The 144,179-nt window shown below is 43.0% G+C and overlaps 4 protein-coding genes and 1 non-coding gene across 8 annotated transcripts in view; 3 read left to right on the top strand and 2 right to left on the bottom strand.

The window, feature by feature from the left end:
* Positions 1-31,349, top strand: part of LOC138972672 (nephrin-like) — a 36,043-nt gene extending 4,694 nt beyond the window's left edge. The window contains exons 2-15 of the mRNA XM_070345329.1: positions 3,505-3,855; positions 7,962-8,267; positions 10,396-10,529; positions 12,055-12,190; positions 12,987-13,334; positions 14,037-14,122; positions 14,630-14,876; positions 15,193-15,371; positions 16,663-16,795; positions 20,999-21,115; positions 21,432-21,465; positions 21,735-21,853; positions 23,492-23,559; positions 24,796-31,349. Of these exons, the coding sequence (XP_070201430.1) occupies positions 3,505-3,855; positions 7,962-8,267; positions 10,396-10,529; positions 12,055-12,190; positions 12,987-13,334; positions 14,037-14,122; positions 14,630-14,876; positions 15,193-15,371; positions 16,663-16,795; positions 20,999-21,115; positions 21,432-21,465; positions 21,735-21,853; positions 23,492-23,559; positions 24,796-24,975 (2,438 nt within the window). The 3' untranslated portion in view covers positions 24,976-31,349. The remainder of the gene's footprint in view (positions 1-3,504; positions 3,856-7,961; positions 8,268-10,395; positions 10,530-12,054; positions 12,191-12,986; positions 13,335-14,036; positions 14,123-14,629; positions 14,877-15,192; positions 15,372-16,662; positions 16,796-20,998; positions 21,116-21,431; positions 21,466-21,734; positions 21,854-23,491; positions 23,560-24,795) is intronic.
* Positions 31,350-32,342: 993 nt separating this feature from the next.
* On the top strand, positions 32,343-32,461 carry LOC138974956 (5S ribosomal RNA). Its single transcript, XR_011458469.1, has one exon. It is a non-coding gene; the product is annotated as a 5S ribosomal RNA (ribosomal RNA).
* Positions 32,462-47,765: 15,304 nt separating this feature from the next.
* LOC138974947 (heat shock factor 2-binding protein-like) lies at positions 47,766-56,032 on the bottom strand. The gene is made up of 10 exons (XM_070347650.1): positions 55,953-56,032; positions 54,740-54,853; positions 54,188-54,326; positions 53,507-53,610; positions 52,850-52,999; positions 51,705-51,837; positions 51,204-51,327; positions 50,278-50,381; positions 48,885-48,982; positions 47,766-48,018 (listed from the first exon to the last, which is right to left on the bottom strand). Exons 1-10 carry the CDS (start codon positions 55,983-55,985, stop codon positions 47,911-47,913), a joined length of 1,107 nt encoding a protein of 368 aa, XP_070203751.1. The 5' UTR covers positions 55,986-56,032; the 3' UTR covers positions 47,766-47,910.
* Positions 56,033-57,799: 1,767 nt separating this feature from the next.
* Positions 57,800-102,258, top strand: LOC138972663 (vang-like protein 2). 3 transcript variants are annotated; one of them, XM_070345315.1, is made up of 5 exons: positions 57,800-58,035; positions 71,102-71,226; positions 89,232-89,644; positions 94,518-95,520; positions 96,951-102,258. In XM_070345315.1, the coding sequence occupies exons 3-5, from the start codon at positions 89,300-89,302 to the stop codon at positions 97,376-97,378; spliced, it is 1,776 nt and encodes a 591-aa protein (XP_070201416.1). In that variant the 5' UTR covers positions 57,800-58,035; positions 71,102-71,226; positions 89,232-89,299; the 3' UTR covers positions 97,379-102,258. The 3 variants fall into 3 exon arrangements, with proteins under 3 accessions (XP_070201416.1, XP_070201417.1, XP_070201418.1); XM_070345316.1 differs by lacking the exon at positions 57,800-58,035 and adding an exon at positions 58,324-58,484; XM_070345317.1 differs by lacking the exons at positions 57,800-58,035; positions 71,102-71,226 and adding an exon at positions 76,890-77,445.
* Positions 102,259-114,505: 12,247 nt separating this feature from the next.
* LOC138972641 (dixin-like) lies at positions 114,506-141,694 on the bottom strand. 2 transcript variants are annotated; one of them, XM_070345286.1, is made up of 18 exons: positions 141,056-141,694; positions 139,360-139,489; positions 137,950-138,075; positions 136,506-136,657; positions 135,894-135,976; positions 135,173-135,393; positions 133,731-133,837; positions 132,938-133,108; positions 129,942-130,046; positions 129,254-129,298; positions 127,579-127,632; positions 124,646-124,762; positions 122,719-122,799; positions 121,083-121,283; positions 120,079-120,166; positions 118,535-118,640; positions 117,660-117,768; positions 114,506-116,815 (listed from the first exon to the last, which is right to left on the bottom strand). In XM_070345286.1, the coding sequence occupies exons 1-18, from the start codon at positions 141,143-141,145 to the stop codon at positions 116,732-116,734; spliced, it is 2,070 nt and encodes a 689-aa protein (XP_070201387.1). In that variant the 5' UTR covers positions 141,146-141,694; the 3' UTR covers positions 114,506-116,731. The 2 variants fall into 2 exon arrangements, with proteins under 2 accessions (XP_070201387.1, XP_070201388.1); XM_070345287.1 differs by lacking the exon at positions 127,579-127,632.
* Between the last annotated feature and the right edge of the window lie 2,485 nt (positions 141,695-144,179).

The raw sequence follows: 144,179 nt of genomic DNA, 5'->3' as shown, positions 1-144,179 counted from the left end.
CACTGGAGGATAATCTTACCTCAGCAAAAAAATATGCATCAAGTTAACTTTTTTTCATTCTTACGTTCTACATATTTATATGACAAACAATTTTTAATCAAGTGCTTAGAATATCAGCACGAAAACAGATTCACTAGAAATATATAGAAGGTAAAATATATATATCATATGCTGATAATGTCATTTGTGACACATACCCACTGCTAAGCCCACTTTAACTTGAAGCTTATACTTATAGGTTTCCATGGAAAGATTAGTTTTATGTGTAGTCACACACACACACACACACACCTTCCATTCAAAAGTTATGTGCCTCATGCTATGTAGCCATGGTTTGCACATTGTATTCTTACTACTTAGCTACAAATATTGTTAATGAGGTGTTCCACATTGGATTTGATGACATGTAACCTGAATGCATCCCACTTGATTTATACTTAAATATGTGGAGTCGCACAATGGGCCCAGCTCAAAATATTGCTCCCCAGCATGTCGTAAGAGGTGACTAACGGATTCTGTTTCTCCTTTTACCCTTGTATAGAATATAGTCAATGTTTGTAAAGATTTTAGTCAAGCAGCATGTAAGAAATGTTAAGTCCTTTGTACTGGAAACTTGCATTATCCCAGTAAGGTAATATATGTACTACGTTGCAAGCCCCTGGAGCAATTTTTTGATTAGTGCTTTTGTGAACAAGAAACAATTAACAAGTGGCTCTATCCCATCTCCCCCCCCCCCTGTCGCGATATAACCTTCGTGGTTTAAAACGACGTTAAACACCAAATAAAGAAAAGAAAGAAAGTAATTGCATGGCAACTGTACAGTACTGCAAACTTTTTTTTTTAAATTGACAGACAGGATGTACATGTATGAGTTAAGTTTTAGGTTCTCCAGAGCTGTGTACCAGTGGAAACAATGTTACGAAGTTGACATTTCTTTACTCAATTGAGACATTTTAACCATATGTATACAAATAGATTTCATTTATAAATACTGGTTCCATAATTAAATCCTTGGCCTGCAGATAAAAAATTAGAAATACTTGCACATTTTGTGTGTTTACGTTCAGTTTTAAAAGTAAGTCAACTTTGTAACATGGAAACCAAAGGTTGTGATATGGATTTGAACATTTACAATTATAAAAAAAAAAGAATAATATAATGCTTTATTTTTTGTTGCATGTTAATGCTTTATTTTTTGTTGCATGTCTGTGTCATTATCCAACTGGAGTGTTACTGAAAAAAGTAAAGCGAATACACTCTAATTGCCATTATATGTTATAATCATTTAAAGGACTGAAAATGCATGTTACAAAATGGTACAACGCTCTAGAGAATATATAACCCATATTATATACTAGATGAATACCCGCTTCGCCGGGTAGCCGGCTTCGCCGGGAAGAAGTAAAGCCAAATACCCGGCTTGGCCGGGTGAGTGGCTCACCGTACGCCGGCTTCGCCGGGTACCCGGCTTTCCCGGGTGAGTGGCTCACCGTACGCCGGCTTCGCCGGGTACCGGGCTTTGCTGGGTGAGTGGCGCACCGTACGCGATTGACGCCACACGAAGGAAAACTTCTAAAAATAGTAACGGGAATATAGATTGAGCGTTGTGGACAGTCACCTTCTAAAAAATAGTAACGGGAATATGGATTGACGCCACACGAAGGAAGGGAGATAAACGTAAAACACTGGAGAAGATAAGGAAGAGTTACTGGGAATGGATCTGGGAAGATGAACAGAAAAATCAAAATCGGTTCAGCGCTGCGCGCTGAGAGCACGTGTTGAAAATTCTCATCAACCAGATTGTATCCGGGGTCTACCTGAATATGCCCACCAAATTTGAAGCAGATCCATCAAGAACTTTGGCCATGCATCGCGAACACAGACAGACAGACAGACAGACACAAGTCGTATATATATAGACTAGAGGAATACCCGGCTTCGCCGGGGTGAATCGCGAGACAGAGACAGACAGCGTGGCGGTTCACCACAATCACCTTTGAAGGCGAAGTCCTGTCAAACGGGATTGAGAATTTTAGAGCTTATTTCTTAGCCCTATATTATCTGTTGTGGCTTCTCAAATGCCAGAACATACAGACAGACAAAAGCCGCTAGACCACATCACAAACAGAACTCTACAATACACAGGTTTTTGCCCACACACACACACAAACACACACACAGAGAAGCCGTATATATATATATGTATATCTATATCTATAAATATATAGAGATAGGTGAGAGTGTATTTTTCGCGTGGCTATAAATTGATTCGACCTTTTCACTTTGACAGTAAGAACAACTTACGGGTGCAAGGGAAGCGTTCTGGACAGCGCAGTGACATTCTAAAAATAGTAACTCAGAAACGGGAATTTGGGGTGAACGGCGCGAGACAGAGACAGACAGCGTGGCGGTTCACCACAATCACCTTTGAAGGCGAAGTCCTGTCAAACGGGATTGAGAATTTTAGAGCTTATTTCTTAGCCCTATATTATCTGCTGTGGCTTCTCACATGCCAGAACATACAGACAGACAAAAGCCGCTAGACCACATCACAAACAGAACTCTACAATACACAGGTTTTTGCCCATGCACACACACACACAAACACACACACACACAGAGAAGCCGTATATATATATGCATATCTGTATCTATAAATATATAGAGATAGGTGAGAGTGTATTTTTCGCGTGGCTATAAATTGATTCGACCTTTTCACTTTGACAGTAAGAACAACTTACGGGTGCAAGGGAAGCGTTGTGGACAGCGCAGTGGACAGCGCAGTGACATTCTAAAAATAGTAATAGTAACTTACAAACGGGAAAGCCACACGAAGGAAGGGAGATAAACGCCAAACACTGGAGAAGATAAGGAAGAGTTACTTATAATGGTGAAATGAACACAAAAACCAAAATCAGTTCAGCGCTGCGCGCTGAGAGCACGTGTTGAAATATCTCATCGATGATATTGTGTCCGGGGTGTAGCTGAATACGGTGTCCAAATTTGAAAAAGATCCAGCGAGAACTTTGGCGTTGTGATGTGGTGTAGCGGCTTTGGTGTGTTGGTATGGGGGCCCGGGTAGCTGAGGTGGAACCAAAATCGGTTCAGCGCTGCGCGCTGAGAGCACGTGTTGAAATATCTCATCGATGAGGTTGTGTCCGGGGTCTACCTGAATATGCCCACCAAATTTGAAGCAGATCCATCAAGAACTTTGGCCATGCATCGCGAACACAGACAGACAGACAGACAGACACAAGTCGTATATATATAGATAATTTATATACATGTGCACGTTGCATGCATCTACGGGTGACACACATGTAGAACACACACTCCTGTGTGAATGCATAATTATACACACACATGTATGCCAACTACAAGCAAACTTTGTATTTTTTATCTCCCTGTAACACAAAACACACACTTTCTCTCTCGCATACATTTTTACTCAAATGTTGTCGTTGATTTACCAATACACTAACATGAACATTTTCATTTATTCAGATGCTGCTTGTAGCCTGGGGGAGCCAATGCTAAAGAAAGCAGGAGATGATGCAGTTCTGCAATGGAACCTTCCAAAATCTACCGACGCGACAATCATCACTGTGGCTCTACAGCTCGATGGTGGAACTCGGGCTATTTTCTACGGCTCCACAACGGAAGCCAATCAGATCAAGGTTGACGAGCTGTATGCAGATCGTGTTGATGTTTTGGACAGTTTGAGTGTTGACCCTGGGATCGTGACATTCACCTTGAAAAATGTCGCTGCTGCGGATGCCGGTCGTTACGTTTGCATCAATGGCTTTGGGGATGAGCCGATTATTCCTGATTGCGGGCAAATGCTGGTGATTGTAGGTGGGTTCATCTTTGGTGATTAATCGCTGTCATTGTTATTGTTCTTGTTTCCGGCACGGTTGGCCTAGTGGTAAGGCGTCCGCCCCGTGATCGGGAGGTCGTGGGTTCGAACCCCGGCCGGGTCATACCTAAGACTTTAAAATTGGCAATCTAGTCGCTGCTCCGCCTCCAGGCGTCTGGCATTATGGGGTTAGTGCTAGGACTGGTTGGTCCGGTGTCAGAATAATGTGACTGGGTGAGACATGAAGCCTGTGCTGCGACTTCTGTCTTGTGTGTGGCGCACGTTATATGTCAAAGCAGCACCGCCCTGATATGGCCCTTCGTGGTCGGCTGGGCGTTAAGCAAACAAACAAACAAAATTGTTCTTGTTCTTCTATTTGAAATTGTGCCAAGTGTAAGTGCAACAATAGTTAAGTGGCTGTGTGTATGCACCCCATGTGGCATCTTGAACACACGGCCAGTACCGTGTAACTGGCCTTGGGCGGGGATATAGCTCAGTTGGTAGCGCGCTGGATTTGTATTCAGTTGGCCGCTGTCAGCGTGAGTTCGATCCCAGGTTCGGCGGAAATTTATTTCACAGAGTCAACTTTGTGTGCAGACTCTCTTCGGTGTCCGAACCTCCCCCCGTGTACACTACATTGGGTGTGCACGTTAAAGATCCCACGATTGACAAAAGGGTCTTTCCTGGCAAAATTGCTTAGGCACAGTTAATAATTGTCTACCTATACCCGTGTGACTTGGAATAATAGGCCGTGAAAGGTAAATATGCGCCGAAATGGCTGCAATCTACTGGCCGTATAAAATTTCATCTCACACGGCATCACTGCAGAGCGCCTAGAACTGTACCCACGGAATATGCGCGATATAAGACTCATTGATTGATTGATTGACACGGAACGATCCAAGGGGGGCAATCTCAGTCATCTCAAAGAGGGAAATCCAAACGCAATCCGCTTTGTTCGATTTTATGGGCTTGGACGATAGAGAAAAATAAGAAAAGCAAAAGCTGGAGTCCAGTCTGGACGAGACTGCTATCAAGAACGCAGAATTGATTTTTTCGGAGTTTTTTTTTTTAGCCGTAAGCGCCATGTTTATCGGAGCAGAAAACTCTTCCAGAGTGAGGCCCCTTTGTTGGTTTCACTGCGGCCGCATTGTGAACAGCAGTTATGATCCTTGTTGACATGCATCAACGAAGGGGCCTCACTCTGGAAGAGTTTCCTGCTCCGATAAACATGGCGCTTACAGCTAAAAAAAACTCAGAAAAAATCAATTCTGCGTTCTTGATAGCAGTTTCGTCCAGACTGGACTCCAGCTTTTGCTTTTCTTATTTTTCTCTATTGTCCAAGCCCATAAAATCGAACAAAGCGGATTGCGTTTGGATTTCCCTCTTTGAGATGACTGAGATTGCCCCCCTTGGATCGTTCCGTGTCAAGGCCAGTTACACGGTACTGGCCGTGTGTTCAAGATGCCCATGTGGATGCATCTCAGTGCTTTGAACTGAAAACATATAATTGATACATTGATGAATCATGTATGATGGAGTGTCAGTATCTCTGCTTGTGTTATTGTGTTTGTTCCTGTGTTTGTGCAGACGTGTGTGCACACACATCACATCACACACACACACACACACACACACACACACACACACACACACACACACACACACACACACACACACACACTCACACACCCACACACCCACACACACCCACACATACACACACACACACACACACACACACACACAAATGCTTTTGCTCATATTCATGATTTGATGTTTGTGTGTCTTTATCCGTGTGTACTTCTGTGCATTTGAATGTTTTTGTGCACCTGGGTTGCTAATAAGGCCCCAAAATATTTTCACTGTAACCTGTCTCACTGTAATGGGGTTGGTGATTTAAAAAAGCAACTGAGCTGTTTGTCTTTATGCCCATGTTGTTTTCTCCCTGAAGCTGAAACAACTTAACTCTAACTAGTGGAAAACAACTGCATGTTATAAGTTGGGCTGAAGTACACAAAACATTTGATTTTAACATTTCAAGTAGGTTTAAGAGTGGATTAACATGAAAATACACTGGAATTGTTTCTGATCCCTTCAGAGTCCTTCTAAGCTGACACTGCTAGGGAGGGCTCAGGCAAGTTTCAGGATGTGATGTTCTGTTTTACGCAGCATGGCTGTGTTTTCTTTCCATTTTGATTTGGTCTGGTTTGATTTAAAGTTTTGTTCTTAATTGCAGTTGCTTTCTTTGACTTTTGTTATGTGAAATTCAGTGTTTATGTTACCCCTTTTTCTGGGGGTTCACCAGTAAACATTTAAAAACAGAACAATGGGTACAGTGGAACCCCCTTTTAAGACACACCCCCCCCCTTTGAGACACACACCCCCCTTTAAGACACACACCCCCCTTTAAGACACACACACACCCTTTAAGACACACATCCCCCCTTTAAGACACACACCCCTCTAAGACACACACCCCACCCCCTTTAAGACACCCACACACCCCTTTAAGACACACCCCCACCCCCTTTAAGACACACACACACCCTTTAAGACACACACACACACCCTTTAAGACACACACACACCCTTTAAGACACACACACACCCCTTTAAGACACACACACACCCTTCAAGACACCCCCCCCTTTAAGACACACACACACCCTTTAAGACACACACACACACCCTTTAAGACACACACCCCCTTTAAGACACACACACCCCCTTTAAGACACACACCCCCTTTAAGACACACCCCTTTAAGACACCCCCCTTTAAGACACCCCCCTTTAAGACACACACACACCCCCTTTAAGACACACCCCCTTTAAGACACACACACCCTTTAAGACACACACACCCTTTAAGACACACACACACACCCTTTAAGACACACACGCCCCCCTTTAAGACACACACACACACCCTTTAAGACACACACACAGCCCCCTTTAAGACACACCCCCTTTAAGACACACACACCCCCTTTAAGACACACACACACCCTTTAAGACACACACACACCCCCTTTAAGACACACACGCCTTTAAGACACACACCCCTTTAAGACACACACTCCCCTTTAAGACACACACACACCCCTTTAAGACTCACACCCCCCTCCCTTTAAGACTCCTTCCCTTTTAAGACCCAGTCGCCTCAGACTTTAAGTTCATAACCTCAGTTTTCAGCCCTGACAGTCCACAAAGTGGTGCACTGGCCTTTGGCTAGTGCTTCTCAAAATGTACTAGCCCGAGAGCAAATGTTACTCGCCAAACCAACCATTTGTTTCAGCAACTTTACTCGCATTTGGCGAGTAGATGAACATTTCTCCCGGCCGGGTCATACCTAAGACTTTAAAATTGGCAATCTAGTGGCTGCTCCGCCTGGCGTCTGGCATTATGGGGTTAGTGCTAGGACTGGTTGGTCCGGTGTCAGAATAATGTGACTGGGTGAGACATGAAGCCTGTGCTGCGACTTCTGTCTTGTGTGTGGCGCACGTTATATGTCAAAGCAGCACCGCCCTGATATGGCCCTTCGTGGTCGGCTGGGCGTTAAGCAAACAAACAAACTAACAAACAAAACAAAAATGAACATTTCTACTCGCCAGTTATATGTTTGTACTCGCCATGGCAAGTAAAATACTTGCCACTTTCTGGCCTGATTTTAACACTATTACCCTTTTGAGACCTGATTTGGTTCAAATTTGTTTAAGTTATCAAAGGGAGGTTCCAATAATGAATTGGTCAATCCCATGGGTTGTGATTGTTCTTGACATGTTTTTTCCCCTGTTTCAACTTGAGGTGATCATTGCGTTTAGTTTTACTGGTAGCTGTTACTGATTAATTTTTCGTTATGTGAGTAATGTTCCTCATGCTCTTTTGGTAATACTAGTTATTCAGGTACATGGATTGGAGTGCCAAACTCAGTCACTGTAAGTGTAAGAAGTCTGTAAACCATCTTTCATCTCCGGTTGTTATGGTTATGGTGACCAGAATGAGATTGGCCTGGCTTTCTTTTGACAGTGTGTATGTAATCCAGCAAATGTTTTTTCTCCAATCATATTACAATTCATGCAACAATATGTTTGTTCTAACAGACACACCAGTGAACACAACCATCTCAGCCAGCACCGCAGCAGTGGAGAATCAGGATTTGACCCTGGAGTGCGATGCCGCCTCCACCAGCCTCCCGCCGGACCACGGCCTTACCTTGCAGGTCCAGTGGTTCGATTCTGCAGGGACTAAGGTGTCTAGCAATCAAGAGAAAGTGGAGGTGGATGGTAGAAGGTTGCTGGTTCGATCCATTCAGCGCCAGGACAATGGACTGCAGTTTACGTGTCGTGCGTCTGACGGGATGGACATATGGTCTGAACAGAGCGCTCCCTTCACTGTGGTGCCTGAGTGTGAGTTTGTGTTGTTGGTGTGCAATTTGCTGTATGTGGTTGCTGCAGGTATTAGACAAACTCCGGAAATAACTCGGGTTTGAATGGGTTGTGAAAGAGTGAATTACTTGAGCTTTTATTGGGGTAAAGTTTCTACACATGCTCCTTGTCCACAGTATTCAGACACTGGCCTATTATGTCACGTACCCCCTGCGGGTTAGGGGGAGTCCCATATTGGTTGGGACGAGAAAGAATTTACCCGATGCTCCCCAGCATGTCGTAAGAGGCGACTAACGGATTCTGTTTCTCCTTTTACCCTTGTTAAGTGTTTCTTGTATAGAATATAGTCAATTTTTTTTGTAAAGATTTTAGTCAAGCAGTATGTAAGAAATGTCAAGTCCTTTGTACTGGAAACTTGCATTCTCCCAGTAAGGTCATATATTGTACTACGTTGCAAGCCCCTGGAGCATTTTTTTTATTAGTGCTTTTGTGAACAAGAAACAATTAACAAGTGGCTCTATCCCATCTCCCCCCTTTCCCCGTCGCGATATAACCTTGAACGGTTGAAAACGACGTTAAACACCAAATAAAGAAAGAAAGTTTCTACACATGCTCCTTGTCCACATTATTCAGACACTCGATCAATCAATATGAGGCTTATATCGCGCGTATTCCGTGGGTACAGTTCTAAGCGCAGGGATTTATTTAATTTTTGACTCACATGCGAAGCAAAAGTGAGTCTATGTACTCACCCGAGTCGTCCGTCCGTCCGTCCGGAAAACTTTAACGTTGGATATTTCTTGGACACTATTCAGTTTATCAGTACCAAATTTGGCAAGATGGTGTATGATGACAAGGCCCCAAAAAACATACATAGCATCTTGACCTTGCTTCAAAGTCAAGGTCGCAGGGGCCATAAATGTTGCCTAAAAAACAGCTATTTTTCACATTTTTCCCATTTTCTCTGAAGTTTTTGAGATTGAATACCTCACCTATATATGATATATAGGGCAAAGTAAGCCCCATCTTTTGATACCAGTTTGGTTTACCTTGCTTCAAGGTCAAGGTCACAGGAGCTCTTCAAAGTTGGATTGTATACATATTTTGAAGTGACCTTGACCCTGAACTATGGAAGATAACTGTTTCAAACTTAAAAATTATGTGGGGCACATGTTATGCTTTCATCATGAGACACATTTGGTCACATATGATCAAGGTCAAGGTCACTTTGACCCTTATGAAATGTGACCAAAATAAGGTAGTGAACCACTAAAAGTGACCATATCTCATGGTAGAAAGAGCCAATAAGCACCATTGTACTTCCTATGTCTTGAATTAACAGCTTTATGTTGCAAGACCTTGGATGACCTTGACCTTGGGTCAAGGTCACATGTATTTTGGTAGGAAAAATGTGTAAAGCATGTGAGTCGTATGGGCTTTGCCCTTCTTGTTTAATTTTTATTTTATGCAATTTATATCGCGCACATATTCAAGGAGCAGGGATTTATTTATGCCGTGTGAGATGGAATTTTTTTACACAATACATCACGCATTCACATCGGCCAGCAGATCGCAGCCATTTCGGCGCATATCCTACTTTTCACGGCCTATTATTCCAAGTCACACGGGTATTTTGGTGGACATTTTTATCTATGCCTATACAATTTTGCCAGGAAAGACCCTTTTGTCAATCGTGGGATCTTTAACGTGCACACCCCAATGTAGTGTACACTGTTTAGGGTTAGGGTTAGGGTTAATGTCACGTAGGAAAGTTTGCCTCATTAAAATCAAAAGTATTCACTCTTTCTGAACATATGAGAACCCGACAGAGGAATTTCCAAACATCGTTCACTGATAGGTTTTTGTGGTTTAGTGTTCAAAATCTGAAAATGACAGAAATGAATTCAGCAGCCTCTTACCTACCAGTAGATACTTCATTCCATAGAATTATTTCAACAGGTATATCAAATCTCCATTGTGTGTGTGTGTGTGTGTGTGTTTGAGAAATGTTGATGGTTGAGAGAATAATCGATATGAACGAAGGCTTCTGACCACTGTTGAAATTGTATCACTTTCAAAGTTCATTTTATTGCGAACAAAATGTTACATTCCAAATAGTTTTCCTGATCAAATCTGTCTTTCTATTCAGATGGGCCGACAAAGAACGACATAGAGCTGTCACGTCATAGTTTGGCGGTAAACCAGGGAGGTTCGCTACAGCAACAGTGCAGCGCTGAGTGTAACCCTGACTGCGTTGTCACATGGAGAAAAAAAAACCAACAGGTGAGCTACCTATATATGAGTTGTTCTTCAGTACTGGTGACAGAAAGGGGGAAAAGTGGTCAAAATTCAAATCTCTAGTTTTGTTTTTGAAATATTGCTTTTCATAAAGCAGAAATACTGTAGTATCTGTTGTACATAAGAAAAAATCACTGGTTCACATGGTTCCTACATAATCTAACTTTTAAAGCTGGTTCTTGTGTGTATGTTTGTATGATGACGATAGGACCCGAAACGGCTGCACGGACTGAGACAGGAATTGCAGAGAATGTTCTTTGCCACTCGAGTCGTGTCATAGGGTACTTTTGGAATAGCAAATTTGAAAGGATTCTTCAAAAAACAGCGGAAAACATTATATACCCTGTGAGCTATCGAGGATCCTCCCCGTCTGGGCTGTCGAAACATGGTCTTGTTAAAAGACGTTTTCAAATGCGGTTAACGGGGAGATACACTCGAAGCACATTTAGCGAAGTTATGTTGCCAAATCATCAAAGATCAACATTTCACTACACGAATCGATGCACACAGTCGAAATAGATGTGACTTTCACACGACCGAAGACTGCTTACTAGCAGACTAGCAGACGACAAGATCTAAATATTTAGATCAGTGAGAGCAATCCGTTGAAGACCAGTTACTCCGCTTATTCGTCTTCAGTTAAGCTTATTTCCCCTGCCATAAGTTTCCTTGCAGATCTGCAGTCGCGTAGTGAAATGAACTAGTGTCATCGGAAGATTCTTCTCAGTCAATGATCAAAGCACAGTAAGTTCCATGCTGACAAAAGTCACTTTCGGACAACACGACGATTGACTTAATTTATGAGCCCAAAGGAAACAATTTCGACAAGAATGTACGCATTTGACATTAAATGAAACATTCATAGACAGTTTCCAACTCACCAGATCTGCCAAAGAGCCGTCATTCGTGAAAAAAAACGATGATTTTAATCAGACAGGTATCGGAAACAAGTCTTGGTCACCTGCATTATTCCTTCCGAGGCGACGTGACGGCGCCACATTTGTTTGTTTATGGCTGTTTATCGTGAAACAACACAGTTGAAATTTGTGTGTAAAATACCACAAATGTGTGGTGAATCAGTTCGTCATCTGCGTTTCGATGGTAATTCAGTCAGATTGGAGTTACTTTGAATCGAAGGCGAGGGTAACCTGCGTTATTTGTGTGACGGCGTGAACAAATTTTATTGCAATATTTTATAAAGTGTGGGTAAACAGGTCTGTTAATATGGTATTTTACTGGTATAAATCTGAAACTACCAGAGCTGAAATGGTCAAGCAGTCACAGTGATGAGGGTGTTAAATCTGATTAATTTTGGATGTACACCAGTGGTGCATATTTCCAAGCACTTTCAGATGGATTGATTTCTTTTGAATGGAACAGAACGTTTGGAACATACGTTTTTCAAGTGTAATAAAATGTTCTTCTTTCAGACAGCAGAGCACAAAATAACTGAAGACAGTGAAAGAAAGAAGATGCTTGATTTCTTGTCATGTTGCCATTGTCGTTTCAGGGAAACTGGTACGACGTGCAAGTTGATGGCGTGCTTGACATTCCGTCTGTTCGGCGCGACAACTCAGGGGTGTATCGCTGTTATGCTGAGAACGTTCATGGCTCTGAGTATCGCACGTTTAAAGTGGATGTGCGCTGTGAGTAACTTTTCTGTAGACTCCTTATTTTCAAAATTCATAAATGAAAGATCAAGTGAAAAAAAATGAGTTGTGTTGTTGTCTGCGGTAACAACTAGCTCCTCATGGCTAGTAAAGTGGAGCATTTTTCAGAAAATGTGTACACTTTGTAGGGTTAGAGAAGTTTATGTACATTATTTATATTTTTATTTTTGCCTGTAATCTGTATTAAAGCTACAGGAGGATGAAGCAGTAAAGGTTATTTGTATTCAAGATATTTTCTCAGAAGACAGTCCTGAAGATTCATGCCATAACAGCCGTTTCATACAATGGCTACAGTGGAACTTTAAGACTTCCGGAAATCTGAGAAAATCAGGTTTTTAATTGCGAGGCGGTAAAAACCCTTTGCAGGTAAATTAAAGAGATTGATAAACAGAATATCTTGAAAATCAAGTGTTAAGGGGGATTAAAACTGAAGCGGTCTCAGGGGGAACACTGACTTAATCTGTGTAAAATATTATTTTGGTCAAAAATACAAACAACGTATTAATCCAAGCATTTTATATTGGCCTATTAATTAACAAGATCGCCTGTTAACTAATGATTACGCCATAGGTAGAGGTCTTGAATATCCCAGTCACAAGCATGGACACGCGCTTTCAAAATCATTCCTCTGGTGCCCTTTCCTTTCATCACTGAAAGAAGGAGGGGGGGGGGGGCTATGCCTGCACAGTTCTGTACATTGTACTACATGTACTAGAACCCACTTTCTATGTTTTTCCAACTGTTTTCATGAACCTTGATGTCTTCACTGCAGATTCTCCAAACCTGCAAAACAGCCTGGTCAATGGAGTGGTCGTGAACAAAACCCATTCCCGGCCTTTCAGCGAAGGCCACAATGTGACGATCACCTGTCACTTTGACAGCAACCCCGCCCCCAAAGTGCGCTGGTTTCGTCACCAAGACAAAGACGTCACGTTGAAAGAACAAAGCCTGGAGGACCAGAGACCGGTGGTTACCACAGAGAACTCGTTTCCTCGCATCACGTACACCTCACAGTTTGCTTTGCCCAACGCCCAGTGCTCTGACACCAGCAACTACGTCTGCACTGCCAGTAATGAGCTGGGGTCAGGTTCTGATGGCCTCATTCCGCTTCGCATCAAGTGTAAGTTGGTGCCGGTCTGCTAGCGGGATATCTTCCAAAGCTGAGATTAAAGTTTCAGTCATGTACTGAGATGGGATCATAGTTTAGAGGTAGAAAGTGGACAGCGAAGTACGGAAAAGTGTCATCTAAAACTTGGTTGTAACTTGGAAGATGCTGTGAAATTGAGGGGTCACAAGACTCACTGCAAAGTGTTTTGCTTCAAATTGTGCCCTTTTTTTTTTTAAATTACAGGATTGTACCATGATACTTTTAACTGAAACTGACACACACACACACACTCACACACACACACACACTGACACATACTGACACACACATACACACACAGTTTGAATAAGATTAGTGACTGTACAGTTTCATTCAAACAGCAATAAGTATGCAAATGTCATTCACAAACATTTACGTCTTTTTAATCCGTACGACTCCCAAGAAAAGTTAGAAGCTCAGCAGCGCAAGAAAGGGAAAAGTTATCAGAAACAGATGGTTGGCGGATGGGTGGGTTTACGGGCATGAGGCATTTTCAGATCTAGAAATCATTGTTCATTTCACCAGAATTGGCATCATTTTTACAACAACAAAACAGGGAGGCATGCTTTTAGGTTTTTCTTTTCTTTTTTTTCTTTACAATTTTAATTTCTCATGCCTAGTTTAGGTTGGGTTGATTTTCATTTTGTTTTGTTTACCCTTTTGTCTGTATGTCAGGTATGCCTCGCAACACCCACGGGGAGCAGAGTCTGAAGAACATGTACCTGTCACCTGCAAATCAGGCGTTCACTGTCACCTTCCAGGTACAGCTCTTATTAGAGGAAACCCTTTTTATCTTACTTTTTATTCATATTTGGCAGGTTGATGTGTGGATATGCTGCAGCTTTGTGTGTGTGATCCTGTTTGGTGTGTGTGTGTGTGTGTGTGTGTGTGTGTGTGTGTGTGTGTGTGTGTGTGTGTGTGTGTGTGTGTGCGAATGCAAACTATCCTTAGAGTTGAATGGAATAGGGGGACGTAGTGGATGGGCATTTGTTTGCGGTTATGCATGGTGCTTTAAGCTAGAAAATATTTCACACCTGGTTCTGATTAACATTACATGTTGAATAGAGCTCTTCTCTACACTTGGCTTAACATACATGCGTGTTAACATGCACATACACACACACTGAACAGGATCACCTACACACTCTCACATACGGCATATCCATAAATAACATCAGCTAGTAAAACGTACACAGAATTACTGCATATCCAGAAATTACATCAGCTAGTAAAACATGCACACTAAATTTGCTTCTGCTTCTTTCCAGGTGGAAGCGTTCCCGCCACCAGAGATCACCCGCATTATATCGGAGAACAGCAGAGGTCATCGGCAGGTGGAGGTCAGGGGATCTAGCTGGACGCTGAACACCATGTCTCAGTCCACTCACCAGTATCTGACCACCTTCAGGCTCAGCATGCCCAACTTGACCCCAGACTACTTCGACAAGACCTACTACATGAACATCGACAACACTGAAGGGCTCAAAGTTTTGGCCTTTCAGCTGCGCGAAAGAGGTGACGCAAATTTTTGGTGTGTGTGTTGTGTTTGTGGTTGGTTTTTAGTTTTTTTCGTCAGGAGTGTCTTATTTGTGTGTGTGGGTTGTTTTTTTTTGGGGGGGTTTTCCGAAGTTTTTTTGGACAAGTTTTTAATAATAAGAAATACAATCTGTTTCTTTTAAGCCAGGAAGCAGAGTCAGTAGTCATGCAAAACCGAGTATTTTGTACATGAATATTGTTCATGTATGAGGTTTTGGGTCTTGTGCATTACATGCACTGTTAGTATTCTGGAACTTGGTTTGTTCATTGGGGTTATTTTGTTTTTGTACAACAGGTCCCCCGAAGCCACCAAAAAACGTAACGGCCAAGTGGTCAGATGACTCTCAAGTTCACCTGCACTGGATCCCTGGTTTCCATGGCGGCAAGCCCCAGAGGTTTACTGTACATTACCAACACAGTGACGTGGATGAGGATGTTGATCATTCGTGGCATTCTGTTCCAGCACAGTATGAGGTAACGAGAGCACCAGCAATGCACAAATGTGACAGGGAAAACCCACAACAGTCCAACCGGCCCAGGCAACTACCTCTTGATAACGACCACCTCAGAAACCCTGAAGAGTTTTAGGCCAAAAAAAAAAATAGGTCTGTTTACGGTAACCCGACCGACCCTATTTTTTTCGCGCGACCCTAGACTTTTTTTTGGCATTTGGGGAAAAAAAAAAATCTTTTGGGGTTTTTTGCAAAATAACGTAAAAATATGGTTTTTTGGAAAAGAAATAAAAAATAAAAATAAAAAAATCCCGACCTACCGACCCTATTTTTTTGGCCTATGTTACCGTAAACAGACCTTTTTTTTTTTTTTGGCCTTATATTAGTATGGAAAGGGCATCTCCGTAACGACGACCTGGATTGGCTGGTTCCTCGTGTGGCTGTTATTGACAGGTTCCCCTGTATTAGTGTCACAGTGATGGGCGCAGTGGCGTGGTGGTAAGACGTCGGCCTCCTAATCGGGAGGTCGTGAGTTCGAATCCCGGTCGCTGCCGCCTGGTGGGTTAAAAGTGGAGATTTTTCCCATCTCCCAGGTCAACTTATGTGCAGACCTGCTAGTGACTTAACTCCCTTCATGTGTACACGCAAGCAGACCAAGTGCGCACGGAAAAGATTATGTAATTCATGTCGGGAGTTCGGTGGGTTATGGAAACACGAAAATACCCAGCATGCCTACCGAACGAAAGCGGAGTGAAGCTGACTATGCTCTCAGAGTATAGTGTGGGGAACCCAAATGGGCAAACGAGCTCACACGTAACCAGAAAATTCTGGAACGCTGAAGAAGAAGAAGAAGAAGTGTCACACTGCTTGGGGAAAGCCGTAGTGGTGAACATTTATTAGGGCCCAGATTTTTTTTTTAGCTTTTTGCGCTCTATAGTGTCTAATCTATGTCTGCACTTAATGTTTTTGTTAAAATGAATAGCTTATTTTGGTTCCCTGTGTACACTTCCTGAACATTCCATATTTTTTTAGTTTAATTTCGCCGGACCCATTTATCAAATGTATACAGCACTTCATGCATTGTTAGTATATTTTTAGGTTGGGAGAACTGAATTAGCTCCTCTGTGTGTGTGTGTTTGTGTGTGTGTGTGTGTGTGTGTGTGTGTGTGTGTGTGTTTGTGTGTGTGTGTGTGTGTGTGTGTGTGAGAGAGAGAGAGAGAGTGATGGGCTGCTTTGAACAATTAAAAATTAATCAGCAGTGGTGTATCCAGTCAAATGCATTGGTGGTAAACTTTCCTGGTTTCTCTCTACAGGAAACACTAGAAGAGCAGCGGAAAGAGATGACACTGGGTGGTCTGAAGCCCGGCACACCATACAACATTTTGGTCACCGCCACCAATGAGTACGGTAGTACCAACTCCACCGTCCTGAAGGTTACCACAATGGGTGAGTGAACTGTTGAATGTTCGGATTAACATTATGAACATTAGAGAGAGAAAAATGCCTTCGTTGGTCAAAAACTCACACAAACAGAGCGCATGGAGCAAATTTCCTTGTTGCAAACCTTGACTGTTCTGATTGTTGCTAAACATGGGTGAGCTAACTGTTGTGTGTAAAAAATATAAAAAAAGCTTTATTGGTTCACATGTGTTTAGTCTCGCATGTAGGGAAAATAAAGGAAACTTATGAGCAGCAAACTAACAAGATGGGCGACAACTTTTAAAAGCATGGAAGCTGAAATAGACCGGGTTTGTTTTAGGCCTTGCCTTATTTTACGGCTTGTTTGTCAAATAATTTTGCAAGTGAAGTACTATTCCGTACATGCTACCTTCTGTTGTATAACCTCAGAAAATGAAACTGGCACCAACACTTATATTCTCTTGTGTATGGTTTATTTTTTGACAGAGGACAATGTATCTGCTGCCTTTGGTATGTCAAGAGTTGATCAAGACTATATTTTCATGTTATTTCTACTAACATTCTGCTTTTTTTGCGTGCATCATCTTCCCAAGCGTTGCTTGCAGCCATTTGGAGCTACCAGTGCAGGCAGCATCTTGAAGTTTTTTTAAAGTTATCTTTCTGCGTTACTTCTTCTAGCACTAGAGTCATTATCATCAGCTTAGGGTTTGAATTAACGAATAATGTTTCGCTTTTTGGTTGACTTTGGCCTGTTTGGTCAGCCATTGGAAAAAGACCTACATTTGCACTTCTCTCAGGTACTTTTGTAGATACAGGTGGCAGCATTTTAGATTTTGTCAAGTTGAAGTCTTTACGTTTGGACAACATATTTTAGATCTGTGTTTTGTTGTATGACCACAGCAGTAACATGTGGGTCGGGCCGCTATTTTCTCCCCCCTTTCCTAACCTAGATGGTGGGTTCAAGTGCTAGTCTTTCGGATGAGACGAAAAACCGAGGTCCCTTCGTGTACACTATATTGGGGTGTGCACGTTAAAGATCCCACGATTGACAAAAGGGTCTTTCCTGGCAAAATTGTATAGGCATAGATAAAAATGTCCATCAAATACCCGTGTGCCTTGGAATAAAGGCCGCGAAATGTGAACATTCGCCTAACAGGCTTGAGGTTTGCTGGTCGATGTGAATGCGTGATATATTGTGTAAAAAAATTCCATCTCACACGGCATAAAGCGCTTTGAACTTCGGATAAGGCGCTATATAAATAAAGAGAATAAAAAAAAAAATTAAAAAAAACTTACTTGCTCTTTTGTTTTAACAAGCAGTTTTGGGCTGTCCGGTTAGTGCGTTGAGTCAGCTATTGAAAAAAGGGTCCAGATTTACATTTTTCTCTGACGTTTTGTAGGTAGAAGCTTGTATGTTTTTTTAAATCATTGGAAAGGATAGTTGTTAGGTTGGGACAAAACATATTTGAAGATACCGTGCTTCCCATATAAGCCATCATGCAAACCATTGCAGACCTCTCCAAGCTTGTTCCTGCACTAAGTCAAACCATTGCAGACCTCTCCAAGCTTGTTCCTGCACTAAGGGCATTCTTCCTCCCACATTGATGTCCTACAATGACACTTAGTCAACTCTCTTTCTTCACCTGTCAACGCATCGCATGTTTCCTGGGCATTGGTTATTTCAAAGGCTGCATTTTGCACACACTGGTGTCTTTCTACAGGACTGTGAATTTGAGAAGGCAGGTGGCTTTAATTGGTGTGAAGATTTAAGAGGATAGAAAAGGGGTTTGTCTAATCTGATTCCTGTGGTTAGAATCTGCTGCAGTGCAGAAGTAAAAGTGGTCATTATTATGTGGTTGAGTGATTTGATGGTACATGTGCTGCCCTGTAATGTGAAGTGGGTTTGTTACCAGAGTTAGAAAAGACGTCGGGAGGTCTCCCATGACAGGCCTATACCGTGACTTTGGACCGAAATTGAGTGGTCTTTGGTCTCGACAGGCAGGTGGTCTTTATGGACAGGTGATTTATATAGTAAAAACTGTTAGGGATCCTTTGGGGTGATCTCAAGTAGCAGGTGGTCTTTATGGACAGGTGATTTATATAGTAAAAACTGTTAGGGATCCTTTGGGGTGATCTCAAGTAGCAGGTGGTCTTTATGGACAGGTGGTCTCCAGGGCAGGTTGGACTGTATTGTGGAAGAGGGGTTGAAGAAAGAACTTTGTGTTATGGTAACCATGGAGGCCTTGTTTTTTGACTAGCACTCTATATACAAGCACCAGATGCTGCATTAGGTATGCAGATCCTCACCGTTTCTTCCTTCTTTGCATTTCATTAGCATCATTTTTACAATCATTTTTTTCGCCTTGATCTGCGAGTAGAGCCCTAGACAGAGGCCAGCAGTGACTGTAAAATTGACTGTGAAATACCATTGAGCACAAATCAAACCATCCTCTCTCTCTATTTCTCCCTTGCCCTCTTATTCTGTCTGTGTATGCATATGTGCGTGCATACATATGTGCATGCATACATATGTGCGTGCATACATATGTGTGTGCATACATATGTGCGTGCATACATATGTGCGTGCATACATATGTGTGCACGCAGATGTCTGCATATGTTTGATTTTTGTGTTTGTGCAATTGAGTGAGTTCTTTCTTTTTACATTTAGTCAAGTTTTGACTAAATGTTTTAACATAGAAGGGGAATCGAGACGAAGGTCGTGGTGTGTGTGTGTGTGTGTGTGTGTAGAGCGATTCAGAGTAAACTGCTGGACCGATCTTTATGAAATTTTACATGAGAGTTCCTGGGAATGATATCCCCGGACGTTTTTTTCTTTTTTTCGATAAATGTCTTTGATGACGTCATATCCGGCTTTTTGTAAAAGTTGAGGCAGCACTGTCACACCCTCATTTTTCAATCAAATTGATTGAAATTTTGGCCAAGCAATCTTCGACGAAGGCCGGACTTCGGTATTGCATTTCAGCTTGGTGGCTTAAAAATTAATTAATGACTTTGGTCATTAAAAATCTGAAAATTGTAAAAAAATTAAAAATTTTATAAAACGATCCAAATTTACGTTCATCTTATTCTTCATCATTTCCTGATTCCAAAAACATATAAATATGTTATATTTGGATTAAAAACAAGCTCTGAAAATTAAAAATATAAAAATTATGATCAAAATTTTTTTTTCGAAATCAATTTAAAAACACTTTCATCTTATTCCTTGTCGGTTCCTGATTCCAAAAACATATAGATATGATATGTTTGGATTAAAAACACGCTCAGAAAGTTAAAACGAAGAGAGGTGCAGTAAAGCGTGCTATGAAGCACAGCGCAATTACCGCTACCGCGCCAAACAGGCTCGTCACTTTCACTGCCTTTTGCACTAGCGGCGGACTACGTTCAGTTTCATTTTGTGAGTTCCACAGCTTGACTAAATGTAGTAATTTCGCCTTACGCGAATTGTTTATCATTGCCTGGGCGAACTTGATACATTTTGGTAGTCTGTTAAAAAGCGCAAATTTAAACACTGCACAAGAGGATAGTGGGTTAATAAGTCCAACGCTTAACCTTGGCAACAGGTGTTACAGGAAGTCTTTGTTACTACTTTTTTCAATTACTTTGTTCAGATCTCGCTACTGTTCTCTTTCCTGTTATTTATTTTTTTTTTTTTAAATTGTTCTTCTTTAAAGCAAAAGACAAGACAGCATGTTGAGGGCATTTGCCAAGCAATGTTTTTGAGCAGTTATTTGTTATAGTGTGTGTGTGTGTGTGTGCGTGCGTGTGTGCGTGTGTGCGTGTGTGTGTGAGTGCATGCGTGCGTGCGTGTGTGTGTGTGCGGGTGTGTGTGTGTGTGTGCGTGCGTGCGTGCCCATACGCTTGCACACTCTTGCCTACATGCTTGCATGTGTGTGACTGTGAGCAGAGTGCACATATTTTGTTGGAGCGCTTGTAAATGGGATTTTTTCCACATCCCCATGGCAAGTTGATCTCTGGATATGATGATATCTAAGCAACCTTGTCTGCAGGATTTAGGTCAGGCACAGTGGCGCCACCCTGTTAGATTTGATGAAAAAGGCAGAGAAAACAAGGTTCTGAAAGGGAGAAAGAGGACATGTCTTGAAATAGAAATGTCGACAAAGAGGAGGAGTCGTCTTAGAGTTGTTCGTTTGTTGTTGTTGGTTTTGCGATTTTAAACACTTGTGTTTGACATTTTTCTTGCAGCAACAGCAGCTGCCAGTGCAGATGCAGGTGCCATTGCTGGTGCAGTCATTGGTGTTATCATCGTGCTGGTCATCATTGCCGTCATCGTCTTCATCTTTGTCATCAGACCTCGCAGAAGTGAGTTATGAGTGTAGTTATTATTCCGTGCATGTATGTTGGGGTTGTTTGTGTGTGTGTTTGTGTGTGTGTTTGTGTGTGTGTGTGTGTGTGTGTGTGTGTGTGTGTGTGTGTGTGTGTGTGTGTGTGTGTGTGTGTGTGTGTGAGGAAACAGTACAGAGGTTGGTGCATGTGTTTCTGAGCTTGCATGTAGTTACTTTGAGGGAGATAGCCCGCCAGGATCTATACTCCCCACCCAAGTCGTAGTCTGATGTTTGCATGTTGTTGTCAATATTTCATTACACATTTCATTATGTTTTTTGTTATTTTTCAACAGAGAAGAACAAGGAAAGCAAGGATGACTCAACAAAGTAAGTTCCTATTGGCATGTGTGAGTGTGCGCGTGCATGCGTGCCTGCATGTGTGTGTATGTGTTGTCTACTTTTGTCTGTCTTTCTGTGTGCGAATTCACATGCATGTGCCTGTGTGTGTGCGTAGATTTTCATGGATGTGAGTCAATCAGTGAGTTGCTCAAAGGGTTAGTGAATGAATGAATGAGTGGAGAAATTAGATTGTCTCTGTCACAAGCGAATTAGGTCATAAGAAGAAAACGTTAGCACTTTATCTTGCCTTGTGACAGAGAGCCCATGCTGGCCAGCAACGATGAGAAGACTGGTGGTGTCAGCACATTGCACACTGTGAAGGAAAAACCAGTGACCAGTCCACCGCCTGACCTTGTGAACAACAACGCTAACACTGGTTTGTTCTTTATTTGTTTGCAATGAAGTCTGTTTTGTTTTGTTTGCTTAACGCCCAGCCGACCACGAAGGGCCATATCAGGGCGGTAATGAAGTCTGTTCCGTCTGTGGTTTGTACATGCTCTGTACTACCACTGATGTCAGTAGATATTGTACATTCTTCCTTCCTTGTAGAATTTGTCCCGTCTCCCCAATGAGTTGTTGTTTATTTGGTAAGCATGTCATTTTGTGTGATTGAAGACACCGTGTGTTGGTTAGGCTGTACAAAAAACAGGTTTATGTTGAAAAACAAAAATTCTAGTGGGGGGGGGGGGGGGTCTGTGCAGCTGCTCTCCTGATTGTGTTTGTGCATGGATGCTCCTCTATGTCTGCATGCACACAACACACACACACCAAAAGAGGAATAAAGCTTATTAACCCCTTCACTGCCACAGTATAACAGCATTATCCGAACGGTCTATGGGAAAGAAATGTGTTTAGAACCCCTACAAGTACTTGGACAGTGGTTACCTCCCATTTAGTTTTCAGAAATGTCCTGAAATGTTGTTGACACAAATCCCACGTATGAGATACGGTTATGGGCGTAGGACAAACCGAAAATGACCACGTATTACATACGGGGTGGGCAGTGAAGGGGTTAAACTTGCTTAGATATTCAAGTGCATGCAGACCTACACAGAAGCTTGAGCAAACACACATGCTTGTATGCACACAGGCGCTTGCACACACACAGATCTCTCTTTTCTAGATTTGCAGTTGCTCTGATAGACGTTTTCAGGAAATAACTTTTTTTTTTAAGGGATGAGGTAGAGTAAGAGTCCAAGCTTTCCAAAAGAGGCGGAGCACGTACCACGCTTCTGATCGGCTTTAACCTACAACTGGGACAAACAGCGTATTCTGATATGTGTATGTTATGCATCGTGCGCTCAATATGATACCCTTTTCTACAAAAAAAAAAGTGCACATCGGAGCGATGCTTCGCCACCGATGGCTTGCTGATTACTGGAAGTGTTCATTAAGCATGTGTGTTTTTCTAAGATCTTGTGACCTCAAGCCAAACTCACTTGACCGCAATGGAAACACGTTGTGAGCGATCACTACGGGCTAGCGATCATTGCCGCAACAAATCGTGAACTCTGATGGACTCTTCAATGCTGGTTTTTCAAAGAAAGGAGTAACTATTGAGCGCATGCTGAATATCATACTTATCAGAGTTATTTTTTTGTCCCTATTGCAGGTTAAAGCTGATGAGAAGCGTGGTACTTGCTTTTCCTTGTTTCGAAAGCTTGAACCCGTAAAAGGGGCCCTTACTCCACCAGACCGCTGATAATCCTGACAGAGTTGTTTCCAAACATTGTCTAGTACAGCGCTGAAAGTCTAACAAATGGTGTACTCGCCTTTGGCTAGTAATTCTGAAAATTTACTAGCCAGAGAGCAAACTTTACTAGCCAAACCAAAAATTTGTTTCTGCAACTTTACTCGCATTTGACAAGTAAATGAACATTTCTACTCTCCGGTTACATGTTTCTACTCGCCATGGCGAGTAAAATGCTCGCATCTTTCAGGCCTGTTCTACCAATTCTGTATGCTACTTTCCCAAGTCTTGTACAAAGTCAAAACGTGCATGTTTGTGTCATAGAGCCGAGCTCTCCAACTCCGGCAGCAGCTGAAAAACCACGCGTGGAAGGGACGGAGAACAGGATCAAAGTAAGACACACTGACCATGTGTTGCACCTCTTACACCTGAAAGTGGCTGTTTTGTTGCTGTTGTTCAGGCGGGGATGTAGCTCAGTCGGTAGCGCGCTGGATTTGTATCCAGTTGGCCGCTGTCAGCGTGAGTTCGTCCCCACGTTCGGCGAGAGATTTATTTCTCAGAGTCAACTTTGTGTGCAGACTCTCCTCGGTGTCCGAACACCCCCCGTGTGTACACGCAAGCACAAGACCAAGTGCGCACGAAAAAGATCCTGTAATCCATGTCAGAGTTCGGTGGGTTATAGAAACACGAAAATACCCAGCATGCTTTCTCCGAAAACGGCGTATGGCTGCCTAAATGGCGGGGTAAAAAACGGTCATACACATAAAATTCCACTCGTGCAAAAAACACGAGTGTACGTGGGAGTTTCAGCCCACGAACGCAGAAGAAGAAGAAGTTGCTGTTGTTTTTTGTTTTTGTGCTAACAGCATGAGCTAATGTCTTTGTTTTCCTTCCTGATATTGTTTATTGTTGTTTTTATTTTGCTTTATTTATTTATTTATTTTTTTTAGTGAGGCTTGATGGTACAAACCAAAAGGACAAGTTGAAAAATAAACAAAACAATCTCTTGTAAGCATTAGGAGTGGTTCTGTTTAAAAAAAAAAAAAAGTTCAGTGTATGCAGATACATGTATTTTTGAACCTTGCAGTTTGTAAATACTTTTGGTTAATATATGCATTGCAGACCTGGGAACCCATACGATTTCGCCGTATTTTGTACGCATGATTGTCTAGAATACGATCAGTACGTTCAGTGGGAACAAAATATGACGAGAAAAATACCAAGGCTACTTTTCTTAACAAGCGCATCCCGAGGCCGATTCAGTATTTTGACACATGATTAGTTGTTGTCAGTAAACATTGAAAGACGAATTTGTTTTTACATGTAGGTTATTTGTAAACGTTATTAACGGTGCGACGGACGTGTGTGAAGCATGTTTGAATCATGGGTGTTCAAATGCGGTGTGATCGAGTACGCTCATTGTTTCTGAAAATACTCCAAGTTTGTCTAAGTGTACTCCAAGTGCAAAACAGGGGTTCCCAGGTCTGGCATTGCTTTAAAAATGTGAATTTGTTCTCACCTGTTTGTGTGTGTATGTGTGGGTTTTTTGGTCATTGTATGGGTAGTGGGATTTAGAACAGATGTATACCAAATGCTAAACACAAATACTTTTTATTTGTTCTCAACAGAATGCAGACGGGCTGATCTATGCTGACCTTGACCTTGACAAGAGCAAGGACGCCAAACCACCACCGGAAAGAAAAGACGCGGTGAACTACGAGACCATCGACTTCACTCGCACAGCGCCCCACGCCACTCCAGACATTGAACTGGCCTCAGACGAGGAGGAGCTGCCGTCTAAAAACTGAACAATTACTGGACGAGCAGAAGTGAACAGAGAATTGTCAGAGTAGCTTCTTCTTCTTTCTTCTGCGTTCCTGTCGCCATGCTAGACTGTCAAGGTTGTCGATGTAGTGAAGTCTGCAGTTTGCCGCAGGGACTCCGCTTGGTCCCACAGTTTCTCCTTCAGGTCCACCATCTCTGGCCAGAGTTTGCTGCACAAGTCTGGAGGACATGTTCTGGGGTCTGCGTGCCTGTTCCACATGTGCAGTTGTTTGTATGGGAGATCTTGATTCTGTAGAGGTGGGCTAGGAGCCAGCAGTGACTAGTGGTCAGATTAGCAAAGGTTTGTGAAGAGAGTGAGAATAGAAAGAGCTGCCTCTGAAAGTGATTCCAGTCCTGTAAAACCTGTACATGAGTGAAAAGGGAAGAAAAAGCTAAGAAAAAGAAAGTGAGGCATGAGACTGTCACGATGGACTGAGCTTGCAGAAGAACTTGTCGGTCTTCAGTACTTTTAAGTACGGTAGAAAGGGTAAGCATTGTCGAGAAATGGGACCCTGGGAGGTTCTGCCATGGAGGAGGTCAGGTTTGGTGGAACTAGCTTTTCTTCACATTTGTGCCGTACACCAAAGACCAAGGTTTGAAGAGTGTATTGTTGTTTGATGTGTCGCAGCAGTGCTTTGTACTTAATCAGTCACTATGTAATACATTTTGCTCTTACAGCACCTAGACAGTAGAAGTGTTCGTTATGAGAACCCCTTAAGTTCTGTCTCGCAACAAACAAAAATTAAAAATGAAAGATATCTGAAGGTATCTGGTTTTAACAGACCCTACATACTTTGTGCCTTACAGTTTGAACAAGATGGCACGTCCAAATGTTTTTGTCAAACTTCATGCATATTATATGTTGTGTATTCAGGCTAGAGTTTCTATGAGCACATTTCTTAGGCAGTGTTTTATGGGTTACCAAAAAAACACTATGCCTAACTAGTCAGTCCACGTCATATTTTCTGAACTGGCAAAATGGTTTTCATCTTCATCAGTAACTTAGACTGTACAGGCGTAGGAAGCGTTAGAAAGCTTAGGCAACAAAAAAAAATTGTCTGTTTCTGGTAACATGGCTAAAAAAAATAAGGTCGGTAGGTAGGGATTTTTTTTTTTTATTTTTTACCCCAAATGTAGACCAATAAAACTAACTTTAAAAATCGCTCAAAGAGACTGGATTCACGATACATAGAGACAAGACACTCAACACATTTACAAATCATCAGCGGACTTTCGTTTTCACACGTTTTTGTTGTTCATTTTCTCACCCTGTCCTTTACCACAAAAACAAAAAAACAAAAAAATTTTGAGTTTGGAAAAAAAAGTTTAGGGTCGGCGCCGAAATTTAGGGTCGGTCGGGTGACCAGAAACAGACAATTTTTTTTTTTTGGCCTTAGTAGTGTGCATCATTACTCACGTGTTAAAGTTGTGGCAGACTGAAAACATAAACTGAGATGCAAAATCTGACCTGTCCATCGGCTGAGATTGAATTTAGCAAAGAATTGTTTGAAAGTTTTCTTGGCTGCCATTGTGGCTTTCCTGACACGCTGGTGGTAAATACCGTGAGAACTCAGATGTGCATCTCACCTTTACATCAGCTGAGATCAAGTTTTGCCAATTGCTTTCTGGAATGAGCAAACAGTCGTGGTTACTTCTGAGATAAAATTTGTGAGGAGCATGGAGAGGCCTTGATGGAGCGGGGACAGGCATTGATGTGCATTTCTCAGCAGCAGCTGAGGCTTGAATTTTGCAAAAAGTTATTTCGAGCTGGAGAGCAACTGTAGTGATGTTTGCTGGATACCAGACATTGTGACTCCTGTGGTTAAAATGACGCTGTACTCCTGTGGTTAAAATGACGCTGTACTCCTGTGGTTAAAATGACGCTGTACTCCTGTGGTTAAAATGACGCTGTACTCCTGTGGTTAAAATGACGCTGTACTCCTGTGGTTAAAATGACGCTGTACTCCTGTGGTTAAAATGACGCTGTACTCCTGTGGTTAAAATGACGCTGTACAAGGCAAGAACTATGATGTTAAGCCTACCCTTTCATCAGCTGAGACAGAAATATTGGAAATGTGTGCTGGCTGTCCTTGTATTTTTTTGTCACAGGTTCAGTAAAGTACAGCGTGAAAATGCATAGCATGGAAACCTCTTGACACAAACTGCATTCCAGCAAAAGTACTTCTAACAGAAACTTTGCTTTTTCAAAAAGTGAAGTACATGAAGATTGTACAGTGTACCAACTGAGCCATTGTGTGTGAAGCAAGAGCTGCGTGTGAAAGGAGTTCTGTGCAGGTTTAACCCTTCTGTATTATTCGCCTTGTGGTGTTTTATAATTATGTGTGACTGATGAGATGTTAACTGTGTAATTATTTGCCATAGTATAGAGAAAATACTCTGTAAGTAGAAAGGAGTTGTGTACGGTTTTCCATGCAATATACTTAAAGCGTTACAATATGTCCTAGTCTGTACAGGTACCTTAGCTTATCAAATCCGCATTGTTCATCCTTGCAACTACCGCAGAGAGAGTTACGTGCCTTGTAAAAGTACTCTTCAGAAAATATTTGGATGTTACAACATTAAAATCACACACTGTATTATTGTAAACTGAATTTGCAAATGGTGAGCAAAACAAATCACAAAAACTATTTTTGTAAACTGAATTTATTTGCAAACAGTACGAAATGTGCGCTATGCCTTGATAACCACATTTTTTGCACCCAAACCGCTGTCAAGAAAGTATGGTTGGCAAAAGAATGGGGAAAATGGTTAGAAGTTGTCTGATTTTTCGCAGCTCTTGTGTTTTTCCTCCTTCCTTTTCCCCCTTTCTTTTTGATTGAATGAAAAACACACCAATACCAGCCTTAAATGATGCAGCATATATATTTGATAATAGTTGTTCTCAGTTTGCATTAACATCACAAAAACCAAAGCCCACCCTTTTGTGTGCTGAACCACATAAAACCTATGAAAGTTCAGCAAGGAGACTTCTTCGAGAGCTTGCCAGCCTACAGGATAATGATAACCAGTGGCCTTATTGAACAAAATCACTAACTTTACAAGTTCGGTTTGAACAAATTTTCAACATGTGGTTGTGATACTGTTTGTGATGTTACTTTTATTATAATCACCCCCAGATACTCAACTTGATGTTGTGTTTGTCATGAAACAATTAGTACTAAGATGTTGTCATGCAAAGGTTGCCATTAATTGTTAGATGTTAGTAAGGAGATTTTGCTTTTGCAAATATACTGTTCATCATTCCAATTTAAGATATGGCCAAACATAGCTGGTCTGTTTTTGTTGAGGTATTTATTTTTTATTTGAAGGTGATCTATTCTTGAGTCAAGATCTCAGTGTACCTGACTCTGAGGTAATTAGCACTGGAAAAAAGAACCAAACTTTGCCATCTATGTTTTAATTTGCATTAAGAAAAGCAATACATGTACAGAGGTAAATCCTGGGCCAATCCTTGCGAATATGCTATTTTTGAGGAAAAAAACCAATTTGCCATTTTTTCACATATAATCAGAAAAATGTTTATCACAATTTCCAGAGAGGTTGTATGTCAAACTGTAGTTCAGTGCTTCGACACATAAATTCTAGCAAAAAATCTCTTATTCTGCACTATCTTTTATTCTGCGCTATTTTGGCATGTGAGTTTCAGCACATGTATAACTATTTGTTGTTATAAAATAAATCTTATACTTTACTACTTTGACATACTAGTAATCGTAAGCCTCATAAAGTAAAGCTATAAGATTTCATGTAAACATGTTATACAGTGTATGCACATTATTTTATGGTTATGTTTATGTTGTGGACTGGGTGGCCGAGTGGTAACGCACTTGCGCTCGGAAGCGAGAGGTTGCGAGTCCGACCCTGGGTCAGGGCGATAGCAATTTTCTCCCCCCTTTCCTAACCTAGGTGGTGGGTTCAAGTGCTAGTCTTTCGGATGAGACGAAAAACCGAGGTCCCTTCGTTGTACACTACATTGGGGTGTGCACGTTAAAGATCCCACGATTGACAAAAGGGTCTTTCCTGGCAAAATTGTATAGGCATAGATAAAAAATGTCCACCAAAATACCCGTGTGACTTGGAATAATAGGCCGTGAAAAAGTAGGATATGCGCCGAAATGGCTGCGATCTGCTGGCCGATGTGAATGCGTGATGTATTGTGTAAAAAATTCCATCTCACACGGCATAAATAAATCCCTGCGCCTTGAATATGTGCGCGATATAAATTGCATAAAATAAAAATAAAATAAAATAAATAAATCCCCACGGAATACGCACGATATAAGCCTCATATTGATTGATTGATATTGATAAACAGCTGGTCCGAATGAAGGAGCATACAGTGATTTGGTTATGAACAGTCCAGTTTTGCAGTTTAATCTCTACTTACTTACCTGTGAAAGAGGATGATACAGTTGGTTAAAAGTTTTATGAATAAGCTTTTGTAACCTTTCTTCTTGCTTTTCTCCGTCATTTTCCTCTTTAGAAATCCCGCAGTGGGGCACTGCGGTTATGAAATTAAAGGCCCCTCCTGTTTTTGGAACCGCAGGAGCTTTCTAGTTTGCTGTTAGGTAGATTTTTGGTTCCTCTTTCCTGTCATGCTCTCTTTTTCTTCATGAATTCTTTTCTTTTTTCTGCCTTCTTGCTCATTCACCTGTATTTTTTCCAAAAATCTCTTCTCTTGCCGCTTGTCTTGCGATTCATGTATAGTTTAATCTGTTAGTGTTCTGATGTAAGTCCAGCAGTAGATAGGTTAAGCCTATTTTAACATACTGGAAACTGGTAATCTTCCAGTAGGTATTAATTTAGTTTTACTAAAGCCTGCTGGGACACAAGTAATGGGTTAGTGCATTTGTAAACAGGAATCGCTTGACAAGTGGCCCCCTTCATCCCCCCTTCCTCGTCCTGATATGGCTCTGCGTAGTCGGCTGGACGTTAAGCAACAAATAAACAAACAAACAAACTCTTTAGAAAATGTTATGTACATCGGAGACTCTAGCAGAGTAAGTAGAAGAGGGGAGGGGGCTTTTCTATTGTCTTTGGAGATAATTGTACCTGGCTGCTGTTACTCATTTTCAATGACAGCAGACAATTTTCCCCACACTTTTGTGACATAAAAAGCTCTTGATATTTTGACAGATTGTGTAAATGACCATAGAAACCTTATAATTGGTAATTATGATGAATTCTTTTACACTTTCTTGTGATGGGATGTTACTGTTGGAAGTGACTGTGACATTGGCTAGGTCTGTGATTTCACCATGAACCATAAAAGCCTTACTTTTGTTGTCTGTACAATCGTTGAAGTTTACTGTGTTACGTTTGATCAGTGCGTTACTTCGGATGACTTTACAATCAATCAGAAGCCTTTGTTTGTTGCATTCCATTGTGCTAGACACATTCCAAACGGAACGACCATTTGGCAGTTCATATTAATGTTTCCCCTGAATTGTACATGCACATAACATGCACAGTGTATCTACTTATATTCCACAGCTGGGAATTATGGGGTAACAGCATGAAGTGATATTTGACAGATGCATTAATACGAATTATATTGCGGAAAGTTATGTTGAGAGACAAGAAAGGCTTAACCCTTTAGGCACAGAATCTCCAATACAGTTCAGATGAGATTTAATTGGCAAGTCTCTCTTTATTCCCTCTAGGCATGCCGTTTCTCGGCAAGAAAAGGTGAAATCGAATTTGCAGATGATCGATGCGACCCTTACGGGATCTGCATTAATGGACGATCTAGTAGACAATATTAGGCACTCAAGGAGGCATTGGGTTAGAAGCAATGCATTACCATTTCATTGCAGGTACATTGTATTTTAAAACAAGGAAAGCTGTACAGAGGTTCCTGTGGTGTGAGGGTCAGTGATAGGTCGAGTCCTCTCAATAAAGGACACCTCCTGTTGATTTTTGCTCTGTAAACTTGACCACATGACACCTATTACAAGAGGACACCTCCAATATGGGGACACTCGCGGCTGGTCCCAAGGGTGTTCTTGCATCAGAGGTACCAGTTTAGCTCATGTAGGATTGACAAGATTAGTCATGTGGGATTGACAAGATTAGTCATGTAATCCAAATATCTATTTTCATACACAAAGAGTTACATTGAACTACTCAACTCAAATTTTATTGGCTTCAATTTGTAGAAGAATTTGTCTTGCGCTTGGGAAAAAGTAAGAGTATAACGTATAAAAACAGCATTCATATCACATTTCATGTATTCCACACAGTAATCACTAGTATAAGCCTACAATTATCACATTTGTACCTGTATCATACATGCAAATAAATAGTATCACATTTCCACGTATCACACACAATATATACAGTCAATATAACACTTACCTCGACAGTACTATTCTTGCACATTATCTATTATAGGCCGAAAAAATTGGACAAAACGCTGAGTGGGTACAATTATCTCCCATAACCATGCGCCACCGTGGATCCCAAGCACTGTCCGAGTGCTTCCCCCTTACAGGATGTAGGTGGCGCGTCCTCTTTCTTTTTTCGCGCGTGTCAGACCGGCTGTGTTTCTGCTACGCTCCCGGATTATTTTGGACTAAGAGGCTTCTTTTCTGTGTGGACTATCACCTGTTGGATTATTGTGTGTTATTCCACTTCTGGCTTGAGGCTACGTTGTGTTTCCTTCAACTTGTGCCTCCGTTTTTGTGTGGCGGACTCGGCGTGCCTCCCGTCCTACTTCGTGGTGACCGGTCGTCTGCTTCTCGTTTCGCCGCATTCACTTGAGTATTGACCTAAATTTTCTTTGAATTTTGTTAATTCTCGGTCTTTAAGGGTACGTACAGGGCGAGGTAGGATGTCTCGTCCTGTTTTGGGCTCTGGTTCTACGGAACCAGAGTCTGCCGGGGGCAACCCTTCTCCGGGCGCCCAGCGTCATGTTTTACGCACGGAGAAGGGGATCTTTCGGCGCTCCGACTCTCCCTCCCCAAACGCTTTGCGTTTGCGGCGAGGGAGGGCGGAGAAAGCCTGTTTGAGCAAGCTCAATGCGAGCTTGCTCAAACAGGCTGGGCTTGAGCCTGGGACTTCGGGCGGGGCTGCGCCGTCGAAGGTTCGGGGAAGGTCGAGGGGAAAGAAAAAGCTTCTTTCTCCTTCTCCTTCAGTGGAACAAGCTTCCCCCCCTTCGACGCCGTTGTCCGGCCCTCAGTCTCAGGCTTCAGCTCCTCCCGGTTTCAAGCCTGGGGGGAAGGTTTCCTTCTCCTCCCTGGCTCGAATCCGGGGGCAGGTCGATTCCCAACCCTCTTTGGGGGTTGGTGAATCCGATCTAGGGGCTACTGGAGAGACTCAGGTTTTGACAGCCAACGGCCATACCACGTTGTAAACACCGGTTCTCGTCCGACCACCGAAGTTAAGCAACGTCGGGCCCGGTTAGTACTTGGATGGGTGACCGCCTGGGAACACCGGGTGCAGTTGGCATTAAAATCTTCCTTTTCCGGTGCCTCTCCTGTGCCCTCCTCGGTTTCCACCGCTGTGGAAGCCAGGAGGGACACGGGTCCTCCTCTGAACTCCCTCGCTGGGTCGTCTGCTGCTGTTTCGACAGTAGTTTCGGCCTCCTGGGGGGGGAGATCGGAGGAGATGACGGGGTCTCTGAATTCCCTCCCCGCTGGGGTTGGGATGCGAATTGACCCCGTTCAGGGCGGTCCTGTGGGGGCAGGGGTTTCAGGCTTCGTGCCTACGACCACTGCTACTACGGTTCCCTCTGACGTCCGTGTGACTGGTGGCTGTCCCTCTATGAAACGCTCCGGCCGACTAGTTACTGGACGTGGAGGTGTTCGACAGAACGTGGTACTTCTGTCGAATGGTCAGGGCGACGGGAACATTGTTTCTGTTGCTCAGACCGACACCTCCGACCGGACCGTCTTGACCCCACGCCATTCCTTAGCGTCTGGTGTTCGGGTGACGGATGGTCCGGACCAAGGGTCCGGAACGTTCCAGGCTTACGGGTCGGGATCGAACCGGACCCACGGGTCCCGACTGGACTTGACCTCCGGGTTTGGTCCGGACGGGACCCATGGTACGGGACCGTACCGGACCTTAGGGTCCGGTGCGGGACAGTACCTCTGGCCCTTCCCGGACCTACGGGTCCGGATGGTACGGTACGGGACCAGTGGTTCGGTCGGTCTGTTGACCTCTGTTGGTCTGGGTGGTCTGGCACCGAACCGGAACACACCGGACCACCGGACCTACGGGTCCGGATGGTACGGTACCGGACCAGTGGTCCGGTCGGGGCCGGACCACTCGACCACCTCTGTTGGTCCGGGTGGTCTGGCACCGAACCGGACCATGCCGGACCTACGGGTCCGGATGGTACGGTATGTCCACGTCCGACCGAGCCACCCGAACACTTCTGTGGGTACGGATGGTTCGGTACCGAACGGGACCTCCGGATGCTACGGGACCGGACCGAACCTACGGGTTCGGATGGTCCGGTACCGGACCAGTGGTCCGGTCCGAACCGGACCACCCGACCACCTCTGTTGGTCCGGATGGTCTGTCACCGAACCGGACCATACCGGACCTACGGGTCCGGATGGTACGGTAGGTCCACGTCCGGACCGAACCACCCGAACACTTCTGTGGGTACGGATGGTTCGGTGCCGTACGGGACCGCCGGATGGTACGGGACCGGACCACAGGACCGGAACACCGGACCACCCTATCGGATCGGTCCGGACCACCCGACCACCTCTGTTGGTCCGGATGGTCTGGCACCGAACCGGACCTACGGGTCCGGATGGTACGGTATGTCCACGTCCGGACCGAGCCACCCGAACACTTCTGTGGGTACGGGTGGTTCGGTGCCGAACGGGACCTCCGGATGGTGCGGGACCGGACCGGACCTACGGGTCCGGATGGTCCGGTACTGGACCGGTGGTCCGGTCCGGACCGGACCACCCGACCACCTCTGTTGGTCCGGATGGTCTGGCACCGGACCATACCGGACCACCGGACTTACGGGTCCGGATGGTACGGTGTGTCCACGTCCGGACCGAACCACCCGAACACTTCCGTGGGTACGGATGGTTCGGTGCCGAACGGGACCTCCGGATGGTACGGGACCGGACCGGAACACCGGACCACCCTACCGGACCGGTCTGGACCACCTCTGTTGGTCCGGATGGTCTGGCACCGAACCGGACCTACGGGTCCGGATGGTACGGTACGTCCACGCCCGGACCGAGCCACCCGAACACTTCTGTGCGTACGGATGGTTCGGTGCCGAACAGGACCTCCGGATGGTACCGGACCTACGGGTCCGGACCTACGGGTCCGGATGGCCCGGTGTCGGACCACCCGACCACCTCTGTTGGTCTGGATGGTCTGGCACCGAACCGGACCATACCGGACCACGGGTCCGGATGGTACGGTATGTCCACGTCCGGACCTAACCACCCGAACACTTCTGTGGGTACGATGGTTCGGTGCCGAACGGGACCTCCGGATGGTCCGGCACCGGACCGGAACACCGGACCACCCTACCGGACCGGATCGGCACCCCCGACCGGACCGGACCATTTCTTTTCTGATCAGACCCGATGGGTTCCTGTTCAGTCTATAAATGGCGGGGGTTCGTTGGCTGGGCTGACCCAACAGTCGCAGGGTTGTTGTTTTTCTCCCCCTTCGGCTGCTGGAGACGTTTCGTCTTTGGGGCAGGGGTCTTCGCGGCCTCTTGCTTCTGTGGGCGTTTCTTCACAGCCTGCTTCATCGCTTTCGGCTCTTCCCCCTCAAGCTCCCTACACTCCTGCTTTTGAGGAGTTGTCGGGAAGTGAAGAGGAGAGTGAGTCGGAGGACGATAGGGAGGAGGATCAGGGTCGCCCTGAGGTTAACACTGATCCTCTACCCTTGCCGGTTTCTGATGGAACTTCCGAAGCTATGCTTCGTACTTTGCAACAGTACATGACAGACATCACGCGGCGTCTTGACGTCACGGATGCCTCTCTTAAGCGTCTGTCGTCTAGTGTTGACACACAGGACCTGGACCCGGGGTCTGAGGACGAGAGGCAGGAGGCTCGTCCTCGCACAGCTAGAAGGACGTTTGAACAGTTTCAGGACGTCCTTCCCTGAGACGCCCTCTCGTCCTTTGAGTCCGCTTCGGCCCGGGCGCGGGAGGCTCACGCCGCGTCTGCCGGCGGCTCGTTTTATGAACGATCCGTCCGCCGGCAATTCGCGTTCCACCCTAGTCTTAGTGCCACGGTGGAAGCGGCAGCACATCGCCTGAGGAGTACAGATTCACGTGCAAACGCGACCTATGTTCCTCGGGAGGACGCGGGTTCAGTGCCATGCTTTCCTTCGGGAGGCGCACCTCCACTGTTTCCTCGTGTCCAATCTGTTTCGTCCCTCCCTTTTCCCTTTGACTCTCGAACTCTCACTTTCCAGACTTCGAGTGTTTAGGGTGGGGCTGACGGTGATGTGTTCGTTGGGGAGGTGCCTTCGGTCAAGAAGGTGGAACTGAGCTCTGCTTCATTCCACAATCTTGAGGCCACCGTTTCTTCCACAGTCGAGGCCCAATCACAGGCCTTGACATGGATGAGCACGCTGTCCACACTGTTGGACCCTCCCGATCGGGCAGAGTCCGATTCCACTCGGGTCCTTGTCACGGTTCGAGTGGATCGGGCTTTGCATGCCGTGCGATCGTGCGTGACGTCTGCGGCAGAATTGGCCATTGGAACACGGGTCCACTTTATTGGCCCTGTTCCGTGATCATTTTCTGCCTACTTCTATAGTGCCTCCGGATATGAGGAAGAGTCTGAGGAACACGTTTCCTCAGCCTTCTTCCCTCTTTCATCCGGACACTGTTCGTTCTGTGGTGGAGTCCACACGCCAGAGGAACACTGATTCTCTGATGGTTGGCCTCGCTGCTTCGGCGACGGCGGCGGGGAGTAAGAGAAGTGCTACAGTCACCTCCAGCTCCCAGCCTCAGAAGAAGAAGAAGAAGAAGAAGCCAGTTTCACTGCCTCCTTCTTCCTCCTCTTAGGCGCCTGTTGCGTTCCCAAGCAAGACGAAGGGTGCTCAGACAGGTAAGGGGAAGCAGCACCACCAGGGGGGGTGGTCGCAAGCCTGCGCCTGCCCGCCAGCAGAATTTTCAGTGAGTCCCGGCCCTACGTTGACGCCCCCTCAAGTTGCCCCTCTTTCGTCCGTCGGTTTTCTTTTTCGGGCCCGCGGCATGTGGGGCAGACTGGTCTCCAACCAGTTTTTCTTGAGGGTGGTGTGGTCGGGGTTTTCTCTACCGCTGTCGTCACAACCTCCATTGTCCGCTCTACCCTGGACGTTCCCCCCTCCTCGAGACCCTGCCAGATGGCAGGCTCTTCAGGACGAGGTGAACTCGTTGGTCGAGAAGAAGGCGGTCTACCCCCTTTCTCAGCCTTCTCCAGGGTTCTGCTCCCGCCTGTTCACCGTCCCCAAAAAGGACGGCCGGTTCAGGCCGGTGTTGGACCTCTCCACCTTGAACTTGTACCTTCACAGGTGCAAGTTCAAGATGGAAACCCCTTCGTCGGTCCGGTTGGCCATCCGGCCAAACGATTGGGCCATGTCTGGGACCTCCAGGATGCTTACTTCCACATCCTGGTGGCCCCGGGGTACCGACATCTGCTCCGGTTCGTTTGGGAGGGCACAGTGTTCGAGTTTCAGGCCCTCCCATTCGGCCTGTCCTTGGCCCCTCTGATTTTCAACGGGGACAACAACACCACATGCTTAGCTTACCTTCGCCACCAGGGGGGCACCAATTCTCGGTCCCTCTCCCTGTTGGCGGAGGAGATTCTGCTCTGGTGCCAGACCAATCAGGTCCGGATGTCAGTCCAGTTCGTTCCGGGGAAACTGAACGCCCTGGTCGACATTCTCAGTCGGGGCGATCAGGTTCTCTCCACAGAATGGACCATCGCTCACAACGTTCTACAGCGTCTGTGGGCAAGGTGGGACCGTCCTCTGATCGATCGGTTCGCAACTCGATTCAGCGCTCGGCTTCCCAGGTACGTCAGCCCCTTTCGAGACATGAATGCGTTCCACTTGGACGCATTCACTCTCTTGTGGAGGCTCCTCGATGCTTACACCTATCCCCCGACATCTCTGATTCCGAGGGTGCTGGCAAAATATCTGCAGGAACGACCAAGACTGATTTTGGTCGCGCCTTACTGGCCAACAGCTCTGTGGTTTCCAGATCTTCGCGGTCTCACCCACGTAGACCCTCTACCTCTGGATCTGGACGGGGGAGGTCTGCTCCAGCCTCGATCATGCCTCCCTCATCCACGTCCAGAGAGTCTGTGCTTGACCGCATGGCTCTTGTGCGCTCCAAACTGCTTGCACTAGGATTGCACAAGAGTTCAGTAGAGTTTTTCTTGAACGCTAAGAGGCGATCAACTAATCAGCTCTACGACTTACGCTGGAGAGCTTGGGCCACCTTCGCCTTGTCCAAGGGGATAAAGCCGCTTTATCCCTCAACACAGGACTTGGCCAACTTCCTGGTGGAAGTGTATCAAAAGAAGAGTCTTTCTTCTAAGACTCTTCTTGGATACAGACCTGCCATCGCTTCCACGATTGCGGCCGCTACTGGTCGCAGACCTGAACACTTGATCAGGTCCTCCCTCATCGCTAATGTCCTTTCGGGTATTAGCAATGCAGCGGTGTCTAAACCTCGGGTTTCATTTCCCAAGGGGGATGTTTTTCTGGTCCTCAAACTCCTGCGTAGCAATGAGTTTGAACCCCTGGCAGGCATCAGTATCAAGTTGCTGATTTTTAAGACTAATTGTTCCTCATCGCTTTAGCCACTTGCCGTAGACTCAGTGGTATTCAAGCTTTGAGTGGCCTGGACTTTGACATTGAGTTCACCACACAGCAGTGGTTGCCAGCATGGTCACGTCAGTCTAAGGTATGTTTCTTGGGTATATTTTCTTGTACGGTAGTACTGTTCGAAAATTGCCTGGGTATCTTAATCCTTGGATTTAAGTGATTTTGATTTATATAAGGAGTTTAATACTCTACATATCACCCTCACACCACTCTGGTATTCTGTGCAAGAATAGTACTGTCGAGGTAAGTGTTATATTGACTGTAAGGCTTCTTTTTAAGCCTACTGTCTATATGATACTTACCGAGACAGTACTATTAGAGTTTCCCTCCCGCCTCCCCTCTTGATATGTTATGGGCTTTTTGAGGGTCTGCAGCTCATAAAGAAAGAGGACGCGCCACCTACATCCTGTAAGGGGGAAGCACTCGGACAGTGCTTGGGATCCACGGTGGCGCATGGTTATGGGAGATAATTGTACCCACTCAGCGTTTTGTCCAATTTTTTCGGCCTATAATAGATAATGTGCAAGAATAGTACTGTCTCGGTAAGTATCATATAGACAGTAGGCTTAAAAAGAAGCCTTACATTACGTAACATACAGCAAGCTTTCATCTCCCGCGCCCCCCCCCCCCTCCCACACATACATACCCTCGCACGTGCGTCGACTCCATACAAATGACATCATCAGTCCATTAACTAAAATGCACAATGACTAGTAGTGGGTACATGATACTTAATACGTGCTCAACTAGACCTGCTAACTAAAATAATAACAGAAACAAAAACAAGGACTGGGCACAACATTTACACGTGTGTGACCTACTTACATCAAGTGCCTGTGATCTATAAATAACAATGATTGCGTTTAAAGTAAAACATGAATAATGCCGATGTTTGCTAACAATGAATACATAACAACTAAGATAAGAATGTATGTGCTTTCATAATATGATTATTTTATAAAACACAGTGGGGAAATTTGGAAAATAATTTTTATACGAAACTGCGCACATCGAGTCGAGCTCTGTAGCGTGTGTGTTCGGAGGCAGGAGACACACATGGCTGTGGATATTAATTGTTGTGAAATTCGGTGGATTAAAAAGGATACCCCGACTTATGCACTGTACTTCGTATCAGTTATGGTGTATGCTTGTACAAGTATGTGCCTTCCCATTGTGAGATGAAATCATGCTTGTAGAATTTCTAGAAAAAAAAGACATGCAGTTTGCAAATGAAAGACTTTAGCTTGATCAAGTAGTTTTGCTATGTAATCAGGATTTGCTAGTCCTTTCTGCAGTTACTTACATTCCTCATACATGTACCTTTACGTTTCAGTGAATATGTACCTTTTTTTTTAAACCATCCAACCTCTTTATTTATGATCGTGAATATTTGTGCGTTTTGCTATCACATGTAATTTGTCAAGGTGCAACAATGCAAAGAGAGTTTTGTTTGTTTGTTTTTCCCCCCGGAAAGGAAATGCCATGTAATAGTTACTTGTAATCAAAACTGTCAGTGTCTTCATGACAATGTTCAATCTGTTAGAGATGCATTCCAGGAAGATATACCTATTAAGTGCAGATGCTCTGTTTATGAGTATGTAGCATGTGAACAGGTGGTTTGTAACAGGTGGTTTGTAACAGGTGGTTTGTAACAGGTGGTTTGTAACAGGTGGTTTGTAACAGGTGGTTTGTCCCAGATCCTGGGGTTGGTTTTGATCATTTTGTGACACAGATTTTTTGTCAGAAAGCATCATTTAGTGGAGCTTGTTGCCGGTATAACCCTATGTCATATTTAAGCTGTAGTCATAACAGCTGATGGTTGTGTTTTGTTGTGATTGAGCTTACTTTATGTGGTGCTGTATGAAAAGGTGTCAACATGTAGACATATTTTGCCATGCAGATCATTCTATATTCCGTGTGTGATTGCTTGGACCAGTTTCAATTGAGTGAACTTGACGTGAACTCTTTTTTAGTGCCTTTTTTGTTACAGTGAAGAACAAATATTATTTCTAAACACTGACAGGGGTGTTGTTTTGTGTTGGCAGTTCACGAAATGTCCAAACTTTTTTTTGGTCGCACAAAAATTGCAGACCAATAGAGTAAAGTTGACATCGAGGGCTGCCAAAAATTGCGGACACATTTACGGCCATTTTGGCAAATTTACCTAAAGAATATAAATCCTAGCAACGTCCTTGATTCAGAAATGTGTTATTACTAGCTCACTAATTGTAAGAGTTCACCTTCACTGAACTTTGAAGTCTTTCCACAAACGCTTACAATAAGTGAATTCCACTGCACACAGAAGAATGTAGAGCAAACTGTGTCTAAGGCCCAAAAAAAAAAAAGGTCTGTTTACGGTAACCTGACCGACCCAATTTTTTTCGCGCGACCCTAGACTTTCTTTTTGGCATTTGGGGGAAAGAAAAAAAATCTTGGTTTTTTTGCAAAATAACGTAAAAATATGTTTTTTTGGAGAAAAAAAAAAAAAATCCCGACCTACCGACCCTATTTTTTTGGCCTATGTTACCGTAAACAGACCTTTTTTTTTTTGGCCTAATGGCATTCACTTCCGCCTCTTTCCTTTTTTTGATTGTGGATCTGTCCATTTATTTGATGCTTTCTGCTTGGTTTATCTGTCTTTGTGTTATTGTTAACAGTTATTGTACTTCACAACCACCTGTATTTTGGTTTGCAATGCAGCGTTTGCACAGCTTGCCTCGGCACAGTTCAAGATCTGCAATCTAAATTTGGCCTGCCCTGCAATTTGTTCCCTTTTCTTCTCACTGACAATCTGGCAGCAATATTATATTTTTCTTGCATCATCATTTTATTAACAGCACAATCAGGATGTTAATCTATATTTAATTTTACTGTCACTTTCTTTTTTGGTTTCTTTTTGAGCTCATTCCACTGATGATGTCGGCCATTTTGTCTGTGTATTTCACTATAAGTTCTCATGAAGAAAGTTACGTCATTCCTGAACATAAGCCAGTCAATCTTTTTAGCCCTTTATAAAAGACATGAATTGGCCAGTGTGATTTCAACCCCCCGCGGGTTAGGGGGAAGAATTTACCCGATGCTCCCCAGCATGTCGTAAGAGGCGACTAACGGATTCTACAATACAATACAATACAATACAATACAATACAATACAATACAATACAATAACTTTATTAATCTCTAAAAGAGAAATTACATTGCTGAGCGTTTATGTCCGTAATAATAACATACATAAAACATTCAAAATAAACATTTGTTCTTTGTCCTGAGAAAATATAGCACATTGGTTATCACATAAGAAAGTATATTAAAAATAAATTAACATGCATTCACCATCAACAATGCACAAAAGAAAGTCAGCACCTTGCCGGTTATCACATATTGTCCAAGAGAGTAGAATGCAAAACAAAATCAACAATACTGAAACAATACAGAACACTGACCCCGTGCATCAGAGCGACAACACCAGCATCTACCGCCCCACCTGAGAATTGAAGATGTGAATTGCAGATGGAATGAACGAATTTCTGTAGCGTGTGGATCTTGCGGTTGGTTGTCTGAATCTGTTGCTCCTGTCTGTCCGTCTACTGTCAAATTCCGGTCTGAGTGGGTGCGAGTCGTCAGCCAAAATCTTCTGTACCTTGTCAGTCAGTCGTCGTTCATGTGTTGATGTGAAATTGTCCTGCTTCCTCCCAACCACCCCACTTGCTTTCCTGATGAATTTATCTAATCTATCCCTGTCTTGCTTGTTGATGTTGCCACCTTGTTAAGTGTTTCTTGTATAGAATATAGTCAATTTTTGTAAAGATTTAAGTCAAGCAGTATGTAAGAAATGTTAAGTCCTTTGTACTGGAAACTTGCATTCTCCCAGTAAGGTAATATATTGTACTACGTTGCAAACCCCTGGAGCCAATTTTTTATTAGTGCTTTTGTGAACAAGAAACAATTGACAAGTGGCTCTATCCCATCTCCCCCCTTTCCCCATCGCGATATAACCTTCGTGGTTGAAAACGATGTTAAACACCAAATAAAAAATAAAGAAAGTTTGCCAGTGTGATTTCAATGAATGTTCAACAAGATGGAGGAGGGGAGATAACCCCTTCAGTTCCCGCAGTGGGGCACTGCGGTTATGAAATTAAAAGCCCCTCCTGTTTTTGGAACCGCAGGAGCTTTCTAGTTTGCTGTTAGGTAGATTTTTGGTTCCTCTTTCCTGTCATGCTCTCTTTTTCTTCATGAATTCTTTTCTTTTTTCTGCCTTCTTGCTCATTCACCTGTATTTTTTCCAAAAATCTCTTCTCTTGCCGCTTGTCTCGCGATTCATGTATAGTTTAATCTGTTAGTGTTCTGATGTAAGTCCAGCAGTAGATAGGTTAAGCCTATTTTAACATACTGGAAACTGGTAATCTTCCAGTAGGTATTAATTTAGTTTTACTAAAGCCTGCTGGGACACAAGTAATGGGTTAGTGCATTTGTAAACAGGAATCGCTTGACAAGTGGCCCCCTTCATCTCCCCCTTCCTCGTCCTGATATGGCTCTGCGTAGTCGGCTGGACGTTAAGCAACAAATAAACAAACAAACAAACAAACCCCTTCAGTTTTGAACCTGGGGGAAAATGTATTGGAATGAAGTGAGGAGGAGAAAGAAAAAAAAATCCTGAGAAATTGGCTATCTGTGAAGAAATCACAGAAAGGAAGAAACAGAATGATGTGTTTCTCTCCATGTTTCTCTACAACAGCCAGACAACTTTGCCAGTAATTTCACAGCAGCATCAAAAACAACTTAAAAGCAGATATTTGGATAGATGCATGGAAACATGCCCCAGTTTGCATCCGACAATCGGATCTGGAAATACCATTAATGTTTGTCTATGTGTCAACAGGTCTGCCTGTGTGTTTTATTGCCACTGGCGGTGGGGGCGTATTGCCACTGGCGGTGGGGGCGTATTGCCACTGGCGGTGGGGGCGTATTGCCACTGGCGGTGGGGGCGTATTGCCACTGGCGGCGTATTGCCACTGGCGGTGGGGACGTATTGCCACTGGCGGTGGGGGCGTATTGCCACTGGCGGTGGGGGCGTATTGCCACTGGCGGTGGGGGCGTATTGCCACTGGCGGTGGGGGCGATGTTTAGCGAGGTACTCTTGTTGAGTTGACATTGGAATCCTTGTGTTAACTTGACCGGGTCCCGCAGTGGGGCACTGCGGTTATGAAATTAAAGGCCCCTCCTGTTTTTGGAACCGCAGGAGCTTTCTAGTTTGCTGTTAGGTAGATTTTTGGTTCCTCTTTCCTGTCATGCTCATTTTTTCTTCATGAATTCTTTTCCTTTTTCTGCCTTCTTGCTCATTCACCTGTATTTTTTCCAAAAATCTCTTCTCTTGCCGCTTGTCTCGCGATTCATGTATAGTTTAATCTGTTAGTGTTCTGATGTAAGTCCAGCAGTAGATAGGTTAAGCCTATTTTAACACACTGGAAACTGGTAATCTTCCAGTAGGTATTAATTTAGTTTTACTAAAGCCTGCTGGGACACAAGTAATGGGTTAGTGCATTTGTAAACAGGAATCGCTTGACAAGTGGCCCCCTTCATCCCCCCCTTCCTCGTCCTGATATGGCTCTGCGTAGTCGGCTGGACGTTAAGCAACAAATAAACAAACAAACAAACTTGACCGGGCAGTGAATAATTTGAAAGTAACTACATCAATTGCCAGCCTTCCTTTGATTGTCATCTAATATTGTTGTATACTATTTACTCAGTGTGTTTTGTGTTTTGTCTACACAAAAACCAACAGGGTGTTGCTGATGTAAAAGGATGGTACGGTTACTGTCACTACTTTCACAACTGCAGCCTATGCAGGAACAAAGTGAATTTAACATTGTCACAGTGGGTCCTTTTTGGGGGGATTGATTTCACAGGTTGACATTAGGCGTCACTTTTGAATTGAATTCAGCTAGAGACTCCCACCACACACAGAAAGTATGGAGGATGTTGATTTTGGATATTTGTCCGAGTAAAAGGATGATCTTAATCCACATGAAGGCCTGGACAGACTGGTGGCAGTGATCCGGAGTGAAAGCAAAGGCACATCAGGGGCGGATCACATCATTTTTAAGGGGGGGGGTGGGTTCCAAATTTCTTTTAGGGACACATCGACCACGCGGAGCGTTTGGTTGAGGGCGCGAAGCGCCTGAACCTCCTAGGGGGGTCCGGGGGCATGCCCCCTCCCCCCTCCTCAGAAATGTGGATAAAAACAAGAAAAATGGAGCAATCTGGTGCAATTTGAGCCAAGAAACTACCCTTAATTAAGACACCTTGCAAAAAGTTAATTTAAGAAGACAAATTTTGATAAAGACAAAGAAAATTGACCGAACTATCCAACTACCTTGCAAAACCGTCATTTAGAAGACAACGGCCGGCTCCTAAGGGGGTCCGGGGGCATTTGGATGAAAACGAGGAAAATTTTGCCATCATTTTTTCTTTATTTTCAACTCTTTAAGACTATTTTCAAAGTAGTGTTTTAGTATTTTTTTTTTCTTATATTGTTTAGGCTTGGGGAGGGGGAGGGGGGTTGGCAAAAACCCCAGAACCCCCCCCCCCCCCCCCCTGCACATTGTACATGTATCTTTAAGATTAAACTGAGATGCTTGTTAATTGACTATCATTTGTCATGGTTGTGAAACTGAGTCTTTCTGAAGGGAAATATTCATATTTATAACTATAAATAGTTGATACTATTTTTCTATACAGATTGTATTTATTTGTTGAATTAGTTTTGTGCCCCATGACTGGTCAGACACCAGAGTTTTCTGCTTCCAGTGTAACATTGTTCAGAAATTGTAAAAGTTTGTTGGTTGTATATACTTGTACTTGTACTTGTACTTGTGCGACGATTTAGGTTAAAAACCTGTACGCCGATCCACAAAAGTAAGCTGCATACGCAGCTTGGTGTATAATTGCCTTGACGTGACTTATTGTAATGGCTTGCCTTTGTCGTGTGTCTCATCCACAGAGAATTCATCCAATTATTCATTGATCCATCCATACAATCTCAGATTTATAAATGTTTTGCAAAGGTCTATCTGTCCACATTTTTATGGCTTTGTCAGTATTTTTCAGTTGATATAGAATGGCATTCTTTTGCATGTTCATGCCTTTATGTAACTGCCTGTTTGCTGTTTACTGTAAGATGAATTTTTATATTTCAAAGGTTAATGCTTGTTACCTTTCGAATGTCAGCTTGATTTTCTTGCGAGTTAATGTGCTGGTTTTGTGTTATTTTTCTGTTTCCTTTCCTTATCTGTCCTTGTTATTTATTGAAGTAAATTCAAAGTCTCTCTCTTGTTTTGTTGTCTTACCAAGACAAAGGACTTTTTATGATAGATTTACAGGTCTATCCACCACCACCACCACCCTTCATGATTTATATATTACAAACTGCACACAGTGTGATCACAAGAATGACACATGTGTATCCAAGAATTCAAGTATGCCCGTGAGCATACATTTTCATGTGATGTAGGTGCTTTAACCTCGTGGTGAGGGTCTTAATATTAACAAAAGCTTTAAAGGTTGACGACCAGAACAAAGATATTAATATTTAAGAACAAATAAGTGTGCATCTAATCAGTGTGATCTTAACCAGTTTTAAAATTTAAATCATACAAAGAAAAGGTGATGTGCTTGTTTTGGCTTTGATTTCCATACCAGAAAGGTGACTGTGACTTGCTGAGTGTAGTGTCAAAAAATGAGAAAAAAACATAATTATTGTGGTGACCTTTCAGCTGAGCACAGCTGACAAGTTTGCTGACAGTTGGTTTTGCGAGTTGGGAAAGTAAAGCAGAATAAAACTCTGGTCTCACATCCCTATTTGCGTTCTGCACAGAGAATTTACTTTCTCTCAAGTTAGATATTTGAGATCACAGTCAGTAGTTCTTTCTTTTACTTTTTTTTCTACATAGCTGATTGCAACAAAACAACCTTGACGTTCTTGTGGTGAAATATGGAAGAGCATTTATTTTATTTACTGTTACTTTTCAAGTAAAAAGATTGTTGAGATCCTGTAATATAGCTTGCTTACTTTTGAAAGCAGACGGTCCTTGTTATTTATCTATCACAGTAGCTGTGTTGACTGTTTGCACTGGATTATTGCCAGTAGTAATTGACCACTGACGTTTACCCACAGCTAAAGTTACCACAGCACGGAAAGTGCAACCTTTACTGCTTCAAAATGTTTTGCATACTCTTCCTGAAAGCTCCTGTTGAAATTAAATTCTTGTTATAGTACATGGCATGAATTTTAGCGTCTTAAGTTTAATGTAAAGTTTTGTAAAGAGCAAGAAAGACTTGAGAAATAGTGATGGTGAGGCCCCCCGCGGGTTAGGGGGAGTCCCATATTGGTTAGGGGGAGTCCCATATTGGTTAGGGGGAGTCCCATATTGGTTAGGGGGAGTCCCATATTGGTTAGGGGGAGTCCCATATTGGTTAGGGGGAGTCCCATATTGGTTAGGGGGAGTCCCATATTGGTTAGGGGGAGTCCCATATTGGTTAGGGGGAGTCCCATATTGGTTGGGACGAGAAAGAATTTACCCGATGCTCCCCAGCATGTCGTAAGAGGCGACTAACGGATTCTGTTTCTCCTTTTACCCTTGTTAAGTGTTTCTTGTATAGAATATAGTCAATTTTTGTAAAGATTTTAGTCAAGCAGTATGTAAGAAATGTTAAGTCCTTTGTACTGGAAACTTGCATTCTCCCAGTAAGGTCATATATTGTACTACGTTGCAAGCCCCTGGAGCAAATTTTTGATTAGTGCTTTTGTGAACAAGAAACAATTGACAAGTGGCTCTATCCCATCTCCCCCCCTTTCCCCGTCGCGATATAACCTTCGTGGTTGAAAACGTCGTTAAACACCAAATAAAGAAAGAAAGTGATGGTGAGTGTATTAAAGCACAGAAGACTACTGTTGTTATTCATGATGTCAAATGTCTGTGAGATGGAAAAGAAAATGTGACATGGTACAGTTGAAAAGGAACACTGTCTCACCCTCTGCATGTGCTATATATTTTTCATAGGTTTTCTCTTTATGTAACATTTATGGCATAGGATTTATTAAAAAGGAAGCAATCGTGATAGAAAGGATTATTTGTTGAGCTCTGCTCTGGTGCCATAGTGCCTGCCATTGTGTTTACAGCAGCCAAGGGTTTGTAAGGAATGCTTTTTGTTTGTGTGCATCTGAATGCTGCATCAGATTGTCATTGCCACTTGTAGGTTAATATTATAAAGTAAGTACACACATGCACGGATGCCCCAAGACCGATACATAATAAATACATCACATGTCAGTGAGAGATACCGGAGTAAAATAATTAAAATTCACCCGTTCTAACGTCTGAATTATGCCGACTGAAGGTTCTGCTTGGAAGTTTCCTTTGGTTCAAGAATGCTTCTGTTCTGACATTTCTCTTATGTATGTTTTAAAGAAACAAATCATTTGCATCTGCAGTATGAGTTTTGAAACAAATCCAACAGATGTTATTTAAAGGGATCTATATTGTGTACAAACACTCACTGCCCTGTGCCTTTGTCGGTAGGCTTCTTGTGACTCTGCTTTTGTGAATTGCTACATTCCAAATATATATATACTTGTATGGATTGTATTAAAGCAGTAATCGTAAAAGCATGAAGTTTGAGTGTCTTGGCTATGTCGTCAGTCAGTCTGTGTGTGAGTGCCTGTGTAATTCTGTATTCCTGAGTGTGTGTCTTCACAATTTAATGTTACAGCCACATACTGCTCTCTCTCTCTCTCTCTCTCTCTCTCTCTCTCTCTCTCTCTCTCTCTCTCTCTCTCTCTCTCTCTCTCTCTCTCTCTCTCTCTCTCATACACGTATAAACAATGCAATACATGTAATGAATAAACTCACTGCACATTCACAATCATGAAACAGGGTGGCTTGGTAAGTTAGTTTCTTTTCCAGAAATCAGTTTCCACACAAACAAGTGATGAACATTCACAAAACAATATGATCACAAAACAAATTAAACTCTCCGCCATTGTATGCACTTATAACCAAGCTTTAGAGGTTCCACAGCAGTATCTAGGGTTCAGCAGAAATGGCGGCCAAGTCAGTTACCAGTTCTGTGGCCAGGTCCTTGATCTGCTTGTTCCTGTCACAGGACAGCGTCTTCAGCAGTGGCCTTGGTACCTGCAATTACACCATGATGATGATGACGATGTTGATCGACGACGATCGACGACGATGACGATGATGATCATGATGATCATGGCGATGATGATTGATGATGATCATGGCGATGATGATGATGACGATGATGATGATGACGATGACTCCTCATATATATATTGTACTACGTTGCAAGCCCCTGGAGCAATTTTTTGATTAGTGCTTTTGTGAACAAGAAACAATTAACAATTGGCTCTATCCCATCTTCCCCCCCCCCCCCTCCCCCCCCCCCTCCCCCCTTTCCCGTCGTGATATAACCTTCGTGGTAGAAAACGACGTTAAACACCAAATAAAGAAAGAAAGAAAGAAAGACGATGACTCCCCACTACGCTGAATCAGAAAGACAGTGTGCTATTACCTCCAAAACAAATTAAAACAATAGTTTACCAAAAAAGACAAGATAGGATAATAGTGGGACCTATAATTCAAATTTACTAAAGAAAATCATTTTTTGGTTCAATTTGCTCGCACACTCGCACGCATACAGATATCCTCAGACATAGTGTGACAGGGGAGGCTACCGCTCCTTTCACAGCAGACTCTGCACCCGAGTTGTTGGCCTTTAAGTCAACACCGGTGGATTGTGGAATTTTGTTTGTGATGGGGTCTGGTGGTTTCCGATTGTCTGTATGTTCATGGAAACCTTCGGGTTTGCATAACAGTTTTTATAGGGCTAAGAAATTAGCCCTAACATTTTCAATCCTGTTTGATTGCACTTCGCCTCCCGAGGTGATCGTAGTGTTACGGCACTCGGTTACAATAGTGACACACAACAGCAAAATGTACCGATAATAAGTTGTTAAACGACAAAGTGTACATGTACTTACAGGCTGCAGGAGACGTAAAGGTGTGTTGGTATCGCATTCAGCCACAATGGATTGTAACAACCTTAGTGTGTTCACTCGGTTCTCCACATCAGTTTCCTCTACAAAAAATACATTGATCAAATCTTTTTAAAAACAAGAAATTCCTCCGAGGTAGGAAAAACACCCCCGTCAAAGGGAAATAACCTTCTCAGTTGGTGGCAGTGACTGAGTGAGAATGGTTATTTCCCTTTGACCATTAATATGTCCCTCTATAAGTCCTTGTATAATTTTAATCCACCAATAACTCCCTAAGCGTGTGTTTGACTGGACCGTCTCAGGAATGTATAGAACCTGTTCACCAAGTTTGGTGACGATCAGTCCGTTCATTCTTGAGATCTATATGCGAACACAAACACACAAACAAACAAACAAACACATCGACCGAAACCTATACACACCCCTATACCGGGGGTGTAAAAAACCACATAAACAAGCGTCATTTTCATTTCATCATGTATGCCTTTGACCCCGTCCGGGGCATAGGCCGCCAACAAGAGCTAAGCGTCATTTTACTAGTGCATTATTTCTAAACAAAATTAATTTGTAATCCAGTCAGTTTAGCAGACGACCTTTACATTGATGACAGTCGGACAGCGGACAGGACAGGAAAAAAATGACATGTACAAGCTAGGCTAAACTGATCAGTCCACAGCCTATTTTAGTAGAATTTGCTTTGGTCAACAAACAAAACCAGGAATCTTTGGATAGATAGATAATTTATTGCCAAGTGTACAATACATGAATGAACATAAAAAATACACGAGGAAAGCAGCTTGCTGTGTGATAAAAACAAAAATAAATAGCATTCATACATCACTGGCGCATAGCATCATACATACATGGGTAAGACAATGGATGACAGAATCCGAGAGGGACACAAATCTGACAGACAGTGATCATGGTCCATGCACACACAAAAGAGAGAGAGAGAGACACAGAGAGACTGAAAGAGAGACAGACAGAGCCACACACACACACTGCACGCACGCACGCACAGCCTCACACACACACACACACACACACACACAGACACACACAGACACACACACACACACACAGAGACACACACACAGAGACACACACAAAGACACACACACACTGACACACACACTGACACACACACAGAGACACACATACACAGACACACACACACACAGACACAGACGGACACACACACACACACACAGACACAGACACACACACAGACACACACATGACACACACACAGACACACACACACACAGAGACACACACACACACACGCAGAGACACACACACACACACACATACAGACACACAGACACACTCACAGTCAAAAGAATAGTAAAGACAGTGACGAAGAAAAGCACCATACCTTTGAGATGCCATGCCAGCAGAGACAGAGTGCCAGGTTTGGTGATGAGGTACTGCACTCCTTTCTGGTTGATGCTGACATTGTACAGTCCCATCAACATCAGGCTACACATGATAGTCAATCCAGCAGCATGCTTTATATTATTACTATCTTTTTTTATTATTTTTTTCTGACAATTTTCATTCTTTTTAAAATTCAAGACACGGAATACGTCAAGCAGAAAGAAGTTAATCAAACGAACATGAAGTAGGCTAGGGAACAACGTACTGGGCATACGCGCACACACTCACCGACGGAGCACACACACACACACACACACACACACACACACGCACGCACGCACGCACACACACTGACACACACACCGTCACACACACACGCACACACGCACGCACACCCACACACACGCACGCACGCACGGCACGCACGCACACACACACACACACACGCACACACACGCGCGCACACACACACACACACACACACGCACACACACACGCACGCACGCACGCACACACACATATATATATACATGTATATATGATATCACTATATCAAAAGGAAGTGTCATCCAATAAGCGAACATCCTTTTAATTCATGTTCACTGCCAAGTGTATGCGTGCTTCAGTGTAGTAATAAAGTCGTCAACAATTCCTACATACAAAATCTGAATTTTTCTAATTGCCCTTGATTTAATAAAACAAGTAGCGTAGCAAGTCAATGCGAAAATACAACGAAACTTCTTCTTCTTCTTCTTCTGCGTTCGTGGGCTGAACTCCCACGTACACTCGTGTTTTTTGCACGAGTGGAATTTTACGTGTATGACCGTTTTTTACCCCGCCATTTAGGCAGCCATACGCCGTTTTCGGAGGAACAACGAAACTAAAGGTGATGTGATTATGATTTTAGATGATTTGCTTACAAACCTTTTGATTTTAGCGCTCTTTTTGAGTGGAGCTTGCGACACAAAGGTGAAGAAGGCGTCAATCAGTCGCTGTCCGTTCTCACTACCCATCAGAAAGTCTCGCCCGTAGGCAGAGGCTGCTATGTCTAAGTGAAAAAAAATTTGAAAAAATTAAAAATACTGTATAATAATGATATCCTGATGCAAATATCTCGACGGAATTAATATACATGTAATGTGCAGCAGACAAAATGTCTCTCTGGCTGTGACTGTCGGTCTCTGTCTCTATCTGTCAGTCTCTGTCTTATCTCTATCTCTCTCTCTGACTGTCAGTCTGTCTCTGTCTCTCTGAGGACAGGTTATAGACAAGACCTTTTATTCTTGTAAAATAAAGGTCAGTGAGTCTCTCTCTCTCTCTCAACCACGGAAAATGATGACTTGAAGTTCAATTCAAGTCACACACACACACACACACTGGCACACACGCACACACACACGCACGCACACACACATACTCACTCACTTGTAACAGTGCCACATAGCGCCAAGATAAATCTGGATTCATTCGTCTCTGGTGGTGGCCAGTCGTTCTGGTAAGCGTCTACATAGCTCTGTACGGTGCTGCACGTCAGACCGAGAAACTCCTCCACCTTGCTCTGAAATAACGACACGGTGAAGTGTCAGCACACTGACAAACACGCAGACAAACTTGAACACACTGACAAACACATTGACAAACACACTGAACAACGCACTGACAAACATACCGACAAATGAGGCATAGCCTACCACACAAAAAAACAAAAAAACAAAAACTGAGACTTGTTCTAAGTAGTGCATGAAGGAGTGTGGCGTTGGTGAAAACTGTCAAGGGCAGATGGCAACAAGACGCAATGTGGACACACCGTCTATCAAACAAACTAACAGAAAATAGAACCCACTGAGACTTGTGTTCTAAATTTGGAGACTCGATATGTGCATGTGGGAGTGGAGGGGGGGGGGGGGGGGGGGGTGCAATGACGCTATTCGGTGTCGGCTGTCGTCAGTCACTTCTTCCAAATCGCCGAAAACTTTCACGTAATTTCAGTCTGCAGATTTGTCTAACTTTTTTCACCATGTGACTTCACCAGGTGACTTTGGAAAATCGTTGCTGAAACTGAAATGGCTATTGTGACAATTTGTAGAAGAACTTGTTTTTTCAACATCCTTGGATTGATGAAAACTTCTGAAGACACTGAGATGACAACTGACTAAACGCAGGGCTAAGGCCAAAAAAAAAATAGGTGTGGTTAGGGTAGGTAGGTAGGCAATCACTTTCGTTTTTTTTAAACTTTTTTTTCTAATGTGTACAAATTAAACCTACTTGACAGGGAAATAAGTGTGCGACACGGGCGCTTTCGCTTTCATTGCGTTTTTTGCACTCGTTTTTTTATTTTTTTTTTTTTTTTTACAAATGTAATAAAAAGTTATAGGATCGGCCCCTAAAAATAGGGTAGGTCGGGTTACCGTAACCACACCTATTTTTTTTTTAGGCCTAACTGGTCCGTTTTGAAGCTAAACACAATGACGAACACAAAGTGACACGCTCCATAATACACTAGGCTCCTCAACGCCATGTCCATAACTACAGTGACAGACACTGACTGAACACACTGACCAATAACCTACCCCGCCGAGCAGAGCGGCAATGGTGTCCTGGTTACGGGACACTCTCCATAGCAGCGTGGCGGTGGCGGCACCCAGACTGGAGCTGAAGTCTGACTGCTGGTTGAGTTGTTCCCACAGATGGGCCACCTCCTTCTGCAGCTCAACCACTTCCTGTGGTGGTTGGCACGTAAGCGCACAAATCAGTATACCCACGTTCACACACTGACTTGCATAATGCAGACAGACACCACGTACACAGCCACACACACACGTATGCCGCACTGATCAACTTGAACACACACACTGACACACACACACACACTGTGACACACACAATCACACACACTGACACGCGCGCATGCACACACACAAACACACACTGACACGGCACTGACACACACACACACACGCCGATGGGGAATTGGTGGCCACACTCACAGTTGAGCATGTGTTGGCCTTGTAAACTGAATTAAACTCCCTCTGTGAAACAAACTTTACGTGTACACAAATAATACCAGTTGGTACTAGGTTAAACTATAAAAGATGTTAGTTACTGGCACATGCACAGTTGAGAATCACATGCACATTTTTTTTTAACTTTATGGGGTGGGGGTGGGGTGGTGGTGGGGGGGCGGGGGGTATTTTTTTTTTTATTGATTTCGCGGAGATTCGGATTGCCTGTTTCTCTTTCTGGCAATCTGAGGACGCTGTGGTGAACTTGTTTTTCCACTGCACACTCTCTGCTGCCAGTTCTGCTGTCTGCTTCTGGGCTGCGCTGACGTCTGCGGAAAAGTTGAGTTTTATTGATACAGCTTTCAACTAAGGGAATGCTGCATGACGGTTTGAACACTGACAGTCACGTTCATTGTTTTGAGTGAGACACAAATCGTTAGTGTTGTAGATTTTTAATTTGCGTCAAGTTAAGATAATTAGTCAGTGTATTGTATTGTAGTGCAGTGTAGTGTATGTGTGTTTGTGTGTGTGTGTGTGTGTGTGTGTGTGTGTGTGTGTCTGTGTCTTCTTGGGCACCTTTTATCAAAGGCAGGAACACTCCTCCGAAAACGGCGTATGGCTGCCTAAATGGCGGGGTAAAAACGGTCATGCACGTAAAATTCCACTCGTGCAAAAACACGACTGTACGTGGGAGTCTAAGCCCATGAACAAAGAAGAAAGGCAGGAACATTCCATCAAAAAAACAAAACCACTCATCAAGTTTTTTCTTTACCTTCCGAGATTTTTTAGTACTTCACTCCCAAATATGTATTAATATAAAGTATTTTAATCGCTTAAAAATCCCTGTGCTCATTCTCCTCCTCACAGAAAAATAAATATTTAAAGATACACGTTCTTATCAGAGACCTTGTTGCAGTGTGGCTGCCTTGGTTGCTGCTGAGAGACCACTACGTAGAACTGCTGGCAGGGTGTGCTGGAGTCGTGATGTCAACGTCTTCAGCTGTGTTAGTGTGTCCCTATTGATCGTCACTTCTCCCTCATGAGGCTGGTTGTAAAAAGCGTGAAAGAAAACAAAACTGGAGTATAGGCCTACTATATACACCATACACGCATTGACTTAGGTACGCTCACACGGCCAGACATCCAGCCAGACAGACAGACACGCACGCACGCACTCGGCATGCACGGCACACACTAACGCACGCACACACTGACACACACTGACATACACAAACACACACACACACACCACCGCCGAATTTTATGGTAAATCACTGATGATAGTAAAAGGAGACCACAAGAACTCATTCTCGGAAACAGCTGGGCACATCAATTTCCTTTCAGTTTCAATCAGACGTTTGATGACAACATTTTTGTTTTTTCTCCCTCAGCACCAGATGTTTATTTGATAAAACAGATTCCATTTGGCATGCAATTCGTAAATAATTTAAATCCAACCTTTATCTGTGGTGTTGCATAGTAGAGAGGTGAATCGTGAAGTGATCTTTTCAGTTCTCCCCATTCTGTGAGCAGTAGTTGGAAGTTTTTTGTCACCTGCTCACTGGTCAACAGCTGCAAGAGAAAAATGTGGTTTAATTATCAGTTGTATTTTTCTTCTCAGTCTCAGTTTTTAACCTCCATTTCAAGTTCTTCAACTGAGTGAATACGGCTTCTCAGTAAATAGCTAGGCTACCTCAAAGTGCTTCAAAACGATACATATTACACCTTTCTTTTCTTTCTTTATTTGGTGTTTAACGTCGTTTTCAACCACGAAGGTTATATCGCGACGAGGGAAAGGGGGGAGATGGGATAGGGGAAAAGGGGGGGGGGGGGGAGATGGGATAGAGCCACTTGTTAAGTGTTTCTTGTTCACAAAAGCACTAATAAAAAAATTGCTCCAGGGGCTTGCAACGTAGTACAATATATGACCTTACTGGGAGAATGCAAGTTTCCAGTACAAAGGACTAAACATTTCTTACATACTGCTTGACTAAAATCTTTACAAACATTGACTATATTCTATACAAGAACCACTTAACAAGGGTAAAAGGAGAAACAGAATCCGTTAGTCGCCTCATACGACATGCGGGGTGCAGAGAAATAAGGATGTGGAAAAGAAGACTTTTGGTAAGTACGTGAAATAAAGGTGATGGATCCAGTCAGGTAGAAATAAGACAACAAGAAAAGAATTGGAAAACTGCAGGGAATAGTAGGTAGGTGAAAGGACTGGTAAGGCAGAAATAAGACAAAAGAAGAGAAGAAACAGAACCGTTAGTCGCCTCTTACGACATGCTGGGTAGCATCGGGTAAATTCTTTCTAGTCCCAACCAATATGGGACTCCCCCTAACCCGCGGGGGGTACATATTACACCACCTTTGGAGGTTAACAATGGAGAACAAAAACAACATATACTATAGATGCATGTTGTCCGAAATGCATTATAAATCACAACTGTTGACATTTATCTGAACTTGAAGATTGGAATGCCAGTGGGAGTCAGTATTACATTGACTACACTAGATCTACAGTGCCCGTACAACTTACCGCTGGCCTTGCTACGCCGCTAGCAGGGGGAAAAGACAAATTAGAGGTTTAGTAAATGTTTGGCAAAACTGGTCTTTGCATTTGAATTGTCTCGATCACTTTTCTCCAACACAAACATGATCTTACCAGTTTTTCGATGGCTGTACTCGCGGGATTCATATTGACAGAAAGCAGTCAGAAGGCGTCTGCTACATATTGCAGACTTACATCCCTTGGACTGGCAAACGAGGGGAGCTCACAAAAGCAATCAATTTTTATATAGTTATGACGTAATTCTCTCCCTTTCAGCGCACTGTAAGTTTAGTATTGCCACCAATCTGTCATTTGAAATAAAGAGAGAGGGAGAGCCGGGAGGAAGAAAGAGAGAGAGAGAGAGAGAGAGAGAGAGAGAGAGGGGGGGGGAAAGGCAGAAACAGAGAGAGAGAGTGAGAGAGCGGAACTAGCGGGGTAGCCGGTGTGTAAATCAGTGCCAGTCAGCCGTTTAACGTCTTAATTATTGTTTAGGACTGGTAGATGATAACAATAATGTCACAGTGTGAAAAGTAATGACACTGAGTCGCCGGGACAATATTTACCTCCTCAGTATAAGCTATCTACCTGCATCACGTTGCTCGAGAGGGAGGTGTCATCCCTACTGACCGAAACCCTACTGGCCGAAACCCTACTGACCGAACGAGGCCCTACTGGCCGAAACCCTACTGACCGAAACCTTACAGACCGAAACCCAACTAGCCGAAAAACTACATAATTATATTGAATACATGCGGTGAGTGTGTGTGTGTGTGTTTGTATGTGTGGGCAAGTTAGATTGTGCACAATAAACTAAAATGTGATAGTCAGTGTGTGTACTGTGCACGTGTGTGTGTGTATGTGTGCCACGCCAGTGTGTGTGTCAGTGTGTGTGTGTGTTGAAGTTGTACGTGCAGTGCGCGTGTTAGTTTGCCTGTACGTGCGCGCCGGTGTCACAAGTTCGCGCGTGTGTGTGTATAGATCACGGTGTGTGTGAGTGTGTGTTTTCGTACGTGCGTGACAGCAACTTCTCATTTTTATTGCCAATATTCGCAAACTGCGGAATAGAAAGACTTGAACACCGTCACACACACACACACACATTGTGACACGAACAAACATAGGCCTACACATCTTCATATCGAAGTTTTTGAATGTTGGCGTATTTGAGAGAATATTTTTCATGGAGAATGAATAACTTGACTTAATCTAAATCACAAAAACATCAAAATCTCCAAGACTGAATCGAGTCACGCCAGAATTCCACGACGACGACATCGATATCAGAGACATGTATGTCTCTGTCGATATGAAGTTTTTCGGCCACCAGACGCCGGTTTCGGTCAGTAGGGTACGGTCTGCAGGGTTTCGGTCAGTAGGGTTTCGGCCAGTAGGATTCGGTCAGTAGGGTTTCGGCCAGTAGGCATGTAACCGAGAACACGAAGACACGCATGCATCATCTCAGTCTCGTCTCCGATTATCATGATTAGTTCGTATTTCGATACTTTGACGAGACAAACCCCGCCGGGCCAATGCTGGTGTGTCGAAGAACTGAGACAGCCACAGCGGGCTTGTTCGAATCAAAGTATCACACCATATCTTCAACGTATTACCAATACCTGTCCCAATATAGACCAGTTGGTCTAAGAGGACGTTAAACCCTAATAGTCACAATCTGAGTCGGGCAATCAAAGGCGAAGCCACGTCAAATTTCTATTTCCCGCCGTTTGCTTGGACGCGCATACCTGGGGCGGTCACATGACTCACTTTTGTGGTCTTTGTTGATATGAAGACTGAAAATCTAAACAATAAATACGAAAGAACTAGTTTTTATTTCACTTTCTGTGAGAAAATGTTGGTGTGGGAGACAACATACCAAATAATATGCAGAAATGACTCTAGTGTTGTCACCTTTTGCCAAGAACCTGCGGCTGTTCCATTTTCCTCCCTCTCCGTGAAACAAAAGTAACTCGACGTAACACACGTTTTGCTGGAAAGGTGGGCAGAAAGTTTTGATTGAAAAGTCACTTTTACACAAGATTTTATGTTGTGAACTTTCACTTTCTTTTAATGGAATCTCACAGTTACTGAAAACAAACAAGTCGTACAGGTGTGAATCAACAGCCGGGTGATTTGAAAACATGGAGGTAACCGGACGGTGGACGATCACGCTGTATCGCCAACACTTTGCTTGAGATCGGTAAGTTCTTGCCTTTGATCAGTCGATGTTTTGATGTCTTGGGAAAAGTTATGATTGTACCTTGTGGAGGATGCTTCGGGGTAGTGATTGCACCGTTTATTACTTTCCCAGCGAGAAGTTTCTGTTCGGATCTCCGGCATTGTGTCAAAAGTTTTGGACATGACTGTGCAGGCGTGTGTTGACCTCGGTGGTGTGAGTACAAAGTGTGTGGAGGCATCGAACGAACGTATCGTGTTTATGCCTCGTAGCGCAGATCAAACGTCGATAGTATAATCAATGGAGTGATTATTTGACAGCTTTGACAAATCACTCTTTAGATTAGGATTGGAAGCTATGATAGTTGATCATACAGTTTCACAATCACAGTCTCACTGTTGGTCAACGAAGCAGAAAGTTTAAAGAGTTGTAACTTTCATCGGCACGCCGAAACAACAGCAATAAATTTCGAGGTGAGCTTGTCATTCCTTCCAGATGTGTGCACATGTTGAGGATCCTGTATGCCTATAATTATTTAAATGATTACAAATTCAATGTTCCACATCCTCAAAATCAAAGAGACAAATTCAAACTATTTAGACAGAGACTATAACTAGTATTTATAAGTCTAAGAGAAAGTAAAGACAATGAAAGGGTTACCATACTTCCTGTCAAAAATTCAAGGGGTACAAACTATTTTTGTTTAGGTAGGGTACACTGATGGGCATATATACTTATTGTTCAATTTAGTTGTAGTACTAGTTAGTAGTACTTGTACTACTACTGAAATAAGTGAAAGTTACAAATGTTTGTTTGCTAAGGCCAAAAAAAAAATTGTCTGTTTCTGGTCACCCGACCGACCCTAAATTTCGGCGCCGACCCTAAACTTTTTTTTTCCTATCTCAATTTTTTTTTTTTTTTTGGGGTGGTAAAGGACAGGGTGAGAAAATGAACAACAAAAACGTGTGAAAACGAAAGTCCGCTGACGATTTGTAAATGTGTTGAGTGTCTTGTCTCTATGTATTATTGTATAGTGAATCCAGTCTCTTTGCGCGATTTTTAAAGTTAGTTTTATTGGTCTACATTTGGGGTAAAAAAATTTTTTTTAAAAAAATCCCTACCTACCGACCCTATTTTTTTTTAGCCATGTTACCAGAAACAGACAAATTTTTTTTTTGGGCTTAAGACTAAGTTAAATTAGTGAATTGTTGGTGTTTGTTTTAACCTTCAGGCTTCACCGGTCGTCGTTGGTCCGTGTGGACCCAGAAGGGTGTTTAATTGCAAATATCTCTTAAACCAGTTGGAATTTTTTATTGAGCTTTTAAGAATGCCTCAGACACCTAAAAGTAAAAAGCTCTTGTCTTATGTCCTAAAAGTAAAAGATCATTACATTTCAGCGAGAAGTAATTAAAAAAACAAAGGTCAAATTTAGACTACACACGGAAGACATCGTGGGGCCGTGCGGACCCATGTTTCTCAAACTGAAGGAACTTACATAAAAACTAGGGAGAGAAGTCACCAACCTTCAGGTATTGGCTCTAAACATAATTTTCTACGATCTGTTTAATTTTGGAGTTAATAAGCAAGTCGTGTGGAGCGAAATTAATACAGAACAATGTGGGTCCACACGGCCCCACGACGTCTACAGAAGGGTATTCACGTTTTTCCTTTTTTGAGAAGCTTTAGTCCGCACGGTAATGATTAAATCAATAATTTAATTTAATTTAATTACTTCTCGCGGAAATTTAACCACGGTGTCTACGAAAGGGGGTGTACGTGTTTTCTTCTTTGGAAAGCATGGATCTACAGAAGGGTATGCATATATATATATATTTGTCCTTCTTTGAGAAGCATGGGTCCACACGGCCCCACAATGTCTTCCGTGTGTAGTCGATAACCCGGTCGGACAAAGGTTAAGACCCACGTGCCCGACATTAGTAATTGTCTTTAGGAAGTGATCATTGATATATATATACCTCCCATTTTACATGGTTTTAAACATTGGATAAAAATAAATGTTTAGTTTTAGAAAGAAGCTTTTAAATTATTATTATAGGCATGTATACACTTTTTCAATCATCGATGATACTAAAATTATGCTCAATTAGTATTACTATTACAGTATTAGGATTTCAAGTTTCTGATGCGAGGGAGGGTTCATATTTGTAAGAATGCTCATCCTTGACATTGTTAAACAACGTCTCAACGAGAAACCAGTGCAAAATTGGATTGGAAGTGTTATTATTGCTGGCCAGATGGCCCACAAGGAATTTGCATCAGAGGAGGAACTGTTCATCTGTTAATTTCCAATTTGATTAAACCCTGAACATTTTCTATCATCATCAATTACTTAGATTCTGATTGCACTCAAGGCTCACAAGAGTCACAAGGAACCTGCTGAAATACTTTCAAGTTGTGTATCAGACTGTCATTGCAGAAGTTTCTTATTCGTTTTAAACACATTTTAATTTTGTGATTTGTCAAAGGCGCTTAATTTAATTAGGCCTCAAATCTCAATTGTTGGTGTCGTTTGGTATCTTTAGTCTGGAAAACGTCTGAACCTCTTTCAAATTGTGGAGAGCTTGACGGTTATTACAGCAGAGCTGCTGATTTTTTGCCTGTGGGGGAGGGGTGAAGCCAAGAACTGCCTTGAAAAATGTCTCAAACTTTTTTTGTCATTTTGTCGAATAGATGAATTCTGAAAATAACTCTGTTGGGGTTGTATGGGGTGTCAGAGAGTGAATGCTATGACTTTTTACTCGCACTTCTTCTTCTTCTGCGTTCGTGGGCTGAAACTCCCACGTACACTCGTGTTTTTTGCACGAGTGGAATTTTACGTGTATGACCGTTTTTTACCCCGCCATTTAGGCAGCCATATGCCGTTTTCGGAGGAAGCATGCTGGGTATTTTCGTGTTTCTATAACCCACCGAACTCTGACATGGATTACAGGATCTTTTTCGTGCGCACTTGGTCTTGTGCTTGCGTGTACACACGGGGGTGTTCGGACACCGAGGAGAGTCTGCACACAAAGTTGACTCTGAGAAATAAATCTCTCGCCGAACGTGGAGACGAACTCACGCTGACAGCGGCCAACTGGATACAAATCCAGCGCGCTACCGACTGAGCTACATCCCCGCCCATTTTACTCGCACAAACATTGGACTTGGAGAGGCCAATCACGAGGGGTGTCTTGGACTCGGAAACGTGTGTGTTATTTGTCAGGAAAAGCAAGGGTATTCACTCTTTCACTTTTAGTGTTTAACTCTTACCACCCATACAAACCCTACAGAGTTATTTCCAAAAATAATCTTATTTGGGCCAAAAAAATAATAGGTGTGGTTACGGTAACAACTAACATAGCCAAAAAAAATAGGGTAGGAAGGTAGGCAATCACTTTTTTTTTTTAAACTTTTTTTTCTAATGTGTACTTTTTCTTCTTCTTCTGCGTTCGACGGTTGTGTCTAGGGTCGTAGTTCCACTGCTGTCGTGAACTGGAACGTCGCTTTTAGGTCTTCTGACGTTCCCCAGAGCTTGGTCTCCAGTGTAGCTCCTTCTGGCCAGATCTGGTTCCTCAGCAGGGTGAAGTTTGTGCATGTATTCTATATATTATGTTCTACTGTCTGGTCGGCCGCCCCACAATCGCACAATGCCGACTCTGCTACGCCGATCCTTTTCAGGTGCGCTTTAAAGCCGCAGTGCCCTGTACGCAGCCGGAAGATGGCAGTCTGCTCTGCATGGCTGAGGCGGTGGATGGGGTCTTGGTCTGGCTTGTAGCCTCCGTTTCTTTCTTTGAATGCTGTCTTCCAGCGATGCTTGATGAGGGTTTTGGTCTCTCGGGAGGACAGGCTGGTTTCTGGTTGTTCCTGTCTTCCTGCATCTTTGGCCAGACCATCCGCCTTCTCATTTCCAGCGATGCCACAGTGCGCTGGAATCCACTGCAGAACTACGGAGGCTTTCTGGGACAAGTCGTTCAGGGACTTCTTCAGCTCTTCCACGAGGTGTTCTGCAGGGGCTGTGAGGACTTGTAGTGCGGACAGGCAGTCAGAGAGGAAGACAACCTTGGGTGGGGTTTTCTCAAGAGAGGTGAGGAAGTCTGCAGCTGTATGGAGGGCAACAACTTCTGCTTTGAAGTTTTAGCAGAGAACACCGCATGGTGTGGTTCTAATGTTTACAAATTAAACCTACTTCAGTACTTGACAGGGAAATAAGTGTGCGACTCGGGCGCTTTCGCTTTCATTGCGTTTTTTGCACTCGTTTACTTGGTTTTTTTGTATTTTTTTGACAAATGTAATAAAAAGTTATAGGGTCGGCCCCAAAAAATAGGGTCGGTCGGGTTACCGTAAACAGACTATTATTTTTTTTTTGGCCTTATACCCTCACAATATCCCTGCTTTTTAGTTTTATTTGACTTTTCAAGAACTGTGTCTTCGTTTGTTGGTTCCTGAAATATCTTAATTAAGTTAATATAATCATAACTTCTTGAGTGGTTTTAAGTGCAATAAAATATATATGTTTTTTTTACAAAGTACCTTTCAAGAACAAGTCGTATAAAAAGTTAAGCACCAGGACTTGATAGAGAGGGAATAGTTTTCAGCCTTTTCGTGCAGCATTGCACAATGAATGGTGCGCTAGCAAGTACCAACTGACTGGGAGTAGGAAGCAGCATCCCCATCAGAGCCAGAGAAATTCCAGATGGGAGAAGATTAAAGAAGCTAGTGAGGAAGAAAAGCGTGTTATGTGGCGACAAATTTCATTACAGCGCAAGTAGGGTGCAAATTGATTACAAGAGGGTGATGACACACCCGTGCATAGGGTGTGATGTTTACGCTTGGAATGGCATTGTTCTAAGCCCATCAGATGTTGATAGGGGTTATTGGTCATGCCACAATGAGAAGCAGACGTGTTCATCATTTTTTTATTTTTGAATAATTTCTTTTTAGGCCATTGCTGCTAGCATGTAACTTGCTAGATGAAGCTAGTTGGACCTTTATCTCTGGTGGCACTGGTATTATGCAAAAAGTTGCGGTACATGTACTTCACAAAGCAAATCAAGAATTGTTGAAATGTACTACTACATGTATTAGCCCCCCCCCAAAAATGTGTATGTTTCTGGTAACATGACTACAAAAAATAGGGTGGGTAGGTAGGTATTTTTTTTGAATTTTTTTTTTTGTGGTCAGGGTAGAAAATAACTATACAGTGACGCAAAGAGACTGGACTTACTATACAAAGAGAAAGACAACACATTACAAAACAAATGAGACAAAAGGGATGCGGGGTTATCCCCCTTGTGTCGTCTGCCGTCTGTTACTTTCGTTTTGACGCTTTTTTTTAATTTTTTTAATTTTTTTTACAATTTATGCAATACAAAAAAAGTCTAGGGTCGGCGGGAAAAAACTAGGTAGAGTCGGGTGACCAGAAACATACAACTTTTTTTTGTTGGCCTTACTCTATTTGTGATGAAGAACAATAACAATAACAATAACAGCACTTTATTGTCCATTAAAATATTACATAAAAATGGAAATTTTTCTTCGGCACACCCTGTCTGCCTGTAAACGATTATAACAACAATTGTATAGGACGACACACATAAAACATAAAACATAAAAGGGATACAATCAAATATGATATTGCACTATGTAAATTTACCCTCTCATATCACAGGAGTTGGGTTTCACAGCCGAGTAATCACATTACAAATATTTCCCACACACCTTCACATGTACACATTGTTTGTTTTTTCCCAGCCGACCAGCCTCTACGTGATGCGAGAAGAATTTAAAATGGTGACTGCAGAAGGCAGGAATGACCACACTACATAAATCATTACATATGCTTTGGCTTTTTTTTTTTATCTAGAAAGTTAAACATATTTTATACTTTAGTTTGAACTGAAGGTGATGATATTTTCTGTGCCTTTCATAAGCTAAAAGGTAGAATTTCAATGCTCTGTCAAGTGTTCTGGAGCTGCTTGGAAATGATAGTTGGCCTATTGAACTTGAACAGATATAACTCATGTAGTGATGTACTACGCAGGTTCACAGTGCTACTGTAAGATGAACCGAGAGCCATGTTCATCAGATAAGTGCATGAAATCTGGCCTTTGTCTCACTATTCACCAATAGTTACAAGTAATTTCTTCTGCTATCGGCTCTTTTTCTTTGAGGAGTTCCAGACAGGGCACTGGCAGCATCCCTTTGTAACAGGAGATGGGATCAGAGAAGTGTTTCCTAAACGGATCTCTTGATCAATTATTTCTTCCCAGTCCAACTGCAAGCCTCGCCTGACCTCCTCCACCCCTTTATGGCATGTTTTCTGGCCTCTGTGATACTTCAGGTCTTTTAAGTTTTTAGTTCATAAAGAAATGTTGAAGCAATGAATGTCTTGATCTTCAGGCATCCCTAGGGGATTCCAACACTATCTTGTGCCTCAGTTGTTGGAAGGGTCAGCTTGATGGAGTCTGGAGAGGCAGGGGGTGTTTTCTGAGCATCATGAAAATGTGCTGTTTGACTTTGATTTTAAGAGAGGTGTAAGGTAAGCCAGATGTTGGTTTTTGGTCAGGGCTACATTTTAAACTGTGAATGACTAGTCAGTCTTGCTGCGATGTTGAACCTTTGGCATGCCCTAAATCAAATCAAGCTTGGAGTTGGAAGAGCAAAACCCTTGATTTTGAAAATGACCATTGAAGTTTTTATTTATATTTTTAAGAATATAAGTTTGGCTTAGATGCCAGTCTAATCCTTGATACTGATAGAGCTAGAAGCAAGAGAATCAATGTTATCAAAGATCATTGCCACTAGTTAGTGTTACAAGTAATACTAATAGTACTAATACTGGCCAGGGGTAGGTTGACACTGAGAGGCAGGCCCAGCTTAGCGGTTTGATAGGCTTACAAAAATACATCAGATTAAGATAGCTGGACAAGACATGGGTTGTTTGATGTCCAGTCAGCTGCAACATCCTGAGTAAAGACACAAGTATGAATGATGGCTCAGTAATCAGAGGATCAAGTTAATGTTATCTTGTTATAGTTATTTATACAGCATATTATGTTTATCAAAGTATGAGTACAGAGTTGACAAGGTGTCCTGCTTATTTGTAGTGTATACATGATCTAGACAGCAGACACCATAAACATAATTATGTGTATGTAAATCATGCTGCTGGAACTAATTTATGATGTAATATTATATTTAGTAGTAGTGCTGAGAAAAGTTTCTTCTGAAATGTATCATTAAGATAACAGTTGATTAACTTATTAAGCTGAAGCACAGATTAAAGAAAAATCCTCATCATACTAAAAAGCTCATTGCGTTTGGTTTATACCTTGCAACCTGGTCAGGTCTTCTGCAGTTATTGCTGAAGCAAGGGCTTTGGGGGGAAACTGTGCACACCGTACAATTTTACCCGTGGACATCAATTTCTCGCTACCTGTGGAATTTATTATGATTACAGTGCCGGCTATACACATCATACAAAACTTGCCTAATTCAGTAATTGTCGAGCAAACACCCCCGAACAAGAGACCGCAAGGCAATAGCAGCAGTGTGTGTGTACTTTGCTGAGAAACCTGTGAAGCCGGCTATTGATTATTCATAGGTTAATGGGGCTTGGGGAGGCTGATCACAAGTTGCAATTAACTCGGAGGCAAGGAGCAGGTGTGAGAGAGCAGTGCAAGCAACACTACTCAAACACCCTGTGTCTGATGTACCCCCCGCGGGTTAGGGGGAGTCCCATATTGGTTGGGACGAGAAAGAATTTACCCGATGCTCCTCAGCATGTCGTAGGAGGCCACTAGCGGATTCTGTTTCTCCTTTTACCCTTGTTAAGTGTTTCTTGTACATGTATAGAATATAGTAAATTTTTGTAAAGATTTTAGTCAAGCAGTATGTAAGAAATGTTAAGTCATTTGTACTGGAAACCTGCATTCTCCCAGTAAGGTAATATATTGTACTACGTTGCAAGCCCCTGGAGCAAATTTTTGATTAGTGCTTTTGTGAACAAGAAACAATTGACAAGTGGTTCTATCCCATCTCCCCCCTTCCCCGGTCGTGATATAACCTTCGTGGTTGAAAACGACGTTAAACACCAAATAAAGAAAGTGTCTGATGTGTCTGAAAACACCTCCGCGCGGAGGGGTTTTGCAGCCAGCGCAGTCAAGATAAAGAGGGAAAGTTTTCTCTGCTCGCGCGGCAGCAAGCAGGATGTCTCTAGACTGCAATGACTGAGACCTTGCAGTGTCTTTTCCCTTGTGACCTGATAAGCGGAACAAAACATCAAAGGCAGCTCAGCTTGTAATCATGGAAAGCTCTCTAAACAATCTGTGAGTTGATACTGATAGGGTTTTAATGGAAATGTGGCTTGTTGTCTTTAGAAATTAGAGCATTTGTTTAGGGGGGCTCCATAATGAATTCACTGTGTGTATTTATTGGATGTTGTTGCATTCAGCTGCTTTACTGAATTTAACTCCGAGTATGTTGTGTATATATACTAACTTGATTTTAACTGTGGATACTTGATAGTGATACAGAGGGCAAAGAATATCATCACATGCATGTTAACATGAAGGCACGCAGTAGCATTTTAATGCATTGCCTTGTGAATTTGTTTTCTTCTTTGTTATTTTTTTTCAAGAAGGATAAGCAGATATAGTTATTTCAGTGAACCTCCTCAAACAGCTTGACACAATACCAGCTGTTTTGCAAATGGTGTTCAGATCTGTTGCAAACAATGGTATGCTTGAAGGGTTAGAAACAATGTTAAAGGTACTGAACTTGTCAAATCCAGGTGCACGGAGCCCCTGGGGCTTTTAGTCATACCTCAGGCAGCTATCTGTTAGAAGAACTACACAGTTTCATTGACTTGCACCCAAAGAGTCAAGAACTGCGATTTTTTTACGAATTAATTTCGTACTCGGACCCAGCGGGTCTTGACCTATTTTTGGATCTAAATTTAGATCAGGTAGATCACCACATCATGCACAAAAAGACACGTCACTAGCAAACTATGTCAGACGTCATCATGAGTTTGTGTAAAACAAAATGGAGGCCGGAATCACTCAGTTGAATCGAACTCCGACCAAACACCACGTAATAACTAGGTTAATTTATGCACTCGCGTGAACAAGAAACTGTCGAGCTTCACAGATGTCGTCTTTGGGTAGTTTTGGGTTTGTTTTATTACCATTGGAGGATTTTTGAACTGTAAATGCACTCAGCTGCAACAAAAACGCAAAATGAAGGCTGTGAGCTGCACTGTGCCTTTAAGGGAAATTCACAAGAAAACTAAAAGTGCCATTTAGCAAAAGCTACAGTCAGCCAGTGCATAGTTGCTTTTAGTTTTTTCACCAGAACTTATCCCAAGCACATTAATCACAGTATATGTCGCGTCTGTCATGTAAAACATATGTTTGCAGAGATGCTACCCAGATACTCCCAGCACCCTCACCATAGTCTTTGTACCCCACCTGATACTATCTGACCCATCTCCATAGGTTAGGCACAGGAAGATGGTTCACATGTCTGTGCTTCATAATTTGTTTGCCTTTGAACTTTCTCTGCCCACATTTTCTGTATCTATCTGCCCTTCCCCTCCTATAGGAAAGTCTTTCTCTTCCTAAGCAAGCAAGCAGACATGGGGTACTATCTGCATACTTTTACAATTATCAGTAAATTTCAAATACAGCTGAGCTTTGCTTGCTATTAGTATTTTTAGCACAACTGGAGATCTCAGAATCTCATGTGTGAGAAAGGCACCTCTGTTTCTTTCTATTATTCTTTTTTTGATTGAGGGGGGGGGGGGGGTGTGATAGGAAAGACTTGTACAAAAAACAACTTCATAGAAGCCTATTTAGGTAGATCTATAAGTTAGGAGGTTCCCTAAAAATATTTGTTTACCAATAGACCATCCGTCTCTTTCTTTCTCTATCAGACTGAATGCCCAATAGACCCGTCTCTCCTTCTCTTTCTCTCTCTCTATCAGACTGAAAGGTGTCTAGCTTGGTCACTTCACTTCTGTCACGTCCTTTCTATACCTCACCACATGTCGTTGCCCCTCCCCCCCCCCCCCCACACCCCTAACGCCCACGCATCCCTGTCTCTCTCAGGTCCCCAGCCAAGGTCCCAAAGTGTGATGTGTGCCGTGGCGGCAAGGTAGAAGACGGGGCAAATGTTTAGCCGCGGGATGAAACCTAGACAAGGAGGCTGACTTAATTGTCGCTTCTTTTCATCCGAAACTGCCCCCTGCGGCGGGAGGCGTTTTCACGGGCTCTTCATTTGATGGGCTCTTCTGCTCGCCGTGTATCCTCCCTCTCCCCTGCGTGCGCGACACGGTGCATGAAGTACCTAAGAGCGAAAGTTTGAGTTTTGGGCTCATCAGTGTTCTGATGTTCGTTGGGTGGATTGGTGTCTGCACAATATCGTGAAGATGAGTTTTGGGCTCATCAGTGTTCTGATGTTCGTTGGGTGGATTGGTGTCTGCACAATATCGTGAAGATGTGTTTTTGCCTTGTGGAATTTCTTAAAACATAGCAAGTTCTTGTATGTGACTGAGCAATCGGGAATATGATTTTATTCCCCAAAGTATGCCACCATCAGTTCGTTTGATGTGAGTTTTGATCTTCAATTTCTTTTATTCATTGTAGAGAAATACGAACGATTATTGTTTAAGTTTCCTTTTTTCAAATGTATGATGTGGTTTCCGTGGCCGAGAAAACCGTCTTATGTTTTACTTTTAGTTTTATTCTGTTTTTCTTTTTGTGTGTTGATTATTTTCTTCAACTTCAATGATTTAATTTGTGAAATCTTTGATTTTGAAGAATGAGGGAGGAATTTCAAAGCATACTTAAAACGTCTCTGGTAGTGGTACATGTGGCTATTTGTATTCTATACAAGAAAGTAATGGAGAAAAAATATGAAAATATGTAGTTTCTTTTTTATCCGTCACTTTCTTGTGATTGATCTTGATTGTTACTTTTCAAGCCTACCTCCTGGCTAAGCCGCAACCACTGCAATAAATCAATTTGACCGTTCGGTACGGACCGTCGGCAAATCACTTTAGTCTCAATTCCCTGAGTCGTAAAATCAAAAACAGGTGGACCGTGGGGTAGAACTGTAAAGCGGCTTTACACCAAGAGGTGTACATATGGTTTTACTACCCTCTGTACTCCAGTCCCGGGTGAATATGAAAACTGCCAAGCAGGACACTCAAAGAACGAATTCCCAAACAATTAAACACAGTGGGACAAATCCACATGAGAAACAGATTGAGATTGGTCCAAGAGGTACTGCTACAGAGTGCTAGCAATACCCCCCCCCCCCTCCCACCACTCCTCCTTGAATCCCCATGTGAATCATTGATTGAACCAGAAGGTAGTATTGGCATTAACCTTCCCCCCAACACTCACACGCACACAATCACTGTTTCCTAACCCCCAGGTGAATAACCAGAGATAAGTGATCGCGAAAATATTGTATTGTCGGTGTGCATTCAAGCTCGGCCTTGTTTTTCGGGAAGACAATGATTTCGTTGGTGTGGGACTGCGAAAAAGGTGACAAGAATAGTTGGGGGGTGACAGACGGGAGGGCTGTTTTGACACCTGCAGGAAACGGTCACTTGAGACGGCGACGGTGAAATCGGTGTGAGAATCGGAAGGGAAAACATTGGGTGGGATTAGTTCTGGGCAGTTACCCGCTTTAGTGTAGTCACAGACTGGAGACCGAAGGAGAGGTTGCTCTCGGTTACTTGTGCTCTCGAGTGGAACTACTCCCACAGCTTGGTCACGATGATCTTTCGGAGTTTCTGCCTTTGGCATGTTATGTTGTCGTTTGGATTTATGAGTGGCGGGTTTGTAAACTGGTGCTTACTAATATGCTAGTGTTTTGCGGGATTGATGTGTTTATTTTGAAGTTTAGTCAAATAACTGCCTGTTGCTTACAGTTACATGTCCGTGCTGGACTGCTTCATGTCTTCCTTTGATAGATGGCGTTGTTAACTACATTTTCAGCAGTCCCCTACCCCCACCCAAACGGCAATCGATTTCTTTGACCATTGTATTAGTTCAGGGTATTGTGTGACCAGTGTTGAAGTTTCAGCTTCTGCAGTTAACTCATCCCCTCTCCCATCCCCACCCCAACTGACTGACTATTAGGGTTTAACGTCCTCTTAGACTAACTGGTCTATATTGGGACAAGGTATTGGTAATACGCTGAGGATATGGTGTGATACTCTGATTCGAACAAGCCCGCTGTGGCTGTCTTCTTCCACACACCAGCATTGGGTTTGTCTCGTCAAAGTATCGAAATACGATCATGATAATCAGAGACGAGAGATGATGCATGCGTGTCTTCGTGTTTTCCAAGCCCTGAGACTTTCGCTGTGAACGTGGGATCTTTTTCGTGCGCATGTGTGCACACGGGGGTGTTCGGACACCGAAGAGAGTCTGCACAAAGTTGACTCCGAGAAATAAATCTCTCGCCGAACGTGGGGATCGAACCCACGCTGATAGCGACCAACTGGCTACAAAGCCAGCGCGCTACCAACTGAGCTACGCCCCACCCCAACTCCCCAAACAACATACTGTTTTACACAGGCTGGTCAATTCTATACGGACGTACGATTTGTCAAGAAAAGTGACTGTTTTCCCGAGAGAGAGAGAGAAAAGATTGGGCCTCAGAAAAAAATTCTTTTAGAAGGTGTATTCTTAGTAGAGTTTGAGAACATTCTAGCTACCAGGAGACTCCATCAAATTGCCTTTAGAATTGCTCAATTAAATTGTCAGGCCGCCCCCGGCCACGTTTCCGAATTTTCTCCTGCAGCTATTTTCCAGCCTGAACTTACACTTAACTGTGAATATCAGTCTTAATCGTTAGCGACTGTGTTTATTTTTTGCTTTGCCATACATGTTCATTTGGACTCTTTGTGTGATTGACAACTTAAAGCACAACATTAACCTTGTAGTTTTGTGTGCCCTTCCATTCCACCGAAATCACTACTTTGGTCGTAGTATTGGAAGGACTGAAATGTACGATTACTTGACCCAGTGGCCTCGATAAAAAAATCTTTCTTTTCTTTTCTGTTCTGGTACAGGTCATCTCCTTTTGAACTATGGATGTAAACAGGAAATGTCCAGAGAAAGGATACTAGTCAACCGTTTACGTCAGCGAACCTTCAGCATCCGTCTTTGACTTTACAAGGATCAATTTTAGTTTTGGGTGAGTGTTCACCTCTCTCTCTCTCTCTCTCTCTCTCTCTCTCTCTCTCTCTCTCTCTCTCTCTCTCTCTCTCTGTCTCTCTGTCTCTTTGTCTCTCTCTCTCTCTGTCTGTCTCTCTCTGTCTGTCTCTCTCTCACACACACACACACACACACACACACACACACACACACACACACACTCACACTGAGGTGTATCACTGTATGCCTTTGCATTGGTGGTCTCATACCTTTCAATTCCTATATATATATATGTGCCCTTACATGCAGTCATAGTCTCATACATTGTGCAGGATGCGATTCTTTTGGTCACTACCATTTAAGCTTGTAGAAGCGTGCATATTTTGTATGTGTTTTTCCTCAGGAAATTAAAATCAGTGCGGGTTAAATATTTACCTACTTCAGATGGTGGCCAGTTTGGCTAGTTGCATTGTACTACAAGAGTATACGGAACCCCTCCTACAGTGTAAATTAAGCCTTGGCTTGATGCAACTTTGAGAAATTATTGGGGTTAGTAAAAACTAATTAAGAACCATACTATGCCTCTCAATTTGAGTCCCCTTATCAACACAGCTGAAGCTAGGCAATCCTGATTAATAGAGGTGAACATTAAATTAGAGTGTCGCATCACACCTCGTGGGGGGAAGCGCACTAAACTTCTCACTTTGAATCACCTTATCCACGCAGCCCCAAGTTAGCAATTAAGCCAAGTCCCAGCACTGGTCCCAGGGCTGAACATTGAGATTGTGACCCCTCTCTTTGGCCGAGGGATTAGGCACACACACAAAAATAGTCTGTTTACAGTATCCCGACCGACCCTATTTTTTCGAGCGACCCTAGACTTTTTTGGGGCATTTGGGGAAAAAAAAATAAAAAAAAATGTTTTTTTGGAAAAGAAAAAAAAATCCCGACCTACCGACCCTATTTTTTTTGCCTATGTTACTAACAATGTTACCGTAAACAGACTATTTTTTTGTTGGCCTTACCCCCTGGCTGTGTGATCCCCGGTGTCGGAGGAGCGGTCAGGTTTGTGTGCGGCCCTCTGGCCTCCTGCAGACAAACACGACGTGATAAGCTTTTGTCAAACACACGCCACTGTTTACCTGTCTGTTTACCTGCCTGCTGGTGTAGGTAAACGATCACAAGGGTCCCCCTTCGCGAGCTAGTGAGCGCTCACACACGCACCTGTGTTGAGTGAAGGGTTGTGGGGGAAGGTTGGTGTGTGTGTGTGTGTGTGTGATCCACCATTTCTTGTATGTAGTTGTGTGTCACTATGTGTCTGTGAGTGCGTGTGTCAGTGTGTGTGTGTGTGTCTCCGTTTGTTGCCTGTTTCTCGTGCTGATTCAGGATGGTTTTCTCAATTAAGTAACTCGCCCTGAGAGGGATGGGGTTTGTGTTCTTTGCTGCGGCTGAAGCTGTCTTTGAAAAGGCCGTTATTCAGTGTAGCGTCTGTAGCTTGGTTGTTCCCGAAAAAAAACTTTGTGTGGAGCGGCTTCTGGGTTAGTGATGTGAATTTACAGTAACTTTTACTGGCAACAATTGCAAGCTCATCTTGGCTTTATTGGCATTGCAGCATGTTCTTGCCCGAACCTTTGTCGAATGTAGCACGAGTTGTCTGAAGACTTAATTACCTGTTCTCTCGTATTACCGTAAGTGTTCGGACGGCGTGTTTGTATTGGAGTTTGCCTATAAACAGTGCACAGCAAGAATGTTTTTCTTTAATTTGTGGGTACTGTTCAAGGTGTGCGGGTGTCAAATTGTAAATGTAGGACTAGGAGTCTTGTATGGAATTTTTAAAGCAAAGTCGTTTAGGCACAAAAAAAAAATTTGTCTGTTTCTGGTCACCCGACCGACCCTAAATTTCGGCGCCGACCCTAAATTTTTTTTTTTTTTTTTTTGGGTGGTAAAGGACAGGGTGAGAAAATGAACAACAAAAACGTGTGAAAACGAAAGTCCGCTGACGATTTGTAAATTTGTTGAGTGTCTTGTCTCTATGTATAGTGAATCCAGTCTCTTTGCGCGATTTTTAAAGTTAGTTTTATTGGTCTACATTTGGGGTAAAAAAAAAAAATAAAAAAAAATAAAAATCCCTACCTACCTACCTTATTTTTTTTTTTAGCCATGTTACCAGAAACAGACACTTTTTTTTTGGCCTTAGGTGTCGTATCTCTTCTAGTTCTATTCATGTCATAATCATAGTTATACTTATAGTCGATGTCTAGGCAGATTGTACGCACGCACGCACGCAGATCTATACACACGCACACGCACGTACGCATTCACACACAGTGACACACTCGCCCAGAAGGAGGGGGACGCAGTCCATGCCGATGGTCTTTGTGTGTACAACTTGGTAACGGGCGGGGGCGTTTGCGTAGATTGTGTTTCGGTGCTGGGTTGAGGTGGAAACGGGGGCCTCCCGGCCAACGCCGGGTTTTTGTGTGGTGTAAAGCCCCTCCGATGAGCGGACACTTCCATTGAAAGGACACTATGTTGTCCTTTGTCTATTATTTTTTATTAAAGTATACCTGTCAGAACAGGCCGCGTGCGGTGTACGGACACTTTAAGGTGTCCTTTCATCTCAGGTACAGCAGTAATTGGTTTGAATCAGACTTTATTTTTCTTCACAGTGAATGTTCACCTCTGTTTCTGTCATCGTTCAGCGCAGTATACACCAGACGTGTGCATGCATGCGATGTCTGTGTGTGTTTGTGTTGATGCGCTCAGTTGAGGTGCGTGTGATGTGTGCTAATGGCCTTGTTTTGTTCTACCTCTACTAGTACGCACCTCTCCCCCCTCCCCACCTCTGTGTGTGATGACAGGGTCTCTTTCTATCCTTTCTCGTTTTCTGCCACATAGGCAAAAGGAATGGTGTATTTTATACACTTCTTTTTGAAGGAAAGTGTTAGGGAGGGAGGGGGGGGGGGGGGTAGTCTGGTACTGGTCGGTGAGGGCCAGGTTGTAGTTTTCCCCCTTATATTTGCCCCAAGTTTTGAAACCCAAATGATAAAAAAATAAGAAACAAACAAGCGACAACAACAAAGACCAGACAGTATCTGTGGGATTCTTTAACATTGCGAGGAACCTGCCTGTGGCTGTGCCTATCTCCTAAGATTAAGAACAGCAAGAGAATGTCTGTCGACCTACCAACCCTTAGGCCAAAAAAAAAAAATAGGTGTGGTTACGGTAACATAGCCCAAACAAATAGGGTAGGAAGGTAGGCAATCACTTTTTTTTATTTTTTTAAAACTTTTTTTTCTAATGTGTACAAATTAAACCTACTTGACAGGGAAATAAGTGTGCAACTCGGGCGCTTTCGCTTTCATTGCATTTTCTGCACTCGTTTACTTGGTTTTTATATTTAGTCAAGTTTTGACTAAATATTTTAACATCGAGGGGGAATCGAAACGAGGGTATGGTGTATGTGCGTGTGTCTGTGTGTGTGTCTGTGTGTGTGTCTGTGTGTGTGTGTAGAGCGATTCAGACTAAACTACTGGACCGATCTTTATGAAATTTGACATGAGAGTTCCTGGGTATGAAATCCCCGAACGTTTTTTTCATTTTTTTGATAAATGTCTTTGATGACGTCATATCCGGCTTTTCGTGAAAGTTGAGGCGGCACTGTCACGCCCTCATTTTTCAACCAAATTGGTTGAAATTTTGGTCAAGTAATCTTCGACGAAGCGCGGGGTTCGGTATTGCATTTCAGCTTGGTGGCTTAAAAATTAATTTATGACTTTGGTCATTAAAAATCGGAAAATTGTAAAAAAAAATAAAAATTTATAAAACGATCCAAATTTACGTTTATCTTATTCTCCATCATTTGCTGATTCCAAAAACATATAAATATGTTATATTCGGATTAAAAACAAGCTCTGAAAATTAAATATATAAAAATTATTATCAAAATTTTTTTTTCGAAATCAATTTAAAAACACTTTCATCTTATTCCTTGTCGGTTCCTGATTCCAAAAACATATAGATATGATATGTTTGGATTAAAAACACGCTCAGAAAGTTAAAACAAAGAGAGGTACAGAAAAGCGTGCTATCCTTCTTAGCGCAACTACTACCCCGCTCTTCTTGTCAATTTCACTGCCTTTGCCATGAGCGGTGGACTGACGATGCTACGAGTATACGGTCTTGCTGAAAAAGGGCAGCTACTTGACTAAATATTGTATTTTCGCCTTACGCGACTTGTTTTGGTATTTTTTTGACAAATGTAATAAAAAGTTATAGGGTCGGCCCCCAAAAATAGGGTAGGTCGGGTTACCGTAACCACACCTATTTTTTTTTTTTAGGCCTTATCTTTTTAATGACAGGACACTACCCAGTAACCCTTCTGTCATTGGTTTTGTTTGGGCTTTTCTGTTTGGTTTTCTTTGTGTAAAGATAAGATGGCTTATTTTGATAGTTTTGACTGGCTTGGGCGATTATAAAAATGGCCATTATGACCGGCTTGGTCATTTCTTGTTGCTGAAATGGCTAAACGAAACAGAAAGATCACAGTTGAATGAGCTATGGCCACCAAAAAAAGTTGTATGTTTCTGGTCACCCGACCCTACCTAGTTTTTTTCCCGCCAACCCTAGACTTTTTTTTGGATTGCATTTGTTAAAAAAAAAAAAAATAGAAACAAAGCGTCAAAACTAAAGTAACAGACGGCAGACGACACAGGGGGATAACCTCGCATCCCTTTTGTCTCATTTGTTTTGTAATGTGTCTTTCTCTTTGTATAGTAAGTCCAGTCTCTTTGCGTCACTTTAGTTATTTTCTACCCTGACCAAAAAAACTAAAATCCCAACCTACCTATCCTATTTTTATTAGCCATGTTACCAGAAACATACAACTTTTGTGTGTGGCCTAAGCGAAACAGAAAGATCACAGTTGAATGAGCTGAGCGAACTGTTTCTGGTGCCTGTGTTTTTATGACCGTATCCTCTCCCCCGTTCAGTCTTTATTGCTTTCAGCCCTGCCTGCACCACGGGGGACATTTGCACTTCAACGTTTTCTTTTTCTCCTTTGTCTCTACTTCCTGAAACCTTGAATTAGACACAAGACTTCATCTTTTTGTTTGTTTGTTTTGTGAAGTACTCTGCAGTTCAGCGTTGAATCGGAAGAAAAGAAAGATATTAGAGATAAATTAATATCATATGAAATTAGATAACAGGGTATTCTAAATATAAAATGAACTTTACAACGCCAGAATGCAAACGGGGTATTACATTTGAAGTGAGTTAGTACACTTATTAAGTTATTATGTCTGTCTGCCTGCCTCTCTCTCTCTCCTCTCTCAGTCTCTCTCTCCTCTCTCTCTCTCTCTCTCTCTCTCTCTCTCTCTCATCTCTCCCCTCTCTCTCTCTCCTCTCTCCTCTCTCTCTCCTCTCAGTCTCTCTCTCTTTCTCTCTCTCCCCTCTCTCTCTCTCCCCTCTCTCTCTCTATCTCTTTATCTCTCTCTCTCCTTAGTCTCTCTCTCCTCTTTCTCTCTCTCTCCTCTCTCTTTCTCTCTCTCTCTCTCCTCTCTCTCTCTCCTCTCTCAGTCTCTCTCTCCTCTCTCTCTCTCTCTCTCTCTCTCTCTCTCTCTTACTAAAAGACACCCACCAAACATCTGTCTGAAAACAGATTTTTCGAGGCTTTGCCAAGCAGCTGTATAACCCTTCCGTCAATAAAAAATGTCCCCCACTTCTAGAACCAGACCTTGCAGATAAGAGTTGCACTACACACTAAAAACGCAGCCCGGTGTGCAAAATTCTGCAAGGACTATGCAGTGAATCCATAACGCTCCTGCTCGGAATCCCAAGTGTTTCTTTGTCGCGCCTGACGCTGAGACCTTTGATGTCCTAGCCCTAAGTCACAGCGAAAGAGAGAGCGAGAGACAGAAAATCCTGTCTGACTGTGTGTCTCTGTTCTGTGTGACGGTGCAAAGAACGAGCGAATTCTCTCTCCTCTCCGCTGTATTTGTCATGGCCGCCTTGTCAACACGAGCGCTGAAGCTAGCCGACTGGCGGGTTTGAGCCGGGAGAATTGTGGGGAGGACTGCATAATGATTATGCTAAAAAATAACATGGAAGCGTTGTTGGCTTGAAAAACGGAAGCGTCTGTATCTCTGTGGAAGGAGGTCGTAGTTGTTTTGTGTGTGTAGTTCGAAGTGCTGGTTACCTAGTGTGCCGGAGGAACTATTTCAGTGCTGCGTATACTTCTTGTGTCCTCTGCCATTATGGGGTGAGTGTGGGCTGTGTGTGTCTGTGTGTTATTGCTTTCCGCTGCTGTGATGAATAGCCTCAATAGGCCCCTACCGGTAGTGAGAGAACCCGGCTCTTTCTCTTCATTTGTATAGCTAGTTTCTTTATTATTGCTTGTCCAAACACCTCAACAGTATATATACTGGAAATATTTCCACCCAGTGACACTGAATGGTGGAATAGACATTGAGAGCATTGTTAGCTTTCACAGAAAATTACTGCACTGTGAAAGAAAGAGGGGATTGAACACATGTGATGAATCATAGCTCAGTGCTCGCAGCTAATGAACGTTTGGTTAATTTAACGTTGCTTAAATTGAGAGGTGTGATTTGCACAGTGTGTGCTTGTAAGAGTTAGCTGTTGGTGATAGTGATGGTATTGTGATTATTAATATTATTTCAAGACCCTGATTTTATACAGTGATAGGAATGGGTTGTTGCTTGTTAAATCAAGAAAAAAGAGGAGCTCTTAAACCAAGCTAATCTAAATGTTAAGGAGGAGCAAAGGTGGGTTTTTTTACCGTCAGAATTTAACTGGGTGTAATTATACTTAAATGTGACCCTTGCAAGTATCAACTGTATTAATTACTATCAGATGCACTTTTTATTCAGTCTGTATAGACGCATTGTATGGCATTGTCACTAACTTCACTCCTGTTGTTGCATTACCCTACTTCACCTAGATCAGTCACAGTGGCTGTAGGGGTCCTGATTTGGCCTATTATGGTCCGCTGGACCCGAAAAGCAACAGCTAACTAACTAACTAACAGTGGCTGTATTTGTTTTGCAGTTAGAATGAGGGACAGAGATTTCTATCCCAAGTTGAAGTGTAAGACAAATGTTACACCTATCCTGACCCAGTTAGTGTAGGCTTTGCTGTGTACAGGGTACACACTTCAGCAGCTGACAAAAATGTGGTCTCTGTTTCATACTCCAGTTAAATGTATGCTTACCAAACCCAAGCAGGAAATAGGAGTATTGTGACTGTGAAATTTAATATGAGCTTAAGACCATAATTCCCTTGGGAATTTTTGCTATCTGGTTCGCTGGTTTTATTGTGTTCTTCAGGTGTGCTTGAGACTGGGTATCACTATCAGTTGTTTTGACAATTTTGAAGAGCTTACTTATTACAAGAAAGAGGGAGGTGTGTGAGTGAGAAAGTGTGTGAGTACTGTGACAGTGTGGGTGTATGAAAGTATAGTGTTTTTTGTCCAAGCAGAAATTTGCACATGTATGTAGATTTGTTTGACACAGCTTTCCATCAATCTAGTCTAAGCAATGCACATTTTCTTGTTTGTGTTGCATGCAAGCATGTTTTCCGTTTTCTTGTTATAATTACTAATTTACTTATGGTGTGTGTGTTTTTTTTAATTCAATCTAGCTTTGCCACTTCATATAGTGTGTATAGTTCATGTTGCAGAAGGTGCTTGAGGTTTTTCTTTGTGTTTACCTGAGTTCCACCCATTCTTTAGCATTTCATGGTCTGTTGATACTGTAGGCTGTCCAGTATTTATTACCTGTGTAATGGTCCAAGAGGAGTGAATCCAGGTGTGTTATATTGTGAGTGTGGCACCACATTAACCCTCAGTTCAGCCAGGCGTAAAAAAACAGGCAGGTAATTGGACAGAACGTCCCATGACTTCTGCTTCAGTGAATACTTTGGACAAGTCAAATTTTCTTTCAGTAGTTGTGTGGTTGTGTAGCCTGTTAGTGTTAGTCCTAGTCCATTTAAACTCTAAATCCATCTCACATGGGGGTAAATTCATTGCTCAGTTCTAATGGCATGGTTTTTGTTTGTTTGTATGTGTTGTGTATGTTTGCTTTTAGAAAAAAAGAGGGAAGGGGGGGGGGGGGAGTCCTTATGTCTTATAGAGAAATGGTTCTGACAAAGAGAGCATACATGCACTAGTGTGTGTGGAGAGTGGGATGGGGAGAGAGAGAGTGTGTGTATGTGTGCACTTGTGTTCCCCTGTCCGCTGTGTGTACTTGCATATATTTGTACGATGTTCAACTCCTCTCCTGGGAATAGTTTCTCAATCTCACGACAAACAAACTATTTGGCAACACCTAGCAGCTCTGTACTCTTGGGGGGGGGGGGTGGGGTGGTTAGATCGTTTGCACATTATTTGGAGGAGAAAGGAGAGTGTGCAAGAGGACGACATTCATACACAGCTAGCTCCTTGCCAACCACTCACTCGGTGAAGAACACAAAGATCACATCCTCTTTGGCAAATATCAGTGTTTCGTCTTTCCGTTCAGCCATCAGCCCTAGCCCTGTCTGGCAATAAACTCACTAAATTTAGATCTGTCAGACAGGTAACAAGACATCTAGCCCAATAAATTTAGATCTACCCGACAGGTAATCTGATTTCACACCATCACGGATAGCACGTGCTGCTAATGTTATCCCATGCTGCCAGACAGCGAGCACGACAAGGAATAGGATTTTGCGTTTTTCCTGGCAGACAGAGCTTCTACGGAGTGGAGTATCTTTGCATAACTTTTGCTATCATTGGAAAGCTGAAACGGTTTGAATGGTGTCGATAGATAGATGATACATACAGTGGAGGTTTTTTTCTTCTGGAAATAGTCGTGTCTAGAGGGGTCTGTGTGAGAGTCTGAGACGGTTCGTGTCACTGAATATTATTTCTTGCAGAGAGCGTAACATGCAGGGTGGTATTACTATGAGTTCTGTACTCTTTTTGGAGACGATTTTCATGTATGTGCACATGGATGGTTTCTGGTCCCATATTATAGCCCGGTAGCTCAGTTGGTAGAGCACTGGACTTGTGATCGGAAGGTCGCAGGTTCGAATTCGGGCCGGGACGGACACGGGTCAACTTTATGTGCAGACCCAGAGACGGAAGCCATGTCCCACCCCCGTGTCATCACAATGGCACGTAAAAGACCTTGGTCATTCTGCCATAAGTGCAGGTGGCTGAATACACCTAAACACGCAGACACCTGGGTAGCGCGACTCCGTTGCTGCTAGCTTTCCACTGGGAGGAAGCGACCCGAATTTCCCAGCGATGGGACAATAAAGTAATGAAAATGAAAATGAAATATATGCTCCCGTGCCAATTGTTGAGCTAGATTCAGATGCTAGGCCAAAAAAAAAATAGTCTGTTTACGGTAACCCGACCGACCCTATTTTTTTCGCGCGACCCTAGACTTTTTGGCATTTGGAGGGGGGGGGGGGGGGGGGGAATAAAAAAAAATCTTGGGTTTTTTTGCAAAATAACGTAAAAATATGGTTTTTTGAAAAAAAAGAAAAAAAATTCCCGACCTACCGACCCTATTTTGTTGGCCTATGTTACCGTAAACAGACCTATTTTTTTGTGGCCTTAGTGAAGATGTGAAAGGCCCATTCCTTCCCCATGGCTTGTGTTCAGTCAGTGCAATAATATAAGTTTGTAAACACAAGAAATTGGATAGGGATGTTGTGGTTTGTGGTGTTGTATCAGATGCCGATGGTAGTTCACACGTTCGAATGGAATTGCTGACTTGATTTTGGACCTCCCTGTTGATATATATTCACAGAGTATGTTATAGTATTTTTTGGGAGTCAATGTTTCTGTTTGACATCCCCAAGCATAACAAAGAGTCAAAAGCACCATCACTGTCATCACCATCACTCACACACACACACACACACACGGAACACGCGCGCACACACACACACCACCTCCTGCTCCCGCCCCCACTCCTCACCAGACAAGTCAGAAAACAACATATTGCGTGAAGGTGATTTTCCGCTCGAAGTGGTACAGGCAAGTATGGCATGGCCCGGCCCGACCCCGAGGGGCTGCGTGGTGTCACTTCACACAGTCAGAAGTAGTACAGGCAAGTATGGCATGGCCCGACCCGACCCCGAGGGGCTGCGTGGTGTCACTTCACACAGTATGGCATGGCCCGGCCCGACCCCGAGGGGCTGCGTGGTGTCACTTCACACAGTATGGCATGGCCCGGCCCGACCCCGAGGGGCTGCGTGGTGTCACTTCACACAGTATGGCATGGCCCGGCCCAACCCCGAGGGGCTGCGTGGTGTCACTTCACACAGTATGGCATGGCCCGGCCCGAGGCGCTGCGTGGTGTCACTTCACACAGTATGGCATGGCCCGGCCCGACCCCGAGGGGCTGCGTGGTGTCACTTCACACAGTATGGCATGGCCCGGCCCGACCCCGAGGGGCTGCGTGGTGTCACTTCACACAGTATGGCATGGCCCGGCCCGACCCCGAGGGGCTGCGTGGTGTCACTTCACACAGTATGGCATGGCCCGGCCCGACCCCGAGGGGCTGCGTGGTGTCACTTCACACAGTATGGCATGGCCCGGCCCGACCCCGAGGGGCTGCGTGGTGTCACTTCACACAGTATGGCATGGCCCGGCCCGACCCCGAGGGGCTGCGTGGTGTCACTTCACACAGTATGGCATGGCCCGGCCCGACCCCGAGGGGCTGCGTGGTCACGTGGTGTCACTTCACACAGTATGGCATGACCCGGCCCGACCCCGAGGGGCTGCGTGGTGTCACTTCACACAGTATGGCATGGCCCGGCCCGACCCCGAGGGGCTGCGTGGTCACGTGGTGTCACTTCACACAGTATGGCATGGCCCGGCCCGACCCCGAGGGGCTGCGTGGTGTCACTTCACACAGTATGGCATGGCCCGGCCCGACCCCGAGGGGCTGCGTGGTCACGTGGTGTCACTTCACACAGTATGGCATGGCCCGGCCCGACCCCGAGGGGCTGCGTGGTGTCACTTCACACAGTATGGCATGGCCCGGCCCGACCCCGAGGGGCTGCGTGGTCACGTGGTGTCACTTCACACAATCAGAAGCACGTGCAGTCTGTAGTAACGGGTGAAGACATAGAGATGTTTGGGGAGATTGTTGTAGGTGAAAATAGGCGGCAGGTGGACTCCAGGGTGAAAATAGAGCGACAAGTGTACCAACTTCCAAGTTTTGCATGTACCATCTTATCTTCTCGCAGTATCGCCCGACCCCTCAGGGCTGTGTGGCGTCAAATCAGTTGCATGTTTACAAAGACGTAAGAGGAGGTGGTTACTCAGTCTCCAGGGTGAAAATAGCCAACAAATAGCCACCTAACCTACTTATTGTGTACTTGTATCGCCGCCCAGCCCTGAGGGGCTGAGTGGTATAATTTCATTCTGTAAATTGCACGTGCTGAATGTTGTAACCACCGAAGGAGAGATGCTGTGGGAGACAGTTGGCGAAAAGAGGTGGCGGGTAGACTCTGGGGTGAAAATAGCTCTCTCAGTCTCCCACTTCTGGTATCTCCTTGTATCTTCTTCCTTCCGCCACGCCAGATGTTTGGCAGACAGCGCACAGGCGCATTAACATGCATGTAAACATGATTCTTGAAGCAGTTAACGGTCAAAATACATCATTTTGAAGAGTTGTTTTGAATTTTATCCCGTAGCAACAAGAACAAAATCAGTAACCGCGGAATTCTCTCTCTCTCTTCTCTCTCTTCTCTCTCCCCCCCCCCCCCTCTTTGCAATAAGCAGTTCCTGTAATTTGTTGCTGGAAATTCCACAGAAATAATGAGCAAGTAAAATGCATGAACCTGTCTATTATTAAGGTTCCATCATTTAGTGTCAAAGAAGAGGCCATGTAATAGAATTAGAACTCCTATTGGGCCGCTGAGGCGTGCTTCAGTTTTGGAGTCATTATGAGGGGGAGGGGGGTAGGAGTGTAGCGGGAGGTCTTTTGAACATCTGTTCTGAAGTACGGTCTTGGTTCTGTTATGAGTTGTGCTTTCCTTTCATGCTTGACTTGCTTGAAAATCAGCAGTCTCACACCAGCCTCCGTGTAACACCCTACCTCCATTCCTATGACATTTTCTGCAGAGAGATTCAATACCGAATATATCTTTTTTTTTCAAACGGGTAGATTCGCAAAACATGTTTTCATTTTTTTTTTATAGTTCGCTCCATTAGTTTGCTTTTGCTCACCATGGGTTACCGTAGAACTATCTAATTGTCTCGGACTCCCCACTAACACCCCCCCCCCCCCCCCTACGGACGGCGGAGCCGAAGCGGCAACATGAAAAATGAATTTCTTCACCACTATATCTTTGATAGAGAGCGAGAAAAAGAAAAAAAAAGCAGCCAAGCTCCCAGCTACTGAGCTAGAAAATTCTGTTTGACTAATACACTGATTGGATCTGGTTTTCGTGTTATCATCCCCTGATCGAGATGGAGTGGGGTGGGCTGCAAGGCAAGGCACGACCCCTGGGTCGCTAAAATTACCTGCTGGGTTCGCACATGGCTGAACCAGAAGTAGCTAGCAGGGGTAGTAAAAGATTGTGAGTAACTCCGGGTACCAGGGGAGTGGGAATGTGAAAGGGGGGGGGGGGGGGGGTGTGCAGAGTTCTGAGGGGAGGGGGGGGGGGGGGGGGGATTTGATGCATCAGGAAATGTAAAAAAACGTCTGGATGGTACTACTTTGGGAGAGGGGTGGGGGTTGAGGTTATAAAATATCAATCTAGGCTACATTTTCTGTACTTGTCTTGTGCTTGCCAAAGAGAGGGAGAGAGTGGATGAAACTGCCAGTGAATTGTGGCTGTTAGGTGAGATGAAAGTCCAGCTTCATGGCAAAGGCATGGCTGACTAATTTCGCAGTTTTGAGTTCAAGATGGAACAGGTGTGCGAGCTGTATTCAGGAGGTCTCAGAGAAAAGTCCAGTAATGTAGTTTAGCAAGTAAAAATAAACTTTGTTGTCGTTTGGTAAAAATGTTAGGTAGCTCTCTCTCTCTCTCTCTCTCTCTCTCTCTCTCTCTCAACCGTCTTTTTATGAACAATTACACTGTAACTTCGGTTTAAAAAGTTACAGAGAAAAGAACCATGGAAAGTTTGCTTGGTTGAGTGCTGCTGTGCAGTAAGAAAAACCTCCACTTGGGGTCGAATTGTTCAACTTTTGCCAGCACACGAAGTCAAGCTGAGAGGGGGATGGTACCCTGAACAACCGCCAGAGCTAGAATTTGAACAGATGTGAAGAGAATTACCATCATGAAGTAAAGAGAAACATGTGATGTACCCTGGTGAACTGGGATGGAAGTTCCAGGCTTGGAATGTATGTTTGTGTGTGTGTGTATGTGTGTGTGTGTGTTGTAATCACTTCAAACAGGTTTGTAGGAAAAAAGCATAATGCCTTTCAACAGTGGGGCGGAAAATGACAGTGAATTTGTCATTGGACTGAAAATGACTGTATTGTCAAGGACGTTAGAGTCTTTATGTGTAGATACTGAGTCTTACATCAGTGTAATTTAAGAGTTGAAATTTTTGGCCAGGTCATAGAACTTTACAAAACTAATCGGTGTACCTTCAGTCTTTACCCCGCTCTCCCTCTTTCTTTCCAATCTGCCCCTCGGTACCCTATCTCTTCTTCAGTTCGTACTGATCTACTTTTTGTTTGTTTGTTTGTTTGCTTAACGCCCAGCCGACCACGAAGGGCCATATCAGGGCGGTGCTGCTTTGATAACATGCGCCACACACAAGACAGAAGTCGCAGCACAGGCTTCATGTCTCACCCAGTCACATTATTCTGACACCGGACCAACCAGTCCTAGCACTAACCCCATAATGCCAGACGCCAGGCGGAGCAGCCACTAGATTGCCAATTTTAAAGTCTTAGGTATGACCCGGCCGGGGTTCGAACCCACGACCTCCCGATCACGGGGCGGACGCCTTACCACTAGGCCAACCGTGCCGGTGTACAGATCTACTCATAGTCATACAATTCGTATCATCACACATGAGCACCCTTGTACCTGGAATATAATGTTTGTACCTGGAATATAATGTCGGCGTGGAGCGGAAACAGGGGTGTAAAGGTGAACCCTACTTAAAGTTTGTGTGCCTTTTTTCGGGGTCAGCACCCAGGGTGGATATTCAATCCTGGCTTTTCACGCATGGCAAATGAATGATAGGGAATTATAGCGTGCACAGGGCAGATTGTACTGGGCTTGCTTGCAATTCAAGCAGGCCCTTTGAAGCATGATTGAAATGGGGAGGTTTAATTTGGGAGGAGAATGGGACTTTTCTCGATTGAATTCTGATTTTCTTTTTTTATCATAGGGTGTATTATTGTATAGCATAGCGTTCTCTACTACGTTAAGATCGCCATGGTGTATAGAGAATTGTCATAAGATTTTTGTCAGTTTCTAGATTGGAGTTTGAGGTGGTTGGATGGAGATTATGATTGCATGAATTTCTGTGACTGCTTTCTTGTTTTGTGCACATACGGATGTTCTGTGCTTTTGGAGGTACATAGTAACATAGCGTAACTCTTTCTTCAGCCCAGTGTGTGAACAGTTCCGACACTGAGTGGTTTCATAATTACAGTTTTTGTGTAAAATGTTCAAAGTGGCTAAAACGAAAGATATGCTTTGTGTATAACTATAAGCCATCCTTAGACACATACCTCCTTCTTCCTCTTCTTCTTCTTCTCTTCTTCGTTCATGGGCTTAGACTCCCACGTTCACTCATGTTTTTAGCACGAGTGGATTTTTACGTGTATGACCGTTTTTACCCCGCCATTCAGGCAGCACACGTCGATTTCGGGGGAGGCATGCGGGGTATTTTCGTGTTTCTATAACCCACCGAACTCTGACATGGATTACAGGATCTTTTCCGTGCGCACTTGGTCTTGTGCTTGCGTGTACACACGAAGGGGGTTAAGTCACTAAGCAGGTCTGCACATAAGTTGACCTGGGAAATCTCCACTCTTAACCCATTAGGTAGCAGCGACTGGGATTCGAACTCACGACCTCCCGATTAGGAGGCCGACGTCTTACCACCACACCACTGCGAGAGGTTGCGAGTTTCGACCCTGGGTCAGGGCGTTAGCAATTTTCTCCCCTCTTTCCTAACCTTGGTGGTGGGTTCAAGTGCTAGTCTTTCGGATGAGACGAAAAACCGAGGTCCCTTCGTGTACACTACATTGGGGTGTGCACGTTAAAGATCCCAGGATTGACAAAAGGGTCTTTCCTGGCAAAATTGTATAGGCATAGATAAAAATGTCCACCAAAATACCCGTGTGACTTGGAATAATAGGCCGTGAAAAGTAGGATATGCGCGGAAATGGCTGCGATCTGCTGGCCGGTGTGAATGCGTGATGTATTGTGTAAAAAAAATTCCATCTCACACGGCATTGAATATGTGCGCGATATAAATTGCATAATTTTTTTTAAAATCCCTGCGCTTAGAACTGTACCCACGGAATACGCGCGATGTAAGCTTCATATTGATTGATTGATTGACTGATTGATTGATTGATTGATTGATTGATTGATTGACTGCGCCTGGCGAACACCACAGCTCTACAGCCCGGCTGTTTTCTAATTCTATGCAGAGTGGGATTTGTTTGCTGAATAAATGTCATTACTTGAACCTGATGACCTGTGCCCAAGAGCATTTTTTGGATCATTATTTGGCTGGCCTTGCTTCATGCGAAATTGCTTCTCTTTTTGACTCACATGCGAAGCAAAAGTGAGTCTATGTACTCACCCGAGTCGTCCGTCCGTCCGGAAAACTTTAACGTTGGATATTTCTTGGACACTATTCAGTCTATCAGTACCAAATTTGGCAAGATGGTGTATGATGACAAGGCCCCAAAAAACATACATAGCATCTTGACCTTGCTTCAAGGTCAAGGTCGCAGGGGCCATAAATGTTGCCTAAAAAACAGCTATTTTTCACATTTTTCACATTTTCTCTGAAGTTTTTGAGATTGAATACCTCACCTATATATGATATATAAGGCAAAGTAAGCCCCATCTTTTGATACCAGTTTGGTTTACCTTGCTTCAAGGTCAAGGTCACAGGAGCTCTTCAAAGTTGGATTGTATACATATTTTGAAGTGACCTTGACCCTGAACTATGGAAGATAACTGTTTCAAACTTAAAAATGATGTGGGGCACATGTTATGCTTTCATCATGAGACACATTTGGTCACATATGATCAAGGTCAAGGTCACTTTGACCCTTATGAAATGTGACCAAAATAAGGTAGTGAACCACTGAAAGTGACCATATCTCATGGTAGAAAGAGCCAATAAGCACCATTGTACTTCCTATGTCTTGAATTAACAGCTTTGTGTTGCATGACCTTGGATGACCTTGACCTTGGGTCAAGGTCACATGTATTTTGGTAGGAAAAATGTGTAAAGCATGTGAGTCGTATGGGCTTTGCCCTTCTTGTTCTTTTCTTTTTGGAGTTGAAAGCTTTAAAATCCGCATCTAGCCAACACTTTTAATCATGTAAACTTGCTCAGAGAAGGAAGGTGGCTTAAGAAGAATCAGAGGCCTTGAAATTGATGAAGGTTAATCAGGGCAAAGCTGTCAATGGTGTGGACACACTGTATCCCACTCCAGCCTTGCAGGTGTTCAGTTGATGAAGGTTAATAGGGCAAAGCTGGCAATGGTGTGGACACACTGTATCCCACTCCAGCCTTGCAGGTGTTCAGTCATGAGAACCTGTTAATGCTTCTTATCTTTTGTGGGGGGTAATTGCCATTGGATTATTTCCACTACAGTAGTTTCTGTCCCAGTGTATTAAGATTAGTTTGTGAACAGCAAAGGCTTTGGTGTGAACAATGGTTTGTGTGGCTGTACTTTTTGCAAGGTATCACAGTTATAGCACAAGCTTAATAGCCCAGTTGCATAATACATGTATGTGTCTTAGTTCTTACTGTAATGTTTCTCAACTTTTGTGATAAAGTGCTTTGTGTGTAAATTAACCATTGTTTGTATGGTATGCCAAATGTCGCAAATGATAGATTTAGTACATGTGCACAGTGGAAGATTTTTGCTTCAGAACAGAAGCCTTTTTCTTTTGTGAATAAGAATGGAGGGGGGGGGGGGGGGGGGAGATTGAGAGAGAGAGAGAGAGAGAGAGAGAGAGAATTAATTTAATTTGTGCAGGTGTATGTTAACTTGTTGCAAACTTAAGATTTCAAGCATAACAGAATTTATCACCAGAAAAGTTAATGACAGTTCTCTATAGAGAAAAAAGACATTGCGTAAAATTTCAATTTACAGAACTAATGCACCATGAAGGCCTGACGTAGAAGGAACACTGAATTCTTGACCTAGATACACTACCAAAAGCTTCTGCTGTACCTCCGTTTAGATTAGAAGCTGTTTGTCCATATACCCCCAGCTGAGCGAAAGCTCTTCAAAAAGCCGTCTCCCAACATTGTTCTCTCACTTTGCTAACATTATATTTCACCCTGTGAAAGCTTTAATGGCTTGACAAGGTAGGTAACTGCAGTCAAGTGTTGACACGAAATCTGATAGCATGTGCTGAGGAACTAAATGGTGTGGGCCTGCTTGCACAGTATAGATGATAGATAATCAGGATTGATCGGTTGGTTAGAAGGAACAGGCAAAACTACATGTACCTAGGGTGAATACTGATATCGTCTTTGCTCCATAGCTGGTTTTAATGAAATTGAAATAGATTTTTTTTCGAGTACGATTTTGTAGCTCAGACAGTTCTCATACCTACTGTCTGCGCCAGTGCTTGTGAGAAAAATTGGTTTCCTGTGAAGCTTTGTGTATTGGGTGTGTGTGTGCTTGTGTGTGTTGTTGAGGTACTGTTTCAACCAAAAAATATATAATTGGGTAACCTAACTTAATACTGCAATTGTGTTTTCTAGGCTTAGGCAGTACACTTTTTCAAAGTATGTGCATGCTTGTAAGGAGGACACAGAATTAACCATTACAGGCAATTTTTGTGTTACAGGTTGTTAAAACAGCAACGACGTTGTCTTGAAAGCCTAGCAGCAAACCATCAACACATCCACCACAATCATGGACGGATCCGAATCCGTTCGCTCCGGTCGCAGTGAACGCTCTGAAAGATCCCACCGTAGTCACGCTAGCAGCCACCACCATAACCACAACCGCAACCACCACCACCACTTCAACCAGGCAGTCCCCCCTCCCCCTGCTGCAACCTCCTCCCACCCCCACCACCGTCCATCTTCGTCGTCAAGCAGATCTCACAGTCGTCATGGCAGCAGTCGGGACAGAGACCGTAACCGGGACAGAGGAGATAGGGAGCGTGATCGTGACGATCGCTCTGTGACCATCAAGATGCCGGGACAAGAGTCGGACATGGAGAGCAGGAATATGGAGGAGCGTATAGAAGTTCAGGTAGGTTGTGCTTGCTTTGTCTTATGCCCCGGTCTCACATCTACGAATGTCACCCGACTTTAGGTAGTCGGCTGGAAGTCGGAAGAGGTCGGAGAGTTCGTGAGAATTAGCAATTTTGTTTTTGAAAAGTCGGTTAGTTCGGAAGGCCCTTCAGACTGTTTTGAACATGTTCAAAACAGTCGGAAGAGCCTCCCGACTCAGACGAATAGAAATTTGTCGGGTGGTTGTCGTAAGCGTGTCGGTTTAGTCGTAAGGCGATTCTGATTAGTCGTAACGGTAGTCGGAAGACTCGTAAGGGTGGTCGGATTTGTCGGTAGCATAGTGTCGTTCGGATTAGTCGTAATGGTGTCTGATTTGTCGTTAGGGCAGTCGTTAGCTAGTCGGTTTAGTCGTTACACTGGTCGTGAGAGTCGGCTATTGTTCGCAAGTTTTTCAGCTAATAATCGGGCCTGTCGTAACTGCAGTCGGAATTGTCGTTACTGCAGTCGGAAGTGTCTGGACACATGTCGGATTTGTCGGCCCTAAAGTCGGGTGGTTGTCGTCTGCTTGTCGGTTACATGGTCGGATCAGTCGTAAGGACAGGTCGGGAGTGAAATTTGGAGCCGAATTTGCATCCGACACTTCCGACCTAGCCGACATAACTATCCCCGACACTTCCGAAAAATCGTATATGTGAGACCCAGGCATTAGCTACCTTCTCACCTACAGTCTCTCATTTCCCTATTCGACACAAGAGTTCAAAGTGGCTGTTTGAATAAAAACATCATCGCAACTAGAAGTATTCATTGAAAACAGTCTTTTTGCATTGAAAGCTTACTTGTATGTTCTCTAACTTCATCAAATTATTCAAAAGGCTTGTAGTTATGTTATATGAAGTCTTATATCGCGCGCGTATCTCCAGACTCGGACTCAAGGCGCAGGGATCTATTTATGGGAGATGGAATTTTTTACACAAATGACAATACATCACGCATTCACATCGACCAGCAGATCGCAGCCATTTTGCCGCATATCCTACTTTTCACGGCCTATTATTCCAAGTCACACGGGTATTTTGGTGGACATTTTTTATCTATGCCTATACAATTTTGCCAGGAAAGACCCTTTTGGCAGGTTTCACAGTATTGTGTTCAGCAATTTACTATTTACACACTCAAATTCTACAAAATAAATGTTGGCACACAATTCAAAGGACATGTTTTTCCAACAAAGTGAGTTTGTTACAACTAAAAACAGTAAAATTTTTTATAGTCCTGGTCCTTATTTATATCTAAAAACCAGGCGCAAAGCGGCATACCCTGAAAACGCAAAAAAAGCAATACGGTCATCCTATGCATGCATATAGCTCATATAGCCAAAACCGTTGAAGATAGAAAGACATTTATTGAACAAACAATATGCCCCACATCATTCTTAACAAGTTTTGTTCTTGTAGTACATCAAAATATTGATTCTCAAATGAATGGTTTGAAAAAATACGACTTCCGGCAGACCTAGACCGTTTTGAAGGAAAAAACCGTCTTTTTTTCAAACCATTCCATGGCCATCAATATTTTCATATACATGTAAGACCAAAACGTGTTAAGACTGGTGTTGTGCATCTAGTTTGTTCAATAAATGTCTTTCTATCTTCAATGGTTTTGGCTAGATGAGGTAACAAGAGAAGGATATGGGCATTGGAATTACGTCAACATTTCGAGCATTGTCACAGATGAAACATTTACTGCAGGGTGCTCCTGATTAACAAACCGAGCAAAACTGAAAATTATTGAAGAGAAGACATGTCTGAACAGTTTATAAAGAGACAAGTTTGCAATCATTTGTAAACACCATTATTGTATGGAGGAGTAACTGTTCCCCTACCCCCTAAGAAGGTATTTCTGTCCGTCAACCACGTGAGCGATCGCCACAAATCGAGGCATCACTCGCATTTCAGTTTGGACACACCGGCTGATTGCAAATGCACAGTACGTGTTTCGACACTGAAACGTGACGATTGAGCGTCAAAATAGTTTCTTAAAACAGTCGAAAATGGAGTTAAATGTGACTTTAACACTCAGTGGCGATCGCTAGAGTGGCGATTGTTACTAGACGGACACTAGAAAACCTCAGAAAATGTAATTACTTTGCGATTTTTTTAACTGAAAAACTGTTGCGGTCTTTTTCTGTCGAGCGCGAGCGTCAACGTAAAACAACGTGAGGTCACTTCCTCCCCAAACGGTTAGTTTTTGAATGAAAAGAAAAATGTGGCGATCGTTACATTGTTTAGACGGACAGGATCGCAACTTTGAAACTCGGGTCACCGTGCCTCGATCAAGGGCAAATTGACCTCGGCAACATTATAACTCACTTCAAGGGTGCACAAACTTGTATTTACTGTATACAAAATTAGGTAAACTTGTGTTTTTGTCCTGTGAAATCACAATTAGTTTCGATGCTCTTGATATCGCTATGCGGACGGACAGATCCGAATCCCCATACATTTTTTTTGCGGAGCTAGTATAAGTTAGAATTTGTGTTATGGATATCGATTGTTGTTGAAAAACAATCATTTCAATGTGTTCTGGCACTCTCAACCACCACAGCATTGATACTTGTGCATGTGTGTGTTGGAATTTAGTTCTTTGTTTAGTGATGCTGTGGCAAAAGTAAATTCATCCGTCCGTATTTTGACGATCGCCACCATTCACACGCACATAAATAAACACATTATAAAAAATTTCAACTTTTATTTTCAAAAAAGTATTTAAACAACAACTAGTTTGCATGTTAATACAACAAATACAGCAGATTCTCACAGATATGGATTTAAAAGACTAAGCAAATCTGAGACTATCAAAATGGCCTAATACCATGAAACCTGCCTTTTGTCTTTAACGTGCACACCCCAATGTAGTGTACACGAAGGGACCTCGGTTTTTCGTCTCATCCGAAAGACTAGCACTTGAACCCACCACCTAGGTTAGGAAAGGGGGAAGAAAATTCCTAACGTCCTGACCCAGGGTCCAACTTGCAACCTCTCGCTTCCGAGCGCAAGTGCGTTACCACTCGGCCACCCAGTTATACCAAGTGCAAGAGTGTAAAACAGGTATACATGTTAATACAGACCTGGGAACCCATACGATTTCGTCGTATTTTATACGCCTTTTTGTCTAAAATACGATCAGTACGGTCGGCTGAAAAAAAATACGACGAGAAATATTCCTGGACTACTTTTCTTCACAAGCACATCCCTGTCATCCCGCACATCCCTGTCATTCCTGTCTATTGATTGGGGCACTGTGCATTTTAATGATTAAAAATAACTTTAAAACACGGCATTTGATCAACGATTACAGCTTTTGTCATTAAACATTGAAAGAAGTATTTGTTTTAGATGTATTGGTAAACTAAATTAACGGTGCAACGGACTCGTACGAGGTATATATATTTGAATCATCGATGTTCAAATGTTGTGTGGAGTACACTCATTTTTCTGAAAATACGCCAAGTTTGTTTGAGAATACTCCGAACACAAAACGGGGGTTACCAGGTCTGTTAAGGCCAAAAAGAAAAATATGTTTGTTTCCGGTAACCCGACCGACCCTATTTTTAAGCGCCGACCCTAAAGTGGTTTTTTCGCTTTTCGCACACACACACACAAAAAAATAAAAAATAAAAAAAATAAAAAAAATAATTGAAGTCAAGTACACTTTATTTAGTTTTAATATATCTAGGTCAAAAACATGTGCTAAATAATTGTAAGTAAACTAAGAAAGCGTTAAAAAAACAAAAAAAAAACGTAAAAAGACGTTAACAAAACGTAAGATTTAAAAAAAATAAAAAATAAAAAAAAGACCGACCGACCCTATTTTTTTCGGCGATGTTACCGGAAACAGACATATTCTTCTTTTTGGCCTGATAGCAGTCAAGACTGTCTACAGTGGAACCCCCTTTTAAGACCTTGTTTTCTCCGACTTTCTGTTCATAACCTCTGTAAAATTACCCCCATTTTAATTTAAGACTCCCTCCTTTATAAGACCTTGTTTTCTCAGACTTTCTGTTCATAACCTCTGTAAAATTACCCCCATTTTAAGACCCCCTCGGATCCTTTGTAAGACCTTGTTTTCTCCGACTTTCTGTTCATAACCTCTGTAAAATTACCACCATTTTAAGACTCCCTCCTTTTTAAGACCTTGTTTTCTCAGACTTTCTGTTCATAACCTCTGTAAACTTACCCCCATTTTAAGACTCCCTCCTTTTTAAGACCTTGTTTTCTCAGACTTTCTGTTCATAACCTCTGTAAACTTACCCCCATTTTAAGACTCCCTCCTTTTTAAGACCTTGTTTTCTGATTTGTGGAGGTCTTAAAAGGGGGGTTCCACTGTATTCTAGCCTTTGGCAGTTTGGTTACAAGGAAGACAGAAAATAAACCACATGTGTATTTGTTCTCCAAATCAAGAATAAAAGGCTATTTGATCACTGCCTCGCTGGAACTCTTGAGATGTCCAGCCACTAGAGTTTAAGACACCAAGTGACACCCAATCCACTTGATTCTTCACTAAGGCCTAAAAAAAGAAATAGGTGTGGTTACGGTAACCCAACCTACCCTATTTTTAGGGGCCGACCCTATAACTTTTTATTACATTTGTCAAAACAAAACAAAAAAACCCAAGAAAACGAGTGCAGAAAACGCAATGAAAGCGAAAGCGCTCGAGTTGCACACTTATTTCCCTGTCAAGTAGGTTTAATTTGTACACATTAGAACAAAAAAGTTTAAAAAAAAAAAGTGATTGTCTACCTTCCTACCCTATTTTTTTTGGCTATGTTACCGTAACCACACCTATTTTTTTTTGTTTTGTGCCTAAGTAACATTTCACTTTGTCCACTGCAGGTGATCCCCCAAGATGACAACTGGGGCGACAACACCACGGCCATTACGGGCAACACCAGTGAGACGGGATTCTCCATGGAGGACATGCACAAGTTCTCCTCCCCCAAGGATTTCTCTCCGGGCGTCGGCTTCAACTGTGTCCGATTCCTCGGCACGGCCGTAGCTGTCATCCTCTCCCTCTTCGGCTTTCTCACGCCCATCGCCATGGTGGTGTTACCCAGGCTCGACATCATAGACTGGAGTCAGCGGCCTGACGGTACCGCCGTGGACCAGTCACTCATGAAGACGTGTGCTCCTGAGTGTGAAGGCCTGCTTATTTCCTTCGCCTTCAAGCTGCTGATTCTCATGCTGGGGACCCTAGCATTGTTCTTCCGCCAGCCCAAAGCCACCATGCCTAGAATCTTTGTGTTCCGGGCTGTGGTGCTGTTTCTTGTCTTTGTACTGACCTTCGCCTTCTGGCTGTTCTACGGGGTGCGCATTGTGCGAGAGAAGCGCACGCAGTACTACGGGGTGGTTCAGTTTGCCGACAGTCTGGTGGACGGCTTGCTGTTTATCCACTACCTGGCGCTAGTACTGCTGGAAATCAGACAACTCCAGCCCCAGTTTGTCGTCAGAGTGACGCGCTCTCCTGACGGCGAATCTCGCTGCTTCAGCATAGGGCTGCTGTCGGTTCAACGTGCGGCAGTGACAGTGTTAGAACACTACTACCGTGACTTCCCAGCCTACAACCCCTACCTCGACATGGTCGGACGCCGGCCAGGCAAGCAGAACCTCACCGGGTTCAAGGTCTACGATGTAGACGCCAACGGGCCAAACCAGTCCATGAACCAGGGACGATCAAGAGCGATGTTTGCAGCGGCAGCCAGACGCAGAGACTCGAGTCACAACGACAGGTTTTACGATGAGCAGGAGTATGATAGGAGAGTGAAGAAACGCAGAGCCAGGTTGCTGGTAGCCGCTGAGGAGGCTTTCACTCACATCAAGAGAATGCAGGATGAACAGGGTAAGTGTAAGTGAATACATACATGTATAGAGAAAGGGGATGTGTGAGTTTTGTCTTCGGTATCTGAATGGCATGAAATCAATCTGTTCATTTTAGAACTAGTAGAGGGTTTTCTTCATATCGGCTACACTGGCTGTCGCTTCTCCTTGGTCTGTTGAGTGTTGGATTACCGTCTTTGGAACACTTTAATCTCATCATCTCTTGGTTAATTATCAATGCAACAGGCATGGCGGAAACATTGTTTTTAGGTTCATAATCATATTCATAATCATATGACATGATTATTCCAGTGCCAGGTATTCATGTGCCATCTCATGATGATATTGAAATGTTGCTAGTGTTTGTGTGTTGTTATGCTTGTAGAGTTCTGGAGAGATATAAAAATAATTTTATGTGCGGTCTTTATGTAGAAAAACAGAATAACCAACTCCCTTAACTTATCCTTACACCATCCTGATGAAGTCAGCGACTCTCGGACACAAATTTGATACAGAATTTCTTAAACTGGTAGCTGTTGTGTTTCCTTTTTGTTACATTTAGTCAAGTTTTGACTAAATGTTTTAACGTAGAGGGGGGAATCGAGACGAGGGTCGTGGTGTATGTGCGTGCGTGTGTGTGTGTGTGTGTCTGTGTGTGTGTGTAGAGCGATTCAGACTAAACTACTGGACCAATCTTTATGAAATTTGACATGAGAGTTCCTGGGTATGAAATCCCCGAACGTTTTTTTCATTTTTTTGATAAATGTCTTTGATGACGTCATATCCGGCTTTTCGTGAAAGTTGAGGCCGCACTGTCACGCCCTCATTTTTCAACCAAATTGGTTGAAATTTTGGTCAAGTAATCTTCGACGAAGCCCGGACTTCGGTATTGCATTTCAGCTTGGTGGCTTAAAAATTAATTAATGACTTTGGTCATTAAAAATCTGAAAATTGTAAAAAAATAAAAAAAAATTTATAAAACGATCCAAATTTACGTTCATCTTATTCTCCATCATTTTCTGATTCCAAAAACATATAAATATGTTATATTTGGATTAAAAACAAGCTCTGAAAATTAAAAATTATTATCAAAATTAAATTGTCGAAATCAATTTAAAAACACTTTCATCTTATTCCTTGTCGGTTCCTGATTCCAAAAACATATAGATATGATATGTTTGGATTAAAAACACGCTCAGAAAGTTAAAACAAAGAGAGGTACAGAAAAGCGTGCCATCCTTCTTAGCGCAACTACTACCCCGCTCTTCTTGTCAATTTCACTGCCTTTGCCATGAGCGGTGGACTGACGATGCTACGAGTATACGGTCTTGCTGAAAAATGGCATTGCGTTCAGTTTCATTCTGTGAGTTCGACAGCTACTTAACTAAATGTTGTATTTTCGCCTTACGCGACTTGTTTTGATATTTAACCAGCTCCCTGTGTGTTTTTCAGGTCCAGCCATTCCTATGGATCCCACAGAGGCAGCGCAGGCGGTGTTCCCCTCCATGGCCCGGGCCCTGCAGAAATACCTGCGAATCACGCGTCAACAGCCCCGCTACACCATGGAGAGCGTCCTCTCTCACCTGGCCGTCTGTATCTCGCACGATCTCGCCCCCCGTGCCTTCATCTCCCGATACATGTTCCAGGGGGCCGTCATCATGAGCGAGCGAGATTACAACTCCGTGGATCGCTGGGTGCTGGTGTGCGAACAGAACGTTGTGCGCGAGTTGGAGGACGGCATGGAGTTTCAGATGCGTCACGGCGATGTGTCGCTCATGTGCTACGTCAGAAAACTGCCGCATTTCAGCCTGACTGAGGAGGTGATAGACCCCAAGACCAACAAGTTTGTGTTGCGTCTCAACTCTGAAACGTCAGTATAGCAGCGAAGGCAGCATTGTTGTGGCTGTTTCTGTGTTGTGAATGTGAGACGTGAAGGACTCCAAGGATGAATGAGTTTGTCTTGCGTCTGAATTATGAAACAGTGCAAAGCAAGGTGCCGTGAGGGGCGGCGCGATTGTCATTGTCATAATTTGTGTGAAACAAGATGCGAGTGTTGTGGGAAACAAGATGCGAGTGTTGTGTGAAACAAGATGCGAGTGTTGTGGGAAACTTCGAGACCAATTCTGGCTTGTGCTGATGTTTGAGTGGAAAATGGAGTGCTTGAGAGCATTTGATTTATAGTCACAACCATGGTGTGAGTGAGAGCATCATAAATCACACATTGTTAGTGTTTACTGCCTTTACTGACATGTGACCATCGTATGTTTTACATATTTCACAATATCCCTTCTGTGTGTGTCTTTTAATGAAAAGAACTTGAGGCGTGTCTTCGAGTCTTGTGAAAGTAAGAAATGTCTCAGCTATGTTGTTTTTGCTGTGTTGTGTCGCTGCCTCTCGACTGAACTCTCACTCTCAGCGAAGGTTGTGTGTAAAATATCATGTCATCTGTAGAAGATTTCAGCTTAAGCTGGAAATGTACCTGTTTGGTATTGTACCTGCTGGCATGAATGTCTCGCTCTCGAGTAAACAGTGTCCCATGACAGACTGACTCAGACTCCATGTTCCTCTTGTCCTAAGATCCACTGATCTACGGTGACTGTCTTTCAGCCGTTGTCTGTTTTAACACCTTTCAAAACTTGAGAAGAACAGGAAATGCAAATTAAAAGATCTTTTTAATCATTATGTTAATTTTCCAGTGTATATTTATGGCATGCAATGTTAAGTGTAAAGTAAAATAAACAATGGTTGTACTTGCAGACGACTGCTACTACAGTACTAGTACTACTAGAAGTCTGCTACAGCTTTCGTACAAGTATGTGTTTTAGAGAAAATTCCCCTGCATGATTCTTAGAAGATGATCACGGTGTGGATGGTAATACCTTGGGCCTGCAGTTGGCAAAGTTCTGTGGTTTCCCAGTCAAATACAAGGCACACTGGAGCTAGTGGAGGCGATGTGTGCCTGGAAGTTCTGACATAATCATTGCATTGCCATGATCCGGAACGAGATTTTTAATCAGGGTTGCTATACGATGATTCCTGTGTGTTTCAGTGTGTATCACTGTATGTGTGTGCCCTCACACATATGAATATTTATTATTTATGGGCAGCGATGTCTGTGAAATCTTCAGTGTTGTTGCTGCTTAAGAAAAGAACAGGTTACAAGTTACTGCAGCAGGCAGAGAAAGAACCTTCGTGGTTGAAAACGACGTTAAACACCAAATAAAGAAAGAAAGAAAGGCAGAGAAAGAGAGATGTTGTTCTGTGTCACCAGTTGGCGAAAGTGAAACACTGAAATTTAATCTAGTTCAAAGCGTTACTGTAATTTTGGCATAATAGCCAGGTTTTTTTTTACAGTGGGAGAAAGGTTACACCACTGCCAAAAACTTCTGAAAACTGCTGAAACTTTTTTGACCCTTTCAGTTAATTTGCCAAAAAGAATAAATGCCTCGCAACATCCCTGAAGAGGATCTTTAAGTTGTATTGAAAGGTTACACTCACAGTGGTTTTACGCATATCCAGTGAACCACTCCCGTATTCATAGTTTTTGCTTCAGACAATTGCTCATGTATGAATTAGTATGCATGTTACACATGATAATTAAATAATCAAGAAAATAGATTTTGATTTTAAGATGGCCAGTTTCAAATGAGAATGTATGTAAGGACTTTGCCTCAGTGATTCCTTCAAGTGTTTGCATAGTGTGCTAGTGATTTGTGTTTTGCCACCCCCCACGGGTTAGGGAAAAGAATTTACCCGATGTTCCCCAGCATGTCGTAAGAGGTGACTAACGGATTCTGTTTCTCCTTTTACCCTTGTTAAGTGTTTCTTGTATAGAATATAGTCAATTTTTGTAAAGATTTTAGTCAAGCAGTATGTAAGAAATGTTAAGTCCTTTGTACTGGAAACTTGCATTCTCCCAGTAAGGTCATATATATTGTACTACGTTGCAAGCCCCTGGAGCAAATTTTTGATTAGTGCTTTTGTGAACAATTAACAAGTGGCTCTATCCCATCTCCCCCTTCCCCCGTCGCGATATAACCTTGAATGGTTGAAAACGACGTTAAACACCAAATAAAGAAAGAAAAGAAAGAAAGAATTTTGAGATGGCCAGTTTCAAATGAGAATGTATGTAAGGACTTTGCCTCAGTGATTCCTTCAAGTGTTTGCATAGTGTGCTAGTGATTTGTGTTTTGCCCATTCATTATGATTACTCTGGAATCAGACTTCTGAAACAAAATCAAAAACAAAGTCAGAACAATACATAGCTTGTCTTCAGAGAAAAACCTGCACATCAGTGAAAAACAAAATGCATTTAATTTTTCAAACTGTGAGGCATTAGCTGGTTTTCTTCTCCTTTTTATTTTTATTTGTTTTAATGATTTTGTAGACAAAGCACTGCTATGCTGTGTCATTTACGTTCAAGTTTTCAAACTTTCCTGTGAATTTTAACACATTTTGAACTTTTAGATTCTGAAACTATGCCTAAAAGAGAAGAAAGTAAGTGGTATTTCATAACATTCTGCATCAAGTTGTATTATCAATGTCACTTTTATGGTGAGCCTTTGAAAAATAAACCACACATTTGTCATGAATTTATTACACATTTTACACAATCATTCTAGGTTGTTTTTAATCACCGACTACACTTTGTGAACGTTTTGATACTGCATTTAAATCACCAACATTGTGACACCGACAGCTCTCAGGCTTTAACTAAAGAGGTTGTGCAAAAGTTTTCAGACTGGATTTTATCTTTTCCTGTTTAGTCTTGCATGTCTTGACTGTTCGCTTCTTGCCTGCTGAACATGAAGAGAAATCTCAAGTGAGTGTGTCTAATGCATTACCTATGCTGGTAAGACGGAAGTGTGAATCTGCCTGCTATTGAGTGCTATTTTTTCTGGCTCTGGCTGATCGTTTTTAGTTGTTTTGATGTTGAACATGTTCAGTCATTGTTTTAGGATACAGTTACATCTCTTAAGGCCCCCCGCGGGTTAGGGGGAAGGATTTACCCCTCCCTGGTCCCCCCGCGGGTTAGGGGGAAGGATTTACCCCTCCCTGGTCCCCCCGCGGGTTAGGGGGAAGAATTTACCCGATGCTCCCCAGCATGTCGTAAGAGGCGACTAACGGATTCTGTTTCTCCTTTTACCCTTGTTAAGTGTTTCTTGTATAGAATATAGTCGATGTTTGTAAAGATTTTAGTCAAGCAGTATGTAAGAAATGTTAAGTCCTTTGTACTGGAAACTTGCATTCTCCCAGTAAGGTAATATAGTGTACTACGTTGCAAGCCCCTGGAGCAAATTTTTGATTAGTGTTTTTGTGAACAAGAAACAATTAACAAGTGGCTCTATCCCCTCTCCCCCCTTTCCCCGTCGCGATATAACCTTCGTGGTTGAAAACAACGTTAAACACCAAATAAAGAAAGAATCTCTTTAAGTAGGCAAGCGTAACATTTTGAATCTCCCTGCAGGTGAAACATTATTAAACACAAAGCATGAAGGATGAGAAGTAAATCACTAAATGTGTAGATCTGATTTCTCTGATCAATGGAAAGTCGAATAAAGGTGTATTTTTTAATCTGCCGTACCTTATTCTTATTTGTCTTACTTTCTACTATGTTCTGTTATTTATTTACTGATATATTAATATTATTAAAGTACTTTTTGACAGCTTTTGGAGCTGATTGATGTCAGTCGCCTTTGTACCAAACTGTCAGCCTGAAAAAAGTAATATTTTTGTACCAAATAAATGAAAGGCATCAAATTCAAAACTTAAATAACTCATGTGGCATTTTTTGGCTGAATAAGTCTTCTTGCTCAGTGTTTGGTTGTGAGGATACCCTGCCTGCCTTATTCACTTTTAGGTTATAAAAAAGGACGGTTTAGTAATGATACGACCAGAGAAAACGACCAACAACTCCAGAAAAGAGTTCAACTGTGTTGTTTGTCTTTACAGAGGGATTAGGTCTGTTTTGTTCAAGTCAATTCTTGCGGCATATATGTCCATGGAACAATGAAAATAACAGCAGTATGGATTCCAGTATAATTTCTCTTGGCGTACTGTAAAAGTGGAATGAATGTGAAATACATGTGTCAGGAATGGAACCATGTGGAAACTGTACAGTCTGTGTCCTTGGATTCTGTGTGAAGCCTCCATTTGTAAAAAAAAAAAAAACATGCGCATAATGTTGGTGGAATATCATGAGCAGTACTTGTAAATATGTGCAAGTATAAACTCTGATGTGTGAGCTGAATTGTGTACATAGGTGATTAGAGGTTCTGTTCCACCCTGTGTGATTGTCTGTCTGTCATTCTGGCTCGAAAGATGGAAGGTTTTCGTCATAAAGACTCATATTCATAATCATGTGTTCTCATTCACTTTTCGGTTGATTGCGTACCCCCCGCGGGTTAGGGGGAAGAATTTACCCGATGCTCCCCAGCATGTCGTAAGAGGCGACTAACGGATTCTGTTTCTCCTTTTACTCTTGTTAAGTGTTTCTTGTATAGAATATAGTCAATGTTTGTAAAGATTTTAGTCAAGCAGTATGTAAGAAATGTTAAGTCCTTTGTACTGGAAACTTGCATTCTCCCAGTAAGGTCATATATTGTACTACGTTGCAAGCCCCTGGAGCAATTTTTTGATTAGTGCTTTTGTGAACAAGAAACAATTAACAAGTGGCTCTATCCCATCCCCCCTCTTTCCCCGTCGCGATATAACCTTGAACGGTTGAAAACGACGTTAAACACCAAATAAAGAAAGAAAGTTGATTGCGTTCTGGATATTATCGGTATCTCTTGAATGGTAGATACTGCATTGGCTGTTCTGTATTTTAATTCTGTATTTATTTTATTTTGATGTAATTCATCATATCAATTATTGAAATGTTTTCTCTTTCTTGTCCCATCTCATGTATTCTGTAAATTTCAAGTTCATTTCAGCTTCTTGCCTCCACCCCACTACTCTCTCTGTCGCCCACTCTCAGGCAAATACAATGTATTCTTTTTTAAGTACAAAAAACATGCTTTTTTAAACCTTTTTTTGTTGTTGACGGAATGTATGGGTGCTAATTTTATTCAATCTTATCTTTCTATGATTTTACATGCGAATTGTAATAATGCAATGGAAATTATGCAAACAAAATCTGCTGGTGTGAAGAATTCCTTTATTTAATTCCATTGAGGTTTTTGTGTGAGCAGTGTGTCAGCAAACATAACATGAAGAATGAGTGATGCAGTTCCTTGAGATTCTGCTTGTGCTGCAACACTGTTCAATACAGATTATTTTAACATTTTTTTGTTTATTTTTTGTATGTTTTTGTTTTTGAGTGTGACTTACAATTTACACTTACAAGCGAACAAATTGAAAAGTATAATGTTAGGGCTTCCTTGGTCCCATGAAAATGTGACGGCTGTTTGATTTTAATTTTAGTAGGTAATCCAATTTGGATTCTGTAACTGCGTGAGAATCGCCTAGTTCACACAGGTCGCCAAAACACTGTCTTGAAATTTATTGCCCATGTTATTTTAAGTTTGGTGTAAATTCTTTCCTGTCATTGTAAACCACATGTGTAAGTTTTCACTGTTTTACTGCCTTCGCATTTAAAAAAAATACTGTTTAATTTTTCTTGTTCTTGTAAATGAGTGTTCGGCAAGCCCAAATGAAACTGGAAGCATTTGAAATGTGTTTTTGAGTACATGTAATTTAAAATCATTGTCATCATCTTTGTACGTATGTGATGTATAAATTTCAACATTAAATTTTTTAAGTCAGAATTGTTTTCCTTTCATGTATACAAGTGTTTGTGTGTGAGTGAGAAAAAGACAGAGAGAGAGAGGGGGAGAGTTCCAATAAGTACGCATAAAATTATGGAGTCCGGAGAAAGCTTGTATAAAACAGCATCCTCAACATAGCAAGCAAAGAAACAAAAGAAAACAGGCATGCATACACACCACACACTATTTGTGAACCACTAAAAGTGGATCATGTCAGAGTGGAGCTCCAGTAGAAGGGAAACAACTCTTCCTGGGATTTTATGGCAAGCTCAAGGGAAGTACAGTCTTCTACTCTTAGCTTGTTGCATGGCTGCACAGGTATATCATCTACATAGAGAATATTACATGACTTGCTGTGTCGTACCAGATTTACACGAGTTGTTCACTATTTGAAAAAGCAAGGAGTGTAAATCTGGTACGAAACAGCAAGCCATGTAGTATTCTGTTTATCGTACATACTGTACTTACAAGTATTTTACTGAAAATGTCCTGCAGTCGAGGCAGCTAAATTTAAGACGCTTGTTTTGGAACCTCGACCTCTTCCAAAGCCTCATGCAATCTATTACGTCAAAGTAAAGAAATGTCAGTCTGAAAGTGTGGCGTGACGTGTTAGTTCTAAAAATTCGAGGGTAATTAGCGAGCGCAATTTTTTTCTTCTATAATGACGTTTGTCTCGGTGACTTTGGCATAAGCAGTGGAAAAACAAAGTTTCTTGGAGTTTTGCTGTCTCATACATACTCGCACTCACTCAGACAGTAAAAGGAAACAAGCAACACCGATAGCATTGTAATGTTCTTCATTATCAAATAAAATAATAAGCATGCATCATGAGATGAGATGAGACAGAAGTTAAAATGGCAACACAAGTTAAAATGGCATCACAAGCAAGTCCTTTCGACAATGCAAATAATGCAGGCATAAACAGCGCAGACATACTTATTTACAAAAGGCAGGACCAGGTACTAAAGAACTTATATTCACAGAATTTCAATTACAAACATATCTTTTATGTGTATAATAAAGAATGTTTGAAACCTTCTAGTGCAAAACTTATGAAACTGAGGATAAATTTGCGGAATGTAGCACATGTACCTAAAAAGGTGCTGCAGCAAAATGTGTTCTGCAGTTAAAACTGTTTCTGAAAAATTTATTTTTGCATTTACTTTCGCAGTTACAAGGAAAATGATACATGAATGAAAAAACTGTTGGAAACATTTTGTGCAGCAGTCAAAAATCATTTAAGTTCAGAGAAAAAAGGGCTTCAAGACAAACAGAGAAAGTGTATATTGATTATTTGATACATGTATAAATGTGTCTCCAGGAATGTTTTGTTTCAATCTTGTGTCGATACTATTTAGTTCTGCCTCGTTATTAGCCATTGAGTATAACTGTTTTATCATCATTGCTTTGTTGTTGTTCTTTGGCCATTTACGTTGAATGACTTGTTATACATTGACATTGATAGTTTTATTCTTCTTCTTCTTCGTCGTTCGCTGGATAGTTTTATCATAAGAACCTTTTTTAATTCCTATTAACTCGATGTTCTTTAACTATATTTATACATAAATGCATATTGTAAAGCAGTATGCATTGTTAGAGGATTTTTTAGTAGCAGTGTTTAAATGTCGAAGCTGCTTTTCCCATTTTTACCCAAGAGACCGACTGTATATTGTGTTATTGTATTTGTCAGACTTGATTGTACCAAGTCCCTACACATGTTGTAATGCGGTTAGAGCCAAATATTTTTGTTTTTTGTAAGGGATAGGTGCAATATAAATACACTTTATTTATTTATTTAAAGGATTCAGAAAAATTAGACAGAACAAAAAAGAAATATAAAGCAGGTGAAAACATGCAACAGAACGGAATAGAAAAACCATATTACCATTTCCTCTCCTGCAAATCACACTTGTTGCTGTTGCCTATAGATCTACACAAATAATGCTACAGCAAATAGTCTTTTTAACCATTCCAGTAGATGTAGACTATATCCAATACCTTGAAATGACCACAACTACTAATACACCTCAAAAACCTATTCTTTTCTAGTTCCTGACTACTCTTACTTCACTTTCCAAAAATCTATTCTGACTTACGCCTGAGCTAATTGCATGCTACCAGATACAAAAATTCGAAATTCTAGCTAGCTCTGTAACATGCGAAGAAACAACCCCTCTGTGTCAAGCCTTCTGCATTACTATATTATCAGCAAACATTACACAAAAGTTATGAAAGCCAGTAATTTCATTTTTAAATATAATACTGCATGAAACATTCTCTGTCTCTGTACGAAGGATATAACAAAAAAATATCATCAAACCTCTAATATGATAGCATATAATAATATGCTATTATCTGCTGACCCAATCAACATGATCAAACTATTGGCTTTTAACTATCACAACGGAACTACAATTAAACTTAAGTATAATACAGTACAGGAAAGAAATACAATCACAGAAAAACATGGTGGGGGGGGGGGGGGGGGGCGTGCGTGCTGAAAGAATACATGAAAACGGTGCGTAGCAGCAAAATGCAGTGACTGTCTTAACAAGAGGCGAAGCTTTCAAGGCTCACGTAAGAAATCGACAAACAGTAACACAAACTCAATCACTCCGTCACACACACACACACACAGTAAGCATAGGTGACACTGTGCAAGAAAGCGAGACACTAGATCTAGATCTGTCTGTGTGCATGTAGCCTACTTACAGGGACACGACTGCCAACTAGTCTCGGCCCGCTCAAAATAACAATGACCGAGACTTTCAGTAATTCCTTCGCGTGACGTCTAACCCTCTTGCGTCATAATGTGACGTCTTCAAATGACGAAATGTTAAAGTTTCTACCACAGACATACACACGCACACACGCACACACACGCACAGACAGACAAAGTTACGATCGCATAGGCGACACTTACGTGAGCCCAAAACTTAGTAATCAAACCAAGAAGTGCATGTAAACACACCCAACGAAACAGACACAAAATGCAAAGTGACCTGAACTGAGTATCAACAAAGTCTGGAATGTCAATATGTTCATGATATGCTAAAGCATCTTTGGTACACACTGAAGATATATGAGGGGTCGGTCAGTGCATCTTTGGTACACACTGAAGATATATGAGGGGTCGGTCAGTGTATGTTTTGTACACACTGAAGATATATGAGGGGTCGGTCAGTGTATCTTTGGTACACACTGAAGATATATGAGGGGTCGGTCAGTGCATCTTTGGTACACACTGAAGATATATGAGGGGTCGGTCAGTGTATCTTTGGTACACACTGAAGATATGAGGGGTCGGTCAGTGTATCTTTGGTACACACTGAAGACATATGAGGGGTCGGTCAGTGTATCTTTGGTACACACTGATGATATATGAGGGGTCGGTCAGTGTATCTTTGGTACACACTGAAGATATATGAGGGGTCGGTCAGTGTATGTTTTGTACACACTGAAGATATATGAGGGGTCGGTCAGTGTATGTTTGGTACACACTGAAGATATATGAGGGGTCGGTCAGTGTATCTTTGGTACACACTGAAGATATATGAGGGGTCGGTCAGTGTATGTGCATGTAGCCATAGACAGGCGGGAACATTCAGGCTTTGTGGACTAGAATAAAAGTGGAGAAAATCTTAAATGTTTCCATCAAAAACAATAAACCAACAAAAACAAAATAGACAAAAAAAAGACACATCCGGAGAAAAATGGGGTCCACACCGTATAAGCCCAGAATAATCCTTCACGACACTGAATGAAACAAAAAATAAATCAAACCTGGAAGAAACGAAACAAATTGTCACTGCATTCAAAAGAATTGCCAACAGTACACTACTTGCCAAGCTTCTAACATTTTACACAGTTACGTACCTCAGGCTAAACAGCAGAACCAGATACTGCTAAATACTGGCTGCACTGCAAGATTACAATAACTCTGCACTCAATTCAAATTGAACATCATATATAAAGCTAACCAACTGACCATATTCATGACTCTGTCGCCTTGCCCTTTACTCTACATCATATATAAAGCTAACCAACTGACCATTTTCATGACTCTGTCGCCTTGCCCTTTACTCTACATCAGCGATTGACCCAGTAATTATCAAAATGGGATTTTCTTTACAAGAACAAATCCTAGCTGTCACAGAAACCAGTCATTCTGTTACCACACCCAAGCAAACCAAGTCTGAAGCACAGTGACTGCATCATCTTCTTTTCTTCTTCTTCGGTGTTTGTGGGCCGATACTCCCATGTACACTCCTGTTTTTGCATGAGTGGATTTTTACATGTATATCCGTTTTTACCCCGCCGTTTAGGCAGCCATACGCTGCTTTCAGAGGAAGCATGCTGGGTATTTTTGTGTTTTTATAACCAAACGAACTCTGGCATGGATTACATGATATTTTCCGTGCGCACTTGGTCTTTTGCTTGCGTGTACACACAAAGGGGGGTAAGGCACTAGCAGGTCTGCACATACGTTGACCTGGGAGATCGGAAAAATCTCCACCTTAACCCACCAGGCACGGCCGGGATTCAAACCCACGACCAGTTGGTGCGATCCCTAGTACATTCATAGTTTGAAAACTAAAAGCAATTACCCCTTTCCAAAATTAGCACACACCAATAAAAATGTTCAACAAAAGGAGGAAAATGGGGTTCTGTAAAGAGCTGCATCACAAATACTACAGTGGGCGGGGATGTAGCTCAGTCAGGGCGGGGATGTAGCTCAGTCAGGGCGGGGATGTAGCTCAGTCAGGGCGGGGATGTAGCTCAGTCAGGGTGGGGATGTAGCTCAGTCAGGGCGGGGATGTAGCTCAGTCAGGGTGGGGATGTAGCTCAGTCAGGGTGGGGATGTAGCTCAGTCAGGGCGGGGATGTAGCTCAGTCAGGGTGGGGATGTAGCTCAGTCAGGGTGGGGATGTAGCTCAGTCAGGGCGGGGATGTAGCTCAGTCAGAGCGGGGATGTAGCTCAGTCAGGGCGGGGATGTAGCTCAGTCAGGGCGGGGATGTAGCTCAGTCAGGGCGGGGATGTAGCTCAGTCAGGGCGGGGATGTAGCTCAGTCAGGGCGGGGATGTAGCTCAGTCAGGGCGGGGATGTAGCTCAGTCAGGGTGGGGATGTAGCTCAGTCAGGGTGGGGATGTAGCTCAGTCAGGGTGGGGATGTAGCTCAGTCAGGGTGGGGATGTAGCTCAGTCAGGTCGGGGATGTAGCTCAGTCAGGGTGGGGATGTAGCTCAGTCAGGGTGGGGATGTAGCTCAGTCAGGCGGGGATGTAGCTCAGTCAGGCGGGGATGTAGCTCAGTCAGGGCGGGGATGTAGCTCAGTCAGGGCGGGGATGTAGCTCAGTCAGGGCGGGGATGTAGCTCAGTCAGGGCAGGGATGTAGCTCAGTCAGGGCGGGGATGTAGCTCAGTCAGGGCGGGGATGTAGCTCAGTCAGGGCGGGGATGTAGCTCAGTCAGGGCGGGGATGTAGCTCAGTCAGGGCGGGGATGTAGCTCAGTCAGGGCGGGGATGTAGCTCAGTCAGGGCGGGGATGTAGCTCAGTCAGGGCGGGGATGTAGCTCAGTCAGGGCGGGGATGTAGCTCAGTCAGGGCGGGGATGTAGCTCAGTCAGGGCGGGGATGTAGCTCAGTCAGGGCGGGGATGTAGCTCAGTCAGGGCGGGGATGTAGCTCAGTCAGGGCGGGGATGTAGCTCAGTCAGGGCGGGGATGTAGCTCAGTCAGGGCGGGGATGTAGCTCAGTCAGGGCGGGGATGTAGCTCAGTCAGGGCGGGGATGTAGCTCAGTCAGGGCGGGGATGTAGCTCAGTCAGGGCGGGGATGTAGCTCAGTCAGGGTGGGGATGTAGCTCAGTCAGGGCGGGGATGTAGCTCAGTCAGGGCGGGGATGTAGCTCAGTCAGGGCGGGGATGTAGCTCAGTCAGGGCGAGGATGTAGCTCAGTCGGTAGCGCGCTGGATTTGTATACAGTTGGCCGCTGTCAGCGTGAGTTCGTCCCCACGTTCGGCGAGAGATTTATTTCTGTCAACTTTGTGTGCAGACTCTCCTCGGTGTCCGAACACCCCCGTGTGTACACGCAAGCACAAGACCAAGTGCGCACGAAAAAGATCCTGTAATCCATGTCAGAGTTCGGTGGGTTATAGAAACACGAAAATACCCAGCATGCCTCCTCCGAAAGCGGCGTATGGCTGCCTAAATGGCGGGGTAAAAACGGTCATACACGTAAAATTCCACTCGTGCAAAACACGAGTGTACATGGGAGTTTCAGCCCACAAACGCAGAAGAAGAAGAAGAAAAATACTACAGTAAAAAACAAATGACTATTTGCCCAGTATAGATACAGTATTATCACCATGAAGTCTCAGGGCCCTCCAATAATTCACATGAATATGTAAAATGTAACTGAAGTTCTCTCTTGCAAAACGAAAAAAGAATAAAAAGCCTTTATTTTATCAGACCATGCACATTTCCTATTAAAAGATATAAAGCTGTATGCTATCCAGACTGATGACAGACATTTTTTAACGTCAAATACTGAACCAGTGAAGAACATACGCATGTATACACATACATACATGCATAATGAGAAACATGCAAGGTGCAGAAACACACAATAAGTAACATCATTTTCTTTTTATTAACAAAATATGGAAGCAAAACCAGTTGCAAAAGTCATGGCAGATATGTACAAACACCATGCAAAATCAGTTGAATATCATATCTGTGTGGAGCAAACGTTTTTGTGAAATTCTTAGCAATGGCATCACAGACATTTCATCACATACACCTGGCAGCATCAGCATATTGCAGTTTTGTCTCCCAAGCTTGTCATGAAAATGACAAGGAATGTACAAGCTAATTTACAACATGCAAAACAATCGTCACGCAAAAGCAGTTGCTGCAAATAATTAAAACATATTCCCCCGAAATCGGCGTATGCTGCCTGAAAGGCGGGGTAAAAACGGTCATACACGTACAACTCCACTTGTGCTTAAAACACGAGTGAACGTGGGAGTCTAAGCCCATGAACGAAGAAGAAGAAAAAGATTAAAACATATCCGAGAATCATTATCAAAATTTTGGAGGATGAACGTCGTTTTTTCGTTTCACAGCTTCTTTTTCTCTCACATGCCAGTGGACAGGTTTTGCATGACTCTCACTTACTGTTCTTTACTTTAGAGAGCTTACTCCCCCTTGTTTCTTAGATGTCAACAAAAAATTCTGCTTTTTTCAAGAAGCACTGAACCTTTACTGTGGATAACTGATTAAAACAGAACATGTGGATATGTCAGGTTCAAACAAGCAATTGACATTAAAGAAAGTCATCAGTTTGTTTCAACCCTTTCAAGAACATTTTTTAACTGTGCGATGTTAGAACGAAGAACACTGATGCTGATATGTGAGCATCAAAAAAGGCCTTGATATTCAGCAATGTTTCTTCCAACTGCCTGTAGTTGACCATAACAATGATAAGCATTACCTGGTATCTCTTCATCTTGTTTGTGTAAAGTCACATAACAGTTCTCAAGAATTTTCAAAAATCCCTTTCTTTTTCAGTTAGTTCAAATACCGTATTTTCCGGGTTACAAGGCGCTACAGCGCATAAGGCGCACCCCTTTCTTTTAAACAAAAATTGTAATCCAGTCACCCATTGGGAGCAGGGGGCCGATAGGGCGCACCAAAATTGAAAAAGTATACCGGTAACAAACGGTCGAAGAATGAAAATAAGCCGCACATCAAAGGAAGAATACAGAGTGGAAATGTGTGTGCTCTGTGTGTGCGGCGAGATCAAAGGCAGGTCCATTGTGATAGCTGGGTTGCCTTGTTTATAGACACTGACCTTCTTCCCAGGGGTCAATGACCCAGTTTTAGCTATGAGAAGTGGTTCCCCTGTCATATCTGAAAGAGGAAACACTTCCTGCACCGGGGTCAGTGACCGAGTTTAACCAATGGGGCGGTCTCTTTGATGTCTTGAGAGGAAACTTGGTCAGGGTAGTACCTAGTAGCTGAAACATGCATTATCACAAGTTGTTTGACTGGTACTCAGGCGGTCTCTTTGATTTTTTTCGTATTCCATACACGGATTAGGCGCTTCGTTATACAAGGCGCAGGGGTCAAACTCGAGGAAAAAAGTCACGCCTTATGACAGGGAAAATACGGTAAACACTTTGCCATTTTTGAAGTTTGGAAATATCCAGCCAATCAAACAAATAAAAAATGATTTGGAAAGCAAAACTTAACAGTAAATATCACACTTTATTGCCTGTATTCTACACTGAGATTTCTTGATGTTTTCAGATCACAAAAACCAGATTAAATCACTGAAAATGCAACTGATATGTGCGGAAAAGTCAACATAAAAAAAGATGAAAAAGAGAATACATTGGAATGGGGACTAAGGAATGCATCATCCAAAAAAGTTCCACGGTGCCATAAATGGTATGCCCTGAATAAAACGGTCAATTGTTGTCTGGACAACTGCCTGCCTCTGCAGGCTTACAAGCTTTCTGGAACAAGCAATGTAGACCAATCACACAGTAATCAGGTAATGAACAGGTTCCACCACTTTACACCAAAGCCAACATACAAGGCAATAAGCACAAGCAGAGCATTTAAACAACTTTGCACCAATAGACAAAATTCATCTTTTTTCAAACAATGGAAGGTTAATTACACAAATGGCTCCACATTCCAAAAGAAATGATTTAAGGAAAAAAAGTGCAATGCTAGCTCACTTACATAAAGAGCTGTACATTCCAAAGGTGATAATTACAGCGTAAACATTCCCAACATCAAAATGATGATTTCTAAATGCAAACATTCAAAAGTTTGGCCGTTTCTGCATTGGCACAAAAAATACTGAACTAACTTTCTTTCTTTTTTTGGTGTTTAACGTCGTTTTCAACCATTCAAGGTTATATCGCGACGGGGGAAAGGGGGGAGATGGGATAGGGGAAAGGGGGGAGATGGGATAGAGCCACTTGTTAATTGTTTCTTGTTCACAAAAGCACTAATCAAAAAATTGCTCCAGGGGCTTGCAACGTAGTACAATATATGACCTTACTGGAAGAATGCAAGTTTCCAGTACAAAGGACTTAACATTTCTTACATACGGCTTGACTAAAATCTGTACAAAAATTGACTATATTCTATACAAGAAACACTTAACAAGGGTAAAAGGAGAAACAGAATCCGTTAGTCGCCTCTTACGACATGCTGGGAAGCATCGGGTAAATTCTCCCCCCTAACCCGCGGGGGGAACATCCCTTATGACCATGAAAGCTAACAAAGTGATTTTGGTGACTCAATGTCTGATTGACTGATGCAATGAATGGATGGAAGAATACTTTTATTTACCGACTAGTTTTACATCGTGTAATACTTGTGAGTATTTGCTCTGAAAAATCAAAAACCCTTAATGGAACAAGTTTGTGGGTAGGAGTTGCCAGACAACTATTCAGAAAAGTCAACCTAAAGTTTATGTATAGTGATATATATTCGGAAAACACTGCTGATATCTGCCTTAAGATTAATCAGCAAAAACTGAGATTCACCACTTCTAGTCAACTACTGAGTCTAGTATATAAAATTCAACACAGCAGAACAAAATGTGACTGCACAAACATGTTTACGTTTCTCCTTTCAAAGTTCTGCAAGTCAACCAAGTTTCTGTAGTTCTCGGGATAAAGTAAAACTCTGGTGAAGGTAGACAATGGCAGCAAATTAAGGCTTTTAAAGGAAACAGACACCAGCCAGCATTACAAAATATATATACAATCCGGAGGAAATAAATGCCATCAACTCAACACCCCTGGCTCAAGAAAAGCCCCCCCCCCCCCCCCCTCCCCCCAACTGCCTGTCTTACACATACATGCATACACAAAGCGCACTCTTCTCGATCAAAGGTCATCACAGTCACTGTACCAGCAAAGGTCATCACAGTCACTGTACCAGCAAAGGTCATCACAGTCACTGTACCAGCAAAGGTCATCACAGTCACTGTACCAGCAAATGCAGAGCCAGAAATTGTCTCTTGTGTTGCACAAATTGAGACTTAAAGTAACACAGATCTTGCTCTCTCCATAGTCGCAAAATGACCCAAAATCAAACCATCATGGACATGCTAACATTGAAGAGATTCAAAAGCCTTAGCTTCTTTCAAACATTAATAAGCACAAACAGCAGTTTGTTCATCCTTAAGATGACCATCTTCAAGCATCTCATCATCAAGCAATGTTAAAGTTCAACTCTTGAATTGACCTGCACTGGCTTTATCAAAGCAAAAGCGGTGCAAAGTACATGAACAGGAATGCATCATAGAATTAGAAAGCAAGTACAAATACAAGCAAGTGTAGCAGGGCATAGCACAAAGACTGTGGCACAGAATGGAATGAACTTCTGTCTGTCATGGAGACGTGTGTACACATCTCATCATCAAGGCCATCCAACAGCTGTCTCTCTGGCTTTGGGGTTGCCGTACACAACTGAGAAAAGCACCATTTAACCAAAATACTTCATGTGTCAGGGTGGTGTAAGAATTGACATTCCTTACAATAAGCAAATCTAACGGAGATTGTCTGGGTTAAGTGTACAGATCTACTTTCTACTGGCTTTCTCTAGTGTAAAGCTATGTTTGAGTTTGACCAGGGACGGATGTATGGGTAAAGCTGAGTGAATCTAGCTGGCAGCATTCTGATGTTCTACATTCCAAGGTTGTTGTCATGGACAGCTACATTTACTTCAATGCAAGGTTAACTAAATCAAGCTAAAAAGGAACTGTCCATATGAAACTGGAACAAGGAGAATGTAAGTACATGTACAGTGAAGCCCCCCCCCCCCCCCCCCCCCCCCTTAAAGAAGACCCCAAAATCTAAAACCTTACTTCCAAGACCCTGCTTTCTCTGATTTTCTGTTAAAACTGTCTATAACTTACACATCTTTATTTTAAGACTCCCTCTCTCCAGCGGCCTGATTCTCTCTGATCGCTAGTTGTCTTTATTTTAAAAGGGAGGATCCACTGTATCAGAGAGTACATGAAGAATGTTTTGGCACAGGGTAGGCTTGAGGTTCTAGATCTATACACTGAGAAACAAAATTCCCATATAAAACAAAGCTGATGGATGGAACAAGAATATCAGATCAACTCTAGCGGTTTGAGGTAATCCTAACTGACACAATGAAGACAAGCAAGATGAATCAAGGGTACATTGAAAGCCATCTATGGAATCCATCCATTACGAGCAAACTGGGCAGGTATGATTCTGAGGGAAAACAATACACACAGCTGGTTGTCTCTAATAGCAAGCTCCGGTTGACAATCCATATTTACAAACACCAAGTGATGAGACAAGCACAGGGAAACCTAATGCAGTGATGTTCCTAGGACTGGAGGGCAACAGGACAAAATGTCCTGAATCAAAAAACTAATAGGACATCATGTCCTGACTACAAAAAAAACAATAGGACATTCAGATCAAGCGAACCAATCATGGCACCTAACCTTTTTAGATGACTCAGAATATATATGAATAAAGGCAAATAAAAAGTGAACAGTTCCAAATTTATTTTATTATTTTAAATGCAAGTGTTCAGTAGGGTTACTTTCACACACACAGACTCATGCTTCAGAATGTCATAAGTGATCTTTCACACACACACACACACACACACACACACACACACACACACTATGCTTCAGAATTAATGTCATACGTGATCATTTTCAGTGAGCTTGAACAGCTTTCTATCCTTCTTTAACTTCCATGGCGGGGTAAAAACGGTATGCAACTTGACTGTCCGTGTCGTCCTTTTTTTAACAAAGCCACTAAAAAGTGTCTGCCCTTTTCCCACGCAAACCTTTTTCTTCGGCGGCATCTTTGCAGAAATGTGGCGGCGGAAGTGTGTCGCTGTCAAAAGTAGCGAGAGTTGTGGCTCTTGTAATATTGTTCGGTCGAGAGTTGCGTCCCTTGTGTTATTGTTCGACCGAGAGTGAAAATTGAAGTTCAAGTAGGCCCCGATTCGAACTCGTTTTAACGGGGTTTGATACTTCAGTTTGTACAGATTCTTCTTGCAGTGACCGCTCTAGACGTAATACTATCGGACAATGACCGCTGACTTCGCGATCGGATCGGACATTTGACGGGACAGAGGTGTTTGCAATCGGTCATTTTACAACCTAAATCGGTCTATGACCGATGACCGACGCCTCGGAACATCACTGCTAATGCCACAATATGCACTCACTCTCACACCGTCCATCACTTTCTGATAAGCACTTTGGCCACGACGAAACTGAGAACTGAAATTTGTATCACACACCGCAACAGGATAAAGGGAGGTTACCCACTTCTTTTCAGGTTACTTAGTTACAACCAAGAATGCACCAACTATCGAAAACACCTCCATCTCAAAGTCACTCTGCTTCTAGTTCTACAAAAAAACAATCCCACAAAAAGCAGGTTTGGCTCAAGCAACAAGAAATAAGCAAGCAATTTAGCAAGCAAAACAAGCACATTTAGTTGGCTGATCTGCAGGTTTTTTACCTCCATTCCAGTTTTCACGGAGTAGCATACAGTAAGAAAGAGACACATCCTGAGAGGGGTGAAGCTAGCAAGATCGGTCACCTCCCCATTTCAGCCTTTCAGGTGTCAGCATGCAATAGAGGACTTTAAGACTAGAACTCTAGAGCAGACAATGCTTTAGACTATGCTAGTCTTGCAAATCTTCGGCACTTCACAGCTAGATGTGGAACAGATACAAGGGTGAACAGAGAGTCCAAAGGAAGCCAACTGAGGTGGTACGCCTCTCTGCCCAGTTGAGGATTCCACAGCTTCAGAGAGACTCAGCCCAGCTGTAAAAAGTTGAAGTCGCATGTTGCAGCTTCCTGTTTCCTCACTTCAGAACTGCACAGCTTTCTGTCAGGGTAAACACAGAGTGTGGGTCCACACAGCAGTGTATGTACTTCTCCTCAACTGTGAGCTCTACTGGTTCAGGTACGATTGTTACTTGCTCAAGATTGACGAAGCTGGGAGGATGTGAGTCACCCACCGATGTAGCAAAGATGGTGTTAAGATATTTTCCAAACCGGTACTTTCTTGCAAATCTGAATCCTGACCCTCATAGAAAGCGGCCAGTTGTGCTACCACTCAAGCAAAGTCCCGAACACCATGGTTATGTTTCTCAGGATCAAACACAAAAGAAAAGCCAGTGTGCATGACCAGTTGCCGATTTCATTTCCCGTATTTTGCAAATTGTTACTGGTAAAATTCAGGATATTTCTTGTTAATGCAATTCCCGTTTAAGCTACAGATCCAAGTGAACAGCAGAGGCAAAGCAGACAGGAGTGAGTGCATGGCATCAGATTGAAGCAAGGTGTTGGAGATTCCTCATCCTGGCAGTCTGCAGCTGGACACGGGGTGGCGCCTGAGGGAAGATGACAGTCTAGCAGATGATGGAGTGGGCTAGCAAGGGGTACCAGTCTCTGTCTCCACCCAGGCCACAATCTTGTCCTCCCAGCCTGGTATCAGTGCTTCATCTTTGGTCAGCTGTAAACCACAAAGCACACATTGGAGTAACGGACATGGAGAAAACCAGTAACCATCTCTATCCTTACCATCTGCTTCCACTCCCCCACCCCCTCAACTTCTATCCGTTAAATATCAAGAATCCCCCCACACAACACACACACACACACACAAACTTTATAGAGGACGTTAGCCAAACTAACAAACCAACATCTATAAAAGCCACTGAGGTACGCAACCAACACATAGAACACTAACACCAAAGCATTGTTCTCTTTGCCTGCGCGCGTATAGTATGTTGGTTATGTTTGGTTATAGTATGTTTGCTTATGTTTGGTCGTTATCTTTGCCTGTGCGTGTATTGTATGTTTGGTCGTTTTCTTTGCCTGTGCATGTATCGTTTGTTGGTTATGTTTGGTCGGTTTCTTTGCCTGTGCGTGTATAGTATGCTTGGTCGATGTATGTATTGTAAAGCGCTAAGAGTAGACAATTTTCTAGAATAGCGCTATAAAAGTGCAATGAGTGGCAAGACAATGAAGGTTGTAACACCAGTTCTCTTTTGTCTGCCTATTAATCACTTTTAAACTCTAGGGTAGCAACAAACTTTACAATACCATAAACACTGAACCTATGAGTACACAAACAAGACTCGCAAACAGTGCAGCTAAGATCATTTGAAATCGGTGTATGCTGCCTGAATGGCGGAGTAAAAATGGTCATACACGTAAAACTCCACCCGTGCAAAAACCATGAGTTAACGTGGGAGTTTCAGCACATGAACGAAGGAGAAAAAGTGCAGCTAAGAGAAATACTGACAACCAATGCACGCCCAAATAATTGACCCAAAGACTGTGTGTTGCAGTACCTCCTCTTTGACTGTGCCGTACTCAGGGTCGAGGGCCTTGAAGTAGTATCTGTAGTGCTCACTGTCCTCAAACAGGTTCTTGAAGTCCTTCAGCCTGATCTCACCCAGTCTGACCAACAAACATCACACATGTAACCAAGTCTTAACCCCCAAATCCCATCAAATCCAACAAAATACAGAAAATGAAGACTGACGCGGCCATACAAGTGTGAAAGCCATTATTCCGCACGAAACACATCTACTGCAGAGCTTGATGACAGCATACCGTCAAACAAAGCCTAACAAGTAATCAGTATGTTGTAGAAGAAAAAAACCCTCAAAAGATCAGTTGATGAGCCAGACCAACTTATACTTTTTATCTGGAATGTTCAAATTTCAATAATGTAAATATGGAACATCACTAAAATAGTGTGTGTGTGTGTGTGTGTGTGTGTGTGTGTGTGTGTGTGTGTGTGTGTGTGTGTGTGTGTGGATGTGTGTGTGTGTGTGTGTGGCAATGTGTGTGTGTGTGTGTGTGTGTGGATGTGTGTGTGTGATGTGTGTGTGTGTGCATGTGTGTGTGTGGATGTGTGTGTGTGTAGTGTGTGTGTATGCGTGTGTGGATGTGTGTGTGTGTGTGTGTGTGTGTGTGTGTGTGTGGATGTGTGTGTGTGTGCATGTGTGTGTCAAGTGTGTTTGTGTATGTCTGTGTGTGTGTTCTCATGTGTCTCTGAGTGTTCTCATGTCTGTTTATCACACTGTGTGAGTCTGTGTTTGTGTCTGTGCGTGTATACACATGCATAAACACCCAACATGTAAGTGTTCAATAAACACACACAGGTGTGTACATGCACTAACATCTGTCGACACAGTAAGACAGGCAGAAGACCACTCACTTTCCGGGCATGACACAGGTGTTGGGCTGAATGGAGTGGTCAGTGAAAAAGATGACGGAGGTGGACGGTCCATCGCCGGCCTGGCCCCCAGCACTGGGTCTGGTCACTGCACACACCCCACCAAGACCTGGTCACCACACACACCACACCAAGACCCGGTCACCACACACACCACACCAAGACCCGGTCACCACACACACCACACCAAGACCTGGTCACCACACACACCACACCAAGACCTGGTCACCACACACACCACACCAAGACCTGGTCACCACACACACCACACCAAGACCTGGTCACCACACACACCACACCAAGACCTGGTCACCACACACACCACACCAAGACCTGGTCACCAGTGTGGTCAGACACAGCCAACACGTTTCAACAACAACAACAAAACTAAAACAAAATTAACTCAAAAAGTAAACACAACGGCAATAGCCTGATTTATTTATTTATTTATTTTGTTGTCGCTGTTGCTGTGCAGGCAAGGAATGTTACTGTTTTGTGTTCTTACCTCTTCTTCTTCTGCGTTCGTGGGCTGAAACTCCCAAGTACACTCGTGTTTTTTGCACGAGTGGAATTTTACGTGTATGACCGTTTTTTACCCCGCCATTTAGGCAGCCATACGCCGTTTTCGGAGGAAGCATGCTGGGTATTTTCGTGTTTCTATAACCCACCCAACTCTGACATGGATTACAGGATCTTTTTCGTGCGCACTTGGTCTTGTGCTTGCGTGTACACACGGGGGTGTTCGGACACCGAGGAGAGTCTGCACACAAAGTTGACTCTGAGAAATAAATCTCTCGCCGAACGTGGGGACGAACTCACGCTGACAGCGGCCAACTGGATACAAATCCACCGGGCTACCGACTGAGCTACATCCCCGCCCACTTGTGTTGTTACGAGTTATGTTGTATGTTGTCTGTTGTTGCCATACACCACACCTCAATTTCTCTTTTGAGATAAACAAAAAAATAAGTTTTCCATGTCTATGTGTGAGGTTGACAGTTTCAGTGAGTGAATCTTAATTTGTTGCTCTTCTTTCAGTTTGTGTTGTTTCTTCCATGGGGTTAATTCGGGACAGCCCCAGCAAAACAAAACGGAAGACGAAGCAAACCAAGCACAGATTACAAAGCCCCTTCCTTTCCTCCAAAACAGAACTCCGCCGAGTTTAAGTCAAATAAAAACAACTTCCTTTACACACAGCTTTCCTCTTTTAAAAAAAGGATTGGAAATACATTGGCTTGCAGATACATTCACAGAATGGTTAGTACACACACACACGAACACACAAGACACGCACACATACACACACACAAGCACGCACACACACACACGCACGCACGCACGCACACACACACACACACACACACACACACACACACACACACACACACACACACTGACCCTTTCTCTCTTTCTCTCACACACACACACAAACACCAACACAACACACCACAATTTTGACAAAGTCCATTCAAGGAGGAAACATCAAGAACCAGGCATGACCAATGTCTATTGAGTGTAACTCCCACCTTTTCTGACATGCTGCAGGGCACTAGGTCTCAGCTTGGGGACAGGGGTCTTGTTGTCCGCTGGCTTTCTGCCGTCCACTGAGGATTCCTGAACGCACAACAAAATAAAGAAAACATGTCAACAGAGAAAAGAATAAGCTAACAACAGAAAACAGCAGAAGATCAAGTTCGGAAATTAAGCGAGCCTCCACAGATATAAGATGCTAGAGCGATGACAACAATTGTCATCTCAAGCCTAAAGGTACTAAAATACCGCAAAAACTCCAAACCAAAACCAAAATACAGCAAACACTTCACAACTAAAATATCGCAAACGCTTTAAATGAGACAATTCCTTGTACCTGATCAGGGCTACTAGAATTTTAGCAAGATCCAAAACACAAGCCACACAGAGCTGAAAACAAGAACACCTATGCAGATGATTTAATTTTGAGGATGCCTCTTTTCACCTTGTCCTGATCGTAATCTCTCCAACACACAAACACACACAATACTCATTCAGCAGGGATCATCGTGACCCATCCAGATGCCCTAAAATGCCTTTGAGGCAGAGAGAGATTCTGCAGCGGGGAAATGCAGCTTCTCTTTAGTTTGTTTAGCAGCACCTCTCCCCCCCCCCCCAAAAAAAACCCAAAAAAAAAAACAACAACCACCAACAAAACACACCCGCAAATAACTCACATTGAACAGAGAAAATTGTGACTCATCCAGATGTTGTGGTGGACTGTAAGCATGAAAGTTGAGTACACTGAAACCCCCCTATCAAGACCGCCAATTTAAGCCTCCCTCCCTTTTAAGACCCTGTTTTCTCAGATTCTGTTCATAACCTGTGTAAATTTACCTCCATTTTAAGACTCCCTCCTTTTTAAGACCCGATTTTCTCAGATTTTTTTTAGTTCATAAAAGGCGAGTTCCACTGTAACAGGAAGATGAAGCTTTTTTCACATTTGTTTAGCAGCACACAGAATCTCCCCCCCCCCCCCCCCCCCCCCCCATTCACTCACATTGAGCAGAGAGCATCGTGACCCATCCAGATGTCCTGGGTGCCTGGAAGCCCGGAGGTTCTGCAGCAGGCCGATGATGCTCATCTCCAACTTGTCTAGGGGCGGTGGGTGAGTGGCCGGCACCGACAGCATGCTCTGCATGTCATTCAGCGAGTCTTGCAGGAACGACACTTCTGCCGCCATCTGCTGGGACTTCCATGCCTGTGGGAAAAGTGAACAGGTTAACTTCTTTTATGTTTCCCCTTGGGTTCGTTAATATAAGCTTTATGCTTGAGTTTGGATCCCCTATGTCTCACATTGAATGACATGATACAGTAGTACTCCCCCTTAACGACCCCCCTGTTTACGACCACCCCCTTTTTACGACTGATTTTTCTACCACGGATGCGTTCTACTACATAATGAACCCCCAGTGAACGACTCACCCCAAAACGCGACTTACGACCGAGCTTTTGGGGATGAATTACGACTTTCGCGCATTTTCAGTCGAGCAGACGAAAACACAACAGGGCGGCTCTCGTGCAACTACCGCGAGAAAAAAACAAAACCGAAATCTCGCGCACGCGAGATCCTAATATATCCGGTTTTCCTCTGTACGCTATCTTGTCACGACGACTTGTTGACAAATGAAGATTCGCGAAAGAAAGAGAAAAGCGCCGACTCTTGAGTAGAGAGCTAATAAAGTAATCGCTAATCGAGCGAAATGGCAATTCGCGGCGAATGGCGAGAAGGACAGTGAAGCGAAAGTACGCACAGAGTGGTGCCTGTACGAAAACCTCAACGATCGTGTATGGGACAAGTTTAGCGATGCAAGGCGAAGAAACATTCATGTGAGCGAAAAGATAATTCGGGAGAAAAGTTGTTATGCTTTCTATCGAGTTAGGACATTCGGATTTTACTGGTTGCGCCACAATGTCAAATGTGCTTCGCTCAGGGGGAGCAAGCATTACGCCATGAGTAAATTTTCTTTGAAATTTGAGTTAAAGTTGTTCTGCTGTAATGTGTTTGGGTGTGTGTGTGTGTGTTGATATGACAGTAAACTGCAACTGTGTGTTTGTGTGTAAACATGACAGTACATAACAGTACGTACACTGCAACCAAATTCAGGACCGCCCGGGCCAAAAACTCAAACCCCCATTTTAAGACCCCCCCCCCCCTTTTTACGACCTAATTTTCAAGGTTTTTCCAAAGTCGTAAATAGGGGGTTTTACTGTAGTCGATACTAAAATTGAATAAAGTTTTGTTTAAACCAAAGTGAAAAGGAAAATATCTGCGTTGATGTTGCTGAAGGTGTTTCTATCTATAAGTGTGTTTAGCATCACCAAGGATGATTTTACAAAGGCTCCTCAGAATACTGTAGCACTGTACTGTGTCCGTCATCCAACTTTTCAGCTATTCGGTTGAAATGTGTACAATAGATGTTTATTCGCATAATCTACATGAGACGCTTATTCACATAAATTATGTTCAGCCCCATGTAAAGGTCAAGGTCCCACCGAGTGAATCTCAAACAGTTGATCTTCTTCAGTATGTGACAACACTTCCATGGGAATAATTCTGGACAGAGCCCTATGTTGACTTTATGTCCACGATGAAGCATGCAGTAGCTACAGACCAACAAAACTTGCAGCAGTACCTGTGGGGTGTTACCGTTGGGAGCCCCGGCTGGCTTCATCCTCTCTCCCAGCTCTGAGATACGCTTCGACGCTGGTGGCTTCTGGAAGACAAACAGAACATCATATTATTTCACCAGCTCTGAGATACGCTTCGACGCTGGTGGCTTCTGTAAGACAAACAGAACATCATATTATTTCACCCGCTCTGAGATACGCTTCGACGCTGGTGGCTTCTGTAAGACAAACAGAACATCATATTATTTCACCAGCTCTGAGATACGCTTCGACGCTGGTGGCTTCTGTAAGACAAACAGAACATCATATTATTTCACCAGCTCTGAGATACGCTTTGACGCTGGTGGCTTCTGTAAGACAAACAGAACATCATATTATTTCACCAGCTCTGAGATACGCTTCGAAGCTGGTGGCTTCTGTAAGACAAACAGAACATCATATTATTTCACCAGCTCTGAGATACGCTTCGACGCTGGTGGCTTCTGTAAGACAAACAGAACATCATATTATTTCACCAGCTCTGAGATACGCTTCGACGCTGGTGGCTTCTGTAAGACAAACAGAACATCATATTATTTCACCAGCTCTGAGATACGCTTCGACGCTGGTGGCTTCTGTAAGACAAACAGAACATCATATTATTTCACCAGCTCTGAGATACGCTTCGACGCTGGTGGCTTCTGTAAGACAAACAGAACATCATATTATTTCACCAGCTCTGAGATACGCTTCGACGCTGGTGGCTTCTGTAAGACAAACAGAACATCATATTATTTCACCAGCTCTGAGATACGCTTCGACGCTGGTGGCTTCTGTAAGACAAACAGAACATCATATTATTTCACCAGCTCTGAGATACGCTTCGACGCTGGTGGCTTCTGTAAGACAATAGAACATCATATTATTTCACCAGCTCTGAGATACGCTTCGACGCTGGTGGCTTCTGTAAGACAAACAACATCATATTATTTCACCAGCTCTGAGATACGCTTCGACACAGGTGGCTTCTGTAAGACAAACAGAACATCATATTATTTCACCAGCTCTGAGATACGCTTCGACGCTGGTGGCTTCTGTAAGACAAACAGAACATCATATTATTTCACCAGCTCTGAGATACGCTTCGACGCTGGTGGCTTCTGTAAGACAAACAGAACATCATATTATTTCACCAGCTCTGAGATACGCTTCGACGCTGGTGGCTTCTGTTACCAAAACACAATATCAACTTATTTAACCAACAAGTTATCCCTTCCCACAGGTTACCTGGTATCATTTCATTCTTTTCAACCTGTGTTCACAATCTAGAGGTAAACATTGGAGAGATTAAATGTGTGCAACGGATCTTGTACATATTAAGGAATAACAAATATGAATGAGTCTCCACATTAACAGCAAACTTCTATGAATCTCTTCCTGGCACAAACAGGTGCTGAATCTTCCCCAGCGCTGCACTAATCGCCAAGCAATTTCTTCTTCATCTTTTGTGTTCATGGGCTGAAACTTCCACGTTCACTCATGTTTTTTGCACAAGTGGGTTTTTACATGTATGACCGTTTTTACCACGCCAATCAGGCAGCCATACGCCGCTATCGGAGGATGCAGGCTTGGTATTTTCTTTAACCCACCGCACCCTGACATGGATTACAGGATATTTTCCGTGCGCACTTGATCTTGTGCTTGCGTGTACACACGAAGGGGGATAAGTCAGTAGCAGGTCTGCACATGCATTGACCTGGGAGATCGGAAAAATCTCCACCCTTAACCCCAAGGCGCGGCCGGGATTTGAACCCACAACCTTCTGCTTGGGAGGCCAGCATCTTATCCACTAGGCTACTGCACCCGTCTGCCAAGCAATTTAATCATAAGTCCTGTCATTATCAGATTCAACTTTTTAGCAATCACTTGTACCTTCCTGACTGCGGTGTTTACCTGGTTGTGTGGGGCAGACTGGGGTTGAGACAGGTGAGAGTCTCCTGATGACCGCGACAGTCGCTTCACCTCTTGCTGCAGCTTGTCAATCATCTGGTCACGCCTCGTCAATTCTCGCTGCAAAAACAAGCACCATACAATAAATACTTTCTCAATGTTGCACCACTCTTGTTTATTTCATTTCATTTACTGCTGGGAAATACGGGTCGCTTCCTCCCAGTGGAAAGCTAGCAGCAAGAAGAGTCGCGCTACCAAGGTGTGCGCGTGTTAAGTTGTAATCAGCCACCTGCACTTATGGCAGAATGACCGAGGTCTTTTACGTGCCACTGTGGTGATACGGGGGTGGGACATGGATACCGCTCTGAGTCTGCACATCATGCAAGGTGACCTGTGTCCGTCCCCGCCGGGATTCGAACCTGTGATCACAAGCCAAGTGTTCTACCCACTGAGCTACCCGGCCCCCCCTATGAGGTGTTGCTGGTTGATAGGGAAGCCAGCTATGGTAAACCATGACCCTCGTGCAACGTGTTCATCTCTTCATCACAATCCCCCCCCCCCCCCCCCCCCCCCCCAAAGAACCCCCTTTTAAGACCTCAAAAACGGCGGGGATGTAGCTCAGTCGGGCGGGGATGTAGCTCAGTCGGGCGGGGATGTAGCTCAGTCGGGCGGGGATGTAGCTCAGTCAGGGCGGAGATGTAGCTCAGTCAGGGCGGGGATGTAGCTCAGTCAGGCGGAGATGTAGCTCAGTCGGGCGGGGATGTAGCTCAGTCGGGCGGGGATGTAGCTCAGTCGGGCGGGGATGTAGCTCAGTCAGGGCGGAGATGTAGCTCAGTCAGGGCGGGGATGTAGCTCAGTCAGGGCGGGGATGTAGCTCAGTCGGGCGGGGATGTAGCTCAGTTGGGCGGGGATGTAGCTCAGTCAAGGCGGGGATGTAGCTCAGTCGGGCGGGGATGTAGCTCAGTCGGACGGGGATGTAGCTCAGTCAGGGCGGGGATGTAGCTCAGTCGGGCGGGGATGGGATGTAGCTCAGTCGGGCGGGGATGTAGCTCAGTCGGGTGGGGATGTAGCTCAGTCAGGGCGGGGATGTTGCTTAGTCAGGGCGGGGATGTAGCTCAGTCGGTAGCGCGCTGGATTTCTATCCAGCTGGCCGCTGTCAGCGTGAGTTCGCCCCCACGTTCGGCGAGAGATTTATTTCTCAGTCAACTTTGTGTGCAGACTCTCCTCGGTGTCCGAACACCCCCGTGTGTACACGCAAGCACAAGACCAAGTGCGCACGAAAAAGATCCTGTAATCCATGTCAGGGTTCGGTGGGTTATAGAAACACGAAAATACCCAGCATGCTTCCTCCGAAAACGGCGTATGGCTGCCTAAATGGCAGGGTAAAAAACGGTCATACACGTAAAATTCCACTCGTGCAAAAAAAAAAAAAAAACACACGAGTGTACGTGTGAGTTTTAGCCCACGAAAGAAGAAGAAGAAGGAAAAGAAGACCTCAAAAATTAAAAAACTGAGATCTTCAAAGGGACTGAGTATTAAAACTAAAGGTTCATTTACACACAAAATCAACAGTAATTTTGAAAAAAAAAGTCTGTGAAGGGGAGAGAAAGTCTTGACACAAGTTGTCTTGACACAAGTTGTCTTGACACAAGTTGTCTTGACACAAGTTGTCTTCAAACAAGTTGTCTAAACCGAACTTTATACACTTAGTCAATCTGTGGAAAGTACAGAATGTAACTGAATGTAATGCATGTTTGTAAATTGTTTCACCAAGACTAGTTAAACCATAAGTTGGCCGAAACCCCCGAGAAAGCTCTGACACATTGTCTTGGCACCTTACTTGCTTACAACTCTTATTGTTCAAAATTTCACTCAATTTGATTGAAAAATAAGAGTGTCACAGTGTGGTCTGAACTTTTGTACAAAGCCGGATATGACGTCATCATAGACATTGATCAAATAACGGGAAAAACATCAGGGATTATCAATTATCATACACACACTCAGATCATGCATTAAAACTTGATCGCACCACTACATAAGACACACAGAAGAAAAGCTGCAAGGGATAATCACAAAAAGAGCAAAAAGCTCAGAACTGCACATACTATAGTATAAGAGGCAAAATAAACTTGAGGTAGGGAAACAAACTTCACAAAACAAAAAACAAAAAAACCAACAAGATGGAAGCACTTAACTATTCTCAAGGCAAGTTAAACTAATAGCTGTGTGGCCGTTTCACTGGGAGCACAGGCTATTCACAATCTGAGCTGACTGTAAATAAATGTGCAGGTTTTATCCCAAAACTGACACCCTTGATAAAGAACTACACAGAAGGTGACACGACTATATAAAAGCACTTCCTACACAATGAAAATCTTGAAAAACTAAACTAAGTCAGTGAGTGCCTTGAGAAAAGTGATGGCAGTACTGCATTAAGCAGTGATCATGCTAGGTATTTCGCAAAGTGATATCAACACAAAGGCCAGAAAAAACACATTGAACAAACACATGCCACTTGGTTACGGCAACCAGTCAGAGTAAATTGGAATGAAAAATACACATGCAGCTTCATTTGCAAGTCAAAACATGTAAAATGCAACCAAAACCGGTGGGAATGACCAGGTGACAATTTCTTTTCTGGTATTTTCACATAAACCGGTTACCAGAAATGTCCAGTTAAAGCAATTTCACATAAACCGGTCACCAGAAATTTTCAGTTAACACAAATACTGATTCAGGGAAGAGTCAAATAAAAACTATAGATTAGAAAAGCTTGGTACCCATCAAAAACAGTTAGCAGAGACTACTGTATTGTGACTCTACTCAAGAAAAAAAATCTAGTACTGCCAGGTAAAAATACAGTTGCAAGCCAGACGTGAAAGATTGTGTCAACAGTGACTTTGACACAGATGGTCCGAGCCACACAAACTCACTCTGAGGTTGGTGATCGTCTGGTCCCTATTCCCTACCGCCTGTCCAAGTTCACTCTGGAAAATAATATTATGATACATAAAAAGAAAAGAAAACATAAAAAAGAATAACATAAAGAGGTTGAGAAAAAAAAGAGAAAAAAAAAAGATAAAAGGCTTTGAAATAAAACAATGAACACAACTAAACTTAAAAAGAAAGGGAACAAGGATAAAAGAAAACTACATTTTACTCATGCCAGTCAATATCACCTGCATTCGCAACATGCCAGGGGGTCCCAACCATGCAGGTAAAATCATGCCAGACTGAAGAATAGCTGAGCAATTTTTTTCTGAAAACTGGGCAGGATCCATTGGCCATCTAGGCATCCCCAGGGAGCATGGGGTGGGGTGTGTGTGTTGGGGGGTCTCTTCCCAAATGAAAACAAAACTTAGCAACTTTAAAGGCAGTTAAAGGCAATTAGATGGATTCTCTTGGCGGCTAGAACACACACAGAATGCGATGTGACTCTTCAATGCATTATGACCAACAAAATCTTCTTCTTCTTGTCGATCACTCAGATGGAAACGCCGGTTCTCCGCGCAAATATTGCCGTGCGCTGTAGGTCGTCCAGACTGCCATAGACAGACCTGATTACCCCCATAAGTGTTTTGGAGTAATGCTCAGCCCCAAAAATAGTCATCCTGGCACAAAAATAGTAATCATCCAGCATTCGTCGCCAATTACAACGCACATGACAACTGTGTCTGCGGCGAAACGCAATCATGCACATATGTGACCCTCCACCACGAAATGAGTCGCATGTCACCTCGCGCGGTTCTGCGCTAGGCTTAATATAAGTCCGGGGAGTGTCTGGTAAACAGTGTGAGGGTCACCTTAGTCACAGGCTTATAACTCAAACAGTTGTTGCTCTTTTTTAAAACGGTTTTCACCACTGGATAGAGCATAAAAATCTCTTTAGGAAAATGTACAAATATGAAAATCATGCAAAGGTGACATGCGACTCATCCCGTGGTGGAGGGTCACATATATCCATCATTCACAAACAAAACACATCAGTCAGTTTTTGTAGTCATCATAATTTCAAAGAAGATCACATCAAAAGCACATGCATCACTGATTCTTTTTCTTTTGCTCGTAGTAGGCCTTTTTCAGTGTGTCAAGCGCTTCTCTACTGTACTTGCGCTTGCCGAATGAGTGAGGGCGAGACTTCACCACTAGAATAAGGCTCTCCAGCGTCTCATCACACAGACATGATCTCTGATCATTTTTTTTATTTATGAAAATCGTAGTCTTGACACGGATAGCGGAATGGCGTATTTTTTGCAGAAAATCGTAATAAATTACGCCAAAATCGTAAGGGTAAACAGGTCTGCATAGAGCTTCCCTTGCACCGTGACCAACAAAATGAAGTTGGTGAAGAAGTTGACTTGGAAAGATTACTTATTAAGTATTTTCTTCGAGGTACAATTTTTCTCAAGCCTCAATCTTTTTTTCTCCCGGAAGAAAATTGCTTTTCTTCAATAAATGCAGTTCCCAGGAGAGTTCTTCAGCCTGCAATCCAATGCTCAAGAAGACAGCACACACACAAAAGAGATAATAAAGAAGTTACGCTGAGAGCTGTACTCGGTGTAAGGAAAGGTTCAACACCACCCTACACTAAGATTAACACTATTTTACCTTTAGAGCATCCACTTGGTGCGTAAGTTCTTTGCGTAATGAAACCTGGGAAAAACAACAAAAACATGAACAATTCTAAAAGGCTGCAGACTTGGCGTATTGAAGTTTTAAGTTTATAACAAACAAAGCAAATGACTGAAAGAACCATGTTTAGCAAAAAGTCAAACAGATTCAGATATGACTTCCACTGCTTATTTATTTATTTGTTTGCTCTCTCTCACTCACTCTCACTCAGTCACACACACACACACACACACACACACACACACACACACCACACACACACACACACACACACACAACACACACACACCACACACACACACACACACACACCACACACACACCACACACACCACACACACACACACCACACACACACCACACACACACCACACACACACACACACACACACACACCCACACACACCACACACACTCACACACACACTCACACACACACACACACACACACACACACACACACACACACACACACACACACACACACACACTGCATGCTTTCTTTTCCATAAGCAAAGTGCAATACGCAATAATCAAAACAAGCTTCGCAGACTGATAAAAGAACTGGAACGCACATTCCCAGACGGACAGACAGAAAAACAGCACAGACACAGTCTCACATAAATAAGAACATACATGCACAGACACAAAAACTACTACTTACGTTTTCAGCAGTAACAGTTTGCAGTTCAATCTCCAGGTTAAGTTTATCAGACTTGAGTTGTGACAGCAGTACATCTTGTTCTGACAGTCTTTGCAGCAGACCACCCTGTCAAACACACACCATGTATACTGTAAATGATGCCAGTATATTCAATGCAAATAACTGTCTAACAATAACATTAACAACTAGTTTCAGCTGCAAAATTATCAGTCTAACATTTTTCACGAGAGCAATATATATCCCATAACATGACAACAACCTACTGAAAACTTTCTTCAAAATGTGCTAAATCATTGTTGTATCAGTTAACAATTTTTTTATTTATATTTTTACTTTGAATTCATGATGTCACAACTTTAGTTTTTCGTTCTTCTTCTTCTTCTTCTTCTGCGTTCATGGGCTGAAACTCCCACGTACACTCATGTTTTTGCACGAGTGGATTTTTACGTGTATGGCTGTTTTTACCCTGCCATTTAGGCAGCCATACGCCGCTTTCGGAGGAAGGATGCTGGGTATTTTCGTGTTTCTATAACCCACCGAACTCTGACATGGATTACAGGATCTTTTCCGTGCGCACTTGGTCTTGTGTTTGCGTGTACACACAAAAGGGGTTAAGTCACTAGCAGGTCTGCACATAAGTTGACCTGGGAGATTGGAAAAATCTCCACTTTTAACCCACCAGGCGGCAGCGACCAGGATTCGAACTCACGACCTCCCGATTAGGAGGCCGACGTCTTACCACCACGCCACTGCGCCCGTCTAGTTTTTCGTTCAACTACAAAAGGAATACAATTTTAAAATCAAAGTATTATGACTTCTTTGTTAACTGATCTTGTTGAGTAATAGCTTCCATGTTGCATTTGTTTAAAACGCAGATGAAAAAGAAGACACTACAGTGGAACACCCAAATTTAAGACTTCCTCCATTTAAAGATCTTGCTTTTTCCGATTTTCTGTTCGTAAATTTGACTCCATTTTTACATTTAGTCAAGTTTTGACTAAATGTTTTAACATAGACGGGGAATCGAGACGAGGGTCGTGGTGTGTGTGTGTGTGTCTGTGTGTGTGTGTAGAGCGATTCAGACTAAACTACTGGACCGATCTTTATGAAATTTGACATGAGAGTTCCTGGGAATGATATCCCCGGACGTTTTTTTCTTTTTGGTATTGCATTTCAGCTTGGTGGCTTTAAAAACTAATGAATGAGTTTGGTCATTAAAAATCGGAAACTTGTAATTAAAATTATTTTTTATTAAACGATCCAAAAACAATTTCATCTTATTCTTCGTCATTTTCTGATTCCAAAAACATATACATATGTTATATTTGGATTAAAAACAATCTCTGAAAATTAAAAATATAAAAATTATGATCAAAATTAAATTTCCGAAATCGATTCAAAAACTATTTCATCTTATTCCTTGTCAGTTCCTGATTCCAAAAACATATAGATATGATATGTTTGGATTAAAAACACGCTCAGAAAGTTAAAACGAAGAGAGGTACAGTAAAGCGTGCTATGAAGCACAGCGCAACCGCTGCCGCGCCAAACAGGCTCGTCACTTTCACTGCCTTTTGCACTAGCGGCGGACTACGTTCAGTTTCATTCTGTGAGTTCCACAGCTTGACTAAATGTAGTAATTTCACCTTACGCGATTTGTTTTAGACTGGATTTTCTCAGATTTGTAAAGGTCTTTAACCTTTAGCACTCCAGATTCCAGCCAGCATTACTTCCCCTGTAGCCACATTATTTTGCTCACCTAGCGTAAGAATAACACCCACTAACTTTCAACACTTACAACTTCTTTGAAAATGCACTAATAAGCATGACACTTTGTGGTTGTGATGGGGTTATATTTAACATTAAAATATTTGTGTTTGCATGCATCATTTATTTTCTCAACAATTCTTCTTCTTCTTCTTCTTCTTCGTTCATGGGCTTAGACTCCCACGTTCACTCATGTGTTTAGCATGAGTGAATTTGTACGTGTATGACCGTTTTTACCCCGCCATTCAGGCAGCATACGCCGATTTCGGGGGAGTCTCAACAATAAATACAAATACAAAATGAAAAGGGGTTGTGTTGGCTAGTCCGTGGAATTTTGTGAAACTAACCAGTCTATGTCTGGTGAAACTCCTTTGATCAGGTAATCATATTGACCATCCAACTTCCTAATCTTGGTATCTAAATAAGTAGATTTGTGGGCCAGTGCATGTCATAGGACGATTTTTGTGATAGTTCGGTTAGCAACAACAAGCAGAGAAAAGCTTTGATCTCCACTAGATCCACAGGTCGCCATTTCCGAACACGCAAACTTTTTACGTCTTGTCACTGGCTTGCTTTGCGCTGAATTTGAGTCAGTTTCTACGCAGTGTTTCTTCGACAAGCAAGTCGGGCATTTGCTATGCAAAAAAACGCAGAAGAAAGTATCCAACATCAGTCAGATTATCGGTAATGTTTGCTGGTCCTGTCGTTTCACTAAACTGGCCCAGCCACCGTTTGCATCCATCTGCACTTTCGTAATTTCGTTTCGAAACCGTCACTGTCACTTGACGAACTGTCATTTTTGTCACCGCGATACACAGTTCATTGCGAAGATCTTCCTCAGTAATTCGTTACAATTCCACATACGATTTGTTGTCAAGAAACAACTCAAAAGAAAGTTTCAAACTCATCATCCTCTATCTTGCTTGTCGAAGCGCTAAAGTACTTTATCGATGCAAAAACAAAAGCAGAAAACTTCGACGAAAGTGTCTCAAATTCAGCGCAGACGACACGACGAGATAACGGAAGGAAGTGACCCTCGCTTTGGCTCAAGTGCCGTTAGAAATACCGTTTTTTCTCGTATGCAAATACGAACGAGAAGTTGGTCATACGAACAAGCCTAGTGCTGGCGATGCAAGTCACCGCTGGCTGGCAAAGGGGGGGGGGGGAAATGGCTGGGCGATGAAATTCGCTGCTGGCGTGCTAAAGGTTAAAGGAAAGTTTCACTGTACCTTGGTGCCCTGTAGCTGCAGACACTCGTTCTTCATGCGTGTCAGCTCCTCTCTCAGCTCCTGGTTGATCAGGTTGCTGTGCTGGAGCTGACTCCTCAGCAGCACCGTGCCTTCAGGCGTCGACGGCTCGAACGACAGGTCTACCGCGCTGTCTGGGCTGTTAGCCAATATCTGCACAAACATTGAATTATGACAAGAAAAACATAAAAGATATGACAGAGAACTGCGCTGTTCGCAGCACAGCTTGTATTTTTTTTACAAGGCAAGATTAGCTAATAGCTGTTGAGTATAATCACTGGTGAGTCACCGTTAAGTATGTATAATGAAAAGGCAGTTTCAGAATAATAAAATGCAGAGGTCGCACTCAATGAAAATTTGTGCGTAAGTATCACATTTTTTTAGCTGCTATACAAATGTGCCATATTGTTGTGCGAAATAGGTCTTATTTTGGATCGACCTAAGCAAATCACTCAAAGTCAACATAACCGCTGTAGCTATGAAGTCATAGATATGAAGACTGCTTCTTGCAGATAAGGACTGTGCCTTGAAAGGAGTGACATAAAGCACTCTAACTTTACTTGAGATCAATTAAAAAAAAAATTATTTTTATTTTAGTTGAGGCTGGAAAATGGGGATGGGATAGAGTGGCCCAAGGTTGGGTTGTTGGTTTTCAACTTCCTTTCAACCTAATCGGCTATGCAGAATGAGCTTGAATACTCAATCAGGAATGGCAAGCTCTTTCAAGGTTTTCGGTAGAACAGGCTTCATAACACTGCACACAACCATGACGTACCAGATCCTGAAGCTGCATGAGTTGTTTCTTCATGTCCTTGACGGCCAGCACCTGAGAGTCGTCCAGCACCATCCCACTGTCCACAGAGTCATTGCCATCTTTCCCCACTGCAACCAAGAACGGTCAATGTGATCAGATCTCCACCAACAACCATCCCAACTACTTAGGCCAACAAAAAAAAAAGGTCTGTTTACGGTAACATAGGCCAAAAAAATAGGGTCGGTAGGTCGGGATTTTTTTTCTTTTTTTTTCCCAAAAAACCCATATTTTTACGTTATTTTGCAAAAAAAGACTTTTTTTTTTTTCCCAAAATGCCAAAAAAATAGTCTAGGGTCTCGCGAAAAAAAATAGGGTCTGTCGGGTTACCGTAAACAACTATTTTTTTTTTTTTTGGCCTTATGCATTTAGAGTGCTTACTTCCCTTTGTTTATCACAGGGTCCCCACTGGTTTTTAGAAACAAAATTCCATGACTTTTCCATGAGCCTCAATAACATTTTCCCTGACAAGATCCACAGGTCGCCATTTCCGAACACGCAAACTTTTTACGTCTTGTCACTGCCAGTTTTGACACTGGCTTGCTTTGCACTGAATTTGAGTCAGTTTCTACGCAGTGTCTCTTCGACAAGCAAGTCAAGCATTTGCTACGCAGTCAGATTATCGGTAATGTTTGCTGGTCCTGTCATTTCACTAAACTGGACCAGCCACTGTTTGTATCCATCTGCACTTTCGTAAATTCCGTTTCGTAACCGTCACTGTCACTTGACGAACTGTCATTTTTTTCACCGCGATACACAGTTCATTGCGAAGATCTTCCTCGGTAATTCGTTCCAATTCCGCATACTTTTTGTTGTCAAGAAACAACTCGAAAGAAAGTTTCAAACTCATCATCCTCCATCTTGCTTGTCGAAGCGCTAAAGTACTTTATCGATGCAAAAACAAAAGCAATAAACTTTGACGAAACCGACTCAAATGCAGCGCAGACGACACGACGAGATAACGGAAGGAAATGAGCCTCGCTTTGGCTCAAGTGCCGTTAAAAATACCGTTATTCTCGTATGCAAATACGAACGAGAAGTTGGTCATACGAACAAGCCTTGTGCTGGCGACGCAAAGGGGGAGGAATGGCTGGGCGACAAAAATTGCCGCTGGCGTGCTAAAGGTTAATTTTTTTTTCTTTCTTATTTTTGTTAAATTCCATGACTTTCCATGGCTTGAATTGAAATTCCATGACTTTCCAGGCCTGGAAAATTAAAAATCAAATTCCATGACTTTCCAGGTTTTCCATGACCTGTACGAACCCTGTTATCAGAATACTTATACTCTATAATGCACAATTTAGAGTGAGTTCAACAACAAAAGGTCAACGCTACAAATTGCATCCAACTTAGACGATACACAAACAAGTATAACGTCACATATCCCATAAAAACCCTGCACAAACCTGTCTCCAAGGTGGCTGACTTTCTCCGCTCAATCCCAGCAACACCCGGGCTGTCGTCCTGGAATTGTAAACTGGCACGACAACTGGAGGCGGGGCTACTGCCGGCACTGCACCCCTCCAGCTCTCGGCGCTCGTGGAGACCGCTCTGTGACACGCGCCAGTCTGCACGCAGGTAACTCTGGTCGGAGTCGCTGCAGGGCTCTGAACTGCTCTCATGGTACCTGGGAGGGGTAAAGTTGCATCAGGTGTTGAGAGTCAAAAGTCACATACGCCTGTGTAAATGAAAAACAAACAAGTAATAAAAATCTAAAAATAATGTTAAAAAAGGAACCGACCTGCCAACCCTAACTTTGTTGGCCTTGTCCTTGCAAACAAATACTTTATGTTGTAGCGCTTAATCATAATGGTTTGGTGAGCTACAAAATCCAGTAATACTATCAATGAGCATTTCAGCAGGATAGTGTATAAGCTGCACTTGCCTTGAAATGGCTATACATAGAGGATAAAGTTTCTATAACTTGGGAATTGCCATACACTGCTGTCTCATTTGTCTACAGTCCATTTGATCTTGCAATTTGAAGGCTCTTCAATATACCAACCTGGTGAAACTTACAGCGAGTAAATCTCAAACCTCCAGACAGTCACCTCAGCAGAACTGTGGTTGGACTGTGCCATCATGCAAATGACTGTGGTTGTTGTAAAGCAGAGCGTGCACACTCACCTGCTGTCATTGCGGGACCTTGGGTATCTCTTCCCAGCCTTCTTGGCATTGCGTCTTGCCTCCGTCAGGGCTGCTGAGGCTCCCTGCATCAACAATACAACCATCAGTCTATCACAAGTGACACCAACATCTGCATATAGATGCATTCAGGGCCAGCGTTCCTTAATGAACATGAAAACAAACCATCACTTGTGGAACATTGTCTACACGCGTCTAACGTCAAAACCAACAGACTCATAACACAGATCAACTTGACTGCATCAAGGGACAGCACCTTTTCATTAAAGCAACAAAGACAGCACAATGGGTCTGTTACAGTACAGCTTCCAAGAACCACGACAAAAATACTGAGTTCACTTACTTGAAATGATAAATTTAGTAATCTCTCCCTCAAGGAATAATCCCAAAAAGTAAATCCAAAAACAAAGAGGCTGCCAACGTATGAATGTAACGTATTTGTGTCAATAACAAACGTTCCAACAACTTACCTTTCTTGGTTTTTATTCACAAAAAGTAAAGAAAGTTCCAAAGAGACTCCGTCATCTCCCTGTCCTAAGTAGTTTAGCTGGGAAAACCAATGAAATCATCCCTGATGCCAGGCATAGAACTGACCTGTGCAATGTCCATGACACTCTGGTTCGTAGTCTTGTTGTTGGCACGGGTAATGGAGGCGTTGGCAGAATGGCGAACACTCATAGGCTTATAGTGAGCAGCCAGCGCCAGTATCAGCCGCATCACAGCTTTCAGATTTCCTTCCACAATGTCTGCAAAGGGCAAAGTTCAAATTTAATTTCATTTGCTCCTCAGTACTGTGGTTATCACTAGCCCTGTTGTATCCTGCCTGTAAAAGTAACAGAAAAGTGTGGCCACAGCTGCTACAGAGAGAAACATGATATATAGAAGCAGTAAAAACAACAACAAAGTCAATGTTCTGCGCAGCAAATTTCAATAGATTCTAAAAGCATTACAGACTGACAAAGAATTTAGTCTCTGCCAACTGTATACAACAGAAGCCATAAAAGAACAAACTGTCAGATCAACTCCCAGAGACATTCTCTCACATTAAACTAGAAATGAAAGATGCCAGAGCGGCTCATCTTTTTGTATGCTTTGACGTAACTAAGCTCAATCAAGCTTTCAGAAAGCTTTTATTTACTCATGAAAAAAGACCAGGTTCAGTCAAACCTGCCCTAGTGACCACCTCTCCATAGTGACCACCTCTCCATAGTGACCACCTCTCCAAAGTGACCACCTCTCCATAGTGACAACCTCTCCATAGTGACCACCTCTCCATAGTGGCACCTCCATAGTGACCACCTCTCCAAAGTGACCACCTCTCCATAGTGACCACCTCTCCATAGTGATCACCTCTCCAAAGTGACCACCTCTCCATAATGACCACCTCTCCATAGTGACCACCTCTCCATAGTGATCACCTCTCCATAGTGACCACCTCTCCAAAGTGACCACCTCTCCATAGTGACCACCTCCCATAGTGACCACCTCTCCATAGTGGCACATCTCCATAATGGCACCTCCATAGTGACCACCTCTCCATAGTGATCACCTTTCCAAAGTGACCACCTCTCCATAGTGACCACCTCTCCATAGTGATCACCTCTCCATAATGACCACCTCTCCATAGTGACCACCTCTCCATAGTGTCCACCTCTCCATAGTGTCCACCTCTCCATAGTGACCACCTCTCCATAGTGACCACCTCTCCATAGTGTCCACCTCTCCATAGTGTCCACCTCTCCATAGTGACCACCTCTCCATAGTGACCACCTCTCCATAGTGACCACCTCTCCATAGTGTCCACCTCTCCATAGTGACCACCTCTCCATAGTGACCACCTCTCCATAGTGACCACTTATCTATAATGACCACCCAAAGGATTCTCAAAAATGCGTTCATATGATTACCTTTCCATAGCGACCAACTCTCCATAACATTAACAACCCCTTTTGGTTGGTCCCTCGGGTGGTGGTTATAGACGAGTTCAACTGTACAGTGTATGTTGGTTTTTTTTAAAAAAGAGAGAAAACCTGCTAACCTCTAGAGCTGATGCGATGCATCCTGATGCGGTTCCGCATCATGAACTGCAGGACCAGGTCAATGTTGGATCGCATCTCTTCGAACGTTGCAGGCACATTGTGGATACCCTCTATCTTCTGCTTGGCTGCAACACAACATACAAAATCCTGTTTCATTCAACAGAAGAGTTTAGCATTATTCAACTTACTGTTAATATTGTAGTCACTGGAAGTGGAATGAACAGAATAACAAGTCCCGTAAGGCGAAATTACTACATTTAGTCAAGCTGTGGAACTCACAGAATGAAACTGAACGCACTGCAAAACGGAGTGAAACTGACGAGCCTGTTCAGCGCGGTAGTGGTTTCACTGTGCTGCATAGCACGCTTTTCTGTACCTCTCTTCGTTTGAACTTTCTGAGCGTGTTTTTAATCCAAACATATCATATTTATATGTTTTTGGAAACAGGAACCGACAAGGAATAAGATGAAATTGTTTTTAAATCGATTTCAGAAATTTTATTTTGATGATAATTTTTATATTTTTAATTTTCAGACCTTGTTTTTAATCCGAATATAACATATTTATATGTTTTTGGAATCAGAAAATGAGGAAGAATAAGATGAACGTAAATTTGGATCGTTTTATAAAAAAATAATTTTAATTACAATTTTCAGATTTTTAATGACCAAAGTAATTAATTAATTTTTAAGCCACCAAGCTGAAATGCAATACCGAAGTCCGGCCTTCGTCAAAGATTGCTTGGCCAAAATTTCAATCAATTTGATTGAAAAATGAGGGTGTGACAGTGCCGCCTCAACTTTTACAAAAAGCCGGATATGACGTCATCAAAGACATTTATCGAAAAAATGAAAAAAAAGTCCGGGGATATCATACCCAGGAACTCTCATGTCAAATTTCATAAAGATCGGTCCAGTAGTTTACTCTCAATCGCTCTTCACACACACACACGCACATACACCACGACCCTCGTCTCGATTCCCCCTCTATGTTAAAACATTTAGTCAAAACTTGACTAAATGTAAAAACAAGATAGAAAACGAGATGGCATCCACATTATTTTGGTTAGGTTAACATAAATTTCAACAAAAGGTAGGTGGGTAGTTATACCTTCACTCAGTAACTGTAGGTAAGAGTAAAGACAATTGTAGGTCTTACTGATTCAGTTACTCTTCATCACAACAATACAGTTTACACTACTAATAAAATTGCTCCCTTGGCTCAAAATCCGGAGCAAATCCAGCAAAGAAAGAATACAAGAAAGGCAAGTTTATGAAACATTTCATTATAGATAAAACAGAACATTCAACAGAAGTAGAACCTCCATTTTACAGTAGACGAAAAACATTCCCAAAAAATAAAATCTAATGAAATAATGATCTCCTGAAGAAAGAGGTGAAGTGACTCACAGACTATTTCTATGACGTCAGCAAAGACGACACCGTCCCTCATGTCGTTGCGCAGATCCTCAATGAGGTGGGTGCCAGGCTTCTTCTTCAGCTGGGAGTTGATCCACGCCATGTAGGCACTCAGCTGCTGCTGCAACAACCAGTCACAACAAACATTAAGAACTATGCACTAACTTTAACGATTAACTCTGCGCTGACCACTGTGTTTCCAAATTTAATTATGCAGTCACAGACATTGACACAGCTACCCTGATACACACACAGATGCAGACAAAGAGCGGGCGGGGACATAGCTCAGCTGGTAGCGCGCTGGCTTTGTAGCCAGTTCTCGAGAGTCGAATTTGTGCAGACTCTCTTCTGTGTCAGAGCACCCCCGTGTGCACACTTGTGCACGGAAAATATCCCAAGTTCACAGCGAAAGTCTCAGAGCTTGGAAAACATGCATGCATCATCTCTCGTCTCTGATTATCATGATTGTACTTCTATACTTTGACCAGACAAACCAAATGCTGGTTTGTTGAAGAAGACAGCCACAGCTGGCTTGTTCGAGTCAAAGTATCACACCATATCTTCAGCGAATTACCAATACTTGTCCCAATATAGGCTAACTGGTCTAAGAGGACATTAAACCCTAAGTCAGTCAGACAAAGAGCTCATACTATGCAACCTGTGCTTAGACTAAGACTCAGTAAGAGGGCAGCCTTGTGACCAAAAAGTGACGTTTTACGAATGGAGGCATTTCAGTTAAATCAATTCACATCTCCAGATTGCCCACTTCTTCTTCTGCATTCATGGTCTGGAACTCCCACATACACTTGTGTTTTTTTGCATTAGTGAGTTTTTACGTGTATTGACTGTTTTTACCCCGCCATTAGGGCAACCATACACCGCTTTCGGGGGATGCATGCTGGGTATTTTCATGTTTCTGCAACCAACGAACTAATACTATGACATAGATTACAGGATCTTTTCTGTGCGCATTTGGTCTTGTGCTTGCGTGCACACATGAAGGGGGGTAAGGCACTAGCAGCTTAACTGACCACTTAACTAAATATAAAAAATATAATACAAGCATACATAGCAGATTGATAATCAACAACAACTTAGTTAAAAGTTAAAAATATTCAATTCAGTTTGGAAATGAATATTGTTAAATGATTCTCTTCCTTGTACATGTAGTTGAATACTTATAGATACATTTTGTTTGATCTGAGCGTGCATGTGTGTGTACATCAGTGCTCAGCCAGACTGTGTGGAGTGTGCATTGATCATTAATAATAATATGCTGTAATAATGTATACTTCCTGAATTATAAGTACATTATTCAATAGCATATTATTTTTTATATTGTATAGTGCACATAAACTCTTGTACAACAAAGATTCTTTTTCCTGGATCGGTGGATCTAGCATGATTGACTGGGACAAAAAACACGAAAAATAATCTAAGATTAAGTTCATGTACTGTCTAGTATCCACAGTAGTAGTAGTACATGTGGAATACAAATTACAATGTATTTATAACTCCTTAACTAACATACAAATTACAGTTAAAACTTAAACTAAGTTGTAAGTTACCTCAGAGGACAACAAAGGGAAACTGTCACCCAAGAATGCTACATAACTGGCGACAGCAGGCAAAAAAGAAAGAAGCAGGGGAAAAAAATGCAACAATCTGTATCGATCTGCTGGCTTACTTGCGGCTCAATCCATGTCCGAGATTCATCAGATTCCATTGGTGATGTCATTGGTGAAATAGAACCCGTACTTGACGTCATGCTGGCCATTTTCGACGTTTGTAATGACTGTACTTTGCAAAGGCAAGAAATAAATAAAACGGATGTACAGAATTTAAATTCTGAAATCACATTCACAAGCTGAGCAGTTGTTCAACTTGTTGTCCTACTTTCAGTGTAGATAGAGTGAAAACAGATTTCTTCAAGTTCAACTACGCACAAATGACAGTCAACAGACAATGACATCCGTGACGGATCAGTAGACCACAGCTAATCGGATAAATCCACTCAAGTCACGGTCGGAAGATCAACGGATGCAACCACCATTCCAACCAACTGTTGAGATCGTGTCAACTTGAACTTCATCGCAGTGTCAGTGATTTCCGTTCATGCTGTCTCTTGATTGTTCTCACGTCATACTCCTCTCTGCTCGGCTGACAACTTTCGCTGATAAACGAACTACATTGATCCAATTTGCCAGTGACGCAATCCTGTACAACAAACTCGATGCAAAAAAATTATTCCATGTAGGATCTCATCTGGGACGATTATGATGAACAAGTTGTGAGGACGCTGGAACGCAAAGTCGAGATGAATGCTCTCCCCGTTTGTCATAAATTAAGCAAGATGGCCGCAATAGCCTCTAAACCAAAATCTTCTGTCAGTAAACGCTGCTCGATGCTCTCCCTTCGCAGTCTTGCATACTAGTATCGCCGAAACTGCGGCAAACCACGCTAAATACTAGGCCCTACTTGGCACAGCCGGTGAATGATAAGCTATTAAGGGGACGAGAATACGACAATCACTGCTCAGAGAAGCTGAAGCAAATAAATTACTACTTGACAGCTACGTTCACACCTCTGTCTACGTCTGCACACACCTGCCAAAATTGTGTTTAAGTTGCCAACAGGCATCGTGTTATTTCGCCATGTCACAGCCAAACTACAAAGCCTCGGGCAGGAGGTGGGGGTATAATGCCTGGCGCCGCGGCTCCATCACATTGTGGGCCTTACGGGCTCGGCCGGTTGACTGGGATATGCGTGGGGGGGCCGGGGAAGGGGGGTAGCTCGGTTATTATAAATTAATTAAAACTCGCTTTGAGATAAACGAAAATGATTACTTTTTCTGCAGAGTGATGTTTGTCAAAGGGATTTTTTCTTAAACAGGCTCTGCCAGACTAAACAGTATCATTGAAACAACACACACACTGACACACACACACACACTCAGGCTGACCACACACACACACACACACACACACACACACCCCGAAAGACAAAGACCGTGAGAGGGAGAGAGAGAACGGAGAGTGTGTGAGAGAAAAAGAAAGACAGACAGAGAGCACCTGCGTTTGATAACACCATTTCTTTCGTTCAGAGAAACTTTTATTTACTCAGTGTAATTCTTTATCTTGTTTCTTTTCCTTAATTTGTTCTTTCTCCTTTTTATGTATTTGCTTGACCATGATGAGAGGGATCGACGCTTTCCAATAACCAAGCCATTTTTCATTTCACAAACACAAATTCGTTGGAACCCCCTTTTTAAGACCCCCAAAAATTAAGTCTTAAAAATCAGATCGAGCCCTAAAATGTAGGTAAATTTACCCGTCAGAGGTCATGAAAGGCCCGGATGGACGAACGAGGTCTCAGAAGGGGGTGATGAAATTCAGATTCCAGCCCTCACGGACTGGCCACAGTGGCTATGCGCTAAGAAGGAATATATGTTCAGCTAATTCGCTAGCAAAATGGGTGAGGGCGTAGGTGTGTGGGTGTAGGGTGGGGGGGGGGAAGGGGATGGCGGTCTAAAAGGGGGTTCCACTGTACCTCAACGACGACTGTCATTAGGGAAAGGATACTTGACCAAAATCATGACAAGTGGAAACATGCCTGTGGCAGTTAAGGGCGGACCACATGTCACAACGCCATCACGCACCAGCAATACAGCTCTGCCGGCAAACAACCCACTTCTTTGTTGCCACGTTTGAACAAGTCGGGGCCTTTGTCGGGGCCTTTGTCACACAGACACTATATCGATAAGCGGTCAGTCCCGACAAGGTTTGTACCACTGACTCTATGTTCTTATCACCGTAAGCCTTCAACAATCTCCCCACAACAGTTAGCGTTCAGCTCCCAGTATATGTTTGTCGTCGGGTAAGTCGATTGCGGTTAGTTCTCATAGAGTCGGAGTCGCAAGCTTTAGTCTTCACGTAAAACAGTGGGAGAAACTCCACAAAGAAAGAACCAAGAAAAAGGCCAACGATGTTTAATGATGCAAGAACCGCAACAATCGGTACATTAGCTCCAGAATTTGTTCATATTGACACACTCCTGACAGGTGATTCTAACATTTACATATTTGAAAATAGTGCTATTTTTGTTGTTGTCCAAAGCTATATTGAGAAATCAAACCGCTTTGGGACACCTTAGTTCGATGTTGTTTTGTTTTGTTGTTTTTTAAATATATTACTTGGGGCCCAACTACTTTTTGATATTTTGTTGTGTCTTTCGTTCTCGTTTTGTATTTGTTTTCGTTTTCGGTATTGACACAGATTGTGTTCGATAATTCAAACTAAGTTTTCCTTGTTGTTTTTCTCCTTTTTTTTTCTTCTCTTTTTTCAAAAATGTGTCGCATTGATCATATTCCGCCATGAAAATTCAGGCATGTTTATGTGAGCACTTATCATAAGTTTTAAACTTGTTGTGCTCCTTCTTAATGATGTTGTTATTTTATCATGTGTCTGTTTACGAATAAAATACTGTTTAAAAAAAAAAAGGCCAACAGTACGGACAGGGGGTGTGAGAAAAATCAATGCCAACAGTACGGACAGGGTGTGTGAGAAAAATCAATGCCAACAGTACGGACAGGGTGTGTGAGAAAAACCAATGCCAACAGTACGGACAGGGGGTGTGAGAAAAATCAATGCCAACAGTACGGACAGGGTGTGTGAGAAAAAACAATGCCAACAGTACGGACAGGGTGTGTGAGAAAAACCAATGCCAACAGTACGGACAGGGTGTGTGAGAAAAACCAATGCCAACAGTACGGACAGGGTGTGTGAGAAAAACCAATGCCAACAGTACGGACA

Source organism: Littorina saxatilis, linkage group LG8 (assembly GCF_037325665.1).
Source record: "Littorina saxatilis isolate snail1 linkage group LG8, US_GU_Lsax_2.0, whole genome shotgun sequence".
NCBI lineage: Eukaryota > Metazoa > Mollusca > Gastropoda > Littorinimorpha > Littorinidae > Littorina > Littorina saxatilis.
The sequence above is the reverse complement of the archived record's forward strand: the minus strand, read 5'-3'. Positions and strand labels throughout refer to the sequence as shown.

Excerpts from the sequence above, each read along its gene's own strand:
- LOC138972663 (XM_070345315.1), top strand. The coding sequence starts at position 89,300 with ATGGACGGATCCGAATCCGTTCGCTCCGGTCGCAGTGAACGCTCTGAA. Across the intron at positions 89,645-94,517 it reads AGGAGCGTATAGAAGTTCAG|GTGATCCCCCAAGATGACAA; the intron begins GTAGGTTGTGCT and ends TGTCCACTGCAG. Across the intron at positions 95,521-96,950 it reads GAGAATGCAGGATGAACAGG|GTCCAGCCATTCCTATGGAT; the intron begins GTAAGTGTAAGT and ends TGTGTTTTTCAG.
- LOC138974947 (XM_070347650.1), bottom strand. The coding sequence starts at position 55,985 with ATGAATCCCGCGAGTACAGCCATCGAAAAACTG. Across the intron at positions 54,327-54,739 it reads ATGCAACACCACAGATAAAG|CCTCATGAGGGAGAAGTGAC; the intron begins GTTGGATTTAAA and ends TTTTACAACCAG. Across the intron at positions 48,983-50,277 it reads GCTGGCATGGCATCTCAAAG|AGGAAACTGATGTGGAGAAC; the intron begins GTATGGTGCTTT and ends TATTTTTTGTAG.
- LOC138972641 (XM_070345286.1), bottom strand. The coding sequence starts at position 141,145 with ATGGCCAGCATGACGTCAAGTACGGGTTCTATTTCACCAATGACATCA. Across the intron at positions 136,658-137,949 it reads GCATCGCATCAGCTCTAGAG|ACATTGTGGAAGGAAATCTG; the intron begins GTTAGCAGGTTT and ends TGCCCTTTGCAG. Across the intron at positions 117,769-118,534 it reads ACCTGTGTCATGCCCGGAAA|ACTGGGTGAGATCAGGCTGA; the intron begins GTGAGTGGTCTT and ends TTTGTTGGTCAG.